General features: G+C 36.2%; 33 protein-coding genes, 4 long non-coding RNA genes, 1 other non-coding gene and 2 pseudogenes across 44 annotated transcripts in view; 23 read left to right on the top strand and 17 right to left on the bottom strand.

The window, feature by feature from the left end:
• LOC104737403 (BTB/POZ domain-containing protein At5g60050-like) overlaps positions 1–704 on the top strand; it is a 2178-nt gene extending 1474 nt beyond the window's left edge. Inside the window, exon 2 of the mRNA XM_010457575.2 lies at positions 1–704. This exon is cut by the window's left edge and continues 333 nt beyond it. Coding sequence (XP_010455877.1) covers positions 1–609 — 609 coding nt within the window. The 3' untranslated portion in view covers positions 610–704.
• On the bottom strand, positions 659–10928 carry LOC104737395 (DNA-directed RNA polymerase III subunit 1). 2 transcript variants are annotated; one of them, XM_087490858.1, is made up of 29 exons: positions 10882–10928; positions 10716–10793; positions 10521–10612; positions 10001–10136; positions 9667–9816; positions 9275–9449; positions 8778–8974; positions 8501–8610; positions 8315–8414; positions 7906–8118; positions 7667–7815; positions 7103–7244; positions 6874–7014; positions 6340–6528; positions 5580–5787; positions 5384–5477; positions 4896–5130; positions 4616–4807; positions 4153–4251; positions 3769–3972; positions 3473–3688; positions 3176–3323; positions 2921–3072; positions 2615–2770; positions 2424–2534; positions 2230–2324; positions 1637–1841; positions 1321–1523; positions 659–1034 (listed from the first exon to the last, which is right to left on the bottom strand). In XM_087490858.1, exons 3-29 carry the CDS (start codon positions 10586–10588, stop codon positions 983–985), a joined length of 4140 nt encoding a protein of 1379 aa, XP_087346984.1. In that variant the 5' UTR covers positions 10589–10612; positions 10716–10793; positions 10882–10928; the 3' UTR covers positions 659–982. The 2 variants fall into 2 exon arrangements, with proteins under 2 accessions (XP_087346984.1, XP_010455868.2); XM_010457566.3 differs by having other exon boundaries at positions 10716–10921.
• A 223-nt stretch (positions 10929–11151) lies between these two features.
• On the top strand, positions 11152–12251 carry LOC104737385 (uncharacterized). Its single transcript, XM_010457556.3, has one exon. The coding sequence runs from the start codon at positions 11257–11259 to the stop codon at positions 11986–11988; it is 732 nt and encodes a 243-aa protein (XP_010455858.1). The 5' UTR covers positions 11152–11256; the 3' UTR covers positions 11989–12251.
• A 695-nt stretch (positions 12252–12946) lies between these two features.
• LOC104737376 (laccase-17) lies at positions 12947–15696 on the bottom strand. Its single transcript, XM_010457548.3, has 6 exons — positions 15255–15696; positions 15027–15178; positions 14694–14938; positions 14478–14606; positions 13412–14398; positions 12947–13329 (listed from the first exon to the last, which is right to left on the bottom strand). The coding sequence occupies exons 1-6, from the start codon at positions 15342–15344 to the stop codon at positions 13199–13201; spliced, it is 1734 nt and encodes a 577-aa protein (XP_010455850.2). The 5' UTR covers positions 15345–15696; the 3' UTR covers positions 12947–13198.
• LOC147949279 (uncharacterized) lies at positions 15250–16375 on the top strand. The gene is made up of 2 exons (XR_015584147.1): positions 15250–15383; positions 16058–16375. It is a non-coding gene; the product is annotated as an uncharacterized LOC147949279 (long non-coding RNA).
• Positions 16376–19039: 2664 nt separating this feature from the next.
• LOC104737367 (putative respiratory burst oxidase homolog protein H) lies at positions 19040–23709 on the bottom strand. The gene is made up of 13 exons (XM_010457537.2): positions 23053–23709; positions 22719–22881; positions 22463–22625; positions 21572–22375; positions 21334–21432; positions 20961–21076; positions 20761–20863; positions 20533–20639; positions 20210–20369; positions 19935–20108; positions 19695–19823; positions 19418–19496; positions 19040–19328 (listed from the first exon to the last, which is right to left on the bottom strand). The coding sequence occupies exons 1-13, from the start codon at positions 23501–23503 to the stop codon at positions 19219–19221; spliced, it is 2658 nt and encodes an 885-aa protein (XP_010455839.2). The 5' UTR covers positions 23504–23709; the 3' UTR covers positions 19040–19218.
• Positions 23710–24479: 770 nt separating this feature from the next.
• On the top strand, positions 24480–33675 carry LOC104756551 (uncharacterized). Its single transcript, XM_010479161.1, has 2 exons — positions 24480–24578; positions 33325–33675. Exons 1-2 carry the CDS (start codon positions 24480–24482, stop codon positions 33673–33675), a joined length of 450 nt encoding a protein of 149 aa, XP_010477463.1.
• Positions 33676–42519: 8844 nt separating this feature from the next.
• LOC147949278 (uncharacterized) lies at positions 42520–44360 on the top strand. Of its 2 annotated transcripts, none has more exons than XR_015584092.1 (4): positions 42520–43153; positions 43380–43441; positions 44029–44097; positions 44181–44360. It is a non-coding gene; the product is annotated as an uncharacterized LOC147949278 (long non-coding RNA). The 2 variants fall into 2 exon arrangements; XR_015584093.1 differs by having other exon boundaries at positions 42557–43153; positions 43380–43528.
• A 3683-nt stretch (positions 44361–48043) lies between these two features.
• LOC104737348 (uncharacterized) lies at positions 48044–50290 on the top strand. The gene is made up of 3 exons (XM_010457511.3): positions 48044–48508; positions 48822–48980; positions 49919–50290. Exons 1-3 carry the CDS (start codon positions 48104–48106, stop codon positions 50090–50092), a joined length of 738 nt encoding a protein of 245 aa, XP_010455813.1. The 5' UTR covers positions 48044–48103; the 3' UTR covers positions 50093–50290.
• A 924-nt stretch (positions 50291–51214) lies between these two features.
• On the bottom strand, positions 51215–54071 carry LOC104737338 (protein GAMETOPHYTE DEFECTIVE 1). 3 transcript variants are annotated; one of them, XR_015571326.1, is made up of 7 exons: positions 53543–54071; positions 53364–53441; positions 53171–53251; positions 52862–53016; positions 51845–52767; positions 51551–51768; positions 51215–51456 (listed from the first exon to the last, which is right to left on the bottom strand). XR_015571326.1 is itself a non-coding variant. In XM_010457489.3 (6 exons), exons 1-6 carry the CDS (start codon positions 53975–53977, stop codon positions 51347–51349), a joined length of 2076 nt encoding a protein of 691 aa, XP_010455791.2. In that variant the 5' UTR covers positions 53978–54071; the 3' UTR covers positions 51215–51346. The 3 variants fall into 3 exon arrangements, 2 of the variants coding, with proteins under 2 accessions (XP_010455791.2, XP_087328491.1); XM_010457489.3 differs by having other exon boundaries at positions 51551–52767; XM_087472365.1 differs by lacking the exons at positions 53171–53251; positions 53364–53441; positions 53543–54071 and having other exon boundaries at positions 51551–52767; positions 52866–53003.
• Positions 54072–54386: 315 nt separating this feature from the next.
• LOC104737328 (histone H4) lies at positions 54387–54930 on the top strand. The gene has a single exon (XM_010457478.3). The coding sequence runs from the start codon at positions 54452–54454 to the stop codon at positions 54761–54763; it is 312 nt and encodes a 103-aa protein (XP_010455780.1). The 5' UTR covers positions 54387–54451; the 3' UTR covers positions 54764–54930.
• Positions 54931–55570: 640 nt separating this feature from the next.
• Positions 55571–56228, bottom strand: LOC147949277 (uncharacterized). Its single transcript, XR_015574483.1, has 3 exons — positions 56103–56228; positions 55907–56033; positions 55571–55821 (listed from the first exon to the last, which is right to left on the bottom strand). It is a non-coding gene; the product is annotated as an uncharacterized LOC147949277 (long non-coding RNA).
• A 709-nt stretch (positions 56229–56937) lies between these two features.
• On the top strand, positions 56938–60114 carry LOC104737321 (uncharacterized). Its single transcript, XM_010457470.3, has 11 exons — positions 56938–57271; positions 57536–57620; positions 57711–57907; positions 58025–58107; positions 58322–58367; positions 58699–58755; positions 58834–58888; positions 58965–59065; positions 59154–59217; positions 59303–59436; positions 59683–60114. The coding sequence occupies exons 1-11, from the start codon at positions 57176–57178 to the stop codon at positions 59845–59847; spliced, it is 1083 nt and encodes a 360-aa protein (XP_010455772.1). The 5' UTR covers positions 56938–57175; the 3' UTR covers positions 59848–60114.
• Positions 60115–60460: 346 nt separating this feature from the next.
• On the bottom strand, positions 60461–62213 carry LOC104737312 (THO complex subunit 4A). Its single transcript, XM_010457457.3, has 5 exons — positions 61678–62213; positions 61388–61537; positions 61179–61247; positions 60906–61084; positions 60461–60809 (listed from the first exon to the last, which is right to left on the bottom strand). The coding sequence occupies exons 1-5, from the start codon at positions 61852–61854 to the stop codon at positions 60650–60652; spliced, it is 735 nt and encodes a 244-aa protein (XP_010455759.1). The 5' UTR covers positions 61855–62213; the 3' UTR covers positions 60461–60649.
• TRNAV-AAC (transfer RNA valine (anticodon AAC)) lies at positions 62051–62124 on the top strand. The gene has a single exon. It is a non-coding gene; the product is annotated as a tRNA-Val (tRNA).
• Positions 62214–68266: 6053 nt separating the features above from the next.
• Positions 68267–70296, bottom strand: LOC104737303 (uncharacterized; annotated as a pseudogene).
• Positions 70297–71215: 919 nt separating this feature from the next.
• LOC104737294 (histone H2B.11) lies at positions 71216–71971 on the bottom strand. Its single transcript, XM_010457437.3, has one exon. The coding sequence runs from the start codon at positions 71857–71859 to the stop codon at positions 71407–71409; it is 453 nt and encodes a 150-aa protein (XP_010455739.1). The 5' UTR covers positions 71860–71971; the 3' UTR covers positions 71216–71406.
• Positions 71924–75271, top strand: LOC104737285 (uncharacterized). The gene has a single exon (XM_010457425.2). The coding sequence runs from the start codon at positions 72352–72354 to the stop codon at positions 75106–75108; it is 2757 nt and encodes a 918-aa protein (XP_010455727.2). The 5' UTR covers positions 71924–72351; the 3' UTR covers positions 75109–75271.
• A 43-nt stretch (positions 75272–75314) lies between these two features.
• Positions 75315–77026, bottom strand: LOC104737275 (actin-depolymerizing factor 4). The gene is made up of 3 exons (XM_010457413.3): positions 76609–77026; positions 75755–76020; positions 75315–75679 (listed from the first exon to the last, which is right to left on the bottom strand). The coding sequence occupies exons 1-3, from the start codon at positions 76609–76611 to the stop codon at positions 75529–75531; spliced, it is 420 nt and encodes a 139-aa protein (XP_010455715.1). The 5' UTR covers positions 76612–77026; the 3' UTR covers positions 75315–75528.
• A 315-nt stretch (positions 77027–77341) lies between these two features.
• LOC104737265 (actin-depolymerizing factor 3) lies at positions 77342–79158 on the bottom strand. The gene is made up of 3 exons (XM_010457402.3): positions 78937–79158; positions 77847–78112; positions 77342–77760 (listed from the first exon to the last, which is right to left on the bottom strand). Exons 1-3 carry the CDS (start codon positions 78937–78939, stop codon positions 77610–77612), a joined length of 420 nt encoding a protein of 139 aa, XP_010455704.1. The 5' UTR covers positions 78940–79158; the 3' UTR covers positions 77342–77609.
• Positions 79159–83143: 3985 nt separating this feature from the next.
• Positions 83144–83909, top strand: LOC104737256 (putative histone H2A.7). Its single transcript, XM_010457392.3, has 2 exons — positions 83144–83400; positions 83488–83909. The coding sequence occupies exons 1-2, from the start codon at positions 83191–83193 to the stop codon at positions 83728–83730; spliced, it is 453 nt and encodes a 150-aa protein (XP_010455694.1). The 5' UTR covers positions 83144–83190; the 3' UTR covers positions 83731–83909.
• A 2866-nt stretch (positions 83910–86775) lies between these two features.
• On the bottom strand, positions 86776–87477 carry LOC147949276 (uncharacterized). Its single transcript, XM_087470775.1, has 2 exons — positions 87454–87477; positions 86776–87303 (listed from the first exon to the last, which is right to left on the bottom strand). Exons 1-2 carry the CDS (start codon positions 87475–87477, stop codon positions 86776–86778), a joined length of 552 nt encoding a protein of 183 aa, XP_087326901.1.
• A 1007-nt stretch (positions 87478–88484) lies between these two features.
• LOC147949275 (uncharacterized) lies at positions 88485–89954 on the top strand. Its single transcript, XM_087470774.1, has one exon. It carries the CDS (start codon positions 88485–88487, stop codon positions 89952–89954), a length of 1470 nt encoding a protein of 489 aa, XP_087326900.1.
• On the top strand, positions 89954–91215 carry LOC147949274 (uncharacterized). Its single transcript, XM_087470773.1, has 2 exons — positions 89954–91131; positions 91206–91215. Exons 1-2 carry the CDS (start codon positions 89954–89956, stop codon positions 91213–91215), a joined length of 1188 nt encoding a protein of 395 aa, XP_087326899.1.
• Position 91216: 1 nt separating this feature from the next.
• Positions 91217–94118, top strand: LOC147949273 (uncharacterized; annotated as a pseudogene).
• A 335-nt stretch (positions 94119–94453) lies between these two features.
• On the top strand, positions 94454–95259 carry LOC147949272 (putative histone H2A.7). Its single transcript, XM_087472331.1, has 2 exons — positions 94454–94806; positions 94886–95259. The coding sequence occupies exons 1-2, from the start codon at positions 94597–94599 to the stop codon at positions 95123–95125; spliced, it is 450 nt and encodes a 149-aa protein (XP_087328457.1). The 5' UTR covers positions 94454–94596; the 3' UTR covers positions 95126–95259.
• A 76-nt stretch (positions 95260–95335) lies between these two features.
• LOC104737215 (putative histone H2A.7) lies at positions 95336–97797 on the top strand. The gene is made up of 3 exons (XM_087472328.1): positions 95336–95664; positions 95778–97286; positions 97374–97797. The coding sequence occupies exons 2-3, from the start codon at positions 97077–97079 to the stop codon at positions 97614–97616; spliced, it is 453 nt and encodes a 150-aa protein (XP_087328454.1). The 5' UTR covers positions 95336–95664; positions 95778–97076; the 3' UTR covers positions 97617–97797.
• Positions 97798–101768: 3971 nt separating this feature from the next.
• Positions 101769–102627, top strand: LOC104737224 (putative histone H2A.7). The gene is made up of 2 exons (XM_010457350.3): positions 101769–102161; positions 102254–102627. The coding sequence occupies exons 1-2, from the start codon at positions 101952–101954 to the stop codon at positions 102491–102493; spliced, it is 450 nt and encodes a 149-aa protein (XP_010455652.1). The 5' UTR covers positions 101769–101951; the 3' UTR covers positions 102494–102627.
• A 37-nt stretch (positions 102628–102664) lies between these two features.
• Positions 102665–103631, top strand: LOC104737236 (glycine-rich RNA-binding protein 4, mitochondrial-like). Its single transcript, XM_010457369.2, has 4 exons — positions 102665–102839; positions 103012–103080; positions 103180–103286; positions 103371–103631. The coding sequence occupies exons 1-4, from the start codon at positions 102746–102748 to the stop codon at positions 103434–103436; spliced, it is 336 nt and encodes a 111-aa protein (XP_010455671.1). The 5' UTR covers positions 102665–102745; the 3' UTR covers positions 103437–103631.
• LOC104737247 (small RNA-binding protein 11, chloroplastic-like) lies at positions 103214–104288 on the bottom strand. The gene is made up of 4 exons (XM_010457380.2): positions 104234–104288; positions 104075–104143; positions 103888–103994; positions 103214–103693 (listed from the first exon to the last, which is right to left on the bottom strand). The coding sequence occupies exons 1-4, from the start codon at positions 104268–104270 to the stop codon at positions 103610–103612; spliced, it is 297 nt and encodes a 98-aa protein (XP_010455682.2). The 5' UTR covers positions 104271–104288; the 3' UTR covers positions 103214–103609.
• A 125-nt stretch (positions 104289–104413) lies between these two features.
• Positions 104414–105971, top strand: LOC104737210 (small ribosomal subunit protein uS8z/uS8w). The gene is made up of 4 exons (XM_087472305.1): positions 104414–104563; positions 104966–105118; positions 105213–105373; positions 105589–105971. Exons 2-4 carry the CDS (start codon positions 104986–104988, stop codon positions 105685–105687), a joined length of 393 nt encoding a protein of 130 aa, XP_087328431.1. The 5' UTR covers positions 104414–104563; positions 104966–104985; the 3' UTR covers positions 105688–105971.
• A 218-nt stretch (positions 105972–106189) lies between these two features.
• Positions 106190–106858, bottom strand: LOC104737204 (gibberellin-regulated protein 10). Its single transcript, XM_019237493.2, has 2 exons — positions 106647–106858; positions 106190–106522 (listed from the first exon to the last, which is right to left on the bottom strand). The coding sequence occupies exons 1-2, from the start codon at positions 106726–106728 to the stop codon at positions 106341–106343; spliced, it is 264 nt and encodes an 87-aa protein (XP_019093038.1). The 5' UTR covers positions 106729–106858; the 3' UTR covers positions 106190–106340.
• Positions 106859–108483: 1625 nt separating this feature from the next.
• LOC104737193 (ras-related protein RABE1c-like) lies at positions 108484–110670 on the top strand. Of its 2 annotated transcripts, XM_087472302.1 has the most exons (9): positions 108484–108762; positions 108876–108953; positions 109193–109265; positions 109370–109470; positions 109695–109760; positions 109851–109948; positions 110048–110110; positions 110218–110310; positions 110424–110670. In XM_087472302.1, the coding sequence occupies exons 2-9, from the start codon at positions 108881–108883 to the stop codon at positions 110505–110507; spliced, it is 651 nt and encodes a 216-aa protein (XP_087328428.1). In that variant the 5' UTR covers positions 108484–108762; positions 108876–108880; the 3' UTR covers positions 110508–110670. The 2 variants fall into 2 exon arrangements, with proteins under 2 accessions (XP_087328428.1, XP_087328425.1); XM_087472299.1 differs by having other exon boundaries at positions 108527–108762; positions 109695–109948.
• Positions 110671–111774: 1104 nt separating this feature from the next.
• On the bottom strand, positions 111775–113391 carry LOC104737174 (B3 domain-containing protein At5g60130-like). Its single transcript, XM_010457286.3, has 4 exons — positions 113046–113391; positions 112885–112955; positions 112284–112781; positions 111775–112164 (listed from the first exon to the last, which is right to left on the bottom strand). Exons 1-4 carry the CDS (start codon positions 113053–113055, stop codon positions 111904–111906), a joined length of 840 nt encoding a protein of 279 aa, XP_010455588.2. The 5' UTR covers positions 113056–113391; the 3' UTR covers positions 111775–111903.
• A 132-nt stretch (positions 113392–113523) lies between these two features.
• Positions 113524–115330, top strand: LOC104737183 (uncharacterized). 2 transcript variants are annotated; one of them, XR_015571319.1, is made up of 4 exons: positions 113547–113668; positions 114061–114128; positions 114430–114712; positions 115078–115330. It is a non-coding gene; the product is annotated as an uncharacterized LOC104737183 (long non-coding RNA). The 2 variants fall into 2 exon arrangements; XR_015571318.1 differs by lacking the exon at positions 114061–114128 and having other exon boundaries at positions 113524–113668.
• Positions 115331–115420: 90 nt separating this feature from the next.
• Positions 115421–116941, bottom strand: LOC104737163 (B3 domain-containing protein At5g60140-like). Its single transcript, XM_010457278.3, has 4 exons — positions 116701–116941; positions 116542–116612; positions 115950–116459; positions 115421–115818 (listed from the first exon to the last, which is right to left on the bottom strand). Exons 1-4 carry the CDS (start codon positions 116708–116710, stop codon positions 115573–115575), a joined length of 837 nt encoding a protein of 278 aa, XP_010455580.1. The 5' UTR covers positions 116711–116941; the 3' UTR covers positions 115421–115572.
• A 1037-nt stretch (positions 116942–117978) lies between these two features.
• LOC104737153 (uncharacterized) lies at positions 117979–120533 on the bottom strand. The gene is made up of 6 exons (XM_087472288.1): positions 120124–120533; positions 119802–119877; positions 118732–119706; positions 118567–118632; positions 118279–118477; positions 117979–118191 (listed from the first exon to the last, which is right to left on the bottom strand). The coding sequence occupies exons 2-6, from the start codon at positions 119802–119804 to the stop codon at positions 118127–118129; spliced, it is 1308 nt and encodes a 435-aa protein (XP_087328414.1). The 5' UTR covers positions 119805–119877; positions 120124–120533; the 3' UTR covers positions 117979–118126.
• A 736-nt stretch (positions 120534–121269) lies between these two features.
• LOC104737144 (zinc finger protein ZAT12) lies at positions 121270–122047 on the bottom strand. Its single transcript, XM_010457257.3, has one exon. It carries the CDS (start codon positions 121953–121955, stop codon positions 121452–121454), a length of 504 nt encoding a protein of 167 aa, XP_010455559.1. The 5' UTR covers positions 121956–122047; the 3' UTR covers positions 121270–121451.
• A 1928-nt stretch (positions 122048–123975) lies between these two features.
• LOC104737137 (subtilisin-like protease SBT5.4) lies at positions 123976–127823 on the top strand. The gene is made up of 8 exons (XM_010457245.2): positions 123976–124519; positions 124606–124715; positions 125165–125262; positions 125356–125520; positions 125634–125730; positions 125816–126353; positions 126426–126520; positions 126600–127823. The coding sequence occupies exons 1-8, from the start codon at positions 124409–124411 to the stop codon at positions 127717–127719; spliced, it is 2334 nt and encodes a 777-aa protein (XP_010455547.2). The 5' UTR covers positions 123976–124408; the 3' UTR covers positions 127720–127823.
• Positions 127824–127946: 123 nt separating this feature from the next.
• Positions 127947–130190, top strand: LOC104737128 (methyl-CpG-binding domain-containing protein 7-like). The gene is made up of 6 exons (XM_010457237.3): positions 127947–128428; positions 128666–128818; positions 128912–129010; positions 129193–129387; positions 129462–129578; positions 129694–130190. Exons 1-6 carry the CDS (start codon positions 128282–128284, stop codon positions 129886–129888), a joined length of 906 nt encoding a protein of 301 aa, XP_010455539.1. The 5' UTR covers positions 127947–128281; the 3' UTR covers positions 129889–130190.
• The last annotated feature ends 560 nt before the right edge of the window (positions 130191–130750 follow it).

Here is a 130750-nt window from a genome sequence, read left to right as displayed (position 1 = left end):
CATCGATGTCTCACATCTCTTGTGCTTTGCTTATCTGAAGTGACTACTCAAATGAATGATCCGGGGAAAGACCGTGGTGCTTTGATGGGAGAAATCGCCAGAGAAGCTGATAACATGCTGTGGATGGTAGATATATTGATTGAGAAGAAAATGTGTGATGAGTTTGTGAAACTATGGGCGGATCAAAAGGAGCTGGCGAATCTTCATTCTAAGATCCCAACAATGTACAGACACGAAATAAGCAAGATCACTGCGCAGATATGTGTTGGTATAGGTAAAGGAAGGGTCTTGGTGAACCGGGAGACTAGGTTTGCAGTTTTGAATACCTGGTTAGAGGCTTTGTATGATGATTTCGGGTGGATGAGACGGTTGTCATCGAGATCTCTGGATAGGAAACTTGTGGAAGATGGACTCAGCCAGACCATATTGACCTTGTCGTTGAGACAACAACAGGTGATTCTGATGAAATGGTTTGATCGGTTTCTGAGCAAAGGCGATGATTGTCCAAATGTTCAACGTGCATTTGAGGTGTGGTGGAGAAGAGCTTTCATAAGACAGGTCTTGACAGAGCCAGATGGATCGCAGCTGCAGATCACACTCTATGACTAACCCAAAATAGTATTAAGATTTTGTATTTTTCTTTTTATCTTTGGTAAACTGTTACTATTTGTGACTTTCATTGAGATATAAAGATTCAAAACAAAGTGGCTCAGAGATATTCTAAAACTATGATCAGAACATAAAGACGAAACAAAACTCTCAGGGCACAGAACCATTTTTCCCCTTTTGTAAACCAAAATGAAAAATCCGATTTCTAGTTTGAATCTAATTTATTGCCCGGCCTTTGCTTAGCCGTTAGAATGCCAATTGGGTGGCTGAGTTAGAGCCCAAGAATTGGTTTCATTCATCTGGCTGATCTTGCATTGCTTGTCATCTATATATTCTGCAAAGTGAACTGCAATGAACCTTTGTTTCCGTCTTTTCAAGAGATGATTGGATCAGGTCCATATTTCAACTTGGGCAGATCATCGGTCCTGTTGATCAAGATTAACCACATAGTTAGTTTGACAAAGGAGATTTATACGGCGACGGCATAAACCGAACTAAAATGGTATTTGATACCAGAATCTCTGAAGACAATGAAAGGATAAGTATTAAGCCTAATAAGCATATTTTGAACGTTCACATATTTTTCAATATGATAAAAGGGACTCATGAAACACAAGATGAGATGTCACATAAATCCAGAGAACTCCAGTAATGTCATAAGCAAAAGCCGCAACCTGAACCCTTAAAAACAGAGAGGAATGGAAATCTGACCTTTGGAGGACTTTGAGTATCCCAGTTCCGAGCTTCATTGGTATGCCCATAATCACGCATTCTGTGACTCCCTCTATGTTATCAACCTTTCCGCTAATTGCTGCACTAAATAAATGATCTCCAGTCCTCTCAAAAGATGCCTGCATCAGCACACTTTTGTCCATCTTCTGAATACCGGTTCTTTGAATCCCGAGAACCTCCCCCTGATCAAGAGATTGAAATGACATACTTAATCATTAATATGACAATATTAGAAAAAAATATATTATTAGAGAATAGAGATCATATTAACAGATTCAAGTGTCTTAGAACTGACCCTGTAAGTCATGACATCAGCCAAAAGCATCATGTGACGAATGTCTATACTCATACCGTGGTTACCCATAACTGTCCCTATTTCATCAATAATTGTTGTCCTTGCAGCTTCGATTCCCAGTGTTTTGCTCACTTCGACAACATTGTTACTTGTCGTAGTTCTCCCATTGATTCCCGGAGTCCCCATAACAGCCAGGAGGTTTGTGCTGAAACATATATCAAGAAAAATATTCAAAATCTACAATAGCGGGAAAGAGAGAGCACATATTCTCTTTCACACTACAGTTTTGTTGATACCATCCTTCCAAGTTCTGAGTTGGTTATTCATCAGAGTCCCAATATTGGACATGTATTTGTTTATAGAAAGCATTTTGTGTAGTTCAAAAATTGGTTTAAGCAAGTGAAATACTGACAATTCATATCAGTGGCTTACCAAAAAACAGAAACAAAGACTGCTTAATGAACTAAATCAAGTATTCACCAAATCAAATCATGCCCAACGAGAGGACATGTTATATCAGCTAAGCTAGCACTTGCAGGAAGGAAAAAAAGAACAGAGGAAAATCTCATCTCTTGAAGCTCAAGAAAACTTACCCCTCCACAAACAGTTTCCACCTTTTTTCCCCATCTTTCTGTTTATTTTTCTCCATATCCTCTGCGACAACAACTCGCTCAACTGTTTTGATCCCCTATCATAACAAATCGACACAACGAGTATTATAACAAAATCGTAGATGTTTTATTAATATTTATATATATGCGAGAGAGAGTGGTTTAACGAATATCACATTCACTATAATATTTGGCAGCACGTTCTTCAGATTGTGGAGATTGAAATGAGTCCTACTTTTATCCACCACAGGAGTAATGTCCAATCCCGAGTCTAAAACCCTAATATCCTGCAAAAATTCACATTGCTATGAGACTAAAGACCTGTGTGCACCGCAATGAATACATCAATAACATCTAAGGAACTTACATTATCGTTCAGTTTGATTCTGGGGGTCTTTAGGATGGAATTTTTTACCGACCAGGGGGTAATAGATAAACATGCCTCCTCGATTATTTTACTGTCAAGAATTATTCTCACTGACGCTGATGTTGAAGTCATTAGCACCTCGATACTCTCAGCAACCTGGTCCATAATTCAAGTGGATTTTAACAAACTGATTGGTGCTGGACCAACGATCCAATAGTTATAATAAAATGCCACCTGGAATATGAACTTAAAACAAGCAGCAGCGACTATCAAATACTGGATATGTAAAATAATTCAGATCAGAACCTGTCCTAAAGTAGTTTTTTCGATGCGTCCTTTCACCCATCGTGCACTAGTCAATTCCAGGGGGTTTTCAAGTTCTGCTGAGATGACAGGTGTGCTTATATTTTTGGAAGCATTTATGATTTCGTTGATTCGGGGGACTCCCTGTGTGATATCTGAACCAGATTCAGGAAATCACAACAACTTACTACTCATATGTGGTCATAAACACTAGTTTTGTAGCGAAATTCTGAAAATAAGTAATTTCAAAAAGGATACTCATGCTCGCAACTCCGGCAAAGTGAAAAGTTTTAAGAGTCATTTGTGTCCCAGGTTCTCCAATACTCTGAGCTCCTATTGTCCCAATTGCAGTCCCAGCCTCAATTTTTTTTTCCCGATAGCGAGATACACAAATTTTTACAAATACCTGCATATTTATATAAATATATCAGAGGTAATTTCATATTTTATCCAAAGACTGGAGAGAATATGATGTAGCTAACAATATATATAATTAAGGACACAAAATGCACAAGAGTATTTTTCTTCTCCAAAAAGGAAGACAAAGAAAGTCACCTCGAGTTGCTTATCAGTCACACCAGATGCTTTGTATAAAACCTGGGGCGGGCTAGCAGACTTTACTCCAAGCAAGGAAACAAAATTTCGAAGAGCTTTCACGAAGGCGTCAGAGCAAACTCGACTTTTATCATGTCTGACTAATTCCTCTTCAAACTTTTGCAACAGTTCTTCAGAAGAAAGATAGTTGTGGTGAGATCGAGGAGGACATGTGGCCTGCAAATGCAAGTACCGATTGTGACAAAACTCTAAATAAAGAGGGACCCAAAACCAATATACAAAAATCGAAAAAGCACCTGTATTTTCAGAAATAATCTATCAAAATTTAAAGGAGCTCCATCCTTTCCTTCCATTAGTGCTGGGTCCATTCCATCATCCCCATAAGTAAATTGAAGTATACATCCGCTGGAATTTCGCACTGTGTTATCATAATGGACTAATAGATCCTCCAAGGCTTTCATCAGTCTACGGGACATGTAACCTGTACTGGCAGTTTTCACCTGCAATAGACAAGAGTTTAGTTACAAAAAGGTGAAGACCATCTTCAGTCCAGATGTTAAAACACTGTCACCCTACAGAGAACCATCATGGCGGTCTCTTTCAGTGAACAACTTTTCATATATTACAGAGGACCAGAATGGAAAAAGAAAAAAAGAAAAAAGAGAAGGATTTATGCATACCGCTGTATCAACTAGACCTTCTCGTCCACCCATAGTGTGAAAGAAAAATTCTGTGGCAGTAAGACCACTGTAGAACGAATTAGCAACAAAACCTTTAGCCTGCGATGCCAACAAGACATGAGATCAGGTCCTAGCTCTCAAAGCAGTAATAAATACAAACGGAAAATAGTGTAATCAGGCTCCCATCCCAAGAAGCCTACTACAAATTATTCACTGCCGAGAAATGGTTTCTACTTGTTCAGGACACCTCCAACGAATAGCTTAAGAAAATTTCCAAAACATTTCTAGTAATTAGGAGCGCTAGAAGCATCCAATATGTTAAAGATTGCTCACAGGGGTTAAAATAGAGGGGAGTAATTGCAACGCAAGAGAGATTAAAATAGAACAAAAACTTAACAGATCATCTTCATACAAAAACAAATCAGTCAATCGGGGGAGAGTGGTTGGCAAGCTGTTTACTTACTGCAGGTGATTTGGACATCCTAGGGAAATGAGGAAGACTTCGATCTATAAATCCATCAGGAGCACGGTGACCATTAACTGTCTGCTGACCAACACATGCGACCATCTGACTGATATTGATAGGAGATCCTTTGGAACCACACTGTGACATGATCAAGGGACTGTTTCTCCAATGTAACCCGTGCATACAGGCCTGTATATCACAAATATAATGACAAGATGAAGCATTAGTATTTTGGTAGGTAACCAGGATCTGGATTCATTAGTATAAGCTTATTCACCCTCCCAGTGTCTTCTCGAATTGTATTGAGAATCCCTGTTATGTCAGCTTCTAATGATTTTGCACCATCTAGACCAGCTTTAAGTTGCAAATTTCCTCGATTAAAATCCTCAATTATCTTCTGGCATTGGTCATATCCTTCCTGGATTGTGGTTTTTCTTTCTTTATTCAACTCTGCACCAGGTTGAACGTCATCGATTCCAATGGAGAATCCATGGATTCCAATCCACCGAGCACTGCATAAAACAAGATAAAGAGCTACCAATTAGACAAAAAATAATTCCTTTACTCGATACCTTGATGCAGCAATGGCAGATAGCAGAGAAATGTCACAGAAAACACAGCACACACAAAGCAAGAAGAACTTTTGAAATTATTATAGGGATGAAGCAGAAAAATGAATGAGCAAGACAAAGATTGAAGCGTTGCTGTGAGATCAAGGAAAAATTAGTCAGAGGAGATAAAACAATCCCATATGCATGAACTCACCTCAATTTTGCTAGCCGATTCATGCAGACTGCAGCAGCATGGGAGCTGTAATCTCTTAGAAGAATAGAATATAATCCATCCTTGTTTCCATTCCCTAGAAAAAAATATCAAGTGCTCAAAATATAGGAAAAAAAAATCCAGAATGAACAGCTATCTGTTGCCATTTGCTACATATTGCATTCCATCTTGGACTCACCCAACGTAGCCTTCCCCAGTTGTCCTGATATTAGCTCACTATTTCGAAAATAAACCCATCCATCATTTGCGCACATTGTTTCATCGAAACCACGCTTTCCCTTCTTGAAGTTCTTCTCTTTCACATTTAAAGTTACGTAGACTCTAACACTTGCATTTGGACGCAGCAAAACACTAAAAACCTGTTTACCAGTCCACAGCTCTATTGGCTGCATCAAAAAAGCATCTGGATAAGAACTTAAATAGAACGAAAAAATGCTAAAAAGGTAGAAGAATTACCAGTGTCCACAACTTATTTGACCACACAGATTAAATATCAATAACTCACAGAATTTGAGCCCATCGATTAAACTAAAGACAACAATGTAGAATGTCATGCAAAATCCAGGTTGATACAGTAATTGGAACTGGAGCAGTTTCTACACACGTGATATGGAAAAGGTCTTTTAACATTATGGGAAAGCAGAAAGATAGCCACAAATTATGTCTATAACCTTGAGCATCCAGCAAAAGAAAGCTAAGCTGAGATAAGAACTATTATCTCTCAGTGAAAAAAATGACAAAAATTATCGCTCAATTTCAGAATCCATGACGAAGGATTACCAGAAGAAGTAGGACAGCAAAGAGATAATGAGAAATTAAACAAGCACAGAAAAAAAGATATAAGATAATTGATACCAACAGAACAAACGGTAGCTATCTAACACTCTCAAGTCAGTTGTGATAAATTATAGAGGTGAAAACGTGTAGAAGCCTCATACCTTAAGGATTGAAGGTGTGGGCAAATCAATGGCATCCATGCCATCTCCCATGTAAGAACATATAAGTGAAAAGGCTGCACGGTCATAAAACGTGTCCTTTCTCGTTATCAAAAAGGAAGTTGTCAAAAAATCCTGCGTTGATGCTACTAAAATTTCTCCGTTTTTTGGGGTGCATAAATTGTTTTGTACCTGAGAGACCAATCAAGGGAGAAGTAAATAATCATCCAGAAGAGAACTTCTCACCCAGATAATTATTCCTGTCAGCAGTTATATCAATGAAGTTTTTCAAACATTTTTAAACTCAGCATCTCCTCAACTAACGAATCTAAATTGCTTAGGAAAGCCTAAAGGTTCAGTTGATTTAGTTGAAAACCATTGGTGGAATTTGTTAAAGCAAGACTCCATCTCATCATCATCTGGTACTTAGTATGTAATGTGTGCATGAATATGAGCATAGAGAGTGTTAAACGTAGCCAACGTATAATTGACTATCCCCAAGAAACTTCATATGATGCTAAGTAAAAGAGCAAGTACCCCCATCAATGTAATAGCCTCTGTCCGAGCCTCCTCTGTTTGTGGTACGTGCATGTTCATCTCATCACCATCAAAATCAGCATTATATGGGTTACAAACCGATTCATTGAACCTCAACGTTCTCCAAGGCATTATTCTTGCCTACAGGACAACAAATGTAAAATTAGGAACTTAGGATTACTATGAGGGCAAGAGAAATTATGACTAAGCATTCTAAATCAGTACTGACCCTGTGACACATAATAGACATCCGATGCAGACTCGGTTGCCTGTTAAAAAGAACAACATCCCCATTTTCCAAATGGCGGTCCACTATGCATCCAATGGTCAGTTCATCAGCAATACGCTTACGATAATCACCAACCAAAGTCCTGAAATGATTTGTGTTAATGGCCACATATGATGGACAAGCACCCAAAAACATGCAAATGACCCTATGAGGAGTATGCAGTCCCTCAGTGGTATCAGGTAACTTCAGTTCAGTAATAGTTTTTACTATTTTCTTGAAACAAATCCCAGTGGTTTGACTTGGCTTCATTAAGAGGAAAAGTTGTTACTTGCACATTTTCATTTCTACCTATGTACTTTTCCTGTTTGGGTGTGTCTATACCATGAACAAAACCTATATACGAGTCGACATAAATTTACAATTTCACATAATTTTACTGAAACTGAAGATCACTTCAACTGCGAAAACTAGCTATCTAGATATATTAACTCATCTAAGATCAGTTTCCTCCCCTTCAATAGTATGCATCAACCAAGAAGTAACAAAACTAGCACACAACATTACCTTGAAGAACCATCCGGATATCTGACATTTCTGGCACCAGGGTATTTATTCGGGCCATTACGGACACATTGTCTCAACTTCTCAATATTATGACGGGAAACACATTCAGGAAAAGTTAAGATCCGAGCCATAAGGATGGGAATTCCTACCTGAAAAGTTTAGTTACCTTTGTGATAAGTTACACCAAAAATATAAATAACAAAAAGCAAAAGTTTAAAACCATTTATGGTAAGAGATACCTCTGTAATTTTCAAATTGGGATCAGGTGAAATAACAGTTCTACCAGTGAACTCGACACGCTTTCCTGACAAATTTGCACGGAAACGTCCCTGTTTTCCTTTGAGACGCTGAAGAACTCCACTCAGTTGTTTTCTGTCTGGCTGAATTTGAACACCACGGACTTCACTGTTAATGAATTTTGCAACCTCGCTTTGTACTGTATCCCACACTTGCTAAAAGGAAATCCCCAAAAGTAAGTAAGAAGAAAATAATCTAACATGAAATAGTAATAAAAGAAAAATGAATAAAAACGTAAACCAAGAAATCATTTCAGTAAGATCTAACAAAAACAGAGACAAACTTAACAGTACAGAATGCATAAATACACAAAATAGGGATGCAATGATGCAATAAATAACTCGATCGTACCATGTTTTTGGTCGATGTGGTAGGTTGATTCAAAATTCTATGAAGAGAAGCATTGTCTTGAATGATTTGCTTTAATTGCGATGATAAGTCATTTTCATTACTGCAGCAAGAAAGCACGTTCTTTCAAGAAAATCAGCAGTAGAAAGTATAATTGACATAAAAAAGATAAACAAAACAATAGCTAACCTTTCTGTGCCACCAATCATAACAGACGGTCGGATTGATAAAGGTGGCACAAGCATGCACGTTATGATAAGATTCTCAGGTCTGTGGGCAATATAAAGAAGTTCACAGTCCTGTAATCAATTTCAGAAAGAAAAAGGGAAAAAAAAAAAATGAATCAGCATGACTGAATTATTTGTAAATAAGAAAATTCCCTTTATACTAAAGCATATAATCTGAGAGCAAAAGAACACACCGCAGGAAACTATGTTGAAAAACATGTGATGTAACTCAAATATACCTTGTCACTCATTCCTTTAAAAAGCCCAAGCACCACGTTAGGATCAAGAACATAGGTAAGAGGATTTATTCCTTGAGTAGACTCCTTTGTGTGGGATATTGCAGCTTTAAATTCATCAACCTCTCCACCATGAATTTTAGACCGGTCATGACTGATACCTATAAAACCCATCTGGGCTGGAATCTTTTTCACCATACCTGAAATAATCAACAGATAATCATCATAACCAAAATATATAATTGAACTGGGTAGGAAGAAGCACTTTCAAGAACATAGCATAGATTAGAATATAACATAATATGAGATTAACCAATAACAAAAGTTATAGGATTTTTGCATTGGATATTAGAATTCCAAAAATGTTCTACGAGCTAAATTTTGCATCTAAGATGAAACATATGAAGAATGAGAAAAGAAATCAAGGTTATAAATAAAAATCTTCGAAAAAGCATATTGAATCTAAATAGTTTCAGCCAAAAAATAGTTCAAAAATATACCATTCTGGTAGCCACATTTTTTGCAAGTTATAACTCTCTGGCTTGCCATTGTACTGCACTTCTTGACAACCGCTTTCGCCAATTCAGTCTTCTTCAATGGCTCCATTTTGGGACTCCGCATCTTCCTCAAGTGATCTTCATACAATTTCTCGTCCAAAAGCATGTTCGAACAGCGCTGCGGGAAAAGAAAGGAAAAAAAAAAAACAATATTTGTGAACTACTATTGATGCTACAAACAGTTTTGTTATGCAAATTAGGTGTTGTCTGGATTTCGAAAGGCATCTTCCCTAGAAATAATTTTTATATGCTGTAATTGTCTCCAGTGTTTCCATTCAACAAAAGTAAAAGGGTCGAGAACAGAAACTAGAGAGATATAATCGGCTAACTCTTACCTTACAAATGCACTTCAGTATGTCAAGGATAAAATTGAAGTATCCAATGTTGTAAACTGGGAGGTCAAGCTTCAGATATCCGTAGTGTCCCGGACAATTTTGGAAGTTCCCCTCACAAGTTGCGCATATAGACCTTTTGTTTGGAGGACCCTGCACAATCATAATGAACAAACCATTTAGCAATAGTCTTTATGCAAGTGAATGTTTAGAATTACATATACTGATGCAAATAACTGCAGGAGACAAAGACATGACATAAAATTCTTGCCATGGCTATATGCATAAGACGTTAAACCAAAGGATATATATATATATATATAGGAAAATCGGATACCATTCGAGGATCCAACAAGCCGCCTTCATGGGGTTTACCACCATTATTGGGATCGTAGTAACCATTCTTCCAGACCTGAACTTCAGCGGCTTTCATGACCTCAAGATCAGAAAACATAGAGAAGTTTATGCTTTTTCTGCAGAGATAATAGTAATGTCAAAATCCCAAGCAGGAACAAACGACAAAAACTGACAAACAAAATTGAAAAATTCTCAAACCATAAATCAAATCAGACATTCATCAACAACACTCAAAGACAAACCCTATTCAATTGTATCAAAGTAAGATCATCATTAAGCTAAGAAACTCAAAACTGGTAAAACAATCATCTCAATCTGACATAAAAACTCAGACACCCAAATCAAAAAAATTTCATGACCTTTAAACCAAGTTAGCAAAAGAAACGAATTTTAGACACATTGAGTATGTATGATCCAGAGCTGCTAAAAAGGAGCGTACTTGGGAAAAATTGCATCAACGAAAAAGTTAAACTTGAGGAGAAATAGTGAAAAGAACATACATTTTAAGAGCACCAACATCTTCGATGAAGGGCTTCTTAGTGAATTCAATCTCCATCTTCGTCTCCATCTCTCCCAATCAAAAAGCTTCAAACTTTATACACAGAAACAAAACAAAACCCCGAATAAGTTCGAATCGACGTCAGAGAAGAAGAAGCAAACTCGGGATCAATCGAAAAAATAAAAAATCAACTTACGGTGAGAAAGACGAAGGTGGGTTTAGGGTTTAAGGAGAAGCAGCAGAGATTTAGTAACAGGCGGGAGATACAGAACGGCTGGCGAGCAAGAAAGATGGAGGATTCAACAAAAGAGAGAGGAAAAAAAAAACAAAAACCAAAAAAAACCTAAGTTGCGGCTTCGAACCTGCGACCTTGAGGTTTCTGACCTAGGGCTCTCAACCACCGAGGTATTTATTCTAAACATTGATTAGGTCGCGAGTGTTTTATATATACCTATAACATGGTCAGCTCTACCAAAAAAGGGAAAACCCAAACTTTATAAAAAAGGAGAGAAAAAAAAAAAGACAATTTATTATTTGGGCCTGTGGGCTTCTGTGTTATTAGGCTTGTTTTGTACACTTGTTTATTTCGGCTTGAAAAAAAAAAAGAAGGGTAAGTTTGTAATTTTGGGTTTTGATTTTGTGTATATTTCGAAAGTACTAAACTTCACGGAGAAATTGCCCTAATTTGTGCAGAGAGAGAGAGAGGTGCGGCGATCTTCGAGCTTCTTTTTTTTCCGATGAAGACCGTCACCGGAAGAGTTATTAGTGCTGAACCAATCTCACTCTCCAAAGCAGCTACGCTTCTCTCTAGGTTTACTTCTTCCGATAATGGAGCCTCTCAAGACGTTAGAGCATATCTCCAACGAGCTTCTGCTGCCTTCACCGAATTAAAGAGTTTCCACAGGGAGATTAGATCGAAGGAGACGAAGCCAAGCTCCGAGACGAGGAGTGAGCAGAATGTTACCGAAGAAATCGATGGTGGGGAGGCACGTGACCGGAAAAGTGAAGGTATGAGTGAGGAATCAGTTTACGGAAGGGAAAAGGAGAAGAAGAATAAGAGGAACAGAGAGGAAGATGTTATTGATGAGAAGGTTGAGGACAAGGAAATGAGCGAAGATAGAAAAGAGAGAAAGAAGGAGAAGAAGAAGAAGAAGAAGAAGAAGAAGAAGAAAGATGAAGTTGTTATTGATGAGAAGGTGGAGGAAAAGTTGGAAGACGAGGATATGAGCGTAGATAGAAAAGAGAGAAAGAAGAAGAAGAAGAAGAACAAAGATGAAGATGTTATTGATGAGAAGGTGAAGGATAAGTTGGAAGACGAGGACATAAGCAAAGAGAGAAAGAAGGAGAAGAAGAAGAAGAAGAGTGAGGAAGAGATGGCTTCAGAGGAGAGGAAGAGCACAAAAAAGAGGAAGAGTGATGACGAGATGGGTTCAGAGGAGAGGAAGAGCAAGAAAAAGAGGAAATTGTAAGAGCTTGATTGATGGTTAAAGTTGGTTTATTTGGGAGAATTTTGTAGTGGAAATTTTACAAATCTTTCAAATTTTGGTTTCAAGTGTAGTTGAAGATGTTACTTGGTGACAATTAAGATTGAGAAAGATTTGATTTTTTTGGATTTCTCTTGTTAGTTTATGTTGTCTGCATTCAAGTTTTTGTTGTTTTGGTAGTGTGATGCTACCCTCTTATATCCCTGACTATATTTGGAAGATGTTTGAATGCAAAGGTTTGGAACTTAGAGAGATGAGTTCTTTAAGCGTTACTTATTCAAGTTGTGAAATCAACTAGAAATGCTATATGTAAAACTCAATTTTGCTTATGCACTTGAAAGTCTGGTGCTTGAAAGTGTAGGAAGTCTGCGCAATTGCTCTGCAGTGAAGTTTTTTTCTGTGTGAAGGAAGAGGGATTTCTACTTCCTGTTCAACTAAACTTGTGCAAGTAACAGATAATCCTCGATCGTCAGGTATGTAATCTTACATGCTATTATGGTTCTTGAGAGTTTCAGTTAGACTTTGTGCTACTCCTAAGATCTTTTAATAGATAAATTACACTAGGAAACTTGGGATAAATGTACAGAACCGTTTTGAATGTAGAGCCATACATTTCTACACGGCTTTCATGCAAACAATTGAGTTTTGTGGAACCTTAAATGTCGCAAATATCATCATATATATGTAAACACAATGTGTACATGTCATATGTGGATGTTGCATCATTGTTTACTTGAACCTTGAGCTAAAAACCCAAATAAACCAACTTTGAGCTAATTGCTACAGAGATATTAGCTCAAGGTTGGGGAAGATTTCCACTAAACAATGTGTACATGTCATATGTGGATGTTGCATCATTGTTTATCATCAAACGATTTTGTGTATATCTTCAACAGTTAATTGCTACAGAGATTGTGATAAACAGTCGAAGGTAAGGTCAATATATGCAAATTAGATTGTGTGTATATATATTAATTTGGAGTTTACATAGTTCTACACTTACAGAAAGGAGAAATGTGCAACAGTAAATAATTGTAAAGAAATTGACCTCATGTCAAATTATTGAACAGGAATTGACCTCATGTCAAACCGATAAATGGCCGGGGAAAAAAAACAAAAAAAATACACGAAGCTTGTAAGAAAGAAGAGACAAGAAACAAAAAGGAAAAGGACTTCAATCATGAAGCAAGAATTCTCAGCATTTGGGCAAGTCAGCAGGAGGAGGAAGAAGTTTCTGATCTGGCTTATCTCCATCAAGAACAAGCCAAGCCATCCTCAGACCCCAACTGGTATGTACTTCCAAGTGACAGTGCATGAACCACACTCCTGCGAAACATTTTGTAAACTTGGTTATTATTATTCATCTATGTAAAGCTGTGTTTCTTTGGTTTATAATTGTTTCTCTTACCTGGGTTATCTGCAAGGAATCGAATAGCAGCCCATCCACCAGATGGCACACCAATTGTGTTCCGCTCTATTGGGTCAACAAGGTTGAAGTTTTTAGGATCCTTGTTTGCGTCGAAATTCCCAAAGCCTTGGCCAACGACGAAGAAGTTGAACCCATGAAGGTGAAGTGGATGGCTTTCAGCACCAAGAATGCTAGTGTCTTGCATCACCAACTCCACACTGGTGTTGTAAGGTAGAACCATCAAGTTTGTCCCGTTGCTAACCATGGTATTGTTAGGTGGAGTGCCTGTGTAGTTAAACGGAACAATGGGACTCCATGGGAATTTGGGGGAATACACTCCATGATATTGGCCAGAATAGTGAGATTGAAGGAGAGCTTTTGTTGGCATTGTGAAGGAAATGTTACTGATTGAGGCAGCAAACATTGTGGTGTTAGTAGGACCCTGGCATGTCTGGTTATTCTTATGATTGCACGGGTTTGTTCCCAATCCTACTGTGAAGAAGAACTTTCGATCAACATTCAGAGGCACATTTGCTGGGAAGTTTTTGCTGTTCAGACTGCGTAGCTTGTTGCTGAACTTAGTAGCAAAATTTGTATCGTTTAGAGCAGGGAGTGTTGGTTTGAAGAGTGGAAGATTCTTGATTTTAGTCCTTGAGTGATCATCTTTGGTCTGTTTAGATGGTTCATATTCTAAGATTCCTGCAACTGTAGAGTTATCGAAAGTTCCTTGACCTGTGACGTATGGTCTTGCACTCATGAAGAAGGAGGCACTCGGGTAACTAGGTTTAGTCTTCAGCAGGACGTTTGTGGTCTGGCCAGGCGCAATTAAGATGGTATCCGTCTCAAATGGTTTAACATAGATGGCATCAGCTTCAACAACCGTAACAGTGTGATTTGCGATGCTGAAAAAGAGCTCATCATTAAGTGCAGCATTGATTAGCCTGAGAAGGTATGTTTTTCCTGGCTTCACTCTCAGTCTGAATGTATCTGTTTTACATCATTCGTTACATAGATTAGTGGGTCATATATTATTAAACCATAATTAGATGTAGGAACCAGTTACTACCTTTGGCAGAGCAGTTGTATAATGGACCAGGAAGCCCGTTGATCGTGTAAGCATCAGAGACATTAGGACCACCTCCTGTTTGTGTTGCTTGGCGAATGATTGCCTCAGGGTCTGCGTTGAACCACTCCCCTGCAATTTAACCATAAAAATCAGTTATTATGTTTTTTTTAACTCTCATCATAGTCTCTGTCTGTTTCTGTTCCTCATCATCCTTACCAAAGATCATGGGAACTTCTTTGTGTGGTTTAGCAAACGGGTAAGGAACACCGCGTTTGGGAAGGATGATAAGTGGACCATAGACTGTTGCTCTAAGCCATGAAATGTGAGCATGGTAAAACAGGGTGCCTCTTTGACCAACAATGGTATAGTTGTAGACATAGCTTTGTCCTGTCTGAATAGGACATTGGGTTATATAGGCTGGTCCATCAGCCCAACCAGTCCGTAGTTGCCGGATCCCATGCCTGAGATTTTTCACGAATTAAAGCCAGCTAGTATCAGTAATCAAACATTACTCTTAATAATGCTACAAGTGGTTTCAAGATTATTTACCAGTGGATAGAGATGTTGTTTGGCACTTGATTAACGACTTTGATCAGAAGCTGGTCACCTTCTCTAGCAATAAGCTTAGGTCCTGGAAACTGCCCGTTTACAGAAACAAGGCTCTTTGTGTGGCAAAGACGTGTCACGTTCTGCATTTTGATCTGTGAAAACAAAACGTTTTATCATTATTTGCATCCCCTTTTAAACTAATAAACAGAAGAAACATTCTTCACATACTTCCAGCGTATAATGCCTTGTAATCGCAAATGCAGGTTGAGGAAGAAGAAGAACACAAGAGAAAATAGCTAAGAGAAGCTGAAACCCCATGTTCAGTGAGCTTGATCCCCGAGGCTTTGATTAGCGCAGGTGAGTTTACTGAATACTCTGCCTCGGTTATTTGTTTATGTTTTGCTGTAGATTGTGTATTTATTGTTTCAACCTTTAGTGTATATATAGGAAGGGAGAGTTAGGTGCTTGCTTGAGCAGGAAAGCTAGAAAAAACAATTAGTAAATGTTTAAGAAAAAAACAAAAAGATAATTGGTAGAGAAGTACTCCCTGTAATCAGAAGAACTTGATATGGACTAGTTGTTAGATTATATGAACAGCTAATGTATGAGTGGTGTCAAAGATAAGTCAAACTCTTTGACCCTCTTCAATTCCTCAAAAACTATTGTTTCCTTCTCAATACTATGGCGTAGATTCTAGATATGAAATGTAAATTTGCCAATTTGAGTTTCTCGGATATGACAGTTCTTCTACCTGTGCTCCATCTTTGACAGCATTGAGTATATTAGACTTCAAATTTTGACATGAGAAAGTAAGTAACTTGGACCAGACGTGGCTGTTTAGGACTATCGTTTGATTTGATCCTTGGCTAAGTTTTATTTAGACCCAAAATTTTAGCACTCTTGGGTTCTTTTGGAAGGGTAACTTTTGTGGTTAGCGGTTAAATTTTAGAAAATACATATCATCATTTCATAAGCATGTTATAAGTGATAAGTACTTCATCTGTTTGTTTATTAATTTATTTTATTTGTAGGTGGGGGGAACTAACTACTAAAGGAGAGATTAACCGAGGTGGAGTTAGTCAAAACATTCGTAAGCTCAAATTGCTTGGGGAATAAGCAAGGAGAGGGAGATTGTAGCTATCAAAGAAGGTCACGATTAGGGTTAGATATCAAAATCCATGAAGGATTTTCCATTTTTTTTATAAGAACATTGTTGAGGAAACCTCAAATTAAGGTTGGCTATTTTATTTCCCAAGCAAGTGACCTAACTCCCTTTTATGTTCGTATCCTCAAAGGCATGCCACTTATATATACATGTCTCTCTATACACATATTTACACAACTTATTATTATTTGTTGAACGGATTAAAAAATTATTTTAATTATGTTTATAATCAACAAGTGTATATAATTAATTATGTGTATCTTTAACAAAAAATTTATATAAATATAAATATATAAAATGTATATTTGTAAACTTTTTGCTTCTCCTCTTTCAAATTTTTAAATTTGAGAAATGTACAGTCGAAATGCAAGACAGGTTGCTAACAAGTACGTATCAACTTATCCCCCTGCATATATGAGAAGTCGGTAATTAAATATATATATAGTTTTCCTAGAAAAAAAAAAAGACAGTAAAGAAATGTTGAAACTGAATAATGGTTAAATGAAAATACTCGGACATAATGATGAAACACAAGTTTACATCATTAGTATGTAGTTCAAACCATTTGTAGTTTTTTCTACAATTATGTCTTTAACAATATTTTAGTTGGTAACTCACAATCAATATCATAAAAACAGTAATTTTAGTTATAGATATTCATTTTAAGTTTTAATTAACCAGACTAGGCATGTGACACGAGAGCTATATTTAGAAACAGGTTAATTCCGCGTAATAATTATCTCCCATATTATTTGAAAACGAAATTCTGATATCTCTTATAACGGTTTCGACTATAATTATCTAATTACATTAAACTAAAAACATATAGTATGATGAACTTTTACATATTTAGGCCGTAGACCAATTTCAAAGAACTCTACTTTAGAGAAACTATCTAAATACCTTAAACTTAATTACCATTCAAACTTTTAAATATTGTTCTACGTACATAGGCGTAGAAGTGTATTCTTTAAACTGTATTACTGTATACATACGCGTAAGATATACACGTGAATACATGATTAGTATAAGAGTATGTAAAGAGAGATTAATTAGATTGGAGGAAGTTTGAATACATGTTTTTTTGTTATTTTAATTTTTCACATATATATTGTGGTTACACCAACCCTTGATTTCTGATTAAGGCTCCAACAAAATATATAGTATATTGTATGCACGTATGTATACATATATAGAACGTATCCTATACGAATATATATGTACATATTTGAGCGGACAGTTACTAGCCACCTTTTAGGTGAATATATAAAGATGGTGATAATTACAAAATTCTTATAAAACTTAAGAGTTCGACGTACGTAAAAGAGATATATGCATGTGTGATGTGTCCATATGATAACTGTAATTAATTAGCCACCCGCTCATTGTTATCAACTACAGTGCTTGCACAAATGTATGTCATATGTCCTATATATATTATATAACATTTTTCTCTCTTTTCTGTTTGGTGAAATGATATAAATGTATGTCACAGGGTTATAATCTTTTTCTTTTTTCTTTAACTTTAGTTTTCTCTAACAATAGATATCATAACTTCATAAGAGTGAAAAGTTTTTGTCCAAAAAAACATATGAGTGAAAAGTAACATTGCATTGTGTATCCACCAATAATTAGAGCAACCAAAGAATATGAAAAATCTTATACTAGCACAAGTATCTCATTAAGCCATATAAATGTAAAATATAATCAACTTCTTTTCATTAAACTTTGAATAGAAATGATCAATGATGATTATTAAGATGCTTTACCTTAAGTGCCCAAGATTAGCCAATCTTTAATAACGTCGAAAAGAAAAAGCAGAGTATAAGTACACCTAAAGAAAATATTTCTTACACAATTTTCTTCATAAGAAAAAAGTCTTCCCTTAGGAATAGTATACCAATTATTTACATACATCTTTATCAATATGGTACGTTTTGCTTGCTCGAGGTGAATTAAATCCTGACTATTTAACTTAACAAGAATATAATATGTAATATGATTAGTTCTACGCAAGACGGAATTTTTTGTTTTTAAGTAATGCAATTTTCGCAAATAATTTATTATCATTTATCTAATTTAATAAATCTTTGTAAAATCCTTTAACAAAAAAAAAAGAAAAAAAACTTTGTAAAATCGTATAGAATCCATGTTGTATGAAAAAAAATATCAATAATGTGGAAAGTTCCATGATTTATCCATGCGTACGAAAGGTCCAAAACTAACAATTGCTTAACAAGTTAGACTCTTTTGTACACTTCGTTATCATATTACCTACTCTACTCCACTTTTATTAGATTTTTTTTTTTTGGCTAGCACTCCATTTTTATAGTGTTTTAAGGATGTCAACTATTGTAATTAGTATCAATTTCAGAATTGTGCTTGCAAGATGATTATTTCCGATCTGCCACACGTTCCATTTAAATTTAGTTCTAAACTAGAGAAAACTACAAGTCAAAACCCAACATATATACACTTTCATAGATACATATTATAGTAGTAAATTGCAATTTCTAATTGCATTATCTAGTTTAAAGTATCACATTTTTAAAATAAGGATAAAATCGATCATCCATATTCTGTTAAGCAATTTTTCTAATACACTTATCTGATTTAGGAGACATAATCTAAAAAACCAAATTTAAAATTGGTAAAATGCAGAAAAGTGTTTGTGCATTAATTTGTCAGATTTTCTCAATTTCGAAAATTTTGACAAAGAAAAAATAACAATCACAAGTTCACAAAACTATATATATATATATATATATATATATACAAATTGTTCTAAACAATTGTAGCAAATATTTTCATCACAAAAATATATATACAAAAACGATGTCAAAGCAAATGGATCAATAAAAACAATACTTAAGATTTTCTTAATTAAAATGTTACTATACATTTTTCACTTCGTTAATTACTTTTACATTATCTCACCAACTAATTACATCCTGCATATATGGTTCTTTAATTTATTCCCAAACTGATTGAGGATAAGCAAAATCTGTTTCTTTAAGATTATTTTGGTTAGAAGTTTTCCTTGTGGAAAGTAAAACGAGTGGATGACTCGAGACTAAACTCCTGACAAAGTTCTCTAAGTGGTCTAACCAATGTTGGGCTTCCACAGTAGAATACACCTGAAAAATACACATGTTAAGAATTATTGATGTTCATAGAGATATTTTTTTCAAAAAAGTTGATATTAACTATTTAAGATAGTAATTACCTATTCGACAAGCTTCGTGTTTGCTTGACAATTCAGAAAAAACTTTTCTCCAATTAGGTCTTGCGAAATGTGTTCGTATCTGATGTGTTTTGGGGATAATTAAGATTGATTAGTTATATAATTGAGATACACGTAACTTCTTAAAGAGTGCTAAACGTTAACAAAATGTCATTAGTGACATCTCCTTGTAAGTCAAAATGATTCTATGTTTTCTTCAACATTAATATAAAGTGGACAACTATTAAAATTGTTTAGTATACTTTTCATGAGAACTTACACGGCTTTCGGAGACAATATCAACACCATTCTTTGCATGTTGAAGTTTCTGAACCATGGCGATCAGGGCAGATCTTGCATCTCCCGCTTCGTACATACTTGTTAAGTAGTTGTGCATTTCTATCACATGCTGCCAAAAATTAAAACATTATAAATATTATTTAGAAAATCTGTTAAAATTATTATTTTGTTGTGGCAATTCATAAAAGAATTTTAAGGAAAAATGAAACAATAAACTTACGGTTTTATCAAATTCGGCGATGTCATCCATAACTCCCTTGAACCAATCAAATGAAGCTTGTTCTCTTGTCACCCAAAAAAAATATGCTCTTTGTGGAAACTTTTTGCCTCCTCCACCACTAACACTATCACCTGCTACACTCGATCCTCCTACACTTTCTTCGTACTTTTGCCCCTGATGTTCCAATGTCAAAAAAAGTAGACCCCGATTCTAATTATTTTCCTTTATATTCAAACTCACATAAACTAATGAACAAAAAAGTATATACAACTTACACTTTTGGGAATCCCCGGTTTTAGATGGTTTAACATGTCTTTCAAAATGCTAATGAATGGAGTTGCTCCAATCCCTAGGCCAACTAGTAAGAGGATGTCGAACTTCTGATAGTTTTGTGCCGGAGCTCCATACGGTCCTTTAATGAAAATTTTAGGGAATCTGATACAAAAGATGAACCGATCAGATCAACTTGTTTTTTTTTTTTTTTTAGCAGCAATCAGATTGAAATATAAAACACTGGTTATGTGAACAACTGAACATACTCATCTTCTTGCAAAATAATAAACATTTAATTGGTGATTATTGTTTAGTATTCACTTACAAGACTTGTGATTCTTCAATGTGAGGATTCACACCCGCTGCTCTTGTTTCCATCCTCATAAGACTGTTTGGTTTAGGTTTAGCAGCTGCTTGAGTGGGTTCGCATGTCTATATATAATCAAAATTTAACAGTTTACACTTAAATTAAAATTTAATAAAATAAAACTAAAATATCGCAGCTATAAAAAAATATTTAACTAAACAAATAAAGAGTGGCGAAAAAAATTACCTTTGCAAATCTGCTCCTAAGTTCAGTAGTCCAATCTCCTAAGGCTCTTATGTGAACACTTAAATAGTCATCCCCTGGTGCGGAAGTAATGGAGAATGGATGCCTAAATAATAAGGGAGATAATTGGAATATCATTATTTAGTTTACCTTATAAAAACTAATCAGTTAACTTATTTTTACTCAATTATTAATTTGAATACCATTCAAACTTTGACAGATCAGGACACTTGACAAACATGTACATGCCACTTTTGTATTTGAATCCGGGAGGTTTGGTCACGTAAAGTGCAAGAACGTTGCCCGAATATACAATAGCCTGTGATGAAAGGAAAAAAAAACATGTACAAACAAATTAATATATAGGAACAGAAACACTCAATTATATAAATTATTCAGAAATGTTATAGTTTTGTCAATGTTCAATTAATACACTTATTAGTGTACCTATAATTATTATCAAAATAGTGTTTTTTGTGTATATATAAATCATAGGTGCAAAATTCTAAATGGATGACCTGGTGATTAATCATATAAAATCAAGGCAACATATTTATATAGCCTTTTGTTTGTTACCTTAATAACGTTGACACGGTGGCTGTGTTCTTGTAGGAGACGTGAGAAAAGCCTCTCACTCGCGTAGAACAGCATCGGTACGGCCACATACATCCATGTCTTCATTATAATACAATTTACCAAAAAAAAATTTTTAAAAATAAGATTGAAATGCAGAAATTTATTATGTTACTTTTTTTTTGTGTGTGAACGATTTATTATGTTAAACTTAAAAATATAAGAAATTGAACGTAATTACCGTCTTTTGGTACCAAGGCTTCTCGATGATAAGGATGTAACCATGGATGATGAGAAGAACATAAGCAAGAGCCAACAAATGATGAGCATACCAAAACGCATTAAAACCAGCAAGAACGCTAAACGGTTTAGGCAATTTCACTATGTTCCTTCTAAAGTAATGCATCGCGAGCGTAAATGAGAATCCCATGAAGAAAATCATTAAAACTCCCGTGATCGACACTGAAGTCGTCATTAAACCGAGGTAACTCGGTTGCGTATTTCCCAAGGCAGATCCCGCGTACGTCAAGAACACGTCGTAGGAGCACGAGCTTAACCTAGGGTAGTTACAGAAGATGTGAAGTGCCGTGTGGAGCAAAGCTTGGAAAGCGATCATATATGCAATCACCTTGTGGAAGTTAATGTTGTCGTCGAATGGGACGACGCGGTTCAAAAACGTTGACCTAAGGATCGTTAGGGTTTTCCTACATACTGGTATCAAAATCAGAGCCATGTTCAGTTTAAGCGTTTCGGCTGCTCCTTTAGCAGCGCAAACACAGCGTCCGGTGATATTGTATAGAGGGTTTCGCATGAACTCTTCGTACTTCCACATGAATAGATAAACATTGATAATGATCCACAAGACGAGTACCCATATTTTTTTCCAGTTCTCATGCATCAGTTCCCCAGTTACCGAAACGTATTTGCTCATTGGGGTTCTGTACCGCTCTGGGATCATCGCGCGTGTCAGAGTTTGCGATTTCTTCATCTTATCAGCATCAGCATTTGTCACCATTCCTGTTAATAGTATTTCTAACTGCCACATCTGATCGACACAAACAATGAAATATTTAAAACATAACTCTCTATATATATATTTATCGGGATATAAAAATAAAAAGAGAAAGTGAACCTCTATGTATCCCTTGTGATCAGGGTCGAGTTCTTCCATAATCAAAGACGCATAAGCCGCAGCGTTCTTTTTCAAATTCCCGAGGCGGTTCGCGGAGGCGCTCAAGACTATGACTTCTTTCACTTCCTCTTCCGTGAGCTTACCATCTCCGTTCTTGTCACACCTAAACAACAACCACAACCACAATGGTTAAATTAATTAACCGCATTTGGTTATATATGTAATATATGAAAACATATAAGATTAAGTAAATTACATGTCGAAGAAAATCTGAAGACGACAATCAAGGTCTTTCTTGATCATGTCTTCCCAAAACAGCTTCAGTTGTTCTTTGTCAATACCGTTTTCAGTCTCTATTTGTCTTCTCCGTCCCAATGCCTCATAAACTTCTGCCGCAAACTCCATTGTGTCTCCCATTCCTAGTAACATATACCATCGACGTTAATCTTCTTTTTTCTAATCAAACAATAAACAAAAAAAACAATTTCGTTCTTATGTCTACAAAAAATATTTGTCTTTGCAGTGTAGATATTAGTCTTTTGATTTTGACATATAATTTGCGTTTAACTATTAGTATATTTGTTAAGTACCAATGCAGACGCCGAACTTCTCTTTGGGCAACTTGCCGTCAACAGAGAACTGATTAAACCGGTTCTCAATCGATTTCCATGCGTCACGTTCCCGTCCGGTGACCGTCCGATCAAGGAACCGCAAGCTCTGAAGTCCCCTAGCGGCGCTAGATGTTGTCCTCTCCACTCTTTGTGGACCTGTCTTCTTGGGCAACGCATTGGTCGGAGGCCCTAGGTTCCCGCTTTTCCTTGTGCTCGGAGACCCGAGATTACCGCTCTTTCTCCAGTTTGAAACGCTCAACGATCGGATTATCGATGCACCAAAATTTCTTGACGCGTTCTTCTTAAGAAAACCTTCGTTCTTGTTGAGGTTAATGTCGGGTCCTTTAGACGAACCTTCACCCATTGAATCGATCTCTACACTCTCTAACATCCATTTTGTTGAATCCTCGGGAGGAGTATTATTTTTCATAGTATTTTTGTTTATTCTTTCTCCGGCACCGGTAATTGATCCAAGGATCGTCGGAGATCTTATAATTCTTCTATCTTATTGTTTCTTTAAACGTTTTGTTTTTTTTTTTTGTTTTTTTTTTCTGGTTTGAAAGAATTATTAGATGAGGAGGAGGAAAAGTAGGGGGAGAGGCATTGATTTTTGTGTCGTTTGTAACATTTGTGTTTAGTTTATTTAGTTGGGAAGCAAGACACATGAAAAGTTTACTAAAAATAGAAAGTTCTAAGGAAAGCAATTTTTTTGAGGTCAAACACACACAGACCAATCAAAGACCTATAAAAAGAATGAAACTTCTGAATTTGACTTAGTGCTACTAGAAAGTTCATGATATTAAATTAAAATTAAACTGCATGTAATATTTACTATATATATTTCCAAGTTACTATGATTCTTATATTATATTATTATTATTTTAAGTAAGAAAAATACCTGTCGAAGTGATTGCTCTAATGGCTGACCAAAACAAGCAAATGATCGCAAAACTGTTTAGGATCTATCCCTAGAAGCAGAAGAGTTCATAGCAGTTCTTAAAAAAGTTTATACCTCATTTAAAAAGGTAAAATTTATACCATTTACGGAAAGCTATACTGTATCATGGTGCCTCAGAGATCAGAGAGTGACACAGGGCCAATATAGATCACAGTCCTCGGAGCTCTAGCCGGATGAAAGTGAGATTGAGATTCCAAGACTTGGACCAACCCCAAGTTTTTTGGGCCTGAAACAGGCTTTTGATAGGCCAATACTGAACTCACCTTATTTCTGTAGTAGACAATGAAGACTAATTGTAACTGAATATAGCTATTAATCATCTTTGAGTGAAAACGGAGTCAGATTTATACGACCATTTAGAGTTAAAAAAACGTAACGTGAATACTTGAGAAATCGAAGATCCATTTCCAATCGACAACATACTTTCAACACAAAAAAAATCAAAATCATGGACACTTTTATAATGGTCTCGTTCATGACCATGATGCTCTTTTCTACGTCCGAATTAACACGTGCCGCCAATCTTCTCGTGTCCAATGAGCTGCATGTAAAGGTATAGAGAATGACAATCACTTGAATCGCTTGGAAACGCGCCAAGCAAACGCTTTTATTCAAACTTATAAAACTCCCTTTTTACAAGTTATGAATCTAAGCCTACTCTCTTGTCTATCTAACACAACACCCTGTGTAGATCTAAAAGAGTAAAACACACTCACCTTCAAAGCTCTTTTTGTTTGCTCGAAGGTTTACAAATCTCTCAAACTTATCCCACGAGTGCTAACTCTTTTTGCGGCCAGCCCTCGTCCTTTTAAACCCTTCACAAATGATCTCTAACCTAGATCTTTGTGAATCCCTAACTAAAAGGAAATATTCCTTATCCTAAGAAATATCCTCCCTAATCCTCTCGATCAAATATACTCTCAATCTTCTCGTGTATATCTTGATCTTCCTCTTCCTTTCTTCTCACGCTCCTTATCACGACTCCCATAATCTTCTTCCACGTCAGCTCAACTACCACGTCAGCATATCAGCGCTCTGAGACACTCCGCAAGCTCCTGTCACTTTCAGAGCTCTGATGCACTTTCAATCTCCCCCTTTTTGACTGAATCTTGCCACACAAGCAACCGCAGCATCAAACCTGAAAATGCACAGACAAACACAGCCAAGACAAGAACACAACCATACTAGCAAAATATTCCAGCAATCAACACAAGACGGTTAACCGACAAAGACTTGTTAAAATAAATTGTTCAAAACCAAAACAGAAACAAAATAACAACAAGTCTAAGTTTTAAACAGGGGAGAACCACATGAAAGTAAATAAAAACAATGAGCAACGATAACAACTGCTCCCCCATAGCTTAACCTCCCCCTCAGACCTCTGAATCAGACTCATCTCCCCCTGCTTGTTTGGCACAGTTTAGTCAAAAATACCAAGAAACTAAACTAGAAACTGGAGCAAATATCAAAGTGAGAAACAACTTACCAGCGTCCAAGGCATCTTGCAGAATCTTGATCGCCAACCGGATGGCTTTGCGCTCTGCAGATGAACCCCTACGAACAGTCTTTTCAGCGGAACGCGACACAGTCTGCTTCCCCTTTGTCTTTTTCACGTCTTGTTGCTGAAGACTCGGAACAGGGCGTTGTGCTGCAAGGAGCTGATGGATAAGGCTTGGAAAAGGTAGACGAAATCCTGACTGAGCTTGCAGACCCAACTGTATGATCTGTTCGTAGATCATTCTCCCAAAATCAAAGGGAATACGATGCATGATCATGTAGATCACCATGGCTCTGTTCGCGGATATGTACCCTGTATTCACCGTGGGAGACCAGTTGCTGCAGCAAATCTTATTCAGATCCTTGATCACTGGGTCCTTAATCGCCGTCGATACAAGCTGCTTGCAAGTCTTCACTTGACCACCAGACAAAAAGAGTGCGAGATCCTCCTCCAGGATTGCAGCCGTCTGTAGTTTTTGCTCACGAATATCAACTGATTGAAGACCAAACAGAGCATTGATGCGGCTGGGAGAAAACTCGTACATCCAATCTCTGACAAGCACATCAACTGAGTTTCCTTCAACCTTGACTGTAGGAAGATTCGCCCAGAACTAATAAACAATCTCAGAATCATAGGGAACAATTTGGGTGACCGTTTTTGACAGACCAACTTGCTCAAGCAACTCCCTAGTAGAAACACCTACTCCCTGAGTATAGCTAACCTCAGCAGCAATGGTTCGAGAGGTGAAGAAACCATACCGTCGAGCAGCCTCAGCAGATATGAACCATTTTGTGTCAAAGTCCTTAGACGATGCACCGCGTGAGGAGGACACACCCTTGTCCTTACGAAGAGACGGACGCTTGGATTCACGACCATCTGTATCCGCAGCTGATTGTCTCTTACGCAGACGAGACGAGATTCCCTGGTTCGACACCGTGGGAACGGGGACATCACCAGTGAGATCGACGACCGGAAATTGAGACGTCACCTCTTTCGGCGGAGAAGACGAAGAGTCGCAAGTTTCTTGGTTCCCGTGAGAGGGCGAGGGAACTTGATTCACCCGAGGCGAAGATGCAGCTACGGACTCCTCCTGAGGCTGGTAAACCACCATGGCAGTCGCGGGATCGATCGGAGCCAGTGGAGTGGGCGGAGGCAACGAGGACGGTGGGGTGTGAAGCTCCTCATCTGAGCTAAAGTCATAGTGGAAACCACTAAAGATGGACTTCATCGTTGATAGAGCGTTGATCGAACAGAGAAGAAGAGATTTGAGCAGAAGATTAATCGACACAGGATTGAAATCTCAAGGGTGATGAGGAAAACGCCAAAACCCTAGCTGCTCCTTTTTATACACCTCCGTGTGTTTCAGTGGGCTGCCCAAACTCGGCCCAAAACATTAAGGATTTCCTAAAACCACTTAATTAAACATTAGTGTACACTGCATCTATTTCCTCATTTGACTGCATTTAATCGTTAATTCAATCAATCACAGTTAATATTCATGCAATAAATCTCATTCTTCTTCCTTTTTCAGTCCTAATTAACAGATTCATGAACCAAACACACAGATACACACAGCCACTAATGATAGATTCATGAGGGACCCTGAACGAGAATTAAACACACATGAGCATTAAATATTTTGTTTTTTTTTTTTTTTTTTTTATTACTCAACATTAAACAGTGCAGAACACTAACCAGACCTTTGTCGTATCAGCCACTTGTTCAGAACCTTCACCAGAAACTATCACAACCTCTTGAATTTTCAAAGATCAGAGGACTGTTGCATGTGGGTAGTCTTTCACACTGGCATGCCTTTAGTCTACAATCCATCCCAACATGTTAAGGCAGCTGGAGTTCATCTCTTTGAAGAGCACCTTTTTTTTTATTATTTTTTTATTTTTTTTTATTTTTTTATTTTATCAAACAACCTTATGATGACTGTTTCAGCATCTTGAGCTTCAGTGACATCATTAGATTGCGTCAGCCACTGATTTGGAACTCATCATTTCTTAGGTTGTGAAACCTTCGAATGATTGTGCATGTCTCTTCACAGCTCTTTGACCTCCTTAATCATGACAACGTTTAACAGGATGGATAGACCGGCATGACAGGCAGCTATTTCCCACACTTTTTCAGATGTTGATCTTCTATATATTCCAGGATTTCTATGATCTGTTCTAGTTCCAGTTCCTGTCTTAGACCAACACAACTCAGAAAAATAGTTAGAGTTCACAGACACCAATAGACTTCCTCAGATTTATGAATCTGTTGAAATCCAGAGGCTTAGTAAACAAATCAGCCAATTGAAAATCAGTGCTCACATGGTCTATCTCAATTAGTTTCGCCTCAACAAGTTCACGAACAAAGTGGTGTCTAATATCTATGTGTTTTGTTCTAGAATGCTGGACAGGATTCTTAGAGATGTTTATAGCACTCAAATTATCACAATGAATTAACAAAGTGTCAGAATCCATACCATAGTCAGAGGACATTTGACGCATCCACAGGAGTTGTGTACAACAACTGCCCAAGGCAATGTATTCTGCCTCAGCGGTTGACAGTGAGACACTGTTCTGCTTCTTGCTGTGCCATGAAATTAGATTGTTGCCCATAAAGAAGCATCCTCCACTAGTACTTCGGCGATCATCCACAGAACCTGCCCAATCAGCATCGCAGTACCCGCTCAGACTGGTGTTGGTATCCTTAGTGAAGAAAATACCAAAGTTCACTGTCCCCTTGATGTACTTGATGATCTTCTTGACTGCTAGTAGGTGTGACAGTTTGGGCTTGGCCTGGTACCGTGCACAAATCCCTACTGACAGACAAATGTCAGGCCTACTTGCTGTCAGGTAGAGCAAGCTCCCAATCATACCTCTGTATAGTCTTTCATCCACATCCTCTCCTTCCTCATCTTTTGAAAGCTTGTCATTGACCCCCATAGGTACCTTGGATTCTTTACTCTTCCCTAAACCAAATCGCTGAACCAATTCTTTAGCATAGGTGCTTTGAGACACAAAGATCCCATCAGCTGATTGTTCTACTTGCAGACCCAAGAAGTATTTCAGCTCTCCCACCATACTCATCTCAAACTCCTGTGACATGTTCTTCACGAACCTTTGCACCAGAGATTGACAGGTAGAACCAAAAATAATGTCGTCCACATAGATCTGAACAAACATCAAGGCCTTGTTGTTGTTGAGAACAAACAGTGTCTTGTCTACACTTCCACGAACATATCCTTGATCCAGAAGAAATGTTGTTAACCTCTCATACCATGCTCTTGGAGCCTGCTTGAGACCATATAGCGCTTTCTTCAGACGATACACATGCTCAGGATGTTGTGGGTTCTCAAAGCCTTTTGGTTGTTCTACAAACACTTCTTCTTGTAGAATCCCATTCAGAAATGCACTTTTCACATCCATCTGATGTAAAGTAAACTTGAGAGCACATGCCATTCCAAACATGAAACTGATGGATTCTAGCCTCGCTACCGGAGCAAAGGTTTCATCAAAGTCAACTCCTTCGACTTGAGAGTAACCTTGGGCCACAAGTCTTGCTTTATTTCTCACAATGCATCCACTGGCATCACTCTTATTCTTGAAGATCCACTTCGTTCCCACTATATTGACATTAGCTGGCCGTTTAGTGAGTTCCCACACATCGCTGCGCTCAAATTGTTCCAGCTCATCTTGCATTGCAGCAACCCAGAACTCATCCCGAAGAGCCTCTTTGTGATTCTTTGGTTCCATAGTGGAAACAAAACAGGCGAATTGAACAATTTCAGAGTCCTGAGTGACAGTGTCCGGAACTGCAGTCTTCTGTTTCCTTCCGGCCAGTTGAGCAAAGTCAATTTGTTTGCCCCTGGTAACTCTACCCCCCTGAATCGCACCGATAACATCACCTGAGGAGTGATTCCGATGAACCTGAGAAGATGGAGGAAGCTCGTCTGGTGATAGTCCGGGACTGGTACCAGTATGATCACTAAAACTCTCAGAGGCTTGCTCAGACTTCTCATCATCAGTTACCAGATCCTTGTCAGAGAGAACAGGCACCATATCAATTCGTTGAAACGAAGTATCATCAAAGACAACATTTACTGTTTCTTGAACTGATCTTGTGCGTTTGTTGTAGACACGAAAAGCAGTGCTGTGTCCGGAGTAACCAAGAAAGATCCCTTCATCACTCTTCGAGTCAAATTTACCCAACTGATCCTTGTCATTCAGAATGTAGCATAGACAACCAAACACATGAAAGTAGCTTACAGTTGGAGGCTTTCCTTTCCATAACTCATAAGGAGTCTTGCTGGTCCCTGGTCGAACATACACACGATTGATAATGTAGCAAGCAGTGTTGACAGCTTCATCCCAAAACCGATGTGGCACTTGATTCCCATGCAGCATAGCTCTCGCCATTTCTTGGAGTGTTCTGTTCTTTCGTTCAACTACACCATTCTGCTATGGGGTTCTCGGAGCAGAGTACTGATGAACAATGCCCTGATTTCCGCAGAATTGATCAAACTTGTCATTCTGAAATTCTCCTCCATGATCACTCCTGATAGCCTGGATTGAATATTTTTCACTTTTAATCTGCAGGGCAAGAATGCGAAAACATTCAAGAGCATCAGCTTTTTCACGAAGAAATCGCACCCAGGTGTAGCGAGTGAAATCGTCCACCATGACAAAGATGAACCGTCGCCCAGAAATACTCTGAACTTGAATAGGACCCATCAGATCCATATGTACCAACTGAAGTGCATGACTTGTGCGAATATCAGTCACAGGCCCATGAGACGTCTTGATTTGCTTGCCTTTGTTGCACGGACCACATATGAAATGTGGATCACTTTTCAGCTTAGGAATTCCGCGCACAACCTCTTGATTAGCCAGTTTCATCATTGTGCGAATGTTGAGATGACCAAGCTTCTGATGCCACAGTTCTGTATCCAACTCAGCAGTCGTGTTAAAACACTGTATTGATGATTTCCACATGTAACAGTTGTTACCAGACCTCCTGCCTCTAAGTTGTATTGACCCTTGTTGATCCACAGCCTTGCACCCCTTCTTGGTGAAAGTGACATCCAGACCTTCATCACACAACTGACTGATACTTATCAGATTGGCCTTCAACCCTTCAACCAGGAAGACATCTTTAAGATGTGGTTGAGACTCACCACCAGTTGTTCCTTTTCCTCGGATCGTACCCTTCCCTCCATCACCGAAAGTAACTCTTCCTCCAGCAACACCTTCTAGATGTGATAGATTATCACGGGCACCTGTCATATGCCTGGAGCAACCACTGTCAAAATACCACTTGGCCTGATCAGCCTCTGTCTTTTCTGCTGTGAAAGCCACATGACAGTAGAGATCATCTTTCCTGACATACTCCTGTGTGTTTCTCCTGACAGCTGGATAAAACGCACAGCGTTGCATAACACGATTCTGAAACTGATAGCATTGGGCTTTATAGTGAGTTAGATGCCCACAATATCAACATCCTCTCCGTCTACTACGCTGAACAGGTCTTCGAGATGTCTGCAGAAACCCACTAGAGACATATGGCGGCCTAGTATTTACCTCAGGAAACGCAACCATCCTTGGATTTCTTGAATTCGGATTCACAGGAGCCTAATCACACCTCCTAGTCGTTTGAGAGAAATTCCTCTCCTTCTGTTCTGGTGCAGATTCCACTCCTTTGACAAATTTAGTGGTTGGGTTGGTGTTTGTTCCTTGGTAACCTAGACCCCACTTCAGATTGCTGGATCTTCCAGTGCTCAGCAGTGTATCGAGATCTTTGGTTCCTTTATTCAGCATCCTGATATTCTTCAGCTGTTCGTCTAACTGCTTCTCAAGTCGCAGAGTCTTAGCCTTCTCTTCACTTAATTCTTTAGAGATCATGGCAACATGAAGCTGTAAGGTATCTCTCTTAGAGGTTAACTGTGTGTTGTCCTGTGTCTTCTGAACCACCGTCTTGATGAGAAGCTCTATCTGATCTTCTACTGACAAATCTGCCTCTTCCCCTTCTGAATCAGAATTCACCTTCTCATCCACGTCTTTGATTTCCAGCACCACATCATCTTCTTCATCTTCCTCAATAACACCCAGCAGTGCAAGGAAGCTGTTAAGAACCTCTCCTTTGCCGACCTCTTCATCTGAGTCGCTTTCACTCCAAGTGATGTAAGACTTCTGCTTGTTTTCTCGTGAAGGACAATCAAACTTGGTGTGACCGTAGCCCTTACATCCATAGCATTGCAAGGAATTCTTCCGTTTGTTGTTTGGGCATTCAGACTTGTAATGTCCAAAACCCTCGCATTCAGCACACTGTCGTTCTTGCTTGTCACCCTTTCTGATTTCCTTATCAGTATCAGATTTCAAGACCGGTGATGTTCCCTTCCGCTGACCTCTTTCCATCTTGCAGAAGTATTTCTTAACCAGCAAGCCGACTTTTTCTTCATCTGCAACTTCCTGAGACTCTGCAATCTTCTGTTCCTCAATGGCTTTGAGAGCAAATGATTTCTCATTTATCTTTTCCTTCTTCTTCAGCTGTATCTCAAATGCCTGCATCATCCCAACTACTTGATTGTACTTGAGCTCATCAGAATTCAGTGAAACATCAATAGCAGACCTGTGTGGTTGACACTTGTCTGGCAAACTTCTGAGAAATTTCTTCACCAGCTTCTTGTCCTTGTAGCGTTTACCCAGAACTACAGCTTCTTGTGCAATACCACTCAGACGACTGCTATACTCAGCAACTGACTCAGTCTCTGTCATGTGCAAGTTTTCAAAATCCGAAGCAAGATTGTCCAACCTTGTACGTTTGACCCTACTTGTGCCTTCAAACGTGACTACCAGAATGTCCCATGCTTCCTTGGCCGCGTCACATCCTTGAACTTGATTGAAAATGTCCCTAGGCAAAGACTTGAAGATAACTGATAGAGCCTGTGAGTTATGTTTGGACTCCGCTTTTTCTTCGGCCGTCCATTTCTTCCTGTGCTTAAGCACCAAGTCTCCCTTCTCATTTTTCTCCGTCGGATGAGACCAACCATCTTCCACCGCAAACCAAGCTTCCATGTCAATGCTTGAGATGGCCTGCTTGATCGACACTTTCCAAAAACCAAAGCACTCAGGATCGAGTTTCAATGGTGATTGAACCGCAACAAAATCCAGTGATTTCTCCATACCCTTGCCGCAAGATCTCACCTGTTGAAAAAGGATATCAGAACTTTTTATCAGGTGCTTGCTCTGATACCAATTGTAAAGGTATAGAGAATGACAATCACTTGAATCGCTTGGAAACGCGCCAAGCAAACGCTTTTATTCAAACTTATAAAACTCCCTTTTTACAAGTTATGAATCTAAGCCTACTCTCTTGTCTATCTAACACAACACCCTGTGTAGATCTAAAAGAGTAAAACACACTCACCTTCAAAGCTCTTTTTGTTTGCTCGAAGGTTTACAAATCTCTCAAACTTATCCCACGAGTGCTAACTCTTTTTGCGGCCAGCCCTCGTCCTTTTAAACCCTTCACAAATGATCTCTAACCTAGATCTTTGTGAATCCCTAACTAAAAGGAAATATTCCTTATCCTAAGAAATATCCTCCCTAATCCTCTCGATCAAATATACTCTCAATCTTCTCGTGTATATCTTGATCTTCCTCTTCCTTTCTTCTCACGCTCCTTATCACGACTCCCATAATCTTCTTCCACGTCAGCTCAACTACCACGTCAGCATATCAGCGCTCTGAGACACTCCGCAAGCTCCTGTCACTTTCAGAGCTCTGATGCACTTTCACTGCAGACACGTGGTGATGTTCCCGTCTTCGTCACGTGCCACCCTGCCCCTCAGCTGTCGAAACGTGTACCATTGGGTCAAAAGTCGTTGATAGAGATCCCAACCACAGCTAGCAATGATACCGTTGATGAGAAGGTGGCGGGATCTAGAGTGTGGCAGCCAACGACTTGCATAGGAACGTTTTACAGGGAAGCACATTTCGAGATGCACGAGAGACCGTACGTTTTGTACGAATCGGACAAAGATGCTAAGGAGTGTAAAAACTCGTGTTTCGTCGTTGTCAAAGACGATGGATTTTATCGTTGGAACAACAACAAGAGAATCTGGGACAAGATTTTTCCGATCATTTGGTATTAGTAACTCATTGTTCTTTTTATATTTTCGGGTTCATTTCAAAGATTATAATTTCTTTATCAACATTTTGGTTAATCAAACACTAATTAACGATGAGGTTTATGACATTTGTAGTGTTCCAATATTAAACATCTAATTTATGTAAGGTGCATCTAACTTGGATAACAGACTAATCTCAGGGTGAGATTAATTACTATATCAAATTTAAGAAATGAGTCGTTTGGGTAACTTGGATGGATTGCATGTATGCACATATTTAAACTCTGGAAGACATCGATCAAGTTAACGACCAAACCCCAAAAGGTCAATAATTTGATTTATAATGTGTTATATTTTTTATTTTCAATTACCGTGTTGAACGAATAACAACTCTGCAAAATTATAAAGTGTTATGTTCCGCAAGCATTATGTTTTTAGTTCCAATAATGTTGGCTTTCTTATGTTCACAGAAGCTAGTAGTGTGAACTTGCCAAACTCTATATACTGTATGTAGAAATATTGATAGATATAAAGACGATAAATTGGTTTTTTAGATTTAATGATAGTGGATGTTGTCAAAATCTGTTACATGCATTTTTAACGCAAAATCAACTTGTCATGTCAAATAGAAAACCCAAAGCTTTACATTTTCCACACAAATTTATATAATACTAGGAGTTGCTCCGTGCTATGCACGGATTTGTCTTCATATTTTTCCGTAAGTTTAGTTTTTAAAACAGCCAATTATTACGATATTATTTTATACAACCCAAATATCTATATATATATATATATATTTAATTACATTTTGGGTTCTACCCTTTTATTTATATATATTTACAAAGTTAATCCCTAAAAATTTTCCAAAAATAGCATTACATCAGATTTTGTTTACTAAATATTTCACATACTATTCCAACTTAAAAAAAATACAGCAAAATCAATATGGAAACAGAAATTATGATATATTTAACCACACCTTCTATTTTGTATTGAAGATATTCTTTCTATGAATCTTTTGCAAAGAAAGAAAACAACAATTTGATACTATTTTGTTTTCCAAAACCTGTGAGCTTTGATTCTTAACGTAAGAAAAACTTCGATTCACATCTATTTAAATATTATAATTAATAGATATAAACTTAATAAAATTTTAAAATATTACTGTAAAATTAAAATTTTTAAAATACTATATAATATGGTTATATAGTAGATAGTTTATAAAAATGACATGTTGAAATTAATAAAATAAATATCATTAAATTTGTGCTAATACGGGTTAAATCCTTATTTTATTATTTGTCAACACTATTAATATCAGAATATTTGACATATAAAAATTAAGTTGATTTAACTAAGATTGTTTAAAATAATTAAATCATTAGGTAAAATATGACTTAATCATAGTATATAAATGACTTACTATGTATATAGATCCACTATTTTCTGTTATATTAATTAAAATCAAAATAGAATCTTAAACACTAAACAAAAAAAATTAAATATAACAAACAGATGTTCATAAAGTATATTTCGGGTTAAAAAAATTAATATAAACATTTAGCTGCACAAACAATCAGAAAATTTAGTTATTCCTCTATTTGGAAAACATCCAATATTTAATACACAAATACAATATAAAATATAAATAATAATAATAATTATATGCATGCGGTGTACCGTAGGTTAAAATCTAGTATATATTATAATCTTATATCCTTAAATTATTTAATCATCAAATTATTTGTTAAGAGAAAAAATTATTATGTAAATTCAATTGAATTACACTAAATATTTAAAGAAACAAAATAACACTTGTGAAAGAAAAGATCATCAAATGATAATCTTTTGGAGCTTGCCAAAAGAAAACTTTACTTTAGTATTAAATTATATAATATAGTAAGGTTTCTTTCAACTCTTACTCTAAGAATCATCATTATATATTAAAATTCTTTTAAAATCAAATACACATATAATTATTTATTTTCTTTTATAAATATTTTAAAATGATTGCATAAATCATCAAAAGATGAACAATAATAAAAATAATTTACATTTTTGGAAAAATTATTCAAGACTTAGTAAGATAATATTTCTTCTAAAGTTAGGAATTTCACAAAAACGGATTATCCGAACAACAATACTATTGTTACCAGTGTTTTGTTGTTTGTTGGAAATTGAGTCGAGGATAGAATAGAGAATAAATGTTTTAGTTTTTACATTAATTTGAAAGAGGATGTGTTTGTATAGTAATAGGTTGTTTTTAGAAAACCAAACTTTATAGAATGTTTGAACCTTTAAAAGAGAGAAGGGATTGAGATCAAATATTAGTTATCATAAATTTGCAAGTGTTTCAAAATAATAAGTTAAAAATGAGAAGTAATCTAAACAAAAATGAAAATTGAGGAAAAATAGTGGGTAGATATAAGGCAATGCATAAAACGATGGTATTATTTCAAATTAAAACATAACTGATTATGTTCATAATTTATTCGGAAATTCCTAATATGAAAACTTAGAAATTTTATGTAATTCAAAAATACCATGATGTTTGAAATAATAAGTGTGAATCTAAGAAAATAATTATAGAATTAGATTAAAACATCTCACAATCTTACGTAGTTTCCAGAAAATAAGCTCAAAATTTTAATTTTATATAAACAATTTTTTAAAAAGTTAAACTAATTTACTTAAATAATACCATCCCACCATCTTATTTAAATTTGATTCTGCTTGTGCCTATGAAAATTATATAAGATTCAAACACAGAAATTAAACCCAAAAATTCAAACCTATAAATTTAATTTAATATTGGTTTAGTTCTAAGATGAAACCAACCACACACTGATATAAGGTGACTCTAGATTCTTGAAGGCTGCATATGTTTCTTATTAAAAAATAGAGGAAAAAAATGTTGATGGTTTTTTTTTTGGGTTTTATGGGTCTGTAGTTAATTAGGTACAAATTATATTTAATTAGGTCCAAAGGAAAAAAGTACAGGTGTCAGAAAAATAGTTAGCCAAGTGTCATCTCCTTAGCAAAAGTTAAGAAAAACCTTCTCATATTATATAAGATGTATACATTTTTATTAGACCTCTAAAATTAAGTTGACTTTTGATAGTTTGTTCTAGATTTTAACTTGAACTTAGTTTAGGTGTTTTATGTCAAAAATATTAAAAAATTGAAATAACACTTAACTATACTTATTTCAGAACAGAAATAATGAGAAAATGATATCTTATTTACCAAAGAAAAATATACAACTATAATTTGATGTAGTCAACCATATGACTAACAAAATATTGTGGGTCTCTTACACTAAAATTTTAATAACACTTCACATTTTTATAGTTTCAAAAAAAAAATATTTTAGTGGTTTGTGTTAGTATCGTCGTTGAACCAATTATCCATGTATAAACTTGCAAAATACTATGAAATTCGCTAGACAACTATCAAATATCATGCTGCACACATAAAATTTCATTTTTTACACTTGTATTTTTTTTTTGTATGCATGTGTTTGTGTAATATGTATATTTACATATTAGAAATTAAAAGAGTACAAATCTAACCAACCACTATAAGGTCAGATCTAAGTTGACTTTCCTCCACGTTTTTATCAGTCAGAATCAAGTAGACTTGATATTCTTCAACTTTACTTCGAGTGTTTCAAATAATTACAAGAAAAGAAAATAAATTGACAATTTTGTTTTACAATTTAATACTTTCTTTAAAACTTAAAATATGTTTAAAAGGTATTATTTTGGCAAATGGAACCCCATACGAGCGAACGATTTACAAACAATATATGGGAATAAAATTGATATACATTTTTCAATCCTATGTGTTTTTTTTTTTTTTTTTTTTGATCAAATTTCAATCCTATGTGTTAAGAACTGTTTCTCGGACTCTCTCACCTCACTGATATTTTTTCTATTTTTATTTATTTATTTTAATTATTTTACACAAGAAAACATATGAACTTTCGTAGATTAATTAAAATAGATTAAATTAAGTACTAAAAGGTGAGGAAAGGGAAGAGGAAGAAAAGGACAGTGATGGGGAAGGCTTATCTTGGCTAGAGAAGGTGCATTTTGCCACACCAATCTTTCTTTGTCACTGTTAGTCAACTTCGCACCTCTCTTTTTTCTCCCCTCAAATTTTGATATTGATTTGAATATTTGACGTTGATCTCTTGTGTATGTACTTGACAAGAATTAGTGCTTTCAATAAAAAGAATCGTCTCGATATATTTCAGTTATATAGTTGCTAAATATACTAATTTGATATTGCTCTAAAATATACATATCAGAAAAAGCAAAAAAATGTATATGTTTTAGGATGAATTGGAATCATAAACCGAAGCCAAGATCTAGAAAGTATATGGTCTACGCGATGATCAAATTTAATATGTTTATACTAAATTTTGGATTTGATCTTCAGCTTTTTATAGAGTTTATGTTAGGAGCTCAAGTTGTTGCAAATGAGTTTGTCCACCATAGTCTTATGAATGTTGCCCGAATTAGATTTCTCTGACAAATAGTTTTGTACGTCGATCCGTTGTAAATGATATCTCGTAACTTGTAAAGATTTGTAAAACTGATTTTGGAAATAGAACTGGCGGTTATATATAACTAGTTAACATTGTAATTAAATGACACAAATTTGCGTGTCAACAAACTTATTTTGTTCAGTTTTTAAAGGATTTAGCCTAATGTTTTCCAGTATGTCGTACGTGTTTAGTGTGTGTACTACTTGTTTAAGTTATGTATGTTTCTGTTATTTGTTCAAAAAGCTTGGTCAACACAAATCGATAGTAAAAAGAACTGGTTTCATGATTTTGGTTACCTACTAAAACACAAACCCATCCCGTTGACTTACCAAATTAAAAGAAATACTATCATTACTTTTAAAGCCTAACCCATTTTACCTATTTTGGAAAGTTATTTTCTTCATCCTGTTCTTGATTTTGGCTTTACGGACTTCCTATCTAGCCCAATATAGATCCTGTTCGACATGTACATCCACTCATTTTTACATATAGCATCCAAAGCAAAATATAAAAGCGGTGTTGACATATCAATTATACAAACTGTGAGTAATTAAGTTCATCAATCGAAATCAGGGAGGGATGACCAATTTTTGTTTATTTTGTCACGCTGTATCATCTAAATTATTTTAAAAAATTAGGGTTAAAACAAGAGATACGAAATTACGTTATTCAAATTGTTAGAAAAAAAAGAAGTTGTGGTGTGAGTGTGTGACGGATTTAATGTAACGTAATATATAGAGTTATAAGTTTATATCATGCATGTACACTAAAAAACAGTCATTTTACATTATTTTCAACTGCCTTGCCAAGTAAATAAATATCATTCTATCATTCTATATTTATAACCACATAGCCGAATTAACTGTAAAAAGCAAAAGCAAAAACAAAAAACAATGCTTATCATCTTCTTCTCGTGGCCGATGTTGTGAGAATTATATATTAAGCATGTTATTTAACTTCGGTGAATTTGTTTATGTGCTGTTGTTATTGTTTTTACTCTTTTTTTTTCATAGCTTAATTTTAAGTTAATCCAAAAACATATAGAGAATTTTTGCAATTCATAATTTCTATAGTTGTCCGCTTGTTTGTTGACAAAAAAAAAAAAAAAAAAAAAAAAAAAAAAAAAAAAACTGTACGTCTATAGTAGTATAGGTTATGTTGGATTAAACTCGATTCATAATCTTAACTAATAGAATGAAATATCAAAACTAGAAATTAATATATCTGAAAATTTGTACGTATGATGAAAATGAAATCCAAAGGCAACAAAAGAAAACGAAGAATCCAAAGTTTGAAAGTTTAACGTGAATCGATATATGAAAACGACTGAGTAAAACAACAAAATGGAAAATATATGGTGGAGAAACTAAAAAAAAAAAATGGTGGAGAAACTATTGTGCTTGTTGACCTTTTTCGCTTTTCCAAAAGATTAGACAAACGCATAGAAACACATGCACGAGTCCTAATTAACAATTAAAAAATTAGAGAAAATAATAAAAACAAAATGATGGGATCACTTAAAAACATCTAAATCACACCGTCTTTGATTTGTCATGAACATACTTTAGTTTCTTTCAACCAAGAACGAAGTAACCCTACACATTTCATTTCTTTTGATCACAAACTCTTTGTGTACTCATTGCCTACATTTATGCTATTATCATTGCTTTCTATAGGCATGGACTATATAATTTGCATCTTGCCACTAATATATTGTAAAATAAAACATCTTCCATTTTATGATCCCGGACCCGCTGAATTACCCAAGTAATGCGGGATCGTAGATTCGAAATCAGGATGTCTACGGACTTGCATGTGGTTATAGCAACTAAATGCCTTCGACATTGAACACACTCTCTAGGTGAAGACAAACGGACATGAAACATATACTCTGTTTGATATATATACATATATATATATATATATATATACATTATAAGTCATAACCAACACTACCAAAATTCCTAGTAATACCGTGAATTTTTCATCATGTAGTTGTAGCGAAATTTTCACATGATTTGATAATTATATCAAATTTCAATTTTATGAGTATTATGAGTGTGTTTTTCTCACATAGAATTATTTATTTAATCTCATTAATTATAAGAATAAAACATTAGAATATTTCCCCTATTCTGTCATCGTTTTCCTGAAGCGTTGACCTTCTTGAAACTACAACTAGTTAAAATTGTTGGGTGTCAAATAACCAAAGTGGGTTACTGAACTGATAGAGAAACTTGCGAAAGTGTAAAACCAATAATTTGCTTCAGTGGTGATAAAAAAAAAGAAGAAGATGAATTATAAAAAAACAAAAAGAACAAATTCTTATTGGATCGTTAAAACTCGAAACTAGTTATGAACCAACCATAGCATGAAACGTTTAGTTTATGGTACATTATGCAACAAAGTTTACCACCAAATAGAAAAAGTCTTTGTAACCATCGATTGATCTATAGATTTTGCTTTTGCATGACCTTTCCCATCAACTTGTGGGCGATTTTGCCCTTAAGGATACACAAAAATGTCTTTCTGTTTAGTCCCATTGTACATCTATCCACTGTAGGAATCGAGATCCTATATGTCCTCGTAACGATTGCGAATTATTACTTCTGTCTCCTCATTATGTGGGGATCACAATGTAGAGAAAATAGACTTTTATTTGAAGTTTTGAAATGTCTGCAACGTTGCCTTCAAAATGTTTGCAAAAAAACTGGTAGATACTTTAGTATAAGAGTTGCGGATATGGAACAAACACAGTTATAATATAACACATAATATATGTTTCTAAAAATTGAAAAATATATATATGTTTGTAGAAAAAGAAAAGAGTGAATAGTGATTAATAAGAAATATGAAGCTATATTTAAGTTCGATGATTCTGATGGACCTACAGAGCCGATCTTCTACATGAAAAAGATGCTCTCGTTGGACCTTTTACCCCATACCTAAAATAAAAACTATATTGGCGCAGCGAAGTGATCTCCAAGGAAAAAAATTATTCAAATACATTTATCAAACGGACCCATATGTATCTATACGAAGAAAAAAAATCATTTTGGGACGATCAAAAGATTCAAAACATTTTAGGATGGGTTCAACTGGACAGAATCAATATTATTTAGTAATATCTAATACAGTATGTGGATTATGTATCCTAATTATGGAGAAAGTGAGGCTTTGACTGGAAAATTAGAAGTTGTTTTGATCTTAAGTGAGAGATGATGTATTATGATGATAATGATGATGAGTAGGCCGATTTAGTGACTGACTAAAACGTGTTCCTACAATATTTTGGTATATAATCCTACTATTCGAATGTCGACTTGGAATGTAATTATCATAAAGTAACAAATATCTATAAAAATAATATTTCTATAATTTACCCTAAGGGTAGAGTCATTTGAGATATTTCTTTCGTTGTGTTACCTAAATCGATTTGATTCCTAAAAAAAATCTGGCTAACCCCAGAGCAATTATCTTGTTTGCTGTTTTTTGGTCTGGTTTATATCATCCGGACGTACCGGACTAAATGTTGGTCGTGTTTGCTGGTTTATACCTATCTAATGTGAACATAAAACTAAAACACATAAAGTATTTGAGCTTAATTAACTAATGTTGATTAAGTAAATGATTAATTAGGCAATAAAGTAGATTTGTGCTGCTCACATGGGTTTGCGTGAAATAATGCTTTTAACCATCTTTTTGTCTCTCCTATATTTCGAGCTAAAAAGCTAAGTCGTGTCTTTCCTTTATTTTTATTTACATTGTTCTTTTGCTGTTAAGAATGTTGCACGAGAAGATATCATTAAACTACAAATTTAATTAAACAACAGTTGGTTCTTGTTTTTAAGGGCTTGCTCAGTTCAAAACACAACCGTTTAGGAGATTATGAGTATATTTTTTCAAGAAATTATTATTCCTTCCGTTTTACAATAATTATATGTCTGAATTTTTCACACTTATAATAAACGGCTTAAAACTTTCAACTATAAGGTTTGCAAATCAAACAGATTTTTGGTTTGATTTTATATTTTTACTAATCACTACAGGAAATAAGGGTATTAATAGCATTAGAATATAGCATTTTTAATAGTTTTGCTATAGTTGAGTTTTGAGAAAATTTGCATAGCGTTTCTAAAAAGACAAACGCTATTATAGAATTACCGCGAAAACATTTTGTAGTGGTGCCTAGTTTTTAGTTCTACAATAGCATAAATGATAATGAAAACGTTATCTTAGAGGTAACCGGGAAAGTGAAATTTTCGTTGCCTCCAAAAAATTTATAAGTTACTACACAAAAAAAAAATAGAAAAAAAATTACAAGAGGAATATATCGATTAGGGTTACATTAATTATTACTGGTGAAACACTTTGGCCATCTCTTCTCTCTTCTTTCTCTCTGAAACTTGATTGGAAACCTTACATTCGATCCTAATTTATTTGTCTCTTCTTTCACTCTCTTTCCATCTCAATCCGTCTTAGAGGAAAAAAAAGAATTAAAAGAGAAATAGATCGATTAGGTTGAATTTCTCGTTAAACAGCCACCTCTTCTCTCTTCTTTCACTCTCCTTTCTTCTTCTTCTCCGACTTGAGTTGCTCGGCGATAGGAGACGAGAAGCCGGCGACTGTGATGGCCAATCGTGGAAGAGATCGAGAGCTTTTGATTCTCGTTGCTGATACCGGTGACAAAGAGACGATGGTTCTCCTTTCGAAGCCTTCTTCTTCTTCCTCTGCTTCTTCTCTCTTCTGTCTCGCTGAAACTTGATCTGAAACCCGTTCTGAAACTCGATTCGAAACTCGATCCCAATTTGTTTGTCAAATCTTTCACTCTCGATCCCTCTCAGTTTACAATCTCTTCTGAACTCGACAATGGCGGCTTCCCTTCTTCTCAATCATATTTTGCAAAGTAGTAGCTCGATCTCTCTCCGTCGGGTCGTCGCACGGTTTCAGGTCCAATTTGCTTTTGATTTTCAGACTTGATTATTTGCTTATCACTTATTAGACTTGCTATTGTAAGAACTCTTGTTGATTAGAAGTGATGACATGCCTTTTAGATTCTGTGTGGAGTTGTAAGATGATATATTTCATGAGTACAATATCTATAGAAATTGACTTGTATCTTGTTGCTCATGTTTCTTCTTTGAATCTCTGATTTTGGTTTCTCATTGTGAAACAGGGTGATACATTCAACAATTCTCATTTCACAGACTCAAGGCTCAATACATTCAACAAATCTCGGTGATTATTCTTCTTTTCCTGTTGAGAAAATTACTCGACAGATTATATGAAGCTTTGTTATATTCTTGATGGAGGAAAACTGATAATGTAAGGCATGGCTTAAACAGTGTCAGTGAGTCTAGCTTTGATGATTGGGAATTTTCTGGATTTTGTGGTTACTCTATTCATTCTTGTTTTTGATTAGTCAATGATTCCAAAATTTGTTGATTTGGCAAAATAAATTTGTTGAGGCAATGAGATGGCAGCGACTATGATATCTGTTTTAGTTTCTAAAATTTGTGAAAGTTGCTGTCTGCTGACTCTTGGAATTGAGAGTTCCAGTTCCAGATTTAGATTGAGGTCTTGTGATTGTTAACTGCTAGACAAGAAGTCGAGTATAGGCTATGGGATCCTTGCTACAGGTTATACGTTCCGATCTCTAGTTTTTCTAACAATTTATGTCTCTGTCTATGCCTTCTTGATTTAAGCTCTTTGTATAATATTTTGACTGGATGCTTTTCTTATAATATTTGTCATTAGCATTAACTAGCCCTGTTCTCATCCGATGGATCTGTGATAACGGCTTTTATCTATTGATTTTGAAACAGAATCACCAGAAAGAGAGTGAGTTCCTTTAGCAAAGAACAAGAAACACTTATTAAGGAACTACACGAGAAGTAAGTGTCAAATCCTCATCTGCATAATCTCTTTATGTGCATCAATTTTAATGACTGTTATTTTCTACTGTGTCTATGTGCAGGTTCAAAAACCAATACTGAAAGGAAAAACTTGTGGCTTTACTTTAGAAATTTAAGCTTTGGATACTTGATTTAATGACTTGACTACTCCCTTTGGATATTTTGTTTACTTTAAAATGTTAAGCTTTAAATATTTGATTCAAGACCAAATAAAAAGGAAAAAAAAAAATACTTTGATTCAATGACTACTCCCTGGAATATGTTTCGACAATGTTTATTTTTATGGTTTTAATTTCATTAGACTGTACATTTAGAAGTACATACAACTACCTTTAAATTGCTAACCAAGAAAAACCTCAAATACGACAAATTAATATGTGGAATTAACCGTGTAGTTAATATTTCTAAATTGGACAACTAAAGCATGAATTATTCTATAATTTCAATGAATACTTTGACAATTTAAAAACAAACTACGTATTAATTAAATTAGGTTCAATCTTAAACATATTTTATTAATTAAATTAATGAAATACAAATAAAACCATCGAACACAAAATTTTAAAAATATATAGACATATATATAATACATAACACAAAATTAAAATATATATACAAGTAACTTTTTTTTTTTTGGGTCAAACATATATACAAGTAACTATGGATTATACAATTAACTAATGTAACATGTAATCAAAAAATATACTAATATACTAATGTCTCATAGGTTCATAATTTCTAAACATAATTTAAGTGAAAAGTTTTAATGTTTTTTATTGCATTAAATTTATTTTGTTAATTGAAAATAGTGAAATGTGTTTCAAGATTGAACCATATATCCTTAATGGTTTAGGGTTTAGGGTATAGGGTTTAGGGTATAGAGTTTAGGGTTTAGAGTTCAATCTTGAAACAAAATTCATTATTTATAAATTAACAAAATAAAATGTATTAAAAATTATTTTGTAATAATAATAACATAAAATATGAATAAATATAATATTACAAATATACAAATTAATTATAAAAATCAGTTATGTGTAACATATATATATTTTAATACATTTTCAATCTTTTTAATATATATATATCTTGTTACTTATATATTAATCTCTAAATTATCAATTCAATTATCATATATATTCAAACCTAAAATTCTCAATTCCTAAAACTTAAATTCCAAACCCTATATTATAAAGTCTAAACCTTTAATACTCATACATCAAAACTAAACAAAAAATTATAAAACTAAATAAAAAAACAAAATAAAGGAGAAAACCTCTTATTGGCTAATCCATAGAGACGCGGATTGGACTTTGGCTTATCCTCCACCGTTGATGAGTTAAATCTAACGGCTAAAATCTTCTTCTTCTTTTTTTTTCGTTTGGTTAAAACTTCTTCCCCTTGTCTTTATCATCTCTTTCATTATCTTCTTCTTCTTCTTCTTCTTCTTCTTCTTCTTCGAAATTCTTCGAAACCCTACCCAGAACCAAAAACCAAGCGATCTAAAGCCTCATATCACGATGGATTCGCCGTGACCAACGTTGGCGGGAACAGATCGAGTTTCGTTGAAACATCAACGGGGAACCCATTGAGCCACACGTGAGACTTTTCACCTTCTTATTTCCATAGATCTGATTCTAAGGTTCTAGCTCAAAATTCAGGGTTGAAATCGCCGTTGCTCGCTGTTTTGTCATCCCTTTTGCACGTTGCTGTGTTTGTTGATGCTCTGATTGATGTTGAGTTGTGATATTATGTTATGTTAGTTGTGATATTATTTATCATATTACTTTGTTTTTATATAGAGCTCTGATTCGTGCTTGCTTCTTCTGTCTAGTACGCATAAGCTTTTCATTCTCTTGTTGCAGGTAGTGTTTATAAGTTTATATATGTACTCTATTAGGGTTTTATGTTGCATTTTTGATAATGTAGGGATGACCATGTCTTGTGTATATCTGAGATCGTTCTTGAAATTCTTGTTTTATCTTGAGACGGTATAAATTTGTGTAGCTATTAATGAATTTTTTGGATTGTGTGTTTATGTTATAGTGGGATGATGGTACAAGATCCTAAGAAACCAAAAGATGTTGATGAACTATTTGACCAAGCGAGGTAGTCAGCTAAAGACATACCTGTTGAATCATCAAGATCAGCTTCTAGGAGCTTCAGTGGTGCTGCACGATTGTTGTCTGGTGAAACTGTTTCCTCTACACCTCAGCAACAACAGCAAGACCGGCCTCAGATGGTTATGCACACTATTACTTTCTGTTTGAATGGTTTCACCGTTGATGATGGTCCATTGAGGGGGTTTAATGACCCTGAAAACAAAGACTTTATGGAGGTAATATCAAAAAATTTCTCTTATCACCATGTAACTCAATTTGACCAGTGTATTCTGCAAGAGTTAAATAATAGGCTTCTTCTGGAATCATTGTTATTTCAGTGATATAAATTTATTTTCATGCCTAGTTATTGAGCAGCTGATTCTTGTCACGATTCACTTGGATACTTTTGAATCTTTAATCATTGTTCTGTTTTATGCTAGAAGACAATTTCGGTTAGTCTTTCTCTTTACTGATTAAGTTCTATGATATTTGCTTGGAATTACAATAAAGTATTAACCTTTGTGTGTTTATGTATGTATGTGTATTGACTCTTGGAGATTGTTTATATGCAGAAAAGAGGAAAGCTGAAAGCTTAAGAAGAACAGAGCAAAAGAGCAAAGAACGATGAAGAGCTGTCGTGAGTTGTGAAGGACAAAGAGAGACAAGTCTAAAAGAGATTGTGGGCTATAGCAGTCCAAGAAGTCACCTTTTCCTGTCCAAGAAGTCGATGATTTGGATGATGAAGCTTGTGATGATGATAGTGTTTATGTTAGGGATGATTGTGAAGGCATGTTAGTGGTAGATTGATAGGTGTTTGTGTTTTTTTGTAAACAATGAAATTTGTTATAGTTTTCTAAACACTTAAATATTTATATTTTGTTTTGTATTAATTTTAATTGTTTTTAACAAATATTCAAAATAAAATTTTTATTTTAAATAACAAATAATTTGTAATTCTTTTTAATAAAATTTTTTTGAATAATTTAAAAACAAATTAATAACACGAAACATTTGCTATTTTTGCTATAGGTAAAATCAAATTAATGATTTTTAATAATATTTGTATAATGTTATTATAAATATTAACAATTGCACAGCAGACAATGCTATCGTTGTATAGTTAGTTATAGCACACCAACAATCCGCTATTAAAAGTGTCCGACCTACTATAACGGGCGATCTTAGAGCGTTTTAGGAAACGCTATAATTGTGAACTCATAGCGTTTAACAGCCGCTATTAATACCCACATTTCCTGTAGTGAATAGTGACTAAAGATTAAAATAGATAAGTTTTAACAGAATTTTATATCGAAAATATATAAATTATAAATATGTTATAGTGGAATTTAAATTAAAATGCGGAAGTGTTAAAAGATGAAAAGAGTACGCGAACAGAAAATTTTAATAGAATAAAATTTTCCTGTTATAATAATTATATTGTTACTAACTCTCTTTATTTGCATTTATAATCGATAGCATATTAACCAATGACCCATATATTTATTTATTTATTTAAGTCAGAATTTGATTTTTGTTTTCAATTAAAGACATACTATTATTTATCTATTTGTATCATTTCAGTTATCTAAATTCAACTTTGTATGATACATGTTAATTAGGTTCTTGGAGAAAATAAACGAAATAATAACGGGTGTGAGAGAGTGAGATACAAACGACGTGAAAACGAAAGGCTATTTTAGGTTCCTTTTTTATAGTCAGTCAAAAGAAGTCAACGGTTAAGTCAGTTGACTAAACGATGACGATCAATGATGTCAGCTTCTGGCTTCTCCTTTGCTCTCTGTTTAAATAGAAACCAAACCACTTGGGAGTTTTCACTCACACTCACACACATAAACAAAACACACAAAGACACATAACCCGCCATGTGTGGACACGTCAGCTCTTCCATCACCTCCGGCGAAAATTGTCCATGTTTCATATACTCCGAAAACATAGTTGCTCCTCCTCTGCTGCATGATGATGATCATTCTCATCATCATCAGTTTCAGCCTCCTACGCCTCTTCCTCTTCTTATGATGAGCCACAACTCTCTATTCGCTGCCGAGGCCGTTTCAGGGTTCGGTTACTTTGATTCTTGCATGAACGGTGGTGGCGGAAGCAGCAGTTGCGACTCGCCGAGCTCTATGGGGAGCGGTGGAGATAGTCTTGTTATGCAGAGGAGTGTTAGTAGCCATAATGGCTTTTCCGGTAATTATGCGCCGGCCCACGATTTCGTTAACGATGATGATGGGCCAGTGAGACGGGCCCTTAGCGCCGGAGATCTACCAGTAAGTAATATTATATACACACTTGACACTTGCATGACATATTGACATATATTGATATCAACCTATTAGCTCCGATTGCGTTTTTTTTTTGTTATGATCATTAGAAAAGTATAACTTGGAAACGCAAAATAACTTGATATTCAAACGTTAACTTTTCTGTTTGCGTTTACATATAAACAAAAAAAAAAAAAATCAAATGTTTAGTTTACAATTAACAAAGAAATGATTTTTAGAAATACCAAAAGCTGGGTATCTATTTAACATCCTACATATCATGACACAAAACGAAACTGTTTTTTTTGTGTGTGTGTAGAGAAGTAGCAGAAGAGAGAGCAGTGCGGTGTGGAGTGAAAGCAATGCAATCATAGAAGGAATGAGCAAAGCCTACAAGTACAGCCCCGAGGAAAAGAAAGAGAAGATCGAGAAATATCGTAGCAAACGAAACCTTAGGAATTTCAACAAGAGGATTAAGGTAATTAATTTTTAAAATGTTTTACATTTGTTTCTATGATTCCTCTGAAATAATTTATTTTATATCTTTTGATTCATATTGTTCTTCAAACACATAGAGTACATGTATACCTAACCTATACCACATATTCAACATGTATATATATGTGTCGCATGGAAACTTTTTAAGACTTGACATGTAGTGTAGTTGTATGATACAGTGACATGCACCTGCACACTTATTGTATGCCAACCCTTCCATTTTCTAATCAAACGTATAGTTTTTACTACAATTATCTCTATTAATATCAACTATAATTAATTATGTACAATTTCATACAAAAGCATTTGGCGATGCGCATATATCTAATTTATTAAAATCATCAAATTTATTCTATAAACTTTTTTCTAAAATTAATGTTTTATAAGACACAAATTCATCACATTTGATATAAAATAAAATGATTCGTTGACCAAATTAGAAAAGAAAAAACTGGCTCAATGTATCATATCAAGCAAGCACTCTTATCACTAAAAAAGTAACATTGAATTTTTCTTTTTAATCTTATCTTGGAACATAAAATAGAATTTCATTTGATATTATATGAGTAATGTGAATGAGAATTAATGTTCTGTCACATCAGATTTGGGTCTAAGGAATCTTTTGAGATAGACACATGATCAAGCTCCAAGGTTGCTATAAGTTTATTTCTCCATTAGTTATTTTATACGATAATGTCCCGAAAATATTAAGGAATTAAAAAAATATTTCCCGATTAAAGATTATTGGAGTATTCATATATGTGGGATACTAACATATTCAAACCGTGTCTCAGACTCTCAGTTAGATATTCTCTCTGTGCGAGTTATAAATTTTGAAACGAAGTTTTTAAACTGTAAATGATCTAACTGTCACATTGATTTTGGGACAGAGTTTAATAATTTTTTTGTTGTAATTAGTATGAATGCAGGAAGACATTAGCGGACAGTAGGCCAAGAATAAGAGGGAGATTTGCAAGAAACGATGAGATGTCACAACAAGAACAAGTTGATGTTATGGAAGCCGTGGTTGGAGATGTCGACACGTGGGCATCTTTTCTTGATTCTTTCACGGCTAATCACTTCCTTAACTAATCTTTTCTAATTATGTACTTATTTATGTTTGTTTTTCTTACATACAGTATATGTTTATATATATGGCACTTCAATTTGTTTTTGGTTTAAATGATTGCCCCCATGCTGCTAAACAAAACTCATGTAGGTTTTGTGCTTTCTTTGTATATAAGAATATAACATATTATTATGTATTTTTGATCGGAGATATTTCCAAAACAATCGATCTTCACTGACCAGACAATTTTGGACTAGTGGTATGTGCCATTTTGTCAATCTCTTGTTGGCATGGCATGGAGTTCGTCGACCCTAAGTTCTCTTAAATCTCGTTGCCGTATTATATCCATAAATTAAATTCGATAATCCGTACGTATGTGAGTTGTAGACAACAAACAAAAAAATAAAACGATCAAAAGTAATAATCGAACTCTCAAACTAAAAACAAATTCTTCTTCGCATATCATTATTACTAACATGGACCCATAAATAGTTTATGCATAGTTAAGTATGTTCCTTAATGGTCTGAAATTTCTTTTTAAGCAACTTGATTTACAAAAGTATGTAGAAAGTACAAAGATGATAACTTTTAGCATTGAAAAAACATATAATGAACATGGCCATGTTACTCTGATGATTTCATTACTCTCACGTTTGATTACACATCGTGCTACTAAGTACTAGCGATCTCCAAAAGCAAACATATATTATACCTTGGAAATTCTTAAGATATCAAAGAAGGTTCCACTCAAATAAACTAAACTAAAGTAATCAACCTAGACATACATTCTCATATATTAGTAAAAAAGGAAAGAAAAAAAAAAACACACTAGACATATTTTGTTGTAAAACTAACTTTTCAGTTTTCACAATGAGGTGATTAGTAATAAATGTGAAGAATAATAATGCTTCTAGATTAAACTTAAATAAAGTAGTAGTTTTGAAAAAGGAAAGAGAGCAGTCTTTCTTCTTTAGCAAAGGCTATGAAGGGAGTTGTAGGCCCTCCGGCGACATTGTCCCCGACTTTTGTCGGCCGGCGGTAGATTTACCGACTCTCCACTCTTAATATTTGTTTAACTTTTTTTTTTTGTTCTTTTTATTATTTTAGTTAAAAGCGTTTTTCTTGAACACAAAGAATCAACCCTAGAGAATAAAAATTAGATGCTTTCTTTTCCCCCACTTTTATAATCGGTTCAACATTGAAACCACGAGACTTGCGTGGGTATATAAATTAATGAACAAAACTTATCTAGGGTTTTAAGAATTGATCAAGCTCTTCTATGTTTTCTTTTTTCTACTGATCCGTTTGAATCTTGACTGGAGTAGAAAAGGCTTGAAAGGCACTAGTCGCGGTAATCGAACTCTACTCCTCTTAGCTTGCGTTTTACCTACATTATGGATTGAGATAACATAAGACTGAATCCTTAGTCCCAAACTTGTGTTAGGTTAGATTTGCGAAATGAGGAAATTTAGATCTCGTACCTGATATTGTGTCATTGTTACTTCCAGAGGATTGGACTTGGGATTGGTGATTAGTTTCAGTTTCAGTCTTTCCTTCATTCTTGTCTTCAGTTGTTGACTCTTCCATTGTTATCTCAACAGTGTTGTCGTATGGCACTGATGCCTCCTCTTCCTCAAGCTCTGTCTCCTTGGACTCTAATCTTGATACTTGGTCGTGTTCTTGTCCAACCGCCTCTGGACTGAGAGATTTACCTGATTCTCTTAGCAAATCGGTAGTCTCAGAGGATAAGTTAGGAAGATTAATATTACTGTCACCTGTTTCATGCTTCTGGTCTTCCACTGTCACCTCCATGTAATCAATTTTCATCTCATCAGCAATGGATGTGTGGTGTTCAGGCTCAGTGATATGCTTCTCTTCATCAATGGATGCGTGGTGGCCAGGCTCAGTGATATGCATCTCATTATTACTAGTATGACCAGTGTTAACTCTTTCTTTGTTGTTTTCGTCCACTGAGACTTCATCGAAAGCAGTCTTTCCCATGTTTATCACTTTAACAGGACTTTGTGAGATCCCATGATCGCTTTTTGATGGTGACATTGATCCACCTTCGGAAGTCGACTCAATGTTCATGCTAACATCCGAAGCTGCATCTGACTTTGTACATCTTATCAGTGTAAAGGAAGCAGCTGTTTGGTTTTTCACCAAAACCCCCTGGCCTTGGCTAGCACTGCATTTCCTTAGGGTAATTGCTTCTTCCCTGAGGACATTTGTAGTAGGTTCCACCTTACTGTCATCTTCAGATATGTGCGTGTCAATTTGGGTTGTGGTTTCGATTTCCTGAGGATTATCATCAGATGAAGCTGCCACAGCAATAGGTACTTCAGAAACTTGACTACTTTGCACCTGTGCGTCAATCACCTTAGCTGCAGGAGGCTGAGTCAATGGTTCAGTTCCTACAATATCCCCAACCCGGAAACCATGTGTTGGCAAGCCATCGAGAACAGAGGCGAAATCAATAGCCTTAGAGGATTTGTGCGCCACAACATTTGTGGCATCAAAAGCCTTTGCAAGATCATCCAAAAGCATGTCACCTTCACCACTCGAAAGGGGATCCCATTTCATGCAATCTCCAGACAGAGGCTGGTCGAGGCTAAATGTATCACCAGAAGAAAGTAATTCAACCCTGACAGCTTCTTTGTGGAACCGTTTTTTCTTTAAAACCTTGGCTATCATATTCCTGAAAGCGATTCAAAATCCATCCTCAGTGACATAAATATACGCTAAACTGCATCACATAAGTACAACCATTGCTAGACGAATTAGATACATACCTACAATTTTTTGAAATGGCAGCTCTGGCTCTTTCAGAACAGAGTCCAAGCAAGGACATGAGATTTATAACATCGTTTGGACCTCTAATTTCTGTGACTGAAGGAGCACCACTTGATATAATCAGATTCTTCCCCCTCGTCCAATCCACCAGTAACTAGAAATACCATATCACAAGACAATATAAGCAACTTCACATAATTGACAGCACACTTTTTCCACAGAAAGAGCAACACAAAAATCATCCGTCACATAATAAACACAAATATACAATGTGATACTTGAGCCTGATTCATCAAAAAAAATTTCACCTTAGCATTCGATATAACTTGTCTCCTTGTTTGAGCATCCATAAGGAAATCAGAGTACTTGATTTCAAAGTAAATCCCTCGCTGCACATAAGAAAATTTCATCAAGTTGAAGCAAAGAGAAAACAATGAGATAAAACACACACACACTCCTCTTATAACAATGGTCCAATCTAAAGTTCAGAGAATCACAAACCTGAATAGCAGCTTTAACCATTGGATGCTTCAATCGGAATAACATCTTGTCTGTGAAATCAATCGAAATCATATCAACCTAGGAAACGAAACAACAAACTAAGAGTTAACTCCCACACTAAAGATTGAATTTTCACCAGAAAAAAACTCAATTGGGGAAGACAGAACAGAACTACAAACCTCAGCTTTCTCACAAGCATAATCGAAGGCGTTCTGATTCATCGGCCTAACAGCAATAATATCATAACTCTTTAAAATCGGATTCCCAGAATTCAAACTCTGACACTGAGCATTACTCTCAACATGAACCGTGAGACGCGTGTACTGCCGAAACGGAGTAGCTCGCGGAACGCCGAGTAAATCGCGATGGAACCCAACAGAAGAAGCTAACCGCGGAGCGACTTTGATAAGTGATCCAAGAGTGAGAAGAGGGATCGTACACGAGTCCTTGTCAGACATCACGCCTTTGATCGAACGATTATGTGCGATCCCAACGTAGCCCAGCTCCATGGCTTTCGTGGCGAGCTTCAAACGTAAGGCTTTCCCGCCGGCGACTTCCTTACCGCCTGATCGTGGCGGCTCATTGTACGGAATACTTAGATCGAAGAATCCCATCAGAGAGATTTTTTTGGTCGTCAGAGATTTTTCCGATTAGGGTTTAAGCAATTTGGTTTTTTTTAGATACAGTACTTAACTAACGACGACGTATGAGTCAGTTGTCGAAACGCATCGTATTTAAAAACTTGGCCAAATATGAAATATCCCCAGAATAAAAGGAGTGAAGTGCAAATTATAAAAAGTTGAGTTTCGATTTCGATCCGTAGGGAAACTGAAGAAACACTCGGTGTATGTGTGTATCACGCGGATCGCTATTAATAACCGTTGATTAAAAACAATCGACGGCTCTTATGTTATTTCATTATTGACGAGGATCGATATTAACAGCCGTCGGATGGAATATTAAATCGGATGGTTCAAAACAAAACCCCTCTTATATATAAGCCAAACCATACCCCCATCACTTTCTCAGAATCAAAAGCAATTCATTCTTTTACAAAGCAGCGAAACTAATTCTTCTGTGAAAAAAAAATGTCGGGTCGTGGAAAGGGAGGAAAAGGTTTGGGGAAAGGAGGAGCGAAGCGTCACAGGAAGGTTCTGAGAGACAACATCCAAGGAATCACTAAGCCTGCGATCCGGAGGTTGGCTCGTAGAGGTGGAGTCAAGCGTATCAGTGGTCTCATCTACGAAGAGACTCGTGGTGTACTCAAGATCTTTTTGGAGAACGTGATCCGTGATGCTGTGACCTACACCGAGCACGCTAGGAGGAAGACTGTTACCGCCATGGATGTTGTCTACGCTCTCAAGAGGCAAGGAAGGACTCTTTACGGATTCGGCGGTTAAGGGGTTTCTGAAGATTTGTGTTTGTAGATCTGTTTCTGAAAAAAATTAGGTTTTCGAGAACTCTCAATGTGGGTATTTTAGTTTCCTTTTATTTTTGCTGTTTGCAATGTGTTATCAATTTCGAAATTATCAACAATGGAATTAATATTAGCTTCGATTACTCGCTAGATCCGACTCTTAATTTTCTGTTTAACCTCGCTTTGAAATTGTGAATTTGACAATTGAACCAGACTTGTAAACTCGTGAGCCTCGCCGTAAACCCAACAAGTCTTCTTCCATCTTTTGCCATCTACGTGGTGGCACTCGACTATTTCTTGGGCTAATATTTTTGTTATTAAGAACGAAATACTAATGTGGGCTATAATATGTCCAAATATCTGAGTCCAATAAAAACATCACCAGGCCCAGTAAAAATATGTACAGGCCGTGTAGAGTATTAAAAAGACGAGACGTCAGGTACAAGTTTTGAATAAAGAAGAAGAAGCTTTTAGGGAAAACGTCCTAGTTCCACATGAAAATTATCACATCTTACTAGATAAAGCCAGAACTTTCACCTCGTCTTAAATATCTCTGCACAAATGTCTCTCATCCTATATCTCTCCAAATCCAAAATTTTATTTCTAAATCTCCTTGAATCCATAATTCTCATCAATTTCTCCATAAATACAGGTTTAATTGGTTAATTATTGGTTTATTGGTTGTCTAACCAACTAACAAAAGTTGTAAACCGATTTCAACCTGATTTCGACCCGTTTATATAATTAAATCACCAATTCTTTTTTATTTTTTAAATCTCTTTTCCCCATCTCAACGAACACTATATCATATTTTCATTAACGTTTAACCAGATCATCCACATCAAATAACCCAGAGAGAAGAAGAAATAGAAAAATCCATTTAAACAAATATGACCAGATCTCAAAAATGTCAAAGCTCAATACAAACAAAGATAAAGCAACTGTGAACTTCTAAAAACCCAAAAAAAAAAAATCAGCTTCTGCTTTTGAATGCTAATGAAGGCTGCTCGGATGAATGGTCCGTCCAACCCAGAAAATCCACTGCATCCAAGAAAAATCAAATAAACAATTCAACCAAATTGACATAAAAGATCAATCATAATTGTTGTATATAATGGAGATTCACGTGGTCCTTTTTTATAGACGATTGCAGCTCCAAAACTCTTAGTTGGGTTTATTCAAGTTCTGGTGATTGGAATCATGGTTCACTGAACCAAGAACACATCAAATCCGATCAGAAATGAAGATAAAATCTGCAAAAAAAATTCTCAAATTACAAATTTTTTTCAACTCCAAAATCAATTAAGAACACAAATGATTACTGGAATGTGGAAGTCACGAGGGCTTCTCTTGGCGCCAGTGGTGGATAAGCGAGAGTTTGGTAGGAAATTGGCTGGGTTTATGCACCCACCTGAAACATATTGCCCCAATGCAAGAGACGGTGTTCATGATTTTAGAAAATGATGATTTTAGAAAATGATGATTTTAGGGTTCTTAGGTTTGAGAATTTCTGATCGGGTTTTAAAAATTCTTAGACCGGGTCGGGTTTATAAGGTCAATCGGGTTTTAAACTATGTTTTATATCTGGTTTGACTGGTTTTCTAGCGGTTTAATTTGTAAATCGATTAAACCAAAAAATATGGAGAAGTAAATGAGAACTTTAGATTTGGAGATATATAGGTTGAGAGATCTTGTTTTGTGGATACTTACGACGATGTCAAAGTTCCGGCTCCATCTAGTACGATAAGATAGTTTTGATGGGGAAATAGGACGTTATCCCAAGCTTTTACAACAAACTTTACTTTCACTCCATGTATGGTATATTTGGTTAAATACATTATCTCTTTGCCACGAGTGATAATGATGTCTCGATCCATAACTTAAAAAAAAAAGCAGATAATGATATCTTAAGGATAGCTCCAATGAATCAGATTTTTGCAATTTCTAAAAATAGATATAAAAGTGTCGTATTGCATAAACAAATTTTGAAAAAGATACAAATCCACGACAATTTAAACAATCTATAGTTCTATACCATAGTGACGCAAAATTCACATAATTAAACAGGAGTGGCCTAAAGATGTACACGTGTCTTTATCAAAGCGACACGTCATCACTGATCCTTAACGACGTCGTTTGAAACAATCTATCCTCTCTATTCTCCTCTCCTGTCTTAATCGTAGTTCCACAGTTAGCAAAAAGTTCTACAAACTAATTTAAATCCACAGAGACCCCAATTGATTGATTGTATGATTTCTCTGGATAAATTTATATTTGAATAAAGAAGAAACAATCATTGTCATCAAATCTCTGGATTTCTCTCTATTCTATATCGATAGATCGAGGCGGTGACTCGCATGTGGTAGTTTTGGATCAGTGGTTTTTTTTTTATAGAATGGAGAAAGTTTCATCGCCGTCTTCTTCTTCTTCTTCACGGAGGTCTGCTTATCTTGAAGCTCTTACTCAGGAGATTAAGAAGAAACTTACTCGGGTTTGCTTTTTTCCGCTACAGAGATCTCGTTTTTTTCTTTTTCCTTTCCCATTTTGTGTTGATCGGTTTCAATTTTTACCCAGAATATACGATTTTGATTTCAGTTCCTCATGACACATGCGTTAGATTGATGATTCACGATACATGCATTTAGAATACTTAAATTTGAGAATCTACGGTTTCCGATTAAGATTATCTTCATGCAATCTGATCCTGGATTTTGGTCATTTTGAGGACTTGTGATCTTTTTGTTTTGTGGTCTAGGCTGTTGTCTCTCCAGCACAAACACGCAACTTGTTACAGGACTTATTTGCTGATATAGCTCTCGAAGTTGACGAACGAGCTAAAGGTACACAAACTCAACACTATTTGGGTGAAATTGTTACTTGGATTGTTACAACTGTGATTTTTACTTATTGGAGCTGGAATTTATAAGCAGATGTGATTCTTAGCAAAGAAGAAGATTTGATTTCTTCCGATGAAGCAGATGCTGATGGTCCGTTATGTTTTTTCGACGTGCTTGCTGATTATTATGTGAAAGTCTCTGAGAGGGGCAAAGATATACTTGATTTGATGGTGCAGCTCTGGAGCCAGTCTTTTGCATCACATATATTCTCTCTACTGTTTCATAAATGGGTAATTGTGAATCTTACGATTTTGGTTTTAGTGTTTATGTTTCAGTCCCCTGAGGTTTTACTCTGTGCATTGTTCTTTAGTCCATTATTTTGAACATGTTTTCTATATTCTTCTCAGCTGTTTGAGGTTGAGCTTGACAATAAAGAAATACTCCTGCGATATTCTTCGGCTCTGGTTCAGGGAGCAACAAATGTCTTCTGGTATAATTTATGAACTCTGGCATTAAAAATTGACATATTCACATCATGTTGAATCCCTTACATTGGATCTGTAGTTGTGCCATTGGCTAATTTTAGGATTAATTTTTTAGTTTGTTAAGTAGTGTGATATGATAGTCTTTCCAACTCTCTTCCTACTTTAGATTGCCTTACCAAGCAATATGAGAATAATCTCTACTTATTATAATAATTGCAGGATAGACATCCAGACAAATACGAGGCGCTTCCAAAGTCTCTTTCGGGTATCTTCTTTTCCTCAGATATATATCATAGTTTCTATCTTCTTTTGTTGGATAATTTTATGTATATTAGGAACTTTAGTTATTAATCAAAATGACTTTGATATATACACAGTAAGATTGTGTTCTCAACATCTTCGAACTAGAACATATAAACCACACATGCTAAAGATCATCGTATCCTCTTCTATGATGTTACCTTGTTTTAATGCCTCTGATAGATCTCCTAGCCAGTAAATATCGCTTTGTACTTGTCAAGTATGGTTGTCACTATCACACGCTCATGTTTTCATGCCAGTTGGATATTGTAACTAACATCTCTGTGTTCTCCTAGTATCTTCTTGAGGAAGTTGCATTGGAACCGATCCGATTGAAAAAAATTCCCATTCAGGTGATTGTTTTTTCAACATTTTCATGATGGTTCAACTGATTTCTGTCTGTAAATTGACACTCACATACCTAATTTTAGGCTCAGAGGGAGCTTTATCTCTTGCTCTCAAGGTTCATTTTCTTTTACAATTCAGGTAATATACCGTTCTTTGAAAAGTTATCATTGGAACCAAAACGTTTCTTCTTGTTCCCTGACAAATTGTTGTGCAGTGGATAAACTCGATAGCTTCTTAAGCAACTTTCCAGAGTTTCCAAATGCTTTCTTGATAGGAGGACCGGGAGATTTCCTTGTTATCGAACTTACTGATCAGGTATAGAAGCAAAACACTTTATGACTATCTACAAATTTTATCTCAAAAAAGAAACACGTCATCGATCTAATATTTTTTTGTGGTGCAGCTGCAAAAACTGAAGGTGGAACCGGTGCTGCTACATTATCTTTCTCAGATGAAGATTCTTCAAGGTACAATTCTCTCCTTTAGGAACTTGGCTCGATGCAGCCTCTAACATTGAATCAAAGTATAAGCGATGTTGAAATCCATCTGCAGGTATGGAACTGAGAATGACCACTAGCACGAGGTTAAAGGCATGTTTATATAGTTTTACATCTCCTGGAGGTCCAATGTACCCGACAAGAGCTGTCCGTCATGCAGCCTGGGATTCTTTGGATTCCCTCTTTCCCGTGAGTATTTCCTTGTGATAAAAAGTCAGATTTAAACTAAACCCATTGTTCTGACTGCGAGGTCCATTAGTGCACTGGTTTTAAAGACATCTATCTAAGAATCTTAGAAACCTCTTATATATCTAGAAGGACCCAGAGCTCAGCAAAACAGTCCCAAATTCACCCGTATAAAATGTCTTTAACACTTGCAAGTAGATCACAGATATAAGGCTTGGCTTGTAACATCGTGATACTCTTGTGTTGCAGGTCGGGCGTTACCCGAGGCATCTCATTAGTCTATTTTTCAGGCTCCTATATCCGTGGTACTGGCCATCCTCGTGTTGGAATTTTGTGGTTTCTTGCATTAAGGCGGTACTATATTCTATCGTAAGGCTCATCTTTTCACGGCGAGAAAAGCCAAGGCAGAGCTAAATAGCTTTTACGTTTGATGAAGCTTACAGCATGAATCCAATCCTTGTGTATATACAGTAATGTGGTTTTGGTCACAGAGGCAAACCAGAGAGCCTTAACTTCATCCGTATTGCTTCCTATGGAGAAGATAGAATCCGTTTTGTGAAATATCCTATGGAATACCTTTTGACGTGTTTTGTTGTCATTGTTAAAATTGTTATTTTGCTATAGAGGATGATGTATTGTGTGACCAAATCCACTTTTTGTAGAAGAACCGATGTTTCATCCCTTCTTTTGTTCTTCCATTAGAAAATTTCACTATCCATGGAGTCATTCGACTGTGTTAGTGTACACCAATTTGACATCCAAAACTGGAATGACTAAACCAAAATTTGACGTGTTTTGTAACACAATTCAACAATTTTGTTCAACGGTTTGATGCAGACAAAAACTATTCAATCAAAATACTGGTTTCAGAATAAGAAAAGAGACGACATACAACTAAATCACCAGAATTAGAAGTCTTGTAACCAAGCCTGGTTTCTGAGAAGCCTGGTTTCTGAAAACTCTTTTGCCCACATATGATCTGTAGATGAAACTGGTAATTCATTCCTCTGCCTTTTACTCGAGGGTATTAAGATAAACAACAACTTTTAAATTAAAGTCTAACACAGATTCTCAGTTCTCTATAGTCATTCTAATGAAACAAATGAACAACACACAGCCAAGAAGGCTCTAAGTGGCCAAAGCCTCTGGCAAACGTTTTTCTCAGATTCTTTCCCTCCTAAACCCCCTTGCGGTTTGAGAAGCTCAGTCACTTTCCTTAGTTTGTCTCCATATCTCCAGAATGATACTTGTCGAGATCTGCATCAAGATCTTCAGCAGATATCTTCTCTGCAGGGCCCTTACCAGGTCGCCTACCACGGCCACCACCACCACCTCGCCCACCGCCACGTTGTTGACCACCTCTCCCTTGTCCTCCTCTGCTAACCCAACAAGACACGCACTTTCAATAAAACTCACAAGAACAAAAAAGCTTTATTATACAAATACATAATGAGCAATGTGTAGAATCCCACCTCCATGGAGCACCATTGGAGTTTCCATTTGCAGGTCTACCAGAAGGTGCTGCAGCGGATTGAAGATTGGTTCCCAAAATCTCTATCTTCATGGGTTTTCCATCCAGTTGAACATCGTTATACTTCTTCACAGCTGCGAGTGCATCACCACGCCGAGAATACACTACTTCAGCACTTCCCTATTGGTAATAAAGTAGTATACAATACTTAGCCTTCAACAAGACTCTATAAGAGAAAAGACATATGTGAAACCAAAACCATCATCTCAAGTACCTTAGATCTTCCACTCCTATCAAAATGGACTGTGTAGCGTTTAAGTTCCCCAACTTCAGCAAATAATTCCTGCAAATTAACACAAACATATTCATATAAACAACTTCGCAAGAACGAATCCATTAAATTAGAAGACGATGGTTGATTCCACAAACCCTAACTACTATACAATTTGCTAATGAGAATTAGGGTAAAGAACAATTAGGTACCTTGATATCTTCGTTCATGACACCGTAATCCAAATTGGAGATGTAAAGCTTGGTTCCAGTTTCGATTCCGGCGGAAGAACGGCTTGACCGGGAAGGGAAATCTTCAGATCTATCGGAGAACATGTCGTGACCCCAGGTGGACTCCGGCGCCTATACAACCAAATGAATCCGTTTGTTTGATTTTTGTTTTTTCCACTTTTTGAGAGATTCATCAACACCAAAAGAAAGATCCGGCCAAACTAGAGAGAAGAAGAAGAGGGAGAGAGAAGAGATGTAGATCGGATTTGGACCTTGGCTGATTGGTATGGAGCAGATCGGTTTGATTTCCGATTAGGGTTGTTGCGACGAGTTGGACCCGGTCCGGATCCGGAACCAGATCCAGATCCACGGGCGGGGCCGGCTCCACCACGAGACTTACGGTTCTTGGCGATCATGTCGTCGAGAGACATATCTAATCCAGTCGACATCTTGTAAATTTTCTCCGGTTGACGTTTCTCTTTGGACGGCGGAGGAGAGAATATAACGAGAAAGAGAGAGACGATAAGAGGAAGGAAGAAAACTAGAAAAGGTTCGGCGGATGTAAGATAAGCCGACACAAAGGAAAGGTTTTAATATTGCTGTTTATATATATAAATACCTGTTCAGGTTAAGAGGAAGCATCAAGGTTTCGTGGTGTAGTTGGTTATCACGTCAGTCTAACACACTGAAGGTCTCCGGTTCGAACCCGGGCGAAGCCATTTTTTTTTTTTTCTTTTTTTTTTTTATATCTGAATTCCCTATACAATTTTAATTGTTTTAAGAATCAAAAGTTTACAGCCATAAAGGCAATTCAATACTTTTTGTAACGAGATTAAATATTGTCATTGTTGTTAAGAACCACTTGTAAACCTTTTTATCCGAGGGTCGATAATGGTTTTTGCCTGAAGACAAAGAGAATAGTCCATACATTTAAAGGTGCAAATAGATTTATGAGATATAAATCATGTCAGGGAAGTCCTAATCAAATTGTCAGACAGAACCAGTAAAGATTCTATTGCCAGAAGCAACAAATTTGAGAAGTATGAAATTAAATAAAATAAAACATAATCAATATATAATACCAATAGTGTTATGTGTTTATAAAAAAATATGTAAAAAATATGTAAAAAATCAATATATAATACATAATCACCAAAAGTTATGTGTTTATAAAAAATTTATGAAATGTTGCGATTGTTCATTGTAATGGATTTTTTTTTCTTTAAATTGCAATTGTTCATTGTAGAGTTATGTTTATTCGAATATTTGTATCTTATATACATATATATATATATATATATATATTTGTCTGTTTGAACTGTTTTTATTTTTTTTGTTATGACACAAAATAAAATAAAATTTCAATCTCAACAGTTTTTACAGCTTTCTAAATTATCATCTAGCATTCATTCTTTTAAAAGTAAAGAGATTCCTCCAATTCTTGATTTAACTAAAGATTTTTGGAATGATGAATCTAATTTCCAACTTTTAGTTAATTTTAAGTATAATAATTTAATGAAAATACCTAGAGTTTTTTTTCCAATAGTTAGATGAATTATATAGTGAGCTTTTGGATTTGACTTTTGAATATGGTAATAAAAATGACTTGTGAAGATGTTTGGATTGGTACTTTGATTACTTTGTTGTAATCTATCTATCTAGTATAGTATGACCGTGTATTCGTGTTCCTTTTTTTAATATATTATAATTTTAAACTTTGCAACAAATTATAATTTTAACATATTATAATTTGCAACAAACTCGTTTTGGACATATTATAACTTTCACTTTGCAACAAATTAAACTCTGTTTAAAAGTTACTGTAGAAAAAAATCATAAAAGGCCTAAATGACCTAAATGGGCACTTGTAAAAACAACAAAAATAAATGGGCATGGTTCTAAATGGGTAGCATATAAAAAGGTCTAAAAAGGTATATTACTAAATGAGCAGGGTAGACCCATCTAGACATCACTAAGCAGTTTATATGAGTTGCATCTATCAGAATTTGGGTCTGCATTAACATTACTACAAAGTCTTGATTTAAAAAGATATCCTCAAGCTATATGGCTATCTTGTATATTTTTCATTTGTGTTGGACGCTTTAATTGTAGTAAACGTGAAATGAATCGTTTTAAATGGTATTCTTTTCGAGATAAAATTTTACTGTTAGAATAAAAGCAATGATTTTGATTCGTCACTTCAATATAAAAAGAGGACATTTTAGTTAAATAATATTTTCATATTTATTTTTAAAAAATCATACAGTTGTGTCTGTTTATTGTAGAATTTTGTCTTTTACCATAAAATGTCTATATAATATATTTATTTTGAATAAATCATATGGTTAGTTTGTTTATTATAAAGTTGTGTCTTCTTAGATCACTAACACAAATTTTTCGTTTCATATTGAATCTAAATAATTTGAATTTTAATATTCAATATCCAACAAACCAAACCATTTATATTGGTTTGGTTTTTTTGGATTACGGTTTTTTTGCCCACCTCTGTCCACCAGAATACAATACATAGTATTCAAAATTCTTGCCACTTGGTTCTCTGAGAAGGCCAACTTGTGGGTCTCCGGATTCATATCGTTCTTTGAGGATTTGTTGTGAAGTTTTCTTTTTTCTCCTACGCCTTGGGGTGTCATCATCATCTGAGCTATTCATCTGACAATGTTGGCATTCGCAAACATCAAAGAATTGGTGGCCTGTTTCATCTTGGAATGAGTAGATGGCCTTTCCTAGCGAATCAAAAGATGAGATTGGAACACCAGATAAACGTGAATTGATCTCCAAGATTTGAGCGTCTTCAAAAGGAGTAATTGTGTTGATTTCTGTGCAGAAAGCCGTCGGTCTTGACTTTTCTTCATGTTGCTCAAAAGCAATCTCTAGAGATCCAAATTTTCTTCTATGGATAGAAGAGTCTACCGATTGTATTGGAGTGCTCCTGTCATGGAGTTTTTCGTAATTAGTAACCCATGATTCTGGAAGTAACTTGACAAGCTCATCTCTAGGAATCTGTCTAGGAATATGGATGCACGATGGGCTGTGTTGTGACTCTAATTGTATGAGTAGCGCATCTTCAGTGTCTCTGGGGAGATTTAAGTCCATTGCATGATTTTGGACTCTATATGCCATTTGATGGTGGAGTGTTGCTGCATACATGTTTCCAGTCTGTGGGGTGCCTATGATTTGCAGTTGGATTTGCATGTTCTGATATATATGTGGGTCTTCTAATGCTATGTTGAAATTAGGGAAGAGGGTGACGAAAACAATGCCAGCGTTTAATGTTGTCTGGATAGTTGCAATGCAAGCGTGCTGATATTCCCTGTATCTTGTGTCAAGGAGAGCTACTCGTGCTGCAACTGGTAAGCCTTTTCTGCCATGAAATGTTAGCGCCAAGCGTATTGCTCCATAGTGAAGATGGGTATATCCTTGAGTTCGCCAATGATGTATCATGCCTTCATTGAGTCTGAGGGGAATCATCTGTTCTGTTTCTGTCGCCGGGATGAGATGTTGTTCTAACGGAGATGCTAGAACGAGCTCCTTTACCTTATGCTTGTTTGGGACGAACACTTGACGAATGGCTTTTGGAAAAGTGGAATTTGGTTTGGTGAAAGCTTTGTAAGGATTAAGTAACGCGAGTTGGGTAATAGGAACTTTACTATCATCACTCACATACTCTACTTCATATAAGTAATCAACTTTTTTAGAATTTGATCGTTGAAAAGAGAGAGTTTTAGACAAAGAAGATGAACTTTCCATAATATACAATAGAACCAGAAACCAAGACAGAATACTATAACTCTCTTCTAACCTTTGAAGTAATAACAATCCATAAGTTGTCTCCTTGTTTTTTTTTATGTACTACTAATATAGAGAGAAAAAATCAAGAGGTGCTTAGCTATGTCATGGCATCTTGGAATGATTATGTAAGGATATAAGAAAGATCTTTATACAAAGGGATGAGCTTTATTATTTAAACACTCAAAGGATTACAAGTACTCTTAAGACTTTCACTCAGATTCACTTGCTCAAGCTTGAATGAAACTCTTCACCAAGCCTCGCTATTTATAGTACAAGTCTTAGAGAATATTACATAGAATATTCCTTAAGATATTATATAGAATATGCATCAAATCTATAGTACATTTTGGACATTAATTAATTAGTTGTTGTATTTATCTTGATTTATGACTTATTACAGAAATATATATAAGAATTTTGAAAATAATTTAAAGAACCAAGATAAAACATAATTTGTAATAAGAAAAAAAATACAAATATATAAGAATTAGATGTTAGATAATCATAATTATTTTTTTGAAAAACAAAAAACAAGAATGAAAAGTGAAGTAATGTTAAATGAAAAATGAAAATGTATTTTCTACCATAACATCTAATAGTTGTTAGGTAATTACCTTGTAATTAGAAATTTCAAATGTTATCTCTCCAAATATTACCAAATCATTCAAACTGATTTAAATAGTATTAGTTGAAAATGGCATATTCAATAAATGATACAAGTAGTTCATATTTAAATGTATTATTTATAATGCTTCACTTTCCAATACATGTAATTCATATTTTGTATTTCATCTTCAATTGTGCTATCTAAGTTTTTTCTCAAAATATATTTTTATCAAATCTATAGTACATTTTGGACATTAATTAATTAGTTGTTGTATTTACCTTGATTATTGACCTATTACAGAAATATATATAAGAAATTTGAAAAGAAGGTAAAGAACCAAGATAAAACAGAATTTGTAATAAGAAAAAAACAAATATATAAGAATTAATTGTTAGATAATCATAGTTATTTTTTTAGGAAAACACAAAACAAAAATGAAAAGTGAAGTAATGTTAAATGAAAAATGAAAATGTATTTTCTACCATAACATCTAATAGTTGTTAGGTAATTACCTTGTAACCAGAACTTTTAAATGTTATCTCTCCAAATATTACCAAATCATTCAAATTGATTTAAACAGTATTAGTTGGAAATGGCATATTCAATAAATGATACAATTAGTTTATATTTAAATGTATTATTTAAAATGCTTCACTTTCCAATACATGTAATTCATATTTTTTATTTCATCCTCAATTGTGCTAACTAAGTTTTTTCTCAAATTATATTTTGATCAAATCTATAGTACATTTTGGACATTAATTAATTATTTGTTGTATTTACCTTGATTTATGACCTATTAGAGAAATATATATAAGAATTTTGAAAAGAAGGTATATAACCAAGATAAAACAGAATTTGTAATAAGAAATAAAAAAACAAATATATAAGAATTAGATATTCTACCATAACATAAGAATTAGATATAAGAATGGAAAGTGAAGTAATGTTAAATGAAAAATGAATATGTATATTTTACCATAACATCTAATAGTTGTTACGTAATTACCTTGTAATTAAAACTTTCAAATGTTATCTCTAAATATTACCAAATCATTCAAACTGATTCAAATGGTATTAGTAGAAAATGGTATATTCGGTAAATGATACAAGTAGTTCATATTTAAACGTATTATTTAAAATGATTCACTTTCCAATACATGTAATTCATATTTTGTATTTCATCTTCAGTTGTGGTAACTAAGTTTTTCTTCGGAATATATTTTTATCAAATCTATAATAATAGTTTTAGATATTAATTAATTAGTTGTTGTATTTACCTTGATTTATGACCTATTACAGCAATATATATAAGAATTTTGAAAAGAAAATAAAATAACCAATATAAAACAAAAAGTGTAATAAGAAAAAAAATATATATATAAGAATTAGATGTTAGATAATCATAGTTATTTTTTAGGAAAACACAAAACGAGAATGAAAAATGATGTAATTGTCAACAATAACAAAAGAGATCATAGATATTATGCAATCACACATATATACATTCTTTCTTAAATATGATCTAATTAAGTCAAAGAGAATTTATTCACATGAGTACTCCTCTAGTGTTTCCTTCCAAAGTAGCCGTACCAACACAATTTAAAAATACGAAATGTTACATCGTCCAAAAACATATAACATTAAAGATCGTGGTAACTAATCAACGATTTACATTGCAGACAAAGAAACGTAAGATATTCATAAGACATACACGGAAACTCCAAAAAAAAGCTTCCTTTTTGTTGCTTTTCAGTTCTCGTAGAGACATAAAATAACTTCATTGGTATATGAGAACGTAATCATAGTTGAGTGGTTCTTCTATCAAAGTTGTATTCAAACACAGAGTGATGATCCAGAATCGAAGATCTTCTTGCCTCTTTTATTCACCTATGGCATCTTGATTAGGTATGGCTTATCACATAGTCAATGTTTTACTTCTTTAGTGGTGGTTTTTGGTAGTTTTCCTTAGTCGTATCACTTGTGTCTCTTTTATTATATATAGTCGGCATCACTTGTGATTGGGATGGTGGTTTCTCTTTCTACATGAAGTCCCTTATCTTCTTCAGTCTAGGAATTTGACTGATGCAATTGAAGAGTGGGCTTAACTGCTTTGTATTTTGCTTGATGCCTAGAAAACTTGAAAAAATTTGCTTTTATATAGATCCTATAGAGTGATAATTCATTAACTTAATAAGGATGGCTTAAATAATCTTACAGGAATCAAACAACAAAGGAAGCAAAGCTAAAAACAGGAAACAGATTTTACTATATGAACTGACTCAACTCACGACTCCTCTAACTCTAAGACTCAGACTCAGACTCAACGACATGTTCAACCAAAGAGACATTTACGACCAATTCAAACTCCAACAAAAATCACTCTCGATTACATTTTAGTTTTTGGAACAAAATAGGAATGAATGCGTATGACACAAGAAAACCATATATGATAGAACGAGCACACCACTCATCAAACGTTAGTTCAAATCTCTTGACCCAAAAAAATCGATAAACATGAACGGGAACATATATACCCATTGTCTTCATTACAATCCTTTATGATAACGGAAACCTTGCATCGGGAGTGACATTGGATGCAAATTGGCCGAGTGTTATGATTGTTAGGAAACACCTCAAACTCTCTTTCTTTTTCCCCAAAAAGGAAGTTTTGTCTTGGCATGAGACGTGAGAAATCTCCTAATACACACTGAGCATGCAAGTCGACTCCACAATCAGAACATGTGTAGAACCATATACTTGGATCTAATTCCCTCTCAAAAATGTCGCACCAACATTTAGTATCGCTCGTCTCTTCCTCTTTCTCGTCACAACATAAAGTGAGAGGGTGCCCATCGTTCCTATGCCATATCTTTTTTGGCAACTTGGCACAACATAAACACAAATCAAACTCACATTCTTCACAACTAAGCACAAAATCATCCACATCGTTTCCACATCCATCGCAATAGTGATCCTCAACTTTATCAAAATACAAGGGATGTATATGGCCATCATGAACGAGGGGCTCGTTAAGGGAACCACAATGTACATCTACATCCCACGAGTTTTGGGAAACGTACATGAAACCATAAGATAATATTCCACACAGCTTGCAGTCTGCAAGTCGGCTACCACACCTTTCATTAATATATACGGTCTCGTGCCAAAGACAAGCCTTTTCTTTCATAGGAAGATTAGCACACTTTTGATGGAGAATGTAAGGACACTTTTCACAACAGTAAATTGAGTCAAACCCAACTGGATGAATACATGCCTCACATATGCGCTCATCATGAACGATAAGGTCCTTGTGGAGCTTTAACTTATGTCTTTTATGACTAAAATGACGTATCAAGTATTTACCCACCACCCTAAATGGTGCGGTACGTTCTGTGATCTCAGGTGTCCCTTCCAACTCGACACCATCCCATACGTCAGTTCTCACCGCACATGTAGAATGAACAGCGTAGTTAGGGCAAACAGAGCAAGCATAAGCCCCCTTGTACTGACTTATATTTTTGTGACAAACTCCGCATTCCGAATACCCTACGCCTAGATGATGCTTGAAGTGGATGCGATGATCATGACGATTGATATTGATGACACGTGGTATGTCGATACATACTCTCTCGGTGATAAAATCACACTGAAGACATGTGTACAAACCAAAATCACTTTTGTCCCCACAAACGTCACATAAACAAGTGGTTCTCCTAAGAAACAGAGTAAGTGGATGTTTGTGGGTTCTGATGTGCTCAACCATAAGGGGTGGTGGGTTTTTGGTACAACCAAAACATGATGTGAAGTTGCAGACAGAACAATGATAAAGCACATTTTCTGGTGTTTCTTCACATAAACGACACTTTGTCTCGGCATCATCCGAAAGTGATGCAGACGCGATTAACTTGAGAGGATGAATAGAGTGACAAGGATGATGTACCTCTTTTGAGAGTTGGACGCAGTACACGTGGAAGTACACATCATCGCATTCAAGACATGAATAGGATGGTCCTTCAATAGACTCCATGCATAATTCACAAGAGACTTTGATCTCCTCTCGTATCTTCAAGAAGACAAGTGGATGGTCATGGCACGGCGGATGTTCGATAGCAGGCGGTGATGGTTTCATCCCACAAGACAAATCCACTTTGAATTGATCACATGTGGGACAACTATAAGAGGGAGACAATAGCTTTTTTCCGCACAAAACACATGGACCATCTCCTCCAGAGTCGTGGGTGAGCAGGAGTGAATGGGGGTGGAAACTATGGTTGATCTCCTTTGGAGCCTCGGCGCATTCCTTATGGAACCAAACATAACAATAAGGTTCATTGCAAAAGTAACCACTGTACATCATCTCATTTACATGGCAGCCATCACATTCACCGGTAATAGATCGAGCTGAAGGAAAAAGAGGATGCTCATGAATGGGTAGCTTTACTGACGGTTTGTCCATTTCTTTTTGGATCGATATGTGGTGATAGCTAATAAGCGATTATGCTCTCATATAATGAGGTTTTGTCCACACAAAACACATGGACCAACTCCCAAGTCGTTGGAGAACAGGATCGAGTGCTGGGGGTGGGAAAGAAGGTTGATCTCCAATGGGACCTCGGCATACTCTCCTTACTGAATCACCTCATCTTCAGTCTAGTTGACTGATGCAATTGAAACTTGAAAACTTCTGTTACGACCTATTTTTCTAGGAATTGGGAGATTATTCCGATTGTATGCAAATATTGAAAGTTTCAAGTAATAATTACTGCACTTGCATGAGAAATGTTTTTATTTGCGAGAACTATATTGATAAAACCAATTTCATAAGTGAACACACATTCAATGGGGAGTAAAACCGATTTATTTTTTTAATCCTTTCCAAGGGATCGATCTGATCTCAGGATACAAAATCAGTTATGGCAATGGAAATGCTGATATGTTGATGTCAATAACACTGCAACTTACATTACAGAGAATTGACAATCAACAGAGATCGTAACATGAAACAGAGAGAGAGAGAACTTCAGATATCTACTCCACTTCACATCACACACTATTTGTACAAAACCAAAGGCCAAAATTAAGAACAAATCATGCATCATTCATATTCATATATCAAACCCAAATCAAGGATCAAGACTTGAGTAAAACATACACTGTAATCATAGCTCACAACATGTAAAAGTCCATTCAAAAACGAACCAAAAATAGAGACGAGACTACTCTTACCAGTCTAAGATAAACAATTCTCAATACCACGATTACATAACATCATATTCACTAACCAACAGTTGAAAGATACATATACATGTTATGATCAAGTGGTGAACTTATAATCGTGGTTACTAGATCAAAGGCATAAACTCTCGATACGATAGGGTTGGGACTCAAAATTAGCAAATATAGTTTCCAAAACATATCAATAGCATCAGTACATACAAAATGTGAAATTGCAAACGAAACCGACACTTCAAAAACGATAAACGCACAATCTAATTCTAATTCAAATCTTCCAAATTCCATTAAACCCTAAACCAGTAACATCCATATCATAAAGAGAAAGAGACCCCCTAAACTCAATTACTCAAGAGCTGGTGAATTTGGTAACCGCCTTAGTTCCCTCAGAAACAGCATGCTTAGCCAACTCTCCAGGAAGCACCAATCTCACAGCAGTCTGAATCTCCCGAGAAGTAATAGTAGGCTTCTTGTTATACCTCGCAAGCTTCGACGACTCTTGAGCTAGCTTCTCAAAGATATCGTTGATGAAACTGTTCATGATCCCCATCGCTTTGCTTGAGATTCCGATATCTGGATGAACCTGCTTGAGCACCTTGAAGATGTAGATCTTGTAAGTCTCCACACTCTTCTTCTTCATCTTTTTCTTCTTGTCGCCTCCAGCACCAGCTTCCTTCGGCAGCTTTTTCCCGGCCTTTGGTTTCTTCTCCGCCGGAGATTTCTCGGCTTTCGATTTCTCCTCCACCGGTTTCTCGGAGACTGGTTTCTTCTCAGCGGGTTTCTTCTCTGCTTTCGGCGCCATTGATTCGAGTTCTCGAGGTTTCTAGGGTTAACAAATCTGAGATTGGAGTAGGTTTAATCGCTTTGTGTTTGCTTTGATTGATATACTTAGAAAAACCTTGAGAAATCGATTTTATATAGATCCTATAGAGGGATATGATTGGTTGAAATAGATTGACGCGGATCGATATCTCTACCGTTGGATCTGACTTTTAATGGAAAGATATCGACGGTTGAAAAGGAATCTTAAAAAGAAGGAAAGGTCCTACACGTGACGGTTCTTTATTGGAAATTTTTAGTGGCACGGACTGCTGACGTGTCGAGTTCGGCGCTTTTTACTTTTTTAGGCTCCTCGTGAAATTTGCCTTTCCCGCCCCCCGCCACCGTCAAAACATTTCTACATCGGCCCATGTTTTCTTAAGAGCCCAATGTGAAGCCCATTTATAATTGACCCGACCGGAGATGATCCGACACGGTCGGGTCCCCAGATATCGATTCGTTGTGACACAGACAAATGCTGGTTCTGATTTTTTACAGTGGAACCTCTTTGATGAAGCTCCCTTGCTTGATTCGATCAAGAACAAGCTCTCATTTTCGCCATAGATGCAGAAACGTAAGCTCTTTGTTCGATTCCGCTCAAGAAAACTGTAAAATCCCTGAAGATTTACAATTCGTCGATGCTGTTAAACGAATCGTGCGGGGGAAACGGAGCTGGGAGGTCGCATTGAGCAATGAGCTCGTCTCGAGTAGATTGAAGCCTGGTCATGTTGAAGAGATTCTGATCGGAACCATTGATGATCCCAAATTGGGTTTGAGGTTTTTCAATTTCCTCGGTTTGCACCGAGGATTCGACCACTCCACGGCGTCGTTTTGTATCTTGATCCATGCTCTGGTTCAAGCTAATCTCTTCTGGCCTGCTTCGTCTCTGTTGCAGACGCTTCTTCTTCGTGCCCTGAAGCCAAGTGAGGTTTTTGATGCGCTTTTTAGTTGTTATGGGAAATGTAAGCTTAGTTCAAGCTCGAGTTTTGATTTGTTGATTCAGCATTATGTACGAAGTAGGAGAGCTTTAGATGGGGTTTTAGTGTTTAAGATGATGACGAAAGTTAGTTTACTGCCTGAAGTGAGGACTTTGAGTGCTCTGTTACATGGATTGGTTAAGTTTAGGCATTTTGGTTTGGCGATGGAGTTGTTTAACGATATGATCAATGTAGGGGTTCGTCCTGATGTATATGTTTACACAGGAGTGATACGTAGCTTGTGTGAGTTAAAAGATCTCACTCGAGCTAAAGAAATGATTGCTCATATGGAGGCAACAGGGTGTGATGTGAATGTAGTTCCATATAATGTGTTGATAGATGGGCTTTGTAAGAAGCAGAAGGTTTGGGAGGCTGTTGGGATAAAGAATGATTTAGCTAGAAAAGAGCTGAAACCAGATGTTGTGACGTATTGTACATTGGTCTGTGGGTTATGTAAAGTGCAAGAATTTGAGGTCGGATTGGAGATGATGGATGAGATGTTGCGTTTGAGGTTCGTTCCTAGTGAAGCTGCGGTTTCAAGTTTGGTGGAGGGATTAAGGAAGAGGGGAAAGATTAAAGAGGCGCTTAACTTGGTTAAAAGAGTAGGAGAATCTGGTGTGTCACCTAATCTATTTGTGTATAACGCATTGATTGACTCATTGTGCAAAGGTAGAGAGTTCAATGAAGCTGAGTTGCTATTTGGTAAGATGAGGACAATTGGCTTGTGTCCGAATGATGTGACCTATTCGATTTTGATAGATATGTTTTCCAGAAGAGGGAAACTGGACACGGCATTTAGCTACCTGGGGAAAATGATTGATACTGGTTTGAAACCAACTGTGTATCCATACAATTCTTTGATCAACGGGCACTGCAAGTTCGGCGACATTAGTGCAGCGGAGAGTTTCATGGCAGAGATGAGTAATAGAAAGTTGGAGCCTACAGTGGTAACATACACATCATTGATGGGTGGATATTGCACCAAAGGGAAAATACACAAGGCTCTTAGGCTCTATCATGAGATGACAGGGAAGGGTATTGCACCGAGTATTTATACATTCACCACGCTTATATCAGGTCTTTTCCGTGCTGGGTTGATTTTTGATGCAGTAAAGCTATTTAACGAGATGGCAGAATGGAACGTTAAGCCAAACAGAGTGACTTATAATGTCATGATTGAAGGTTATTGCCAGAAAGGGGACATGGCAAAAGCCTTTGAGTTGCAGAATGAGATGATCGAGAAAGGTATTGTGCCTGATACATACACTTATAGACCGTTGATACACGGGCTATGTTTCGCAGGTCGAGCTTCTGAAGCCAAAGAGTTTGTGGATAGCCTTCACAAGGGAAACTGTGAGCTGAATGAGATATGCTACACTGCACTCTTACACGGGTTTTGTAGAGAAGGGAGATTGAAGGAGGCGTTAAGCATTTGCCAGGAGATGGTACAAAGAAGGGTGGATTTGGACATTGTGTGCTATGGTGTTCTTATAGATGGAAGTTTAAAGCAGAAAGATCGAAAGATGTTTCTTGGACTTTTAAAGGAGATGCATGATAGAGGACTCAAGCCTGATGATGTGATCTATACAAGTATGATTGATGCAAAAAGCAAAACCGGAGATTTCAAGGAAGCATTTGGTTTATGGGATTTGATGATAACGGAAGGTTGTGTACGTAATGAAGTCACTTACACTGCTGTTATCAACGGATTATGCAAAGCCGGGTTCGTAAATGAAGCGGAGATGCTTTGTTCGAAAATGCTGCCTGGAAATTTGGTTCCTAACCAAGTAACATACGGTTGTTTTCTCGACATTCTCACCAAAGGAGAAGGGGACATGCAGAAAGCTGTGGAACTCCACAATGCAATATTGAAAGGGCTTTTAGCTAACACCGCTACCTACAATATGTTGATCCGCGGGTTTTGCAGACAAGGGAGGATGGAAGAAGCTCTTGAGCTCATAACAAGGATGATAGGTGATGGAGTTTCCCCTGATTGTATAACCTACACAACAATGGTCAATGAGCTTTGTAGGAGGAACAATGTGAAGAAAGCAATTGAGTTATGGAACTCGATGAGGGAAAAAGGCATAAGGCCAGATAGAGTAGCATATAACACCTTAATACACGGTTGTTGTTTGGCAGGAGAAACGGGGAAGGCGACCGAGTTGAGGAATGAGATGTTGAGACAAGGCTTGAAACCTAACACCAAATCCAGTAGGCCAACTATTTCGAACGACTCTAGTTCAAAATCCTAATCCCTCTTTGTAATTGTATTACCTTGAAAACATTTTTTTGACATCTCAACCATTTATAGATAGGAAATAATTTTGTTAGTCTAGATTTGAGAAAGGTGTATACTTTTTGTATTTTGTATTCCCTCTGCACAAAGGGAAGCTTAAAGGAATCATCTTACACAAATCATAAGCTTTGGTATTGTTGAGACAAAGGAAGCAAACATATATAGCACAAACCTTGCGATAATTTTGAATATAGATGAAACACTGTAAGGTAACAACATAGACACAGGAAACAGACCAAACAGATAGAGAAATCGAAGGGTGAGAGGTTCTTCTTCTAACAGTCACAAGAAACTGTAAGAGAATATAGAAAACACCATTTTTCAGGAATAGTCAAATATGATAGAAATTGCTTATTCAAAGAGAGATTCTTTTTCTTTAGTTGACGCGGCTTTTCAAAACATCAAGATCCATCTCAGTTGGATCAGTTGCCTGAAGCTCAACTTGAATCCCATCAAGTTCACGCTTGAACCTGTCCTTGGAGCTCGCATAGATCATCTTACTTCTCACCTTTGCTACATCCGGACACCTTTGGCAACAAAAACAACAAACAAGGTAAAAATGGAGAAACGAGGTTACATAGTTTTTAGCAGATAAGTCTTACCATGCAATGAAGAAAATCTTGCTCTTCTGGCAGTTCTCAGCAGTGACAAAGTCAAAATCATAAATGGCGTAACGGCACTCTTCAGCTGGAAGACTTGCTGCAAAGTCCTCGTAAGTTAGGATAGGTTCACCAACTTTCTCAACAATCACTTGCTTCTGCTTCTCCTCGATCTTGTAGACAATGAAACGGTGTGTCCTTTTTGCCTTCAGCTCCAGAAACCTTAGCTTGCAGTCATCATGGACTGCCATTCCCGACGCTGCATTCGCCTGTTTTTTTTCAATAAAACAAACAAAAGCACTAAAGATTCACATATCCAGATCCCACAAAGCACTTAATTGAATCCATACAATGCTAAAGCCAAGGATCTATGATTTAGAACCTTAAATCAACACAGAAACTGGGGGTTTACTAGCTAATAGTAACAATCTATATACTTCAATTGCAACTATAGTCATCATGAGAAACGAGAAAACAAAAAAAAAAATCAATCTCAACAATCACAACAAGCTCGACGGATCATACAAACGAAGATTATCGTAGAAACGTTCAATAGTGATTAGTGACTATGAGCTCAAATGAAACTTCAAAACAGATTCTTATGATTTCGATTCCAGCTAAACGAAACACAAGCAGATAAATATCGCCGGATCACATAAACACAAAAAGCTCAAAGATCTAATCGGAGAAAACAAATCCATCACCCAGATCTAGTGAGCCAAAATCGCTATTCAAAATCCGAGACTAATAAAGCATTAAAAAATAATTCGAGAATCAAGCTTAAATACAAGGAACTGGAAACAAACACAAGAGTAAAAATAAAATTAAAATAACAAAGTGAAATAAAGAGTATTCACCATGGCTGAATCAAAACGGAGTCAGAGACAATTTCGGGTGAAGGAGACGGTGAGAAGAAGAAGAAGGAATGAATGATGTGTTTTTCAACGAATATGACTCTTTTTTCTTTTTCTTCTTCAGCGTTATTTGGAAGCTATACTCTCCCCCAATAATATAGAGAACCTCAATCTCAATCTGCTTTTTGTATATCTCTCTATTTATTTATTTTCTCCGTGTATTCTTCAATTTATTATATGAAAAATACAACTTCAGCTTCTATGGTAAGCATATTATTCTTCTTCTTCTGGTCAACATATATTAATCATCTAACTATATTAGCAATATTGTTCAAGCCATTATAAAATAGAGAGTATCACGGTATTTTCGTTTTATTGACATTTTTTTGGTTCACTCTAAAGAAATTTGTTGTATTCTGACAATTTATATCTTACTCAATTCAATAAGTTATATCCAAGTCTTCATGATTTTGACAGTTGAAAGCTTTGCGTAGAAAGAGGCATGGACAACAACTTGCCAATGGTTGGATCTCTGTTTCCAAATTATTAAAAAGTGTCAATTAAGAATTGGACTCATGTTTTGAGGTCAGTTTATCCTGTTGGACCAGGCTCGATTGCTCAAATCTTTTCCTTCTTAAAGACTTATCCTAATCCTTCAAACCTGAAATAGTCGCATTGACGAATATGTGTAATACATGTATACGAAATGAGCGTTGCATATGTGAAGACGAACATGTGCCAATAGGGATTCTTGTTTGATAAATGGTTCGAGTTTCTTCCACAATGGTAAAAGAGAGCACAAGCCAGATTCCTTAAGTTTTAAGACAAAACACTATTAAGGACCCCAAAGAAGAAAAAAAAAGACGTCAACGACAAAGACCAAAGACTGATAAATTGAAGCTGTTTTGGTTGGCACCGTCACAGCAAACTTCAAGAAAAAAAAGAAAAAGCATCACTGGGTAAAAGTTTTTGATTCAACCGAAATTTTTTGGGGGATTTCTCCATCAAGTGGCTCGGCTTTTGAAAGTATCAAGATCCATCTCGGTTGGATCAGTTGCCTGAAGCTCAATCTGAATTCCATCTAGCTCTCTCTTGAACCTGTCCTTAGAGCTCGCATAGATCATCTTGCTTCTCACTCTCGCTGTGTCAGGAGACCTTGGCAACAACAACAAAATATGTTTTATGAAAACAAGGGTTAAGCAACATATTAGTAATAGAGATAGTAGTTAAAGCTTAGTTACCATGCGACGAAGAAAATCCTGCTCTTAGGGACATCCTCTGCAGTGAGAAAATCAAAATCGAAAACAGCATAACGGCATTCGTCAGCTGGAAGACTTGCTGCAAGATCCTCATGGCTTTGATTAGGTTCACCGATTTTCTCAACCATCACTTGTTTCTGCTGCTCCTCAATCTTGTACACGATGAAACGGTATGTCCTTTTCGTCTTCAGTTCCATGAATTTCAACTTGCAGTCATCGTGGACTGCCATTCCTGATGCTGCATTAGCCTGTGTTACCAACCAAAAAAAAAAGAAACCAAAGAACATTAAGATACAACCCCATATTGTCTGAGACCTTCAATCCAAAACTAGCTCAGAGAAATACAAATTACACTAAGATACAGCTCTCTCTTCAAAACACACATACTAGTAGAGACTACATACATATGGTCTGAGACCTTCAATCCAAAAACTAGACAATCTCAACATGTAATGGAACACTGTACAGATCTTGGTAGTGTTTACGCAAGTTAACATCCACACAACACATATATGAAAGATGGTACAGAGCTATCAAGATATCAATTTCACAAAATCACATCAACAGAATCAAAACACACATCTAAAATGAACAATTTACACTTCCAGAGAAGCGAGAAAAATATAAAATCCAACACAAGATTGTCACTGAAACCCTAAACTCAGTTGAAATTCAAAGGAAGAAACAAAAACAAATGGAACACCCCAGATTGTTTCATGATTTTTCAAAACGCAAAACAAGCACAGTGGAATCGTAGAGTTTAATCGTCCGATTTAATATCCTAGATCAGTTCCTTCAACCATACAAAATCCAAAAAATCTCAGAGATCTAAAACCACAAATCCAGATCTAATCATATACAACTTTGGGCGAGAACTAAAAATCGAGAAAAAGAGAATTGAAAGTTCCAAGACGAAACGGAACTCGAATCGAGAAACACGCTTCAAATCAAGCAAGAGAAAACAGGGATGAAAATTCCAAGACGAAACGGAACTCGAATCGAGAAACACGCTTCAAATCAAGCAAGAGACATATACGAGAGAGAAAGGGAAAAAACAAAATAGAGCTCTCACCATGGCTGAACTGAATCAAGCTTAAAGTATCAGAGAAAATTATTGCAGAGAGACGAAGAAGGAGGAAGGAGTCTATTGTTTGTCTTTGGGGGTGGTGGTGGTGGTGGTGGTGGTGTGAGAGTAGTCTTCTCTCTTTCTTTTTTCCTCAGCTTTATGCGGACGCTTTAGTCCGAATTAACATGTGTGTGTATGTGTAAAGCGTTTTAATTATTTGCTTTATTTATTTTACATAGGTCATAAAATGCATAATATATCACATAAAAAAAAAAAATCATTCATTTTAAAAAAAAAAAATTAGAAATAAATCTTGATTTAATTAATTTATTATATATTCAACAACCTAAATTCATGATAATTTTTTCCAATAATGGTCACCAATCTAATGGAATATAGCACAAATGTTCCTATGTAACAATGTGTGAATTTTTGTTGTTGTTATTTTATTGTATGTTCCTATGTATATGTGGATTTTACTTTACGCCAAATATAAACTATTATATTTATTCTTTACTTTCATTCTATATATTTACTTTTTTTTTATTTCAAACCTCTGATGTATTCTATATTTCTATTACATGTTTTCCACAAAAATGAACCAAAAATAGAATTCTTATTTACTTTTACTTTATTTAAAAGAAAATACTTTATTTTATATAATTTCTTAGAAGATGATATATACGTTCAAAACTCTGATGATGATATATATACTTCTTTGTCACAGAACCAAAACTTTTTTTTTTTTTTCAGTCATCCATGCCAAGTTGCCAACCTATTATTTCACAAAAAGAAAAGGTTCACGCATTATATATAATTTATAAATACAATCTCGTTTTAAACACACATACTCTGTTTAAAATGCCTAAAGACTATAATGATACTTGTAGCTACGTAAGCAAAAAAATCTTAGGGAATGTATTCAACTTGACATTTTAAGTGATTTGTGTAAAAATTATAAAATCTTATGTTATTTACTCATGGATTTTAAAAAGTCTATTAAAATCTACTGTTATTGAACTGTTGATTTAAAAATCTATTTTAAAATCCATTTTTATTCAAAACAGTTTTATGGATTTGGATTTTAATGATTTTTAGGATTCTGAAGGATTTGAGAGGATTTGTTTAGTTAAAATTACATAAATCAAAATCTCATGGTTTTATGTGGGATTTGAAAGAATTTTACAAAAAATCATATTAACTTCTCTAAAATCTATCAAAATTCAAAATTTCCTAAATCCCATCAAATTCTCCAAAATCATGGTTTGAATACACCCCCTTAAGAGAACGGATAAAAATCTATATATTTGACCAGCCATTAAGAATAGTTCAACATTTTATTAATTCGTAGTTAAGAAACTAAAGGAAAGAATATAGAATGAAAGGTCGAAGAGGCATATGATAGCTCTCTCTCTCATCAGGTTGGCTCCACTTTTAGGCTCTCAACTATCATCACAACCGGTGATGGAGGCCAGCTTAGTCGAGCTGGAATATTCCTTTCATAATATGCCACGTCGAATATATGCAATGATGCTTACGCGCGCTAGACACATTTTTGTCTTTGTTGATTCTTTGATATCATTATCAACTATTTTAGCAAATGTTTTTCAAACCTATATACAATACTACAAAGTACAAACAAAGCATATGTTTTCAAAACTAGACGACAAAGCAAGAAAGCATACCACGTTAATGTTTTCGATAACACCATATGATTAGGAGAGAAACAACATGCATGTCTCTACACAAATTCGATGTATTTTCAAAGATATCCAAAGTTTGTTGGTGATTTTGACCGTTTACTATCGAAACTGACTCTTTGAGAAAGTGTAAAACAGTTGTTAGAGTACTCGATAGTGTATGCAAAAACATTTATTTTGGATGTATCTTAGTTGTTTTGCTCGTAGATTTGCCTATTTATCTACTGTAAGCGTATTGAACCATTGATCCCAAGCCTACTACTTCCTTTGAGCTTTTAGATGCTTGATAACACCAGATCCCGTAACTCTTTGGATTCTGATTTTTCGAACAACAACAAATCTCATGTTTAAAAAGATCTAGAGATTTCTTAAACTATGACATTACGTTAGCATTATAGTTATAGCCTTATAGGCCCTCATGCCGGTACTAAATAAAGGCTTAGATTTCAACAAAATGACTTTCTCATTATGGAGTATATACTCTTCCAAGTTCCAACATTAATTAGCACTTCACATTATTTCGACAACGCTAGATCTTCCAATTTATCTTTTATAAATCTACTCTGAGTTGGAGTTCGTTTTTTTCTTCCATTATATCATATCTCACTAGCTAACATTCAAACATGTATAATTGATCTAACAATAAAATAAGATTTGATTTGAGACTCTTAAGATAAATGAACCGAATAATCATTATCTAGAAGGGCATTTAGGAATTTTAAACTAGAGCTACGTACTATGTGAAGAGACTATTTGCTATTACTAGTGACTCTCACACTGAATTCCATATATACCTCGTGAAAACGTTTTAATAATTTTTCATGCATTGAAAATGATAAGGGACTAACACGTACTAGTTTACAAAGAACAAATGTTAAGACTTACTGTATCTCCTTTAATGGAAATAAGGAAAAAGACGTCTGATAAGTATGAAAATTTAGATTTTAGATAATTAATCATTTTCATAGGTGATAGGTAGGAACAAAAAAAAAACGTGTGTACTACATTAATCTTAGGTTACTAGTCGATGTTTAACCTTTTAACACGTTTAAAACAAATGTTAACTCTTATAATCCTTCATATCAAATATAAATTTGGCAACATAACCAGTTCAGTAAACAAATCTAATACCAAATTTTTATATTTTCGTGACAATTCATGTAATATCATATAAAATGTTTTTAGTTCATAAATCAGCTCCAATATATAGTAGAAATGGTGCATCACACACCACCAATTGTTCATAGTTTAAACAAACTTTCACCTAAATTGAAGTGATCTATGAACAATTGTGGGTGATCTAAGAGTATTTATTTTCGGTTGAATATTGACCAAACATTTAAACCGAGGGATAATCGTTTTCATAGGTAATTAGGTGATAGGTAGGAACAAAAAACGTGTGTACTAGCGCTACTACTACATTAATCTTGTAAGATTAACCTAATTAGGTTACTTATCAATGTTTAACCTTTAACACATTTAAAAACAAATGGTACGTAACTCTACTTATCCATTTCATATCAAATATAACTTTGGCAACATAATTAGTCCAGTAAACAAGTAATCAAATACCAATTTTTTTAAATTTCGTGACAATTAATATAATATCATATAAAATGTTTTTCGTCTTAAAACACGATACTTCATAATTCAGCTCCAATATATATAGTAGAAGTGGTGCATCACACACCATCAATTGTTCATAGTTTAAGCAAACTCTCACATGTTGATCGAGTGATCGTCGAATAAAAGAATAAGTAACAAAAGGACTAAACAAAATAATTTTTATTACGACTCCGCTAGTTACAAAATTATATACTCGCTAATACAACTTAAGCACTTAGAATTAGAATTGGATAATCTCCTGACTCTACTTTCAGTTAATTCGTGTTCTTACTCATTCGGGGCATTTCCCTGTTTATAGTTGATAAAACGTTTCACACCCTTTTCTTAGGATCGATGTGGTATCGCTTAACTGCTCTGGCGGTGGTTGTTTGTATTCGGACCATTATTTAAATGGGTCGAGCATCTTAACGGGCCATCTAAGTGTGTTGCTGGCCCAAATCGTTCTATTTGGTTGGTCAACCTTTCTAGAAACTCTGTTGACCATTTGCTAGATGGACTGAGAAGAAACCTGCTAAAGTGAGGTGAAAACTATGTCCAAGTGTCCAACCTCATCTAAATTGAAGTGATTTATGAACAAATGTGGGTGATCTAAGAATATTTATTTTTGGTTGAATATTGACCAGACATTTAAACCCAGGGATTTAGTACCATTTTTATACCAAATCACCAAAATCCCCAAAAAATTTCAAAACAAAAACCAAAAAAGGAAACGGGCGCCCCTTTGGAAAATCCAAATCCTATTCTCATTGGCTAATAGATGAAGACGAGGATCGCACTATATCCATTACCAACCGTCGATAAGATTACATCTAACGGTTAAAAGATCATCATCCCTAATTTTGTCCTCCCTTCACTTATTATATAAAACCACACCAAGGACCGGGAATCCCAAAACATATTACAAATCTCTTCTTCAAATCCATATATTTGAGAAATGGAGACCACCGGAAAAGTGAAGAGAGTTTTCGGAGAAAGGAAAGCTGGCGGTCCCAAAACCAAATCGGTTTCAAAGTCTGTCAAAGCCGGTCTCCAATTCCCTGTGGGAAGAATTGGTCGTTTCCTGAAGAAAGGTCGATACGCTCAGAGGATTGGCAGTGGTGCTCCCGTTTACATGGCTGCTGTTCTCGAATACCTTGCCGCTGAGGTAAAAAGTTCATTCAGATCTGTAACTATTTTATAAACTCGAGAGACTAAAATTCTGATTTGATTGATTTTTTTTATTTTTTCACAGGTGTTGGAGCTTGCTGGTAACGCTGCTAAAGACAACAAGAAGATGAGGATCATCCCGAGGCATCTCCTTCTTGCGATCAGGAAAGATGAAGAGCTGGAAACGCTTCTGAGCGGAGTCACCATTGCTCACGGTGGTGTTTTGCCTCGCATTCACTCTGTGCTTTTGCATAAGAAGAATGCTCCTGCTAAGTCAACCAAGGAGAAGGCTTCCAAATCACCAGCCAAGTCTTCTAAGAAAGCTTGATTAAGTTAATTGTCATTCACCATTTTTCATGTTTATGTTTGGTTAATATAATCTATGTTAGGGTTTGGTGAATGTATATGATATAAGTCTTATTTAGGATCTATGTATTTTGTTTTTCCAAACTTTGTCTTAGATCTTATATTAATAATAATAATATCTCTCCTTCTTTCTTCTTAAAACTTATCTTTATGCTTAAATGTAACAACACAACTTGAGATAACTTTAAGTAGCGGTTTCAAGATGATCTGATGATCCAATTGAATAATCATCAATCGTTCAAATGTGTTTAGATGTGTTGAGGATTTAGAGTCTTAAAATCACATATACATGTCTCTTATGGAGCTGAAGAACTTTAGAGTCTTGAAATTCTCTGGTTTATGCTCTATTGGTTTTGTTTCATTACCCATTTCACACTTTGATATATCTTTCAGCCTCAGCTTGGATATGTAATAGAGATTTCCAAAGGCAAGAGTCACTAGTTCACGCATGTTTCAATGATGAATCAAGGGTGTCCAAAGCTTTGGAAATCTCTACTAGATCGAAGCAGAGGCTGAAAGACATATCAAGTGTCAAGTGGACACCCTTTGGTCCACTTATCAAGACCATTGGGTAAGGCTCCTCGCGTTCCTTTCACCGAGCTAATACTGCTATTGTCGTTGATGCATGTAATGAAACAGATTGGACTATCCCTTCTCCAAAGGTCGGACGAAGCTTTAAACTTGCATGCTTATCACACCTCTCACGAATCTTCCAAGTAAGTGTTCCTCTAATGACTCATATGGCTGGTATGTTGAAGATGTGGATTGTATTTTGCTAGAACATGGACTGTTTAGAGGCCGAGTGAAACTGAGAGGGATTGTAATGATTGTGTGTGGGTTTAATCGTGTCACTCTAAAGCATGCTTTCATGATGAGGGTTAGCCAATTAGACAAACTTCCCACTAAAAATCGCTTGGTCTCCTGGTGGTTTCACCCCATGTGTTGGATATGTAATCTGCTGGATGAAATCAAGGGAACATCTCTCTCTCTCTCGGATGCGTGTTCCCTGCTGATGTACTGCATAATACACATGGTTTTTCACTCTTGGTTGGCTCTAATGGATTTGATAAAGGAGGACTCTTAAAGAACTCCAACATTGCTGCGGAAAAAGTTGTGTCTCAAGCTGTTATCTATGGCATTTGGAAGCAAAGAAACAGCTTGTTACACAATCAGCAAGTTATACCATCATCGACACTCTTCAGAGAGATAGACGACAGGTTGGTCCGTAACTCGATCTCAGCAAGATCACATATGCGAAGCTACATGCAACTGTGGCTTCACTAAAGACTCTGTTATTGAATCTCACAAATACTTTGGTTTATGCTCTCTTGTTTTTCTATTGTTTCTTGTCAAGGTAGCATATTATATAGGTTAAACTTCTTGTACGCCTCAACTTTCATTCCTTAATGATATTTAAGGTTTATCATATAATTTAAGTGTGTATTGAATCTAATATTCTCTAAACGTCCGACGAGGCTCTAAACTTGCATGATTGTCTCACCTCTTGTGAATCTTCCAAGTAAGTGTTCCTTTAATGACTCATATGGCTGCTTTGTTGAAGTCTTGAAGACGTGGATTATGATGGGTTTCTCTTCTGCTAGAACATGGGCTGTTATGAGGCCGTGTGAAACTGTAAATGATTGGCATGATTGTGTGTGGTTTTAAAGGTGTCACTAACTCACTCCAAAGAATGTTTTTCATGATGTGGGTTACCCAACTAGACAAACTTCCCACTAAAAAATCGTTTGGTCTCCTGTTTCACCCCATGTCTTGGTTATGTAATCTGCAGGATGAATCAAGGGAACATCTCTTTCTCGGATGTGTGTTCCCTACTGATGAGTTGAAACAGGTCCTCACAAGACTTGGCATAATACACATGGTTTTCATCATGGTTGGCTCTAATGGATTAGATAAAGGAGGACTCTCAGAGAACTCTCAGGTTGTTGTCAATGGTATTTGTAAGCAAAAAAAAACAACTTGTTACACAATCAGCAAGTTATACCATCATCGACAGTCTGCAGAGATATAGACAGGTTGGTCCGTAAGGACCGTAACTCGATATCAGCAAGTTGGCATATACGAAGCTACTCAAGACTGATCCAACTGTTGCTTCACTAGACTCTGTTATTGAATCTCATAAATTTTCTACTTTATGCTCTCTTGTTTCTTATTATTTTTTTGGCAAAATAGCAAATATTATATGTTAAACTTCTTGTAAGCCTCAACTTTCATTCCTTAATGATATTTAAGGTTTATCAAATATCATTTACATTCCAAGTATCGAGTCTATGTTCCTAAAGCCATAAAAGATCATACATAGTTGTTTCTTGTATAATTTAGATTTCTGAATTAATGAATGAGTTTGGTTCATAAATCTCTAGGGTTGTGGCTATATAAATCCTCTCATGATGTATATAAATCTACAACTACTGTGTCAAAATCCTAACTTTTTATAATTAAGGTCTCACATTATCTTTAAAATTATAATTAGACATTTCCTTGATTTCATAAGCTGTTAATTCTCTTTGAATTTTCACAATATCTTTATAAGTAAAACATAAAACTTACCAAACTTACCATAATTTTTGAATGAAGTTAATTAGAACTTCACATTATCCTTATAGGGATTCACGTGCTATGTTGCATGAAAACATAAACGGATACGTGAAAATGAAATGTCTCGGAAACGAAAACACATTTTTTTATGAAATTAGGACTTCACAATAACCTTATAGGGACTCTTCACGTGACAATATATAACTCCAAACTTTGCGATAAGATATAATTTAAGGATGTATTGAATCTAATATTTTAAATGATTTGAGTTTTATATGATATTTTTTTTTGTGAAAAGGGTTTTATATGATTTTGATGATTGTAGAGAAGTTGTTATCAATTTTTATTTTTAACATCTAACTTTTATTAATTTAGAGAAGAAGTATACAAAGAGTTAAGTAGTTAACCAACCAGAGAGGTGGTATTGTATAAATTTGATACATCGAATTAATTAAAGAAATATGATGGGAACGTTTATCTGCTCCTGCATTTTTCTCTCAGTTAACTTTTTCCAGTGAAGAGTATGGAAGTTTTGACATCCAAAAACGAATATCATATATAAGAGAGATCTTATCTTGTGATGGTCACCCATCTTGTTGATAAGATTTGTTAACTTATTATCTCCTTCAAACCAGACATAGTGAAACCCATCTGCCCATGTCACCTGAAGAGCATGTAGGAAGCCTAAAGCTTTTGCTTGGAGGATAGAACAAGAAGCTTGAAGTTTTGCACAACCTGATAAGATAATCCTACCATCATGATCACGAATTAACCAACATGTACTTGTATATGCTATTCCTTTAACAAAACCACTCTCAAAGTTACATTTAAGCCAGCCCTGAGGAGGATCCCATTGATTGCTTCGGCTGTGACTCCTAGGAAGCCGATAACCATTGTTGTTTCCATCTGTGTCATCATGTTGTAACTGATTTCTCCAACCATTTATTAACCTCTTGAAAACCTTTTTATGCTTTTTTTGCTGAATCACGATTGATATTTCGAAACAAAAATTTATTTCTCGGCTTCCATATACGCCACATCATTCAAAATGGTAATAATCTGTTCACGAGAGGAACATACAGTATCTTTTCAAGATTAATTAACAATTGGATATTATCTTCGCGACTACCATTGAAACCATGATGTTGTCCATTGTAAATGGTCACACTTCGCCAAACCACTTGTGCATGAATGCACTTGAACAATAAAAAATTGATAGTTTCATCTCCCATATAACATCTCTAACAAATTGGATCAGCCTGTATATGTCTTGTTCAGAGTCTCGGAGTTGTTGATATAGCACCTGATAAACACCGTCATAAGAAATGTTGTATTTTTGGTGCACTATGGAGCTTACAAAAATCTTGTCTTAAAGTAACTGAACCATGAGGGGGTTGAATCATATCATCTTCTTCCATATTAACATAGGTTGCTATCCATGTGTTGTTAATATTGTTGTAAAAAAAAAATTCAAATCTCACCTAAAATATTGAATCTTTTAAAATCCAAGATTGAATAACAAAAAATTTATTATTTTTATGAAAATCTCTTAAAATGTTAATTTGAATACACTCCTATCACATTCTTTTGATATTTAAAAAATGTTCATTTTCCAACTAATTTATTCATTGATAATATCTTAGAACTATCATTGATTTTTTTTCTTTCTATAATATCCAAAAACATAATTGAAGATGGTCGATCGTCCACCAATTGAATCATCATCCATGTAACACAAGGGTGTGTTTAAAGCTCTTTATTTTACAACTTGGGTTTATAAATTTGAAAATTTATTTTACACCATGTAAAAATCAATGTACAGTAAACATGATTTTTAACATACAGCTAAAACCCATTTTCCAAAAAAAAAACCCAAATAATGAAAGCGCCAACTTAAGAAAATGGAGATCCATATCCTAAAAACCTTTTTTTAGAAATTGGATTTTTCTAGACTACCCTCTTTTGGGCTTAAGACCTTCTATCTCTAGTAGTGGCTTTCACTAGGTTAGAGATTAGAACTTTCGACAGGAAAACATTTCCCTTTTAGCCGTTTTCACCCTGTTTATTGCTCTTTGTTAGCCTTTTAGCTTGATTTCGATCTCGTTTTTAGGGTTTGTTCAAAGTTCATCTGAAAATTGTGGTTTTTCTTGAGTTGCTAAGATGTCTTCTGCAATGGATAAAGCCTTGATGGCTATGTCTTTAGAGGAAGTCGAAGAAGAAGTTCCGTTCGAGATGCCAGATTTACCAGAATTTCTATCAGTGGAAAGAAATTCTCTGAGTTTGATCGGTCACACGTTAAATCCGCCGTGTCAACCGATGAAGAATTTGATTCGAGATATGCCAAGGAAGTGGCAAAAACCGGGAAGAATGAGAGGAGTTGCTTTATCAAATGAAAGATTCCAATTCATTTTTGATTCTGCACACGATCTGCTGGAGGTTTTAGCAAAGGGAGCTCATACGTACAATGATTGGTCCATCGCTGTGGATAGATGGTACGAGAACCCGCCGGCGAATTATCTCCAGAGAATTCCAATTTGGGTTCAGATTTGGAACATCCCGGTTAATTATTATACGACGACAGCTATCACTGCCCTGGGAGAGCTGATAGGAGAAGTTAAGGAAGTAGCTTTTGATCCAGAGAAACCCCAGATTCAGGAGTTTGTTAGAGTAAAGGTTATGTTCGATGTTTCACGCCCGCTCAGAAGATCAAAGGAACTAACCTTGCCTCAGGGAGGTTCTACGGTGATTAGGTTTCAGTATGAGAGGGTGCAGAAACGTTGCTTTGAATGTCAAAGGCTCACCCATGACAAAGATGTTTGCCCTCTGTTGCTTCGTAAGCTGGATCAGGAGGCAGAACTGAAAAAAGCGGGCAAGGGTCCAGCAAAGATTCCAAAAGCTTTGTTCTTAAAGGAATCTGATCCTTTGTTTGGGATTTTGCGTGAAGATCAGGTAGGGATAGACCCTGCTACAGGAAGACAAAGGATTGCTAATGATGTATTGGAAGGGATGAGGCAATACCTTTTGGCTAATAATAATGAGGATAGGCAGATAAAAGCAGATCGTATCCGAAAATCAGTGAGAGAAGTAGAAAAAGATCCGATAGCAAAGAAGACAGTCCTAAGATTGGAGCCACCTCCAGTGGTTCACTTTGATGTTAACAAGGATAAGGGATTAGTTTTCAGCTATGAAGAGATGGAGAGTGTTGCACAAAGAGAAAGGGGTATGGATTTGGACATTCGGATCGTTTCAGACCCAGGTCAGAATAGTGAGATAGACAGAGGTTTGGGTTTAAGTGGTTTTCAGCGGGATCCAGACTCTTTAGGTGACTTCTTGGCTTTGTCTCAACCTTTTCAGGATAGAGTAACGGGTTTTAGGACTGGTTTCAGTGAAGCTGGTTCTTCCGGCTCTAAACCTAAAAGAGGTAAATCAAGAAGTAGGCTTCCCACGCGTCTCAGAAAACAGAAAACCAAGGAGATTACTCAACCTGGAGTTTCCCAACAGCCTCAGTTGGATCTAACTCGTTTTGCGATTAATAAGAGGAAGGCAGATGGTGGAGGAACAAGCACTGCAAAGATGTTAAAGCTTAATCCTCCTAAGGTGATCCCAAAGGGGGGATCGCCCAACGCGTAATGAGCATATTGAGCTGGAATTGCCAAGGCTTGGGACGGTCTCAAGACTTGGTGATTCCTCGTCTCAAGGATTTGCGTAAAAAGCATTTCCCTGAGATTATGTTCTTGATGGAGACGATGCAGTGTCGAGACAGATTGGTGGATTTACAGTGTACTCTGGGTTATGACAGACTTCTCACAGTGGACCCTATAGGAAAATGTGGTGGTTTGGCCCTTATGTGGAAAAATAGTGTACAGTTGAATATTTTGTTTGAAGATAAGAATATTATAGATGCTCAAGTACAGTTTGGGGCATCAAATTTCTTTTTGTCCTGTGTGTATGGAGATCCGGACTATAGTAGTAGTGGTAAGGTGTGGGAAAGGCTTAGTAGGTTTGGAGTGGGTAGAAGGGATAGATGGTGTATGATAGGAGACTTCAATGCTATTTTGCATAATGGGGAAAAGATTGGAGGGCCTAGAAGGGGAGTTAATACTTTCAAACCTTTTGCTGAAATGTTAGAAGTGTGTGGTATGGGAGAACTGGCTAGTAGTGGAAATAAGTTTACTTGGGGAGGTAGAAGAGGAGATTACTGGATTCAGAGCAGACTGGACAGGGCTTTTGGAAATAAAGAGTGGTTTTTAAGCTTTCCAGCTGCGAATCAAGCTTTTTTGGAGATGAGAGGATCAGATCACCGACCAGTTCTGGTCAAGTTGATGGAGTCTCAAGAGAAGTATAGGGGCCAGTTTCGTTTTGATAGGAGGTTCCTGAATAACAAAGCGGTTAAGAAAGCCATTGAGAAGGCTTGGAAGCCAGGAGTAAATGGAGAAGGGAGACTAGTATCGCAAAGGCTTAGAGAGTGCAGAAAAGCATTAAGCTCATGGAAAAAGGAGAATTATGTGAATTCCAGGGACAAGATTCTCCAGTGTGAGATGGCTTTGGAGAGAGTTCAATCAGAAAGATGGCCAAATCTGCATCAGCTTCATATCCTCAAACGAGAACTTGCAAAAGCGTATAGAGCAGAGGAGAAGTATTGGAGATTACGGAGTCGTCATAAATGGCTGAGAGCAGGCAATAGAAATTCGGGCTATTTTCATGGCTCAGTGAAGGGGAACAGAGCTAGAAAAAGGATTGATCAATTGAAAGATGCGCATGGGGTCTTCAAAAGATCTGAAGCTGCTAAGGGAGACGTAGCAGTTGAGTATTTTAATAATCTGTTCAAGTCCTCCAATCCACAGAGTTTCCAGACGTGGTTTGCTGAGTTTCCCGCAAAAGTGTCCAATGAGATGAATGAGACACTGATAGCTACGGTGTCATCAGATGAGATCAGAGAAGCAGTTTTTTCTATTGATGCATCAAAGGCTCCGGGCCCAGATGGTATGTCAGCATTGTTCTTTCAAAAGAACTGGCAGATAGTGGGTAAAGAGTTCACACAAGAGATCACAAGGTTTTTTGAAACCGGAAGTTTTCCTGCAGAGTGGAACTACACACATTTGTGCTTGATTCCAAAAGTGCACTACCCGAATGAAATGAGTGAACTCCGACCTATCAGTTTATGTTCGGTTCTCTACAAGACCATCTCGAAGATCTTAGTAAACAGGATGCAAGAGATCCTCCCGCACTTAGTGTCAATCAACCAGTCCGCTTTTGTGGCAGAGAGGTTGATAACGGATAACATCCTAGTGGCTTATGAAGCAGTTCATTGTTTGAAGGTGCATCCAGAGATCTCCTCACAGTTCATGGCGGTAAAGACAGACATGTCTAAAGCGTATGACAGATTAGAGTGGAGCTACTTGAGGGCAATGCTGAAGGCTTTGGGGTTTCATGTAAGGTGGATAGAATGGATAATGAAGTGTGTGACGACTGTAACATTCTCAGTGCTGATCAATGATCAACCTTTTGGTATGATCTTTCCGCAGAGAGGGCTAAGGCAAGGAGACCCGCTCTCACCGTTCCTCTTTGTCCTTTGTACTGAGGGGTTGACGCACTTATTAAACAAAGGGCAACGAGAAGAAAAGTTACAGGGTATCAGGTTTTTTGAGGAAGGGCCGGAGGTCCACCATCTGCTATTCGCGGACGATAGCTTATTCATGTGCAGAGCAGATTTGGTTCAGTCAGGTTTTCTCTTGGAGACTTTGAGTAAGTACGGAGCGGCTACAGGGCAGTCGATAAATTTGAATAAATCTTCAATTACTTTTGGATCAAAAGTTTGCCCTCTGACCAAGATAAGCATTCAAGAGAAGATGGGTATCCTCAGTGAAGGAGGTGCAGGCACATATTTAGGACTCCCTGAATGCTTCAGCGGATCAAAAATTGAACTGATGAACTATCTAAGGGATAGAGTCAAGTCAAAGACCTCGCGTTGGTTCTCAAATCTCTTATCACAAGCGGGGAAGGAGGTGTTACTTAAGTCGGTGGCCCTTTCAATGACAGTTTTCGCTATGTCTTGCTTCAAGCTACCCAAGAAAACCTGTGAAAACATAAAGAGTGTTATGGCAGAGTTTTGGTGGAGCAATGCAGAACAAGCAAAAAAGATACACTGGCTTAGTTGGGAAAAGCTGTGCCTTCCAAAGGATAAAGGAGGAATGGGCTTCAGAGATGTTCATACGTTCAACCAAGCCCTGTTGGCTAAACAAGCTTGGAGGTTAATGCAGGCTCCGGAGTGTTTATTTGCGCAAGTAATGAAAAGTAGGTATTTCCCTAATACAGGATTTTTAAATGCGACTTTGGGAGCAAGACCATCTTATGCGTGGAGAAGCATATTGTTTTGGGAGAGATCTTCTGATTCAAGGGTTAACTAAAAACATTGGGAATGGGAACTCTTTTAGAGTCTGACTAGATAATTGGGTTGAAGATGATGGTATGAGACCCCCTTGGAGAAGAAACAATGTCTTCAACCCGGATCTCAGAGTGTCTGACTTGATCGACAGTACTAATCGAACTTGGGACGCAGAAGCTCTGGCTTACCATTTCCTACCGCAGGATATTGAGAGAATCAAAAGTTTAAAACCAGTCCCTGAGATGGAGGATTACTACACTTGGAAGTTCAATAAAAGTGGAGACTTTTCGGTTAAGTCGGCTTATTGGTTGGCTTCTCAATCGCTAAATCCATTGATAAGAGAGGAAGCAAATGTGCAACCTTCAACAAATCCGCTAAAAGAACAAGTGTGGGGACTTCAGACAGATCCAAAGATAAAAGTTTTTCTCTGGAAGGTTTTATGTGGGGCTCTACCAGTCGCAGATGCTTTGTGTGGGAGAGGTTTGAGGATAGAAAACCTATGCCAAATCTGTGGTGGAGAAGAAGAAACGATCAATCATGTCTTATTTACTTGTTCTTTATCTCGCCAGTTGTGGGCAATATCCGGGATCCCATCTCCTGAGTTAGGTTTTCACAATGGGTCGGTTTTCTCTAATGTTCAATACTTCTTATTGAATATAAAGAACCCTCGATGGCCGGATGAGTTAAAAAAAACCTTCCCTTGGGTGATGTGGAGAATATGGAAGAATCGCAATAAGGTGGCATTTGAAGGCTCGCATTTTTCACCACAAGAAACTATCACTAAAAGTCTGGAAGACTGGAAGGAGTGGGTTGAAGCTCAACATGCTTCTGAGGAGGAGGATGAGGTTGAGGACCGAGGGGAAGGGGAAGTCCAAAGAGGAAGAGAATTAGGACAAATGCCCAAGAAACCAGGGTGGAAAAGACCGGTAGGAGAGTGGTTGAAATGTAATATAGGAATCTCTTGGTCGGCTAGAAACTGGTTGTTGGGTTGTGCGTGGGTCCTAAGGGATTTTAATGGAAAAGTTTTGTTGCATAGTAGAAGAGCTATGAATGAGGTCAAGGATAAGCAAGAAGCTCAGCTTAAAGGACTTTTGTGGGCTATGGAAAGTATGAGAAGCCATAGGATAGAAAATGTGGTTTTTGGTTTGCAGGATCAGCTTTTGGTAAAGGTGGTGACAAAGCCTGCTTTATGGCCTTCATTTCGATATCAATCAAATGAGGTGCGGAGAATGAGGGGAAGTTTCAAGGGTAGTACATTCTTTTTGGAAAACTCATTTTCAAACAGAGGAGCTCTTATGATAGCTCAGAGTGTCACTCAGGATTGTAGATTCCAATCGTATGTGGCGTTGGGGCATCCAGAGTGGTTGAGGTATTTATTTGCTGAAGATGCAAGACTATCCTCTGATTGAATTTAAGTTTTTAATGGTTGGAGTAGGATAGTCATGTTTTGGTATAGGTAGAATAGAGTATTAACTATGTCTGTTTGTAGAAACAAAGAGGATACTTTGTGTAAGATGCAGGGTATAACTGATCTTAAAGTGTATAAGTTGTTGTAAAAAGGAAGATGTAACCAATCTTATTAATACAAAACCAGTTGACAAAAAAAAAAAAAAAAATGGAGATCCAAAAAAACACAAAAAAAAACTAGCGCCTTTTCGAAACTCATAAAACGTTTCTCATTGGCTAATTCACCAATCACGCGGATCGTGCTATAATCAACATCCACCGTCGATAACAATAAATCCAACGAACAAAAACCTCTCCTATCTATTTTTCCTCTCACCTATAAAACTACACAGAACACCTTCAAAAGCAATATCACAAATCTCCCAACTTGTTCCAATACAAAAAAAAAACTCAAACACTCAGTAATCGTTAACTGTAGCAATGGAAACCACCGGAAAAGTGAAGAAAGCTTTCGGAGGAAGGAAAGCCGGCGGTCCAAAAACCAAATCGGTTTCGAAGTCGGTCAAAGCCGGTCTCCAATTCCCAGTCGGAAGAATCACTCGTTTCCTGAAGAAAGGACGATACGCTCAGAGACTCGGCGGTGGTGCTCCTGTTTACATGGCCGCCGTCCTCGAATACCTCGCTGCCGAAGTAAGTCCATTCAGATCTGAACAGTTAATTTCTCGGAGAAGTCAATTTCTGATTTCGATTTTTATTTTATTTTATTCAGGTTTTGGAGCTTGCTGGTAACGCTGCAAGAGATAACAAGAAGACGAGGATCGTTCCGAGGCATCTTCTTCTAGCTATAAGGAACGATGAAGAGTTGGGAAAGCTTCTGAGTGGAGTCACGATCGCACATGGTGGTGTTTTGCCCAACATCCACTCCGTTCTTTTGCCTAAGAAGACTGCTTCCAAATCTACCGAAGAGAAGGCTTCCAAATCTCCAGCCAAATCTCCTAAGAAAGCTTAATTAATGTTGGTCTTTGGGTGAATGTAGTTAATCCAAGTTCTATGAATCTTAGGTTTCTTTATGTATTTCGTTTTAAGTTTTTTTCTTTTTTTGTTCAGATTTCAATTCCTAATTATAAGATTTTTATGCCCTAATCTCTTGGCCCACTCGCCGTAATTTCATTTGCTAAAATATTAATTAACCACTTTGACCATTAACGCACACCATTTTATTCACTTAGATAATTAATTCTTGTGGTGAAGAGAGCACAAAATGTTCTCTTCTCTCTTTGTTCGTTCTAGTTCCATAACATCACCACTGCGAAATTTAACAGTTCGCGGATCTTGCTCTAAATTATTCGTCGGAGGTAATTTTTTTGTTTCGTCTGTTTGTGGTAAGGTCAACAATAACGCTTGTTCTATCCGTTATACAAACATATGCACACAATGTGTTTGTTAAAATGCGTGAGAGAAACACTGATTTTGTTAATACCCATAACGCGGGGCTATCTTACGATACTAATCAACCTGTTTTGAAGAGTGAGTTTGAAAAGTTTGAAGGTACACGAATCGCCGCCATGAAATCTGGTAGTTTTGTGCAAAATTCCTATAAGGATAATAAACAAATGCAATTCCTGAGTTTATGGCTTTGTTCTTGGATGTGAAAAACACAGTGAAAGTAATATGTGATCACAAGAGCGGGAAATCAAAAGGTTATGGCTTTGTGTTGTTTCATTCAGAAGAAGCAGCTGCAAGTGCCTTAGCTTCAATGAACAATCAGGTATTTATTATACAACACAACCAAATACATGAAATGCATTCTAACAAAACCTTGACTGTTCATATAACAATGTTCTTGCTATGGTAATAGTTATAGATTAAATTATGCATAACTTACATATGTTTTGATATGGTTATACATTTACTATTCTTTTTCTGTTTGAAAATACATATCATTGTTCATACATTAGTGTTTAGATATAGATTGCTGGAATATCAAAACAAGGTCGTGTATTTGGAATTGAATCACTGCACAATGGGATTTCTACATCTTTAGTTGATATTTTTGACCAATTAGCAATGATTTGTTTTGTAATCATCATCCACGATTTGAGACTAAAGTTTTGTCACAATGAATGACAGTTTTGATACATGTTTTTAGTTAGTAACCATGGCGAGAAAGTGATATTTAACCGGTCACTAAGTGTGACGTTTTGAGACTATAGCGGCATCATAAATAGTGACGAACTTGATATGTGGTTTTTGTCATGATATGTGGAGTATAACGTATTTTGGACAATAATTTCAGTAAGAAATTTTGATATTTTAGATACATTTACAGATCGTTACATTTGGTGACGAAATAGATAAATATTAGTTAGTCGCAACTCGTGTGTTGTTTTAATGACTATAAAAAATCTGTGACGATTGTACTGTAACCATCCACCAATCGTCACATTTGTAACAATATTTTTATTGTGACTAAAAATAATTATTGTGATGGAATATTATGTAACAAATGGACTTCTTTTCTTATTTTCTTGTAGTGAGAAGTGGTGGATCACACACCACCAATTGTTCATAGTTCAAACAAAATCTCACCTAAATTAAAATGATCTATGAACAATTGTGGGTAAATCTCATAGTATTTATTTTTTGGTTGAATATTGACCAAACATTTAAACCGTAGATTTAGTACCATTTTTATACCAAATCACCAAAATCCCAAAAAAATATTACAAAACACAAACCAAAAAAGGAAAACGGGCCCCCCTTTGGAAAATCCAAATCCTATTCTCATTGGCTAATTGCACTATATCCATTACCAACCGTTGATAAGATTACATCCAACGGATAAAAAATCCTCATCCCTGATTTTGTCCTTCCTTCACTTATTATTTAAAAACCACACCAAGGACCTGGAATCCCAAAACATATTACAAATCTCTTCTTTAAATCTACACATTTGAGAAATGGAGGCTACCGGAAAAGTGAAGAAAGCTTTCGGAGGAAGGAAAGCCGGCGGTCCCAAAACCAAATCGGTTTCCAAGTCTGTCAAAGCCGGTCTCCAATTCCCTGTGGGAAGAATCGGTCGTTTCCTGAAGAAAGGACGATACGCGCAGAGGATCAGCCGTGGTGCTCCTGTTTACATGGCTGCTGTTCTTGAGTACCTCGCCGCTGAGGTAAAAGTTCGTTCAGATCTGTAAAATTTAAACTCGAGAGATTAAATTCTGATTTCGATTGATTTTGGTTTTGATCTTTTTTTTAAGGTGCTGGAGCTTGCTGGTAACGCTGCTAAAGACAACAAGAAGACGAGGATCATCCCGAGGCATCTTCTTCTTGCGATCAAGAACGATGAAGAGCTGGGAAAGCTTCTGAGTGGAGTCACCATTGCTCACGGTGGTGTTTTGCCTAACATTCACTCTGTGCTTTTGCATAAGAAGAATGCTCCTGCTAAGTCAACCAAGGAGAAGGCTTCCAAATCACCAGCCAAGTCTTCTAAGAAAGCTTGATTAAGTTAATTGTCATTCACCATTTTTCATGTTTATGTTTGGTTAATATAATCTATGTTAGGGTTTGGTGAATGTATATGATATAAGTCTTATTTAGGATCTATGTATTTTGTTTTTCCAAACTTTGTCTTAGATCTTATATTAATAATAATAATAATATCTCTCCTTCTTTCTTCTTAAATCTTATCTATATGCTTAATTGTAACAACACAACTTGAGATAACAATACGTAGTGGTTTGAAGTTAATCCGATGATCCAAATGAATAATTATGATTTGTTTCAATGTGGTTTAGCTGTGTTGAGGATTTAGAGGTCTTAAAAGCATATATACATGTCTCTTTATGGAGCTGAAGAACTATAGGAGTCTTGTAATTCTCTGGTTTATGCTCTCTTGTTTTTGTTTCATTACCCACTTGACACTTGATATATCTTTCACTTTCAGCCTCAACTTGGATCTTTAGTAGAGATTTCCAAAGCCAAGAGTCACTAGTTCTCGCCGTTTTCAATGATGAATCAAGGGTGTCCACAGCTTTGGAAATCTCCACTAAAGATACAAGCTGAGGCCGAATGAAACTGTGAGGGATTGTAATGATTTTGGGTGGGTTTAATCACGTCACTCCAAAGCATGTTTTCATGATGTGGATTAGCCAAATAGACAAACTTCTGACTAAAAATCGGTTGGTCTCCTGGTGGTTTCATGCCATGTGCTGGTTATGTAATCTGCATGATGAAATCAAGGGAACATCTCTCTCTCGGATGCGTGTTCCCTGCTGATGTACTGCATAATACCCATGGTTTTCCACTCTTGGTTGGCTCTAATGGATTTGATAAAGGAGGACTCAACAAGAACTCCAACATTACTGCAGAAAAAGTTGTCTATGGCATTTGGAAGCAAATAAACAACTTGTTACACAATCAGCAAGATATACCATCATTGACAGTCTTCAGAGAGATAGACAGGTTGGTCAATAAGTCGATCTCAGCAAGATCACATATGCGAAGCTACTCAAGACTGATGCAATTGTGGCTTCACTAAAGACTCTGTTATTGAATCGCACAAATTCTCTGGTTTATGCTCTCTTGTTTTTCTATTGTTTCTTGGCACGGTAGCATATTATATAGGTTAAACTTCTTGTAAACCTCAACTTTCATTCCTTAATGATATTTAAGGTTTATCATATAATTTAAGGGTGTATTGAATCTAATATTCTCCAAACGTCCGACGAGGCTCTAAACTTGCATGCTTATCTCACCTCTTGTGAATCTTCCAAGTAAGTGTCCCTTTAATGACTCATATGGCTGCTTTGTTGAAGTCTTGAAGACGTGGATTATGATGGGTTTCTCTTCTGCTAGAACATGGGCTGTTAAGAGGCCGTGTGAAACTGTAAATGATTGGCATGACTGTGTGTGGTTTTATAGGTGTCGCTAACTCACTCCAAAACATGTTTTTCATGATGTGGGTTACCCAACTAGACAAACTTCCCACTAAAAAGTCGTTTGGTCTCCTTTTTCACCCCATGTGTTGGTTATGTAATCTGCAGGATGAATCAAGTGAACATCTCTTTCCCGGATGCGTGTTCCCTACTGATGTGTGGAAACAAGTCCTCACAAGACTTGGCATAATACACATGGTTTTTCATCGTGGTTGGGTCTAATGGATTGGCTAAAGGAGGACTCACAAAGAACTCTCAGGCTGTTGTCAATGGCATTTATAAGCAAAGAAACAACTTGTTACACAATCAGCAAGTTATACCATCATCGACAGTCTTGAGAGAGATAGACAAGTTGGTCCGTAAGGACCGTAACTCGATCTGAGCAAGATGACATATACAAAGCTACTCAAGACTGATGCAATTGTTGCTCCACTATACTATGTTATTGAATCTCATAAATTCTCTGGTTTATGCTCTCTTTGTTTTTTATTATTTTTTGGCAAGAAAGCAAATATAATAGGTTAAACTTCTTTTAAGCCTCAACTTTCATTCCTTAATGATATTTAAGGTTTATCAAATATATATATATATATATATATGATTATCGAGTCTATGCCTAAAGCCATAAAAAGATCATACGTAGCTGTTTCTTATAATTTAGATTTCTAAATTAATGAAGAGTTTGGTTCATAAATCTCAAGGGTTTTGGCTATAGAAATCCTCTCATGATGTATATAAATCTACAACTAATGTGACAAAATCCTAACTTTTTCTAATTAAGGTCTCACATCTTTAAAAATATAATTAGACATTTCCTTGATTTCATAAGCAGTTAATTAGAACTTCACAATATCCTTATAGGGATTCACATGCTATGTTGCATGGAAACATAAACGAATACGTGAAAATGAAATGTCTTGGAAACGGAAGCATATTTTTATGAAATTAGGATTTCACAATATCATTATAGGGACTCACGTGACAATATATAACTCCAAACTTTGTGATAATATATAATTTAAGGGTGTATTGAATCTAATATTTTAAATGATTTGAGTTTTACATGATTTTTTTTTGGTATATGATTTTGATGTTTGTAGAGAAGTTGTTATGATTTTTTTATTTTTAACGTCTAACTTTTATTCATTTAGAGAAGAAGTATACAAAGAGTTAAGTAGATAACCAACCAAAGAGGTGGTATTGTATAAATCTGATACATCGAATTAATTAAAGAAATATAATGCGAACGTTTATCTCCTCCTTCATCTTTCTCTCAGTTAACTTGTCCCAGTGAAGAGTATGGAAGTTTCAACATCCAAAAGTGAATATCATATAGAAGAGATCCTATCTTGTGATGGTCACCCACCTTGTTGATCAAATTTGTTAACTCCATATTATCTCCTTCAAACCAAACATAGTGAAACCCATGAGCCCATATCAACTGAAAAGCATGTAGGAAGCCTAAAGCTTCTGCTTGGAGGGCAGAACAAGAAGCTTGAACTTTCGCACAACCTAATAATATAATCCTACCGTCATGATCACAAATTAACCAACATTTACTTGTATATACTCTTCTTTTAACAAAACGTATCTCAAAGTTACATTTAAGCCAGCCTTTAGGAGGAGGATCCCATTGATTGCTTTGAATGTGACTCCTCGAAGCCAATGACCATTGTTGTTTCCATTTGTTTCATCATGTTGTAAATGATTTCTCCAACTATTCATTAACCTCTTACAAACCTTTTTATGCTTCTTTTGTTGGATCACGATTGATCTTTTGAAACAAAATATCATTTCTCGACTTCCATATATGCCACATCATCCAAAATGGTAATAATCTGTTCTCGAGAGGAACATAATGTATCTTATGAAGATTAATTAACAATTGGATATTATCTTCATGACAACCATTGAAACCATGATGTTGTCCATCGTAAATGGTCACACTTCGCCAAACCGCTTGTGCATGAATGCACTTGAACAATAAAAGATTGATAGTTTCTTCCTCTAAACAACATCTCTGAAAAATTGGATTAGCATGTATATGTCTTGTTCAGAGTCTCAAAGTTGTTGATATAGCACTTGATAAACACCGTCATAAGAAATGTTTTATTTTTTGTGCACTATGGAGCTTCCAAATCTCTTGTCTTAAAGTAACTGAACCATGATTGGTTGAATCATATCATCTTCTTCCATATTAACATAGGTTATTTGTTGTTAATATTGTTGTTAAAAAACACAAGCCCCATCTAAAATCTTGAATCTTTCAAAATCTATAATTGAATAACATAATGTTTATTATTTTTACGTAAATCTCTTAAAATGTTAATTTGAATACACTCCCATCACATTTATTTGATTTTCAAAAAATGTTCATTTTCCAACTAATTTATTCATTGACAATATCTTAGAACTACCACTGATTTTTTTTTTTTGGTATAATATCCAAAAACATAATTGAAGATGGTCGATCGTCCGCCAATTGAATCATCAACCATGGACAGAAAGGTGTGTTTAAAGCTCTTTGTTTTACAACTTGGGTTATAAATTTGAAATTTTCTTTTACACCAGGTAACAATCAATGTACAGTAATTATGATTTTTAACATACAGCTAAAATATATTTTCCAAAAAAAAAACCAAATAATGAAAGCGCCAACTTAAAAAAAGCGCCTTTTCGAAAATCATAAAACGTTTCTCATTGGCTAATTCACCAATCACACGGATCGTGCTATAATCAATATCCAACGTCGATAACAATAAATCCAACGGATAAAAACCTCTCACATCTACTTTTCCTCTCACCTATAAAAACACACAAAGCACATTCAAAAGCAAATCACAAATCTCCCAACTTCTTCCAATACAAAAATCAAACACTCAGTAATCAATAACTGTAGCGATGGAATCCACCGGAAAAGTGAAGAAAGCTTTCGGAGGAAGGAAAGCCGGTGGTCCAAAAACCAAATCGGTTTCGAAATCGACCAAAGCCGGTCTTCAATTCCCTGTTGGAAGAATCACTCGTTTCCTCAAGAAAGGACGTTACGCTCAGAGGCTAGGCGGTGGTGCTCCGGTTTACATGGCCGCTGTTCTCGAATACCTCGCCGCCGAAGTAAGTTCATTCATTCAGATCTGAACATTTTGAACTGTTAATTTCTCGGAGAAGTCAATTTCTGATTTCGATTTTTATTTTATTTTATTCAGGTTTTGGAGCTTGCTGGTAACGCTGCAAGAGATAACAAGAAGACGAGGATCGTTCCGAGGCATCTTCTTCTAGCTATAAGGAACGATGAAGAGTTGGGAAAGCTTCTGAGTGGAGTCACGATCGCACATGGTGGTGTTTTGCCCAACATCCACTCCGTTCTTTTGCCTAAGAAGACTGCTTCCAAATCTACCGAAGAGAAGGCTTCCAAATCTCCAGCCAAATCTCCTAAGAAAGCTTAATTAATGTTGGTCTTTGGGTGAATGTAGTTAATCCAAGTTCTATGAATCTTAGGTTTCTTTATGTATTTCGTTTTAAGTTTTTTTCTTTTTTTGTTCAGATTTCAATTCCTAATTATAAGATTTTTATGCCCTAATCTCTTGGCCCACTCGCCGTAATTTCATTTGCTAAAATATTAATTAACCACTTTGACCATTAACGCACACCATTTTATTCACTTAGATAATTAATTCTTGTGGTGAAGAGAGCACAAAATGTTCTCTTCTCTCTTTGTTCGTTCTAGTTCCATAACATCACCACTGCGAAATTTAACAGTTCGCGGATCTTGCTCTAAATTATTCGTCGGAGGTAATTTGTGTTAACTTACCATTTCATCTAAATGGTATTACTGTTTTGCAGTAGAATGCATATAACGTTAGTAACACTTGTCGTATCCGTGACACAACAACTATGCACGCAAGGTGTTTGTTAAAATGCGTGAAAGAAAACTGATGTTGTTACTATCAACAAACCAATGCAGGGCTATCTTACGATACCAATGAACCTGTTTTGAAGAGTGAGTTTGAAAAGTTCGGTGAAGTTATTGAAGGTATGAATCGCCACCATGAAATATGTTTAAGTCTCTATATAGATCAACAAAATGCAATTCCTGAAGTATACTTTTTTGTTGACGGATGTGAAAACACAGTGAAAGTCATATGTGATCACAAGAGCGGCAAATCAAAAGGTTATGGCTTTGTGTTATACCATTCAGAAGAAGCAGCTGCAAATGCCTTAGCTTCAATGAACAATCAGGTATTGTGTAGTACAACAAAACCAAATACATGAAATGCATTCTTACAAAACCTTGACTGTGTTCTTTGATAACGTTTTGTTCAGTTACTCGAAGGCAGAAACATCAGAATCGCATATGCTCAACCTAAAGGAAGTTTACATCAAAAGTGATCTCAACTCAAATTAAACTTCAGATCTTCTGTTTTGGTTTCACTTATTGGCTCTACCTTTGACTCAAGAAATGCATCCACTCTTCAGAATTGTAACATTGTAGAACTTTAGAATGATTTTGGTGAAGATCCTTATGTTGTTTTGTAATGACTGTGTGTTTGTGTGTGTCTTCTTCAAGCCTGGTCACTCTTCGTATTTGTTGTTGGTGGTTCTACTTCCTTTGCACTTTCCACAAATATTAATCTGCCATCAACAATCTGAAAACAGATAACCAAATGCAATAATCAGTCCAAGACTAAAAAGCTTAATTCATTATATACATTAGACTTGCATATATAAACTTAATCGATTAGGATTATACAAATAAACTTTTGTTTTTCTGATTCAAGATCAATTCAATTCACATCAAGAAGCAATAAAGTATACAACGTTTGAAAAAGTGGATCATCACCTTCCCATTCAAAGCTTTTAACGCCTTTTGTGCATCATCCTCAGACTTAAAAGTGACGAAGCCGAAACCTTTAGGTCTCTGTGTTAGCTGGTCCCTGATAAGACGAGCTAATAACGCACACATACGAAAGACAAAATTAGTTCGGAAAATAATCAGAGCAGTGACACATTCGATTTTGTGAATGTACCTTCTGTAATCTGACCAAAAGGTGAAAACAGTTGCCTCAGTGATTGATCAGTGGTGTAAGCAGAGAGTCCTGCAAGAGAAAAGGATTCAAAGTAAATGAGAAGCTGAAATTAAACTGTAATTTTGAAGTAGAGATGAGTAAATAAATTATGAATCATACTGCTAACGAAGAGCTGTGCTGTGAATCTCTTAGCCATCTCGGTAAGCCAAAACCTGAATTCAAAACACAACAAAACAGTCGTAGCTCCCATGAAACGGTGCCGTTTTTTGTTATCGACCTCCGCTGTGACAATGTTAACGAGATTCTAAGAATGGCCCAATAAAGCCCAATTATAGATCCAATAACCAGTCTAGTAAAATCCATAAGGCACCCAAATAAAGAAAGCAAAAACCCTAATTCGCATCTTGTATTTAGTTGTCTTGTTCAACTTTTATTTCCTCGACGCTAGCAAGGAGAGGGTTTGTGCGGCTGCCATTCACGATTTCAAAGGTTAGAGAACAAAAATCTCCATAGCTTCGAGCTTCTTTGTTCCTTTTTTATGGTTTCTCTGATCTTCTTTTGTGTCTGCTCTAGCTCAATCACAACGTGAAATTCTGCAAAATGTTCTCATGATTTCTCTTGCTTTAGATATTTAGATATCTGAGTTCGAAACTGATAGTGTTGGATCCATTTGAAATTTTGTTCTTGTCATTAGGTTCTTGTTGTAAGCCGATCTAATGTAGGAATCATATTCGTTTGTTCATGATTGAGCTGTACAGTATCTTGATGTGCATTGAAACATGTATATATATATATATGTGTTGGTGTTAGTATTCTTTTTTGGAATTCGTTTTGTTATATATGGAGGTTTCGAATAAGCTCAGATTTGTGTTGTTTTTGTTTGGGTTACAGGATTTTAAATTTTTTGAAGAATGGTGAGAATCAGTGTGCTTAACGATGCTCTTAAGAGTATGTACAATGCTGAGAAGAGAGGGAAGAGGCAAGTCATGATCAGGCCTTCTTCTAAGGTGATCATCAAGTTCCTTATCGTCATGCAAAAGCACGGTATGCTGATGATCTTTCATTGTCAAAGCTCATTTCTTTTTCTCTGTTAATGTTCTTTCTCAGCTGTAACGTGTTTTTTAATATGGAAATGCAGGTTACATTGGTGAGTTTGAGTACGTTGATGACCACAGGTCTGGCAAGATTGTTGTGGAGCTTAATGGAAGACTAAACAAATGTGGAGTCATCAGTCCTCGTTTTGATGTTGGAGTTAAGGAGATTGAAGGTTGGACTGCTCGTCTTCTTCCTTCCAGACAGGTCAGTCTTTTAGTCCTTGTTCTCTTACTAATGCTAGTTCTTGTAGTATCGGTTAAATAAACTTGGTATTTGGCATATTCGTTGACAAGATGGGTTCTGTTTTATTCGAACGATTTCAAAATGCAATGGTTGAAATTGGTTTTTGTGGCCTTGCCATATGTAGAGGGATCTTTATAAATTTAGTGATCTTACATTGAAATTCTTGAAATGTGCAGTTTGGCTACATCGTTCTTACAACCTCTGCGGGTATTATGGACCATGAAGAAGCCAGGAGAAAGAATGTTGGTGGAAAGGTTCTTGGATTCTTTTACTGAACCAAAAAAAGCTTCAAGAAGAGAATCTTACTGTCGTCTGTGATGATACTTTGCGCTTCTCCTTTTGGTGAGAAAAGGAATTTGATTGAGCTCAAAGTTTAAGGGGTAGTAGAGTTTTTGATGTGTTTGTGTTTCTTTAGATAATATGCCATTTTGTTCGTTTTGGGTTTTGCGCAAAAGTTGTTGAAGACTTATGAATAGACAGTTATTTTCGATTTCTGTTTCCAAAAAAAAAAACCATGCTTTTCTTGAGCCAATACTATCTATCGAGACGTTTCAATTCACTACATGAGCCTCGTGACTTTTCTATTCATTTGGTATACGAACGTTTTGACTGAACATCATCCTGTTTCGATGGTTCACGTCTTGTAAGGTTAATAAAATTTTGATAGTGAATTGGAGTAGAAGGTTTAAGTCTCTGTTGCTGATGTAAACCAACATGGCAACATATTATGCATAGTTCATACATGGAGTCATTGATATACGTAAAACTTTACACATATTTTGAAAATATATTATTTCATTTTATTGGCAAGATCTCTCACACTTTCATACATGAAGGAGTATTTCAAGCTTATTATTATATATGCATCAACCACAATCTTAATATTTTTTGTATGTAAAATGTAAAGATAATCATCTTCTGAACATGTTCAAGGACATTTGGGTGTGCCTTTGGAGCTCATCATATCGCGGTAACAAGGACATTCATCTTTGTGTCCATAAGTTCCCGAAGGTACACAATGACACTTCTCGCAGCATATATTGCAATACTTGAGACACCGATCTTGTCTCCCTGCCTTTGAACATCTCACATTGCATTTTCCATCACATGCTGCTCATTTTATTGACCACATATTTAGAAAGTGTTGTAATAGATTATATATAGATCACCAACAGAAAAATATGTATATGTATATATTTAAGATAAATAAATGAATTGTGTATACTATACTTACATGAATCGGCGGTAGAGAGCATGAATAAAGAAGATGTGAGGAGCAAAGAGATGATACAAAATTGTACAACCGGAAACTTCATCTTAGTTCTTGCTGAGATATGATTTTCTTATAATCTGTTTGGAGAAAGTTTGTTACTTAGGGAAGAAGAAGAGAAAAAACTTGAAGTTTCCACACAATGCAAAAGAAGTGATGATGGTTTGAGAGGAAAATGAGGCTACAGAGTTATTTATAGGTAAAAAAATCTTTGGAGTAGGTGAAAGTGAAACGTTTGTTATCTATTGTCTTCTTTATTTTTTTAGAAAAAAAATCTACAAAGTATATTTATAATTACTTAATCTTTAAAGAGTTCTATTTTTTCTAGATTTTTAAATTTATAAAGCAATATTGGTAAATTTTGTAGATGTGTGTAGATTTGTATATCAATATTGGTAAATTTATTTATTAAACAATTAATTTACAAAGTAAATTTTTTTTTGGGGGTATTAATGCCTAATGTTTTGTACACCGTTCATTAAAGAAATGGAAATAAACAATAGTAGCTTTAATCAAATCCTGTTTCTGTATCATAACTTACTAATAGAAATGTTACAAAGATAGTAAATTTGCTTTGAAGAATCTATTAACTCTGGTGGTTGCGTGCCGTTGTACAATTGTATTCCATATTATTGTCGTTGTTATTAATTTTTGTATTTGTACATTTATATAAAAAAGGTTGATAAAACAAAAGCGATATGTATATACGCATACACATGAAATGATTATTGTTTTTTTCCCTTAGTGGGGAAGACAAAGGCACAATGTCGTTCACGTTGAGCGACCATCGCGTTAAAGCTATAATAAGAGTGACACACGTAACAAGAATCTAAAGGTAATATGAGAACTTCTACATCTTTCTCCTTTCTTCCCTTTTCCATATTTCTCTAAAATACAACAATCCATCAAAAATGTTGGAAAAGAAAAAGTCCATAATTAAGAAAGTATTAGTTGTTTAAAGCTATTGCCTATGCATTTATGTTAATTTGAAAGTTTAGGATGTCAATCAAAGTCAAAATGATGGACCACCGACTTATTATTCACGATTAAAATGTTAATGAAGGTTTGTTTTTGTCACGATTTAGCTAAAAGTTAAGGGTCATTAGAGGAGTCTTGTGACAAATGGGATGGATTCAACTTTCATATTTTGTTTGGTAAAACGGGTCTCCCGGACTTAAAGTCCTTTAGCAATTACTAGTATTTGTCTCCATGCTTACATATTTATATGCAAAAATGAAAATTCTCACCGAAATATCCTTTTTCTCTAAAACTCCATTATATTAAGTGTTGGGAAAGAAACTCTCCAATTTGTTGATATATAACTTATTAAAATATCTTAAACTTGTGAAATTTTAAGAAGTAGATTTGGAAAGGCATCAATATGATTGTATATATAGTATAAAGTTTATACTCTACAATGCATTGGTGATGACTGACGACATCAAAAGAAATGTCTACAAATATGATGTCAAGAAAATATTCATATCACTCTATCTTCTTATTTTCTTTATTCAAATGATTCTCTATGATCAGTCAAATGCTAAGATGTGCATGGCCACATATATATATAAAATAACTTTAATCTTAGAGAGAATCGGAAAAACAATATGTCAACTTTAAATTCGTTGGCAACGAGTAGCTTACAAGCATATCTATATACCCTTCACCACCCAAGTTGCCTCTTCCTTTACATGCTTTGTGACTTTTCGAGTTTCTATGATTTTTATGCGTGATCGATCCCTTCGTCAAAAGTTTATGGAATTGTCACTGTTCAACTCCGCGTGTCAATTCCTGGGCCCACAAAGAAGGGACTCATTAATGGGCTTTATTATTTTTGGGCCCTCTCGGGGACTATGATCGCTCTCTCTCCTTTTCAAGTGGCTAACTTACGCCGGAGGTAATAATATCCGTGCACGCGAAGAAGAAGCAAAAGCAGAAGAGTAAACTTAAGTTAAATCAGGAACAGGCGTATTTTAGCCTTCCGCCATTTCCATCGCTCTCTCTCTCTCTGCTTCATTTTCACTATAACCACGCTCTCTTCTCTTCTCTTCTCTTCTCCTCTCTGCATCATTTTGATCTGGTACGTATTGATTCTTCAAAGTTTAGATCTCCTTCGTCGTCTTTAGATGAAGCAATGTTATTTTGGTTTTTGATTTGATCTCTGTTTTTGTTTTTTGTTTTGTTTCAATTTAGATTCGATGGCTGCTCCACCTGCTAGGGCTAGAGCCGATTACGATTACCTCATTAAGCTTCTTCTCATTGGTGATAGCGGTACGTCTTCCCTCTCTTCCGGATCCAACCGATACCATCGATAAATTTTGAATTCACTGAATCTATCTATTCGTTTACAAAACCGATCTAGTTATAGCGACGTTTGCCGTAATGTTGACGAATTTGAATCCATGCTCGTCTTTGAGTTTGTAAAGAATAATCATTTTACGAGTTTCTGAAACTTATAAAAACTGTGTTTTTTTTTTTAGATCTCTGTAACACAAATGCTTGTTTCTCAGGTGTTGGTAAAAGTTGTTTGCTTTTAAGGTTCTCTGATGGCTCTTTCACCACTAGCTTCATCACCACTATTGGGTTTGTCTTCTTTTAACCATGTAAAAGAGATTTAAGAGACTGTGTGATCTCTGTTTGTTTCTCTCTCTAGATGTCTCTCTGAGTCTGTTCTCTGTTTGATGCAGCATTGATTTTAAGATAAGAACTATTGAGCTTGATGGCAAACGTATCAAGCTGCAGATTTGGGATACTGCTGGTCAAGAACGTTTTCGAACCATCACCACTGGTCAGTCAGACCCTCTTTTCATATGATGATAGTGTAACTTAACGTACATAGTCCCACTGGAAATTGATTTAGGGAGTGGCAATAACAGTCACAGTTGATGCTATGTGTGGCTAATGCTTTTGTACACTTGATTTGTTGGGGATATATAGTTGTTTTAAATTGATTGCAACACTAGTTTGAAGAACTAATGTTTAGTTCCTCTTTTCCTTTGGGCATTGTTGCAGCTTATTACCGTGGAGCAATGGGCATTTTACTGGTGTATGATGTCACAGACGAGTCATCCTTCAACAGTAAATTTTCTTCTATCTACATAGACTACATCTTTGGTCTTATTACATTCCTGCTTTGTTCTAGACCTGTTCTTTTTGACCTTATTGCAGACATCAGAAACTGGATTCGTAATATCGAACAACATGCTTCGGATAATGTCAACAAAATCTTGATAGGAAACAAAGCTGACATGGACGAGAGCAAGAGGGTACAATACGAGCTAGTTTAATCACACTAAAATTATCCAACGTCCTGATTCACCTGATATCCAACAAATAGCGTTTTTGGTCCCTGACACATTTTTCAGGCTGTGCCAACATCAAAGGGTCAAGCACTTGCTGATGAATATGGAATCAAGTTTTTCGAAACAGTAAGCCAAACATATTATCTTCAATGTTTAGTTTCATGAGAATAGTTTTGACTACATTGCTCGTATTCGTTTGCTTACATAGCTAATAAGTAAACTCCACATCTCAGAGTGCCAAAACAAATCTTAATGTGGAAGAGGTTTTTTTCTCGATTGCAAAGGACATAAAGCAGAGGCTCGCTGATACTGACTCAAAAGCAGAGGTTAATAAATTACTTGTTAAATTTTCCTTAAGGCTTGCCTTTCACTTCACATTTCTTGGTCCAAAATCACTGAAAATAAACCCTTTTTGTCACAAATTTATCATTTATTTCAGCCTGCAACGATCAAGATCAGCCAAACGGACCAGGCGGCTGGAGCCGGACAGGCCACACAGAAGTCTGCATGCTGTGGAACTTAAAAAGTCTTAATAGCTCTAAAGTTGAAGTGAAGTAAAAGAACATATTTTTATCTGGTGCCGCTTTTGTAATTTTTTTCCTTTTCCTGATTTGTTCTTAATTGACCTTTTCTAGTTTGTTCATGAGGGGTAATAGAATCTTGAAGTAATCGTTCGTTCTCAGACATATCCGATCATCTATCTCTGAAACTGACACTGGCTAAATTATTAAACTATAGCTTATAACTCTCCAAATATCTTCTTAACTTTTGCTTTCTCTCTTACATCATCATGTGATACGCCTTTCAATTTCTTGAAGAGGGGTTCAGATCATCTTAGTAATCGGCATTCCTTTCCTTCTGCGTTCTTTTCGCCCATGGTAAATATAAATACCATAGCTCACATCTCTTTATATCCAACTGTTTGCTACTGCCATACATTTATATCCAACTGTTTATTACTGTCCAGAACTAGTACACCAGAAGATATAGAAAGACAATTTTAATTTTCTTTTCAAACTTTACTTGACCTATGAGTAATTTTTGTGATAAGTGAGTTTAGTTAGATAGATGTTCAGAACCTGGTTACTGTTGTGATGTTCTATGTTGTTGCTTGCTATTTCTGTGTTGTAATATCTGCATCATTAAAGTGGAAAAGTTGAGGATTTCATTGAATAATTCTCTGTGCTAAAAATTCAATTCTTGTCTCCAGGAAAGAACGCCAGAGAAAGGTCTAATGTTACGTTCTCATCAAAGCTTTCCAGCCAGGACATGGCAAGGGCATGATCAGTCCAGTGGTGGGACCGCTGTAGCAGCTACAGCACCACCACTGTTTTCAAATGCAGCATCATCAGGATTCTCACTCTCAGATACATGCCCGCCTTCATCGCCAGCTATACCTCATCCTTCTTCTCAGCCCTTTTTCAATCTGAATCAGCCCGGTCTCTATGTCGTCCACCCATCTGACTACGCATCTCAGAACCACCACCACAATCTCATGAACCACTCACAACCACCACCATAACTTCCTCCTCCTAATTAAGGTAAGACTTTCTGAGAAACAACAACATTCAACTCATCTTTTTGACGCAGCACAGAAGCTGCAGTTTCATCCTCATGTTCATTATGTTACTCTTACTATCCACATGAAAAGAAACCAATTTTGATGGAAGACCCTACAATGTAAGTACAATGCATTCTATTTGAATGAAGCTACTGGGAGACTTTTTCACTACTTGTTGCAGGCAGCCACACAGAACAAGAATAGATAGATTTGTATAGTCAACAACACAAGACATAATATAGATCTGATTAGATTCATAAAATAGAGACTCTTACACGAATTCATTAAACAACAGTAGTCTTGATTTAGCTTAAAAACTTACTGAAACAGATAACTAAAGAGATACATGACTGAATGATCATTCACTAAGAATGTGGATCTTCATTGTGTGAACCAGGTTATCGTCACCCGTCTTCTTGATCTCGCATATTATCTTATCCGTTGTCTTCACATTATTTCTTCTGATGATACTGCCAAACCCCTTCACAAACACACTGCCATTCGTCTGAATCTTGATCTGCTTCTCCAATATCCCGAATTTTTTCGCTAGTGGATCAACGATAGTGATACTCTCAGGGAAATGCAAGCCATAGTCTTTTATGACTTGAGCTGGGATGAGCTGCATTATGAAAAAAAAACATCAAAAAAACAAAGCACAAAATGATTGTTACATTTGTATTATTAGCGTTCACATAAAAACTCATAAATGGAATGCTATTTTAACATTCAAATCTTTACCAATTGGCTTTGCTTCTTCGGATTCAGTCTCAGAGCAAAAGATGGATTCTCGGGATCATCCAGAAGATGGCGATCATCGCCAGCAGCATCATCACCATCCTCACTAACAGCATCATCAACAACATAGTCATTAGACTCATCATCATCATCATGAGCTAAAACGTCATCAGAAGCTCGAATTTCTTCTTCACTCTCAGATTCCAGTTTGATCTCCTGGCTTTGCTCTGGACAACTTCTTATCCTTTTACACATCGTCTCACGCTCGAAGATACAGAAGTTGAAGTGCCGAGAGCCGTCAAACTCAAACTCCAAGAAGTCTCCACCCTTGAGATTTTCATCTTTAGCAATCAACTTCCAGCCATCAACAACAACAAAACTCTCAACATCACCACTACATTTCCTAAACGCCAATTCCCAAGAGCTCCCAGAAATGCTTCTAACCGTTACAGTTTTAGGAAAAGGCTTTGGTACAAAGCTGGTGAAAGAAATGGGTATTTTCTGCAAACATATATGTGAAAGTCTCAACCAAAATAGAAATCTACAGATGAACATCTAAGAAACCAAAAACAAAAACAGAGTGAAGAGAAGAGTGTTTTTTTACGAGATCATCTCCGGATTCATCAGGTAAGTACACTTTGAAGAACTTTGGAAGACAATCATCCGAAGAGTTTCCTATTATAAAGCAAGACAAAATGAGAACAGAGGATATACATTGTGTAATTGTAGAATCAAGAACAAAAAAAAAGAGTCTAAAGGAGAAACCTTTGTTCATCTTCACTTCTTTGTGCTCTTTGTCTCGCTCTCTGGATCTTATATTTTGATGTAGAGATTTTTCCTTTTGTAGCAAAAAAAAACAGAGACTTGAACAGAACGCTTGTTGCTTCAAATGGAAAAAATAAAACTTCAAGGACTGGTACAAACTACTTTTACTTCAATGTAGAGCTGAGATTTCGAAACCCTAGTTTCTGATGGAACAGGAAGGTGAGTAAAGTTGTTCTAAACCAAAGTTTTCCCAGATTGCAAGGGTTCTTTGAGTGGCTTTTTCGACTTTAGTAGTAACAAATTGGAAAACAGAGGTTTCTCTCTGTTTCTACTTCTTGCTTCAAATGGAAAAATCACTATCCGAACGACGCCGTTTTATTAAAAAATGATTCGTTAGAGAAAGGCCCACGAAAACAAATGGGCCTAAATTTTGGTCCATTCTAGATAGTTTTAATATGACAGTATTGTCCTGAAGAATAGTTTCACAGCGACGAGTCGCGATGGGGTATAATAGTAACTTCAATTGTTTAGTCCGGCCAGATCGTCGTCGTCTTCTCGCCGGGAAATTTCAAAACGTTAATCAACAGTCAAATCAATCTAACATTCTCCGACGTGTTCTCACTGTAAGTAGAAAAATCTCTCACTGAAGAGATTCGATTTCGCCATCTTTATATCTCGGACGCTGCGTGACAGCGAGGTCTCTCAATTGGAGAAGGATCTATTAGATACCTCTGTTTGGTTTCTGTAAAATTGATAGCTGAGCATAGTAGCATGTTTGGGTTTAATCTTCACATTAATTTGCCTTTAATCTTCACATAAATTACACACGATTCCTCCTAGCATAGTAGCATGTTTGGGTTTTGTTCTTCTTGCTTGTTACACTTTAACTTGTTCATACAACAATAACATTAAGGAAGCTGGTTCTTGTTTGTTAAACTGGTCAAACACTCTGCTTAGTATCTAGTTGTTGTTAACTTTGGTTTCTGAACCTCTTTCATTGGGAGATGGTCCAAAGTAGTAATACAGTCTCCTCCACCTTTGCCATGTCCCTATAATGGTATTATATGTGGAAGGAGCTCCAAGGTACGTATGTCTTCTCTGTACTCTTTAGTGCACCAAATATGATTCACTTTACTTTACTTACATATGCATATCTGCTGCAACCAATCGAATGCTTACTTACATATTTACATATTTGCAATAAGTAAATTCAGTTAGATGTTCAACAGTCCTTGAGCTTGACTCAAATTTGACTAGATCTCCATCCTGTTACTTTGATAAGTCGGAAGTGTGAGCATAAATAATATTCTGCAGCATTAAATTGGAAAACGGGAATAGTTTAGTGAATAATCTTGTGCGCTAAAAGTTTGATTTTTGTCTCCAGGAAAGACACCAGATAAAGGTCTTATGTCACGTTATCATCACAGCCAGGACATGGCAAATGCAAGATCAGTCCAGTGATGGAACCGCCACAGTAGCAATCTTCAGGATTCTCATTCTCAGAAGCCCTCATGCACAGCTACTTGCCATCGTTCTCGGCGCTTCTTCAGTTTTTATCTGCTCAGTCTTATGTCATCCACCCATCTGATTACACATCTCTTCAACATCACCACCATTTCATGAACCACCAACGAGCTCTACCATAGCTTCCTTTGCCAAACTTCAAGGTAAGACTTTCTAGGAAACAATAACATTCAAATTAACTTTTGCTCAGCCACAAGCTACATTTTCACCTCAAGATTAGTACATTTTGATTACATTCTACATTATAACAAGAAGAATACACTGATGTTGATGGAACACCCCCGTAGTTTGTGGTAGTATACTAGTATTTACCTCATATTTCAGCACGACCTCATGATTCTTAATGGATAAACTTGAAAGCGTAAGAAGAAATGTTTAGTGAATAGAAGACGACTGAGATTTGTAGCATTATTCTCCTCGTGTCTTCTGCTTCTCTGTCGACCGTTTTCCTTAAAGATCATATAACACTAGGAGTAATAACATTCTCCTTACTTACATGAACCTGCAGGTTCCTAAACAGCCCTGAAGTTGGACATAACTTGGACAGTTGGACCCTTATTGTGGAAGGCCAATATGATGATCAACTGCAACATCTTGCTATTGTTTGGTTCTCTTTTCTTATTTTGATTTGTAAGTTTGTAACCAGAAGTTGTGCCAACAACAAGATACAAATCCAAACCCATTTGTCACTATACTTTAATGTCATTTGATTTACTCCACCGAACAATGTAAGTGCTATTTGTTGAAGACTTTTTCGGACCCTAGTTGTTGCAGACAGCAAGACAACATGATATGCTTTAAAGACATTGTTGCAGGAGAAAATAGAGAGATTTAATGAGATTCAGGAACTCTTTATAGGAAAGTATCTTATTTTAACTTTTAAAACATCTCTAACACCAACTCGCTATAAACCAAATCCATAGATAGCGATTTAGCATTGCTAACACAATAAAACCAAGTCACAGCTACCACACATAAGACTCATAAAAGCATAGTGAAGAGATCATCCCCTGATAATGTTGACCTTGATGGTGTGAACCAGATTAGTCCCAGTCTTCTTAACCTGGCATATCATCTTATCAGTCGTCTTCATTTTGTTCCTTCTGAAAACACTTCCAAATCCCTTGACAAAGATGCAGCCATTCATCTGAATCTTGATTTCTTTCTCCAATGCTCCCAATTTGTCCATGACTGTTATACGCTCTGGGAAGGTTAAACCATAGTCCTTTATGACATGAGCCGGTATTTTCTGCAACAATAAAGAAACATCATATAACATATCGATATATTCACTATTGATGCATTCACATAAAACATTATAACCCAAAGATGTTTAAATGGAAGTGTTGAAATTTCTTTTCACATTCAGTTTTTGCTTACCAGTTGGCTTTTCCTCTTTGGATTGAGTGTCACAATAAACTGGGGGTTGTTACCATCATCCTCATTCTCAGCATCAGCATCATCATCATCAAGCTCAACATCCTCATCCTCAGATTTATCATCATCAGAATCCTCAACAGCAGCATCATGATAATCAGAATCATCATCATCATGTAGAACGATAACATCATTGCTAGCCCGAGTTTCTTCTTCACCCCCAGAGTTTTGCTCTGAACTTCTCTTAATCCTTTTGCACGCTGTCGCATGCTCATAGATACAAAAATTGAAACAGCGAGAGCCATCAAATTCAAATGCCAAGATATCTCCGTCCTTCAGATCTTCGTCCTTAACAATCTTCTTCCAACCATTAACCATAACAAATCTCTCAGCCTCATCGTCACCACCACGTTTCCTCAACACCAGATTCCAAATCTTTCCACTAACACTTCTCACAGTTACAGTTTTAGGCAAAGATTTTGGTAAACAGCTGTTAAAAGAAATGGGTAGTACCTGAAAAGTTTCTGCAAGTTTCAAGCAACCAGAAAACAAAACAAAAAGACAAAAAGCAGTGAAGAGAAGTGTGTTTTATTACCAGATCATCTCCGGATTCACCAGGAAGGAAAGCTTTAAAGAACTTGCAAATAGAACCATCCGAAGAAGTTCCTGTTACAAAAGAAGAAAAGTAAGAAACATCAATGTCTAGAAGAACACATTACGATGGAAGAATCAGGAACAGAGGATGTGATAAAACCTTGGTTCATTGTCGTCAATTTCTTGTTGTGCTTAGACACTCTCTCTCTCTCTCTGAAACCCTAATTGTTTTAGTAGGAAATATAAAGGTGAATAAAGTTTCTCCAGATCTTAGATTTTTCAGATGTGATTTGATCTAAAGGTTTTGGCCATTTCCCATTTGTAGCTAAAACTTGCAAAAACAGAGTGTTCTCTCTGTTTCATGCTTTACTGCTTCAAATGGAAAACAAACCATTAATAGTACTCTTCTTATTCAAAAATAATTCGTTAAAGAGAACCAAAGTATCGCCAAGGCCCACTAATACAAGAAATGGGCCTAAAGTTCGGGCCAAAGTAATGCTGAATGCATGCCTAAAACTGTAAATATGATTTCTTTACCGTATGGCTTACCGTATGGCTCTCAAGCAGGTTTTGGTTACGGTTTATAGAATATATAAGGAAGACAGGAATGCTGGTGATTTGTTCTGATCTTGTTTTCGAACTTTACAGATGGCAAATCTTTCTAAAGAGGAAGTTGTGCAAGTACTTCGGCGACAGAGCTCTGGTTTCTCAAGGAATAATTCAAGATATCAAGGAGTTGCTTTGCAAAAGATTGGCGGGTGGGGTGCTCAAATCGAGCAGTTTCATGGAAACATGTACGTAATAAACTTTCCCTGTATCTAATTTTGCGCTTTTTACACATGCAGTGTTCTTTGTGTTATTGTCTAAATGTAGTTGTCAGTCATTGCTAGAAAAAGAGTGAGATCAGATAAAAGCTTTTGGTTATTTTTCGTTGATGTGAAAATGTTTTTGTTAGAACCATTAGTAGGAGAACCCCATTTTTGATTATGGGTTATATCTAGAGATTCTAATGGCTATGAGACTTTTATATCTGTCTTGGAATGTTTGTCCTCTGAGTATAAGCTGCAGCTTTTGCTACCATCTTTGTTATCTCTGCTTAATATGTGAAAAGCTACTACGAACTTTGTTAATTTGATTTCTGAATTCATTATTTAGCTAATGTTAAGCTTGACCTCAACTTGGGAATCTCTCTTTCACTGGGAGATGGTCCAAAGCAAAAAGATAGAGCCCAGCGGCTTCACCATGTCCCTAACAACAGTATAGTATGTGGAAGGAACACTTCGGTGCGATTTCCCAAATATGATTTACTTATACTTTCATATGTGTTTTGCTCCAACCATTAATCAAATGTTTCTTTGTCGATCTGTCATTGCAATCTGGAACTCAAAGCTATATACTTTCCCATTAACTTGCTCGAGCCCTCATGGTTCTTCCTTGATTCATGAATTTCTGACTCTTCCATTTAACTTTCTTAAAGCTTTTTACACAATGATGCAAAAAAAAAAAAAAAAAACGAATAGTTTTTTAAAAATAAGATCCAGCAAAATGTGTGTACAATCTTACAACTTCCCAATAATACTTTACATTCAAAAGGAACGCTCTTCTTTGCCATAGATCCGCTGAAGTTCCCTAGTCGCCGCTTGGAATGATTCTGAACCAAATCGAAAACATGACATTAGAGAAAACTTAAATGTAAGTTTCAAATACATATCCATGAAGAAGAAGAAGTGGGTTGAACCTTTCCAGATGCGAAAAGCTTTCTGGTTAATAGGAGAACCAAATACAGTCTGAATGACATCAAACAGCATACTCTCTGGAGCGTTCCTCAGTTCCTGAACTATCTGATAAATCGTCTTCCCGTTTTCAAAGTAAATATGATTGTTTGGATGCTTTGTTTTACATCCAGCGTGTCTCTCAAATGCATACGCGTTAAGCACCTTGAATGATTAGAGTCAAAGCAAAATATTATTCGGTGAGTGTTCCAGCAACATCATAAAGAAAAAAACCTTTTATGTTGTTGAGTTACCTTTGTGAAATCGCAAGTTTGACATCCGCAGAGATAACCTGATCCTTTGATGACTCCTTGAAGCTCCTGATAGTAAGATTGTTTCGATGCAATTACAAACTCAAAGGCTTCAGGAGATAGGTTAGCTTAAATAAGAACAGCTGAGCTGAAAAATTTAGGTTTTACCTCTCGCGAGAGAGAAACATACTTGACAGGAACACCATCGAGCATACCGGTTGATATCAAGCTTCTGACATTTGAAGGAAAGCTTGTGGAAGCTTCCTTCTTTGACGTCTTGGCCTCTGCTTTGTTCTTTGGAAGAGTTTCCAAACTCGGTTTAGCCACTTGTTGTTGTTGTTGTTCACTTACAACTCCACTGCTGGTCTGTGAACTCCCAGTTTCTTGACCATAAACCATATCAGATGTTCCAATAGAATCCTGAACATAAGACTGATAGTTTTCAACCCCATTGGAGCTAGATCCAACACCGTGTTCATCATCATTAATTTCACCAAATGTGATACCATGAGAGTCCTCCTCATTACCATAAGGATGACCCGCCATTGCAAAATTTATAAAGCTACTCTCGTTCTCCCGGCTACAAGGCTCAACCGAAGACGACTCAACTTTCCTTTCACTATGATGACCATCTAAAGCAACATGTGTACTCATCGTTTCCTTAACTTGCCTAACCGGAAGTTTTCTAACTCCATCACCATCAAAACAACTCCCAGCAACAGCAACCTCCACACCATTAGATATAGACAACTCAACAGATCTATTCTCCATAAAACTCTCAGCTATACTCTTACTTTGGTGGTGGCTACTACAACCTTCAGTTCTATCTCTATCACCAAACAAAAGAGGTCTTGGTGGCATTTCAGCTCCTAGAAGACGATCCATGAACTGGTTAGAGACTGATTGAAAAACAGATGAGCTTTCCCACAAAGGAAGACCTAAGTTTGATTTTCCTACTAATCCTGGATCTTGCACAACAGCTTGTTTCTTGTTTGGGAACATCTCTGAGCGAGAAGAAGAAGAATCAACAAACCAAGGATGAGGACGTTTTGAATCATCTCTTGTGGAATGATCATACACTGAATCTTCCTCACTTGTATGCTCATTGTTCTTTAAAACCCAGAAACCTTTGCTTTCATATGACTGGAAACAATACAATTTTGGTCCAAATCAGATCCTAAAACCCATAATAAAAATATGAACTTTAGGAAACATAAACCCTAAATTCAGAGGCGTACCATTTTCTTCGTCCTTTTCGATTCGATTTCAATCTCTCTCACGTCGTCAAATAGCAAGTGTGAGCTTCCCCAGAAACTTCAATTTCGAAAAATCAAACCTTTAAAACGAATTCGCAGAAGATAAAAATTTGTTTTTTTTTTTTTTTTTTTTTCGCGACCCAAAGATCAATCTTTTAAGAAATTGAAACCTATTCGCTCAGTAAACAGTGTTGAAAATTCTCAAAGTCGAGAAATTTATGAACGAATACGAGTGAGTGCCCTAAGGAGTGATGAGGTTTTTGAATGGCTGGAAAAAAAATTGGAGAAATTGAAAGATCATTACCTATTATTGATCGCCGGTAAAACTAGATCGCCGGCGAAGAAAGTAACGGAGAGCGATGTGATGATACGGTGCGCGAGAAGCACCAGAATTTTGCTTCAGCTATGCTTTGGGTTTTTTTGGTTAAAGGCATAAAAGCAATTAAGCAAAAATCGCATGATCTGATGTTACGGGTACCACGAAGCTTATCTTACGCGTTGTTGAGTGATGTCTAATCGTGACCGTTCATCTCCAACAATAGAGAGAGTTGTGGGCACCAACTTCTTTTTATAAATTTCAAAAATAATACTATTTAGAAACAGAACAATTTGAAATTATATCATCAGTATTTATTACTGATGCTTTGAATCAATTTTTTTTTTTTTTTTTTGAATTTTGATTATTGAAGAAGATCCATTTTATTTTATGCAATCAACTATATATCTAGTTGAAGCTTTCATATATATTAGGTGAGGGTGTTTTGAGTATGAAAGATGAATTTGAAGCTGATCCTATCATAGACTAAAGACAAGTAGACAACGTGGGCTTTTACTTAGATGGTAGAGGAGATAGTCTCATTCATCACGCAACTCAAACTGACTTGTGCTTAAGAGATGCATACTACTGACAAAATTGTCATGTTTGGCTTTAGGACTCCTACTTTCTTCTTTACTGGAGCATTTTGGTTTGGCAAACCGCGAGAAACTCAAGGAGCTTTGCTTCTTCCCTGCATAGGATGATCAACGTTGCTTTGACACAAGCAAAAGTAAAAGGTTGAGAGAGACCGTATAGATATGGTGGTGGTGTTAGATCACGTTGGTTATTCTACCGATCATTGAATATTTTTGTCTGATTTGTACAGATAAAGTTGATAATGGTAGGATCACAAATAACACTCTAAAAACTTACACTTCTGATGCTTCAAATTTTGTTTTTTTTTGGTTTCACTATGTCAGTTGTATAATTTGTATACTTTCCGAGTCGGTTTTGTTTAAAATGTAGATAACGTATCTATATCTCGGGTTGTTTTTATTTGAGGAGGGTAACAGCATAATAATTGATAATTAATCCCAAAAAAGAAAAATAGAATAGGATATTTTCACGTCGGCCAAAATAAAAAAAGAGAGCTCAAAGAGATATTTCTTACCAAATGGGAAATGCTAAGTAAGATATACAAAATCTCCAATGCTATAACAAGAAACAATATATTTTTACAGAAGGAAAAATATATTACAGCCCTATGAAAGTTTCCTAAATCTGCAGATGTATGTATAATCTAAAATATTAAGAAAAATTCAAAGAATGATATAGAAACAATAATATTTTTCAGAAAATTATGGAAAAAAAATCAATCAATAAACTGTTCTTCCAAGCTCCAGCTTGAGGTTCAAATTCTCCACCATCCCTAAACTGAGATCCAAGCAAGCCACTCTTTTCCCACTGCTAGATTTCTTCAACGTCGTAACCGTCGGCTCCGGCAATAAAGCGCGTGTAACCAACGCGCCGGCAGCTCCACTCTCGTTCCTGTGTCTCCTCATGTGCCCTCCCAAAGCTTGTCCCATCGGAAACTCAACTCCACATATGGGACAAGGATGAGATGTGGTTTTAACCTTCTTAACCAAACCAGACGACGACAAGGTCTCGTTGCTGTTGTTAATAGGCTTCTTGTGACTCGCACGGTGACCTCCCAAGGCTTGAAACGAATGAAACTCCTTCAAACACGTTTTACATGTGAAAACGCGTTTTAGATCTCCACCACCGTCAACGTGTTCTTGTCCAACTCTCGATAACAGCATCAAACAATTCGCTGCGGTGACATCAACCGTCGACTTAATCTCCTCCGATCTCGCAACCATTTTCTCTTCTTCTGATGATGTTTTGATAAGATGAAATAATAATATCTTTGTAAGTTATGTGTGTTTTGAGTTCTTGTAGTTGTGTTGTAACTTGTGTTTGGGAAGTATTTATAGATATCGAGTTTGTGGACTGAAGACGTGTGAAGAGATGACGAAAATAGCCTTGTGACTTGGTGGGTAAGGAAGTGGCAGCGAAGAGTGTGGTATTAACGCAATTGCGTGGAAAGATAAGGGGTAATCAAGTAAGATGCGTGTTATGTGGTCACGATTTGCGACACCGCGTAGTTTTGGAGACTAAACTACAAAATTAGAAAAAAAAATAAAAACGAAAGAGTCGTTTCGGTTGGTTGAGAATCTTCCTCGTGTTTTCTCGAAAACACTTTATTTTTTTTATTTATAATATAGAGATATTTTTATTTATTTTGGGATTACACTTACACATCAGAAAGAAAAAAAAAAAAACTAAACTCTTTTGAGTTGACGTCAACAAATAAAACTATAAACTCAACAAGTTTGATGAATCCACAACGCGCAGCGCGTGATTCTCTCAGCCGTCTTCTAGATATATTATTATACGGAATAGTTTTAAGATGATCAACGGTTTCTAGATACATACGAATCATCTGATTCTGTTTACTTAAAACTTTAGAATTATATTTTGAAATGCTTCTTCAAGTTATGTGAATGATTTCATATAAGTTATGTTTACAATTTCGTAATTTTAATATCTATTGGTATATTTATACCTACAACTTAGTTATATGATGCAATACTGTCTATTTTGAACAAGGTAAATTAGTGTGGACTTGGTTTCACTTTTATGAGTTTCAAACATATTTTAGTAAAATAAACATATGGTTTTTGGTTTTGGTTATGGTATGTCGGTTCGTTTATTTTCTTCTTTTTGGTCCACAAGAATTTCTATTTTAAATTTATTTTTAGTATTTTAATTGTTGGTCAGATATGTATTCTAGAAAGTGAACTACCTACTCTGTTGGTGTGTTTTGTTAGAAAATAAATACTAATTAGTTGTTCTTTTAAGAATGTTCTGTCAAAAACTGTCGTCAGCGATGAGCCATCTAGCAGCACAACCCCAGCGAAGGCATGACAACACCAAATACGTGAAACCTACGCGTTTGAAAAGAATCGCGTGGATCATTCAAATTTAACAACAAGATATGTACGGAAGCTTGATGGAAACGTGGGAAGCAAGTAGAGGAAGCGATATTAATAAAACATAATCAAAGAGATAGTGACTCGCGGCACTTTTTAGTGCCTTTTCCACGCGGAACCGATCTTCGTTTATAGTATAAAACTCTCTTCTAGTAGTTATAATATACCTTAAGATTCTTGTTTTCACACTCTCTCAACTACTCAATTTGTAAAGAGATTTCATAAACTCTCATTAGATAATTCAAGTCAATAATTGTTTACATAATTGGACAAGTATAATATGATGATTGTTCGGTTTATGGGATTACCAACCAAAGTATGAAATGGATAGCCATATGATCGACTTGCGTTTTGTATTGTTTTTTTATTTGACTCTCTCTATCAGTTTCCATTTTGCCTTGTACGCCAAAGAAATATATTTATTTGTACATACATACTTCTAGAGTACTGTATATACAACCAAGCAAAACAATTTTTGTTCTTTTTTCTTATTTTATTACTTGAAAAACAAAAACAAAAATAGCATCTGAGACTGAGATGAACCAAATTGCACTTCCCTTGGGGAGAATTGGCTAGAATCGTCTTTTATATTAGATGAGATTTCCACGGCGAGAATTAATGCAGAAATATATTATGAAACTCAACAAAAGCTGAAGAATTTGATTAAAATGACTAAACCAGTCATCTACCAATACATTTGATTCTCGGGATTTAATAGTAATGAAAATTTGACATGATCGGCTTGTAGTGAGGTCTGAGGTGTGGTTACCCACCTCTGGCTGTCTAGCTAATCACATGTAAATAGCCTAATAGGTTCAACCAACCTCTCTTTCAAAGGGTTACAAATGTAGGAAAAAGTTACATCTTAATTATGTTGTTTATACTAATGTTGAACTTGAATAATCAAATTATATTCGTTACGAATTTTTTCTTCTAATAAAGTACTAAAACATAAACTGAAAAACAGTAAATTCCTTTAATTTTTTTTTTATCAATGTACGTTATACTGTATAAATAAAATTGATTTGTTTACAAAGAGTGAAGAAAAAATCTTATGGGAAGTGATTCCAAAGAAATAGGGAAATAAATATGAAACGAAGATCCTCTTACCCTTTTTTTTGCTTTCTTAGTTAGATAATGACAGTGGAATGGAAGAGATAATAGAGTTATGCTGAAATCACTCAACCAACTCTAATAGTAAGTTGAGATTATTCGTGATTTCGGTCCATTTACCAAATATAGCTAGGGAGAGAGATTTGTGGGTATTTGTACATAAAAGAATGATGAGAAGATATTTGAGTACTCAATACTCTCACACAATGAGCTTCCAAAGTTTATCTCTTCTTCTCTTCGTCACTCTCCTTGCCTCTCCTGCATTTGCTCTTAAGAAGGTCCTCTCTTTCTTTCTATGTAACTCTATTAATTTGCTATCACGATCGTTATGCACTTCTTTAATTAACATTTTCTAATTGAACAGTCGTACATAGTGTACTTCGGATCTCACGCCTATCCTACTCAACTCTCTACTGTCCATCTTGATGGTGTTGCTCACTCACATCGCACTTTCCTCGCATCTTTCGTGGGAAGGTATCATTTTCATCACCTCTATGTACCTCTCTTTATGAAAATTCTAAATCAATGTTTTAAAATTTGGTTCAAAAGCTAACCGGTAAGTATTTCGGATCACCGGATCATCTGATAGGGTTTTAGGTTAGTGACACTTAATTTTTGTTTATGTATCTTTGTTATAAAAAAAAAAATCAAATTGTGTTTAGTCACCATGTCTTGAAACCAAACTCGAATATAGAGGCACAAAATCAACTGACGTACGTATAAAGAGAGAGATACATGAAAATAAGGATTTTTGGGGTACGTGCATTGGTTTTTCTCAGGGTTTTAGGCGAGGCAAGTCTATGTTTAAAAGTATAATTGTACTCGTTTACTGCATGAATTGCGAATTTACTAGCCTAACCGGCCTATTTAGTCTGAGATTTTTAGTAGTACATTCCAATAAATAACTATCTTCTCTATTGCAGCCATCAAAATGCACAAGAAGCAATCTTTTACTCATACAAGAGACATATCAATGGCTTCGCCGCAGTACTTGACGAAAATGAAGCTGCAGAAATCGCCAGTGAGATCATCAATCCCAATATTTTTTTACATGTGGTTACTCAGTTCCTTTTGGTTTCACCCTAACAAAAGTTTAAAATATTTTATAATGCAGAGCACCCTGATGTAGTCTCTGTACTCTTAAACAAAGGAAGAAAACTGCATACCACTCATTCATGGGATTTCATGCTCCTTGAGAAAAATGGTGTTGTTCACAAGTCTTCACTATGGAATAAAGCTGGATATGGAGAGAACACAATCATCGCTAACTTGGACACAGGTAATTCCCAAAAGAAGGTTTTGAATCTATTTGTTCTGTTTCATAGTTATGAATGATCATATTCAAGTCATGGACCTTTCTCAGTGTTTAAATATTTCAACTTTTTGATGAAGGTGTGTGGCCTGAATCAAAAAGCTTCAGCGATGAAGGGTATGGAGCTGTTCCAGCTAGGTGGAAAGGCAAATGCCATAAGGATGTTCCTTGTAACAGGTTCAGCTCTCATCTTTACTTAATTGTTTATAGAGATATCCAGGCAGCTAGATTGATATATTATTGATCCATAACATGTAACCAGGAAGCTCATTGGGGCAAGGTACTTCAACAAAGGTTACTTAGCCTACACAGGCCTCTCCTCCAACGCCTCCTTTGAAACCTCTCGCGATCACGATGGTCACGGTAGTCACACCCTTTCCACGGCGGCTGGTAACTTTGTTCCCGGAGCTAATGTGTTTGGCCTCGGGAACGGCACAGCCAGCGGCGGCTCTCCTAAAGCTAGAATTGCTGCTTACAAAGTGTGCTGGCCGCCTGTGAATGGCGCGGAGTGCTTTGATGCTGATATTTTGGCAGCGATTGAGGCTGCCATCGACGATGGTGTGGATGTTATCTCGGCTTCAGTGGGAGGGGACGCCGGAGATTACATGAACGATGGAATAGCCATTGGATCCTTCCTAGCCGTCAAAAATGGTGTGACGTTTGTGGCCTCTGCTGGAAATTCTGGTCCTAAGCCTGGAACTGTCTCAAACGTTGCACCATGGATTATTACAGTTGGAGCTAGCTCCATGGATCGGGAGTTTCAAGCCTTTGTTGCGCTGAACAACGGCCAAAGCTTTAAGGTTTGATATTTACTTTTTAAAACTTTTTGTTCTTTTCTTTCTTGTGGTACAAGTAACTAATTTTGAACGCAGGGAACAAGCCTCTCAAAGCCTTTGCCCGAAGATAAGATGTACAGCCTTATCAGTGCTGCAGAAGCTAAAGTAGCCAATGGAAATGCGACGGATGCGTAAGTAAAAGCTATATCCAATTTTTTTGGGAATGTTTAATGTAACTATGAACTAATTAACTAAATGTTGAATACATAGATTGCTATGCAAGAAAGGTAGCCTAGACCCGGAGAAGGTGAAAGGGAAGATCGTAGTGTGTCTTAGAGGAGGCAACGCACGAGTGGAGAAGGGACAGCAAGCGGCCGCTGCGGGGGCTGTGGGTATGATTCTATGCAACGACAAGGCAAGTGGAAACGAAATCATCTCGGACGCTCATGTTCTTCCTGCTTCTCAAATTGACTACAAGGATGGTGAAGCTGTGTTTTCGTACCTAAATTCCACGAAAGATCCCAAAGGTTACATAAAAGCACCAACTAGTGCGCTGAACATAAAGCCTGCTCCTTTCATGGCCTCTTTCTCTTCTAGAGGACCAAACTCCGTCACACCAGGGATCCTCAAGCCTGACATCACTGCACCTGGTGTCAACATTATAGCCGCCTTCACGGAAGCCACAAGCCCTACGGACTTAGACTCTGACCATCGCAGAACTCCTTACAACACGGAATCAGGGACTTCTATGTCTTGTCCTCACATCGCCGGCATTGTGGGTCTCTTGAAGACACTTCACCCTCAATGGAGTCCTGCAGCTATCCGCTCTGCTATCATGACCACTTCAAGAACCAGAGACAACAGACGAAAGCCTATGGTTGATGAATCCTTCAAGAAAGCAAATCCCTTCAGCTACGGCTCAGGCCATGTCCAACCAAATAAAGCCTCCCATCCTGGTCTTGTCTACGATCTCACCACTGGAGACTACTTGGACTTCCTCTGCGCAGTTGGCTACAACAACACCGTAGTCCAACTCTTTGCCGAGGACAAACAGTACATGTGCCGCCAAGGAGCCAATCTTCTCGACTTCAACTACCCTTCGATCACTATCCCAAACCTAACGGACACTATCACCGTAACCCGTAAACTCAAGAACGTTGGACCGCCTGCTACTTACAATGCTCATTTCCGACAGCCACTTGGAGTAAGCGTCAACGTGGAGCCCAAACAGCTCAGTTTCAACAAAACTGGAGAGGTGAAGATGTTTCAGATGACACTGCGTCCCAAGTCAGTGAAGCCTTCTGGTTCTGGCTACGTCTTTGGAGAGCTGACGTGGACTGATTCTCATCATTACGTTAGGAGTCCCATCGTCGTCCAACTTTCAAGCTAGCCTTCATCTTGTTTTCACTTTCCTTCTATCAAATCAAATTTATAAGTTTGGTTCGCCAAATTAATGTTCACCAAAAAAAATAAAAAAAAATTAATTGACTTAAACGCATTATTATACTTTAGTTAGACTTAGATGATACGATGATAGTAATAATTTACTGTTAATAGGAAACTATCAACAATATTTTTATGTTAATAGGAAACTATCAACAATATTTTTATGTTAATAGGAAACTATCAACAATATTTAATATTACCGAAAAAACCTTTTAAAAGTAGTAATCCAAAAACTTTTGATTATTTTTTTTATTTTACTTTTGAGTAATGCATCTGATAATGCACGTGATTAACTTTGCTAATTCATTAATCATCTTCTAATTACAGAGTTTGTGTAAAGAGAGATGAATTAGGATTGCCAAGTGTGCTTTTTGCGTGTCGTTACGTGAAAGCAGTGACAGAGAAATAAAAAGTGTGTGGGTGTGGCTTGGCTTGGACTTGACCAGAACTAGAACCTCACTCTCGACTCGGGGTTTTTTTTTGGGTTAAACCCGGGAAACGAAGCGATGCAGACGAGATCCTCCTCATCCTCACCCTCGCCTGACGAGAGCCAGTTGCAGATCGTGAACACTATTTCGTTTCGCGGCAAGATTTTGCCTGGTTGGACCGTCGTGAATCGGCCGCGATCTTCCCGAAGCGGCAGTACCGATACGGTAAATGTGATACGAAATTTGAGTTTTTTTTGTTTCTCTAGATTCGCAACAAGTTGAAGATTTTGAGCCTTTGTTATGTCTTTTGTGCAATTAATATGTATGAGACCAAAGTGTAATGTTTGGATCAAATTAGTGATTTTGTTGTCACAGAGCTTTAGGCTGTTGCTTTAGAGGATAGATCTTAGAGTTATCTTCTAGAAAAATCTCATCTTTCCTTGTTTTGGGTATTGTGGGCAGTACTTTATTGAGCCAGGGACTGGTAGAAAGTTTTCATCTTTAGAAGCTGTTCATAGACATTTGTCTGGAGAAGTAAGTGATAGACGCTTGACTCGAGCAGGATCCGTCTTCCAGGAAAGAACAAGGGTTTATGAACGATCCATAACCAAACAGGTCCCTTTTATCTATATTTCAAATTGCACAAGCATATATGGTTATTCTTGGATCAATTATAATTGAAATCAGTGAGAGTTATGCTTTTTGCAGGAACATCGTAACGTTGAATATGCATCCAAAGGTTTTCGATTGCCTAAAGGATGGTCTGTTGAAGAGGTTCCGAGGAAAAACTCTCATTCTATTGATAAGGTACTTGTGTAGACTAGAGACCCTATGCATATATGTTACTCAGTCACATAACTAACAAACTAGTTCAGTTGATGTTGGAGGGAGTAAACAGAGAACAGCAGAATGTGTAAAATGTATCTAGAATGATTTTGGTTGTTTTAGGGTTGAGTCTATGGCTAAACAGTTAGTATTGTTCTTTGCAGTATTATGTTGAGCGGAAAACAAGAAAGCGTTTCCGTTCTCTTGTTTCTGTTGAGAGATACTTAAAAGAATCGGGTAACCATACAGATCAGCAGCTTATGCTTGTACAGTATCGCCGCCGTTCCAAAGATTTCAGATTACCTGATGGATGGATCATTGAGGAGAAACCACGAAAAAGTTCCACTCAAATAGACAGGGTATACATCTGATGCTCTGGTAATGTTTGTTTTGTGTTCCAGATATTCAGAACCGTTAATACTGTTATTTGCAGTCTTATATTGATCCAGAAACGGGGAATAAGTTCCGTTCTATGGCAGCAGTTGAGAGATACTTGCTAGCAGTCGGTGCAGCTGACTCGGTTTCTATGGTGCAATCCAACCAGCTTGCTGTAAGTTTTCTAAGCTTACAGATAAACAAAGTTTGGTTTTAAGCTTTTACATCCTTTAGAGGTTTACACGGTTGTAATGGTGTGATGGTGGTTTCTTATATAACATATTTTTCAGCTTGCGGTGAACCGGAATGATACCAGATTTCTGAAGGAAGTTATTGACCCAAACCCACCGAAGAAAGTTAAATGGGTCCTTACTGGTCCAGGCGGAAATATGTTTACTGCGAAAGTGAGTGGATCAGACGTCTCTAGCTCAGTTAAACAGACATGGTCCGAGGCGTTTGTTTCAATGATCCAAGACCGCTCTTAACAAAAATGTGACTAGGTTTTGGTCTATTTGTGGTTGGTTTTGTCATGTTGGGTTACGTTTAACAAGCTAGTCCAGTCGGTAGTCTCATCAAGTTGTTCATACTTCAGTCTAGTTCATAACTGACCCCAATAACCGGTTTTGCTAGAATTTTCATGTTAATAGTTTGGGTAGGTATATATGTTAGTGCTCAGGTTAAGTTAGGGGACATTAAGTTCTCTGTACTCTGTAGTAAGGTGAAGCAATGGTTGAAACAATCCAAATCCTTGACATGTGTTTTCAAAAATAAATTATGTGTTCTTCTAGCTTAGAGTTTTATTTTTTCAAATTCTTCTCCTTCAATATAATCGCCAAAATTGAAAAACAAAGCTCATACAAAGATCTTTTTAGCATGTGAATCTAATAATTATATCGAGTATAATTTCGAAATTGACTGGACTTGCTCGATCCTGAGAGTACATCCATCGTTTGTTACTAGTGGTTAAAGCAAGTAGCTCTCGAGTTTGGTATCTTAGATTGAGACTTGAGAAGGTTTGTTTGATTTTTCTATGACAATACAACTATATAGTTACTATATAGTATTCCATGTGAGATATAATTACCTCCCGTTACCGGTTTTTCTCAGTGAAACTGTAGAAAAGATGTAACTGTAGATATCAAATTATAAAACTGTGAACTGTGAAGTACAATGTGTACACGCAATCACAGCTCCTTTTTACCAAAATGTGAATTCACTTCAATGAAGTCAGTCACCTACTGCAAGATCTTATCATTCTTATTATATGATTATATTATAATCTTTATTTATTACTGTAATAAGACTGAGCCTTCGATAGACTCCAATATTTCAATATGATATAGAGTG

The sequence above is a fragment of the Camelina sativa genome, chromosome 2 (assembly GCF_030686135.1).
Source record: "Camelina sativa cultivar CO46 ecotype springtype chromosome 2, ASM3068613v1".
Classification (NCBI taxonomy): Eukaryota; Viridiplantae; Streptophyta; class Magnoliopsida; order Brassicales; family Brassicaceae; genus Camelina; species Camelina sativa.
The sequence above is the reverse complement of the archived record's forward strand: the minus strand, read 5'-3'. Positions and strand labels throughout refer to the sequence as shown.

Excerpts from the sequence above, each read along its gene's own strand:
- LOC104737285 (XM_010457425.2), top strand. The coding sequence starts at position 72,352 with ATGCTGGTTCTGATTTTTTACAGTGGAACCTCTTTGATGAAGCTCCCT.
- LOC104737321 (XM_010457470.3), top strand. The coding sequence starts at position 57,176 with ATGGAGAAAGTTTCATCGCCGTCTTCTTCTTCTTCTTCACGGAGGTCT. Across the intron at positions 58,108-58,321 it reads GGAGCAACAAATGTCTTCTG|GATAGACATCCAGACAAATA; the intron begins GTATAATTTATG and ends TAATAATTGCAG. Across the intron at positions 59,437-59,682 it reads CTTTGGATTCCCTCTTTCCC|GTCGGGCGTTACCCGAGGCA; the intron begins GTGAGTATTTCC and ends CTTGTGTTGCAG.
- LOC104737385 (XM_010457556.3), top strand. The coding sequence starts at position 11,257 with ATGAAGACCGTCACCGGAAGAGTTATTAGTGCTGAACCAATCTCACTC.
- LOC147949274 (XM_087470773.1), top strand. The coding sequence starts at position 89,954 with ATGAGCATATTGAGCTGGAATTGCCAAGGCTTGGGACGGTCTCAAGAC.
- LOC104737376 (XM_010457548.3), bottom strand. The coding sequence starts at position 15,344 with ATGGGGTTTCAGCTTCTCTTAGCTATTTTCTCTTGTGTTCTTCTTCTT. Across the intron at positions 15,179-15,254 it reads CAAGGCATTATACGCTGGAA|ATCAAAATGCAGAACGTGAC; the intron begins GTATGTGAAGAA and ends TTGTTTTCACAG. Across the intron at positions 14,399-14,477 it reads ATACAACTGCTCTGCCAAAG|ATACATTCAGACTGAGAGTG; the intron begins GTAGTAACTGGT and ends GATGTAAAACAG.
- LOC104737215 (XM_087472328.1), top strand. The coding sequence starts at position 97,077 with ATGGAGGCTACCGGAAAAGTGAAGAAAGCTTTCGGAGGAAGGAAAGCC. Across the intron at positions 97,287-97,373 it reads TTGAGTACCTCGCCGCTGAG|GTGCTGGAGCTTGCTGGTAA; the intron begins GTAAAAGTTCGT and ends CTTTTTTTTAAG.
- LOC104737328 (XM_010457478.3), top strand. The coding sequence starts at position 54,452 with ATGTCGGGTCGTGGAAAGGGAGGAAAAGGTTTGGGGAAAGGAGGAGCG.
- LOC104737338 (XM_010457489.3), bottom strand. The coding sequence starts at position 53,977 with ATGGGATTCTTCGATCTAAGTATTCCGTACAATGAGCCGCCACGATCA. Across the intron at positions 53,442-53,542 it reads ATGCTTGTGAGAAAGCTGAG|GTTGATATGATTTCGATTGA; the intron begins GTTTGTAGTTCT and ends TTCGTTTCCTAG. Across the intron at positions 51,457-51,550 it reads TAACAATGACACAATATCAG|GTAAAACGCAAGCTAAGAGG; the intron begins GTACGAGATCTA and ends TCCATAATGTAG.
- LOC147949272 (XM_087472331.1), top strand. The coding sequence starts at position 94,597 with ATGGAAACCACCGGAAAAGTGAAGAAAGCTTTCGGAGGAAGGAAAGCC. Across the intron at positions 94,807-94,885 it reads TCGAATACCTCGCTGCCGAA|GTTTTGGAGCTTGCTGGTAA; the intron begins GTAAGTCCATTC and ends TATTTTATTCAG.
- LOC104737236 (XM_010457369.2), top strand. The coding sequence starts at position 102,746 with ATGTTCTCTTCTCTCTTTGTTCGTTCTAGTTCCATAACATCACCACTG. Across the intron at positions 103,081-103,179 it reads GTTCGGTGAAGTTATTGAAG|TGAAAGTCATATGTGATCAC; the intron begins GTATGAATCGCC and ends GTGAAAACACAG. Across the intron at positions 103,287-103,370 it reads TAGCTTCAATGAACAATCAG|TTACTCGAAGGCAGAAACAT; the intron begins GTATTGTGTAGT and ends CGTTTTGTTCAG.
- LOC104756551 (XM_010479161.1), top strand. The coding sequence starts at position 24,480 with ATGGACACTTTTATAATGGTCTCGTTCATGACCATGATGCTCTTTTCT. Across the intron at positions 24,579-33,324 it reads TCGTGTCCAATGAGCTGCAT|ACACGTGGTGATGTTCCCGT; the intron begins GTAAAGGTATAG and ends CTTTCACTGCAG.
- LOC104737275 (XM_010457413.3), bottom strand. Across the intron at positions 75,680-75,754 it reads AAGATTTTCTTCATTGCATG|GTGTCCGGATGTAGCAAAGG; the intron begins GTAAGACTTATC and ends TTGTTGCCAAAG.
- LOC104737210 (XM_087472305.1), top strand. The coding sequence starts at position 104,986 with ATGGTGAGAATCAGTGTGCTTAACGATGCTCTTAAGAGTATGTACAAT. Across the intron at positions 105,119-105,212 it reads TATCGTCATGCAAAAGCACG|GTTACATTGGTGAGTTTGAG; the intron begins GTATGCTGATGA and ends ATGGAAATGCAG. Across the intron at positions 105,374-105,588 it reads GTCTTCTTCCTTCCAGACAG|TTTGGCTACATCGTTCTTAC; the intron begins GTCAGTCTTTTA and ends TGAAATGTGCAG.
- LOC104737348 (XM_010457511.3), top strand. The coding sequence starts at position 48,104 with ATGTGTGGACACGTCAGCTCTTCCATCACCTCCGGCGAAAATTGTCCA. Across the intron at positions 48,509-48,821 it reads TTAGCGCCGGAGATCTACCA|AGAAGTAGCAGAAGAGAGAG; the intron begins GTAAGTAATATT and ends GTGTGTGTGTAG. Across the intron at positions 48,981-49,918 it reads ATTTCAACAAGAGGATTAAG|TATGAATGCAGGAAGACATT; the intron begins GTAATTAATTTT and ends TGTTGTAATTAG.
- LOC147949276 (XM_087470775.1), bottom strand. The coding sequence starts at position 87,477 with ATGGACAACATCATGGTTTCAATG. Across the intron at positions 87,304-87,453 it reads ACAACATCATGGTTTCAATG|CAAAAAAAGCATAAAAAGGT; the intron begins GTAGTCGCGAAG and ends ATCGTGATTCAG.
- LOC104737367 (XM_010457537.2), bottom strand. The coding sequence starts at position 23,503 with ATGAAAAATAATACTCCTCCCGAGGATTCAACAAAATGGATGTTAGAG. Across the intron at positions 22,376-22,462 it reads ATCACAAGGGATACATAGAG|ATGTGGCAGTTAGAAATACT; the intron begins GTTCACTTTCTC and ends TGTGTCGATCAG. Across the intron at positions 20,370-20,532 it reads ATTGAAGAATCACAAGTCTT|ATTCCCTAAAATTTTCATTA; the intron begins GTAAGTGAATAC and ends CTTTTGTATCAG.
- LOC104737144 (XM_010457257.3), bottom strand. The coding sequence starts at position 121,955 with ATGGTTGCGAGATCGGAGGAGATTAAGTCGACGGTTGATGTCACCGCA.
- LOC104737163 (XM_010457278.3), bottom strand. Across the intron at positions 116,460-116,541 it reads GTGAATCCGGAGATGATCTG|GTACTACCCATTTCTTTTAA; the intron begins GTAATAAAACAC and ends GAAACTTTTCAG. Across the intron at positions 115,819-115,949 it reads CAAAGAGGAAAAGCCAACTG|AAAATACCGGCTCATGTCAT; the intron begins GTAAGCAAAAAC and ends TTATTGTTGCAG.
- LOC104737247 (XM_010457380.2), bottom strand. The coding sequence starts at position 104,270 with ATGGCTAAGAGATTCACAGCACAGCTCTTCGTTAGCA. Across the intron at positions 103,995-104,074 it reads TTTTGGTCAGATTACAGAAG|CTCGTCTTATCAGGGACCAG; the intron begins GTACATTCACAA and ends GTGCGTTATTAG. Across the intron at positions 103,694-103,887 it reads TAAAAGCTTTGAATGGGAAG|ATTGTTGATGGCAGATTAAT; the intron begins GTGATGATCCAC and ends ATCTGTTTTCAG.
- LOC147949275 (XM_087470774.1), top strand. The coding sequence starts at position 88,485 with ATGTCTTCTGCAATGGATAAAGCCTTGATGGCTATGTCTTTAGAGGAA.
- LOC104737256 (XM_010457392.3), top strand. The coding sequence starts at position 83,191 with ATGGAGACCACCGGAAAAGTGAAGAGAGTTTTCGGAGAAAGGAAAGCT. Across the intron at positions 83,401-83,487 it reads TCGAATACCTTGCCGCTGAG|GTGTTGGAGCTTGCTGGTAA; the intron begins GTAAAAAGTTCA and ends ATTTTTTCACAG.
- LOC104737204 (XM_019237493.2), bottom strand. The coding sequence starts at position 106,728 with ATGAAGTTTCCGGTTGTACAATTTTGTATCATCTCTTTGCTCCTCACA. Across the intron at positions 106,523-106,646 it reads GCTCTCTACCGCCGATTCAT|CATGTGATGGAAAATGCAAT; the intron begins GTAAGTATAGTA and ends TAAAATGAGCAG.
- LOC104737193 (XM_087472299.1), top strand. The coding sequence starts at position 108,881 with ATGGCTGCTCCACCTGCTAGGGCTAGAGCCGATTACGATTACCTCATT. Across the intron at positions 109,266-109,369 it reads AGCTTCATCACCACTATTGG|CATTGATTTTAAGATAAGAA; the intron begins GTTTGTCTTCTT and ends TGTTTGATGCAG. Across the intron at positions 109,471-109,694 it reads TTTTCGAACCATCACCACTG|CTTATTACCGTGGAGCAATG; the intron begins GTCAGTCAGACC and ends GCATTGTTGCAG.
- LOC104737224 (XM_010457350.3), top strand. The coding sequence starts at position 101,952 with ATGGAATCCACCGGAAAAGTGAAGAAAGCTTTCGGAGGAAGGAAAGCC. Across the intron at positions 102,162-102,253 it reads TCGAATACCTCGCCGCCGAA|GTTTTGGAGCTTGCTGGTAA; the intron begins GTAAGTTCATTC and ends TATTTTATTCAG.
- LOC104737395 (XM_087490858.1), bottom strand. The coding sequence starts at position 10,588 with ATGGAGACGAAGATGGAGATTGAATTCACTAAGAAGCCCTTCATCGAA. Across the intron at positions 8,611-8,777 it reads TTAAAGGAATGAGTGACAAG|GACTGTGAACTTCTTTATAT; the intron begins GTATATTTGAGT and ends AATTGATTACAG. Across the intron at positions 8,415-8,500 it reads ATGATTGGTGGCACAGAAAG|TAATGAAAATGACTTATCAT; the intron begins GTTAGCTATTGT and ends TTCTTGCTGCAG.
- LOC104737153 (XM_087472288.1), bottom strand. Across the intron at positions 118,633-118,731 it reads ATGTTTCTCTCTCGCGAGAG|GAGCTTCAAGGAGTCATCAA; the intron begins GTAAAACCTAAA and ends TCTTACTATCAG. Across the intron at positions 118,478-118,566 it reads AAACTTGCGATTTCACAAAG|GTGCTTAACGCGTATGCATT; the intron begins GTAACTCAACAA and ends TAATCATTCAAG.
- LOC104737128 (XM_010457237.3), top strand. The coding sequence starts at position 128,282 with ATGCAGACGAGATCCTCCTCATCCTCACCCTCGCCTGACGAGAGCCAG. Across the intron at positions 128,429-128,665 it reads GAAGCGGCAGTACCGATACG|TACTTTATTGAGCCAGGGAC; the intron begins GTAAATGTGATA and ends TATTGTGGGCAG. Across the intron at positions 129,011-129,192 it reads ACTCTCATTCTATTGATAAG|TATTATGTTGAGCGGAAAAC; the intron begins GTACTTGTGTAG and ends TGTTCTTTGCAG.
- LOC104737137 (XM_010457245.2), top strand. The coding sequence starts at position 124,409 with ATGATGAGAAGATATTTGAGTACTCAATACTCTCACACAATGAGCTTC. Across the intron at positions 124,716-125,164 it reads CTCGCATCTTTCGTGGGAAG|CCATCAAAATGCACAAGAAG; the intron begins GTATCATTTTCA and ends TCTCTATTGCAG. Across the intron at positions 126,354-126,425 it reads ACAACGGCCAAAGCTTTAAG|GGAACAAGCCTCTCAAAGCC; the intron begins GTTTGATATTTA and ends TTTTGAACGCAG.
- LOC104737265 (XM_010457402.3), bottom strand. Across the intron at positions 77,761-77,846 it reads AGGATTTTCTTCGTCGCATG|GTCTCCTGACACAGCGAGAG; the intron begins GTAACTAAGCTT and ends GTTGTTGCCAAG.
- LOC104737294 (XM_010457437.3), bottom strand. The coding sequence starts at position 71,859 with ATGGCGCCGAAAGCAGAGAAGAAACCCGCTGAGAAGAAACCAGTCTCC.
- LOC104737312 (XM_010457457.3), bottom strand. The coding sequence starts at position 61,854 with ATGTCGACTGGATTAGATATGTCTCTCGACGACATGATCGCCAAGAAC. Across the intron at positions 61,248-61,387 it reads TCATGAACGAAGATATCAAG|GAATTATTTGCTGAAGTTGG; the intron begins GTACCTAATTGT and ends GTTAATTTGCAG. Across the intron at positions 60,810-60,905 it reads TCCAATGGTGCTCCATGGAG|AGGAGGACAAGGGAGAGGTG; the intron begins GTGGGATTCTAC and ends TTGGGTTAGCAG.
- LOC104737174 (XM_010457286.3), bottom strand. Across the intron at positions 112,782-112,884 it reads ATGAATCCGGAGATGATCTC|AAAATACCCATTTCTTTCAC; the intron begins GTAAAAAAACAC and ends ATATGTTTGCAG. Across the intron at positions 112,165-112,283 it reads CGAAGAAGCAAAGCCAATTG|CTCATCCCAGCTCAAGTCAT; the intron begins GTAAAGATTTGA and ends TTCATAATGCAG.